General features: G+C 36.5%; 1 protein-coding gene, 1 long non-coding RNA gene and 1 pseudogene across 3 annotated transcripts; 1 reads left to right on the forward strand and 2 right to left on the reverse strand.

The window, feature by feature from the left end:
- Positions 1-10504: 10504 nt before the first annotated feature.
- Positions 10505-18919, reverse strand: LOC134475676 (uncharacterized). Its single transcript, XR_010046860.1, has 3 exons — positions 18830-18919; positions 17457-17571; positions 10505-12135 (listed from the first exon to the last, which is right to left on the reverse strand). It is a non-coding gene; the product is annotated as an uncharacterized LOC134475676 (long non-coding RNA).
- Positions 18891-101265, forward strand: Ndfip2 (Nedd4 family interacting protein 2). Of its 2 annotated transcripts, none has more exons than XM_063246918.1 (8): positions 18891-19220; positions 76355-76520; positions 82209-82342; positions 86758-86851; positions 90448-90572; positions 94935-95001; positions 98019-98124; positions 99764-101265. In XM_063246918.1, the coding sequence occupies exons 1-7, from the start codon at positions 18906-18908 to the stop codon at positions 98120-98122; spliced, it is 1005 nt and encodes a 334-aa protein (XP_063102988.1). In that variant the 5' UTR covers positions 18891-18905; the 3' UTR covers positions 98123-98124; positions 99764-101265. The 2 variants fall into 2 exon arrangements, with proteins under 2 accessions (XP_063102988.1, XP_063102987.1); XM_063246917.1 differs by having other exon boundaries at positions 99781-101265.
- A 42195-nt stretch (positions 101266-143460) lies between these two features.
- LOC100724330 (platelet-activating factor acetylhydrolase IB subunit alpha2-like) overlaps positions 143461-144179 on the reverse strand; it is a 1480-nt pseudogene continuing 761 nt past the window's right edge.

Raw genomic sequence — 144179 nt, forward strand, 5'->3', positions numbered from 1 at the left:
GTCTTTCATAAAAGAAAGTCACACAGTTGTGTCCATTGGTACCAGCATGAATACACAATTTCCTACCTAAAGGACTCTCCAAGAGGCAGCAGTGCTATTCTCTTTCTCCAAGGGCTCCCTCTTCTTCTTCATGATCATAGCCATTCTCAAGTACCTTATAATTTTTGTCTGAACAGGTGCTAGCTACTTTTCACTTCATTCACCATAAAAAGGGAAAGAGGGGAAAAGGGTAGGTAGAATTCCCTGAGTCTGTGCCTTCTTCCCCATTTGTCTGCCTGTGTTTCTGTCCTTGCTCTTATTTTTGCCTTAGAAACTGAGATCACCGTTGAGTAGTTTTTCCCTACAGGAATTCCAGGATATACGCCTTGACAGTTTAGTCCCATCTTTTCTTCTTGCTGTCTCCACTTCTCACTCAACGCTGGTTCTCTTTATTGCTTCACAACAATCAAAGCTCTTTGATGGGTTTCATCAAAACCCTTCACCCAGTGGCTCTCTGTCATCTATCCCCTCCTTTCTGCTTTGACACTGAAGCTCTTTTAAAACCAGTCTGCACTAGTAGTTCCCAAAGTAGCTACTCATTAGCTTTACTTGAGAAATTGTATTTGAACTATTACTGGTGTCAGGATCCTTTTCCAGGCCATTAAATCCTGCGGTAGGATCTTCCCTATGCTTGAGCCAGTTCTATTTCCTCAAGATCTCTAGACTGTCTTGGCTTTTGTCTCTATCTCTGAGTGTTTATTGTCCTTGTTTTGATTTAAGCAAACATGACTCCTGCCAGGAATACTTGGTGCTCTCTTCAGCTGCTCTCTGTACCTCTAATCTTCTGTACTATACTTTTACCTGACCTCAGATTGGTTGCAGTAAATTCATATTTTACTGTATCGCTTTCCTAATTTGAGTTACTGACTTCTTGCCTTCAAGCTAAAATCCAAATTCTTTAGCATGCCAAACAGAGCTCTTAATTATGTGGCCACTCCTCACCGTGCAGCCAAATCACTCATCATCCTTTCCTCCAAGACACTTAAACACCTGCAGTTTCTCTAGGCACTATTCATTCTTGTTTCCCAGGTTTTACTTAGGCAACTCTGAAGCATCTTCTACTTGGAACACCTTAACCCATCACTTAACCTCAAATTTCCTTATCCTTTAAGACATGGGAATTACCTGAATGCTTGTCTACCCTTGCTATTGATAATGAGTTCCTGCAGGACTGATGGGATATCCGATACATGTTTGAAGCTCACAGTATGTACCCTGGAGTTATAATAGATCGCTGTAGGTGCTCATAAAAAGAAAAAATGTCTGGATAAACTATTGAATGATAAAAATTAAAAAATATTTAAAAGCCAATGAATTGTTTCCTAAGGAAGAAGGTTAGAATACAAATTAAAAATTTTAAAGGCATTTGCCAAAAACTTAGAATATTCGACTAAAAAGTGTACAGAATTTCAGATTTCAAAAGTTTATTTTACAAAAACATGAAGATAAAAAATCAAACTGTAAAATGTAACTCAGATACATTTTAAGCAAACCAACTGGGTCTGAATTCAGCTCTTTTGCTTTTCGTACTCTGGGGTCTCTGGCCTTTTCTTTACCTTTCTCTTCCCCATACTATCCTACATGACTAATGAATTTCCTAGGCATCTAATCCAGCTAATGAACCCAATTTGAATGACAGCATGTTTTGCTATTCATCCTTATTTCTGAATCTCTGTGCTAAATAGGTCAAATGTTTTGTAATACATCATCCGTCCCTTACTTCTGGCCTGTGAGTAGGATAGCTTCACTGAGTGAAATATCTTATTTCCTCTCACCAGTGCAGATATTTATCATCAGTCTTCTGTGTTTTCATTTTCACTTTTACTACTAATAGTTTTTCTCCACTTACTAAGTAGAAATGATAAAATCTCCAGGCAAAAATTATGTGAAAAAGGTGGGCGTGGTGGCACATGCCTGTAATCACAGCACTTGGGAGGCAGATGTAGGAAAATTGCTATGAGTTCAACCTGGGCTACATGGTGAGTTCAAGGCCAGTCTGAACTACATAGTGAGACCCTGTATCAAAGATATGAAAAAAATTGATATTGTTACAGGTGGATAGTGGGACACTTTTGCATGTATATTTGATTTGTACATACATGTGCAAAATGTCTACTAATCTGTCTTGTCTCATTCTTTATGTATGAGGTTTGTTTTCTGTTGCCAATAGGATAGTATTAAAACTTTTCCCACCAATTCTTCTATATTGGTAAAATATACATAAGATTTACCATTTTAATCACTTTAAGTGTATAGTTCAGTGGCATTAAATACATTCACACTGTTGTAAAGCATCATCACCATCTTTCTCCAGATTCTTCATCTTACAAAACTGAAATACTATAATCATTAAATAATTCATTTATCCTTCCCTGAAGTCTATGCCACCATCATAATGCTTCTGCTTTGGTCTTGACACTCTAATTATCTTACATAAGTAGAATCATAGAGTATTTGTCTGTTTTATGACTATTTCACTTAGCATCAGTATCCATTTACTTAGCATCAAGTGAAAATTTCCTTCAGTTTTAAGACTGAGTATATAATACCATGTTGTACATAAATATTGTATTTTTCTTATTCATTCACTCATGATAAACATTAGGTTTGCTTTCACATTTTAGCTATTTGAACAATGGTACTATGAACATAGATATAAAAATGTCTCTTAGATATTGCTTGTAGTTTTGGGAGTATATATACAAAATTGAAGTTGCTGGGTCACATAGTAATCCTATTTTTAAATTTTTGAGTAACTGCCAAACTATTTCCTATATTTTATGTTCCTAGCAACAGTTCACAAGGGTTTCAATTTTTAATTTCTGTTTCTTTGTTCTGCTTTTATAGTAGCCATACAAGGGGGCTGAGATGGTATTGGGTATGGTTAGGATTCCAACATATGTGAGATGTTTTTTTTTTTTAATAGTATTATTTGGTCTACTGGTTTAAAAAAAACTTAAATTAGGTTTGCTTCTATTGATGAGTTTTACTTATAAAGGATTGTTTTATTTTTGTTAGCAAATAAAAAATAAAATATAGTATTCTTTATGTCCTGAATATTGATCTATAGTATTTCTAAACTAAATTATTAGCAAGCTTGTATTTTCACATGTACTTCTCAACCTTGAAATTTAGTGTTAAAGTTAGAAAATCTAAGTGGCTTTTTTTATTTTGAAAAGCCATGTTTAATAGTTATATATTGGTTAAAATTAGGAATTTCTATTTGGACTTGATTTTCAAGTTGTGATGTTGGATTACATGATTATATTTAAAAAGGAAGTTCTAACCTTTCAGCAGTACATAATATCTTATTTCAATTTGCTGTAACAAAATACTCTTAACTGGATGCTTTAAACAACAGAATTACTTTTTCTACCTCACAGTTTTAGAGGCTGGAAATACAAAATAAAAGCACTGACATGGTTGGCTTCTGGTGAGGGCATTTGTCTTGATTACACACTGATGAATTCTCGTATCTTCACGAGTGACACAGAACAAGAGGGTTCTCTGCGGCCCCTTTTATCATATATTGGTTGTATGTTACCATGCAATGGAATCATGAGATTCCATTCTCAAGGCCTAGTTACCTCCCAAAGTTCCCATCTCCTGATACCCTGACAAGATGCTTTACATTTCAACTTAAAAAATTTGGGAGAACAAAAATTATCAGTGTATAACTCATGTTAAAATATTTATAGCATAAAATAACATTATGTTTGAGATTTGCTTCAAAATAATCCAGGGGAGGAGGAGACAAAAAGAGACAGGTTGTAGATGAAACAGGCTTGTCATCTGTAAGTGTTTAAAGTGAGTGACAGAAAAAAATAAAGTGGGTGATAGATTCATGAAGGTTTTTGACGCTAGTTTCTCTATTTCTGAGGAAATTATAATTTTTCTTTTTTAAAAGCTTGTTTTAAAGTTGTGTTTAATCTTTTAAGTATTTGATAAAATTATATTGGTGAGTACATTGAATAATTTTTCATTTACTGAAGAAAGAATAAAATGTGAAATAAGACTTATGTCACAGGTCTGTATTGCTTTTCTGGCAATTGTTGTTGTTACCAATGATTTAATTCTTAAGTGACGTTAAATTTGGACCACACTAAAAACAATTTTTAATTACCAAATATTGTATAGTGAATTTTATAAAATGGGGCAAAAACTCACTACTCTTGAAGTGGTGCATATTCCAAGCATGACACTCTGTCCAGATAGATGGTGTAATTTTGTCCAGCAGAACTTTACACAATAATGAAAAAGCTTTATACATGCTTTCTCCAGCATGGTGGCCACAGCCACGTATGTCTACCAGGCTGAATAGTATGACCAAGTGGCTAGTGCATGTTGAATGGCTATTGCAACTAAGGAATGAAATTTAAAATTTTCTGATTATCATGCATGTATTTATGTACCTTTCTTTAGAAGACCTGGCAAATTGTATTTTTTTCAGTAAAGATACACAGTAAAGCCTTGGGTTGTGAGTAACTTGTTCTGTGAGTGTTCCATAAAATGAGCAAACATTCTAATAACAAGCATCATCTTGCAATGAGTAGTATGTGACTCATAGTCATATGTTTCATATGATCATGACTGAGCCAATGTTTCTTCTGCCTCTACCTCTGCCTTCCGTCTATCTCTTTCAACAGCAAGAGTTTATGGAGGAGACCTCGTCTGCAAAGAGGAGAAAAAGGGAGAGGAATACCTCATTTCAAATGAGTTGTGTCAAACGGGGGAAAGTACAAACTTTTGTAGAAAAGCACCACCCAAATAAGGCTGTAGCAATGTGAGCTATGAACTGTTTAGTGACAACGCAATGTCACATTTCTGCAAAATCCTCAAAAAGAGACAAAAGCAAGTGTCACTGGATAGGTTCCTTGTTAAGATGTGTGAAAAGAAAAAGATTCCATTGAGTCAATAGATAGCGATTCTGTTAGTAATAATGAAAGTTGTCCTGCATGATAACCCTCTTCTCTCTTGTCTCCCTCATACCAGTCATGAAGGTAATTGCAGGTAAATTTTTTTTAAATGCTTTGTATTTTATTGCTTTGTATTATATTACAGTATTATAATTTTATATGAATATTTTTGGATACAGATGGAATAGTCATCTGTATTTCCACTGTTTATTATAGGGACATTTGCTTTGATATACAAGTGCTATGAATGATAAGCATGTTTCCAGAATAAACTATGCTCACAAACCAAGGTTTTACTGTTAATCTTTTAGACAAGTATAATAAGTAAATAAAAAATTTAGGTTGTAAATGAAAAAATTGAGGATTAGTAGTGAAACTACTACAAGGGAAACTACTTGACTTTAGATACTGATGTTAAGACTTAAACTGAAAGCTAGGCATTGTGGCGCACACCTGTAATCCTAGCACTGGGTAGGCTGATGCAGGAACACTGTCATGAGTTTGCAGCCAGCCTAGTCCACATAGTGAATTCAAGGCCAGTCTGAACTACACAGCGAGTCCCTGTCTCAAAACACCAATAATTCATGATACTAAGAAAGTATCATGAATAAGTTACCTGTAAATAATTATATTAGTCCTCTAAGGCTTCCTTAACAAAGTATCATAGACTGGCAGTTTAAACAACATGAATCTATTTTCTCACAGTTCTGAAGGCAACAGGTTCAAGATAAGGGGTCATAATGTAACAGGAAGTTAAAAATGTAACAGAAAATTCAAAATGTAAAAGCTAGCTAGTAGCTTTATACCATATTAAGACAGGATGTGTTCATCTGCACCCCCCAATCCTGCATAGCTGGATCACCAAACTCAGTCAGTCTTGACTGATTTCATCCAGCTGGTTTTTGTAGATAGTTTGGTCCAGGTCAACTTGACCCAGTCCAGCTGCCATGCTTCTGTTTTCCTACCTAAAAATATATTCTGTTTTATTAACCTGTTCCAAGGACTGTCTAGCCTAGTCAAGGACAAGGACACATGATGTCTACCCACCTCCTTGCTCCAGCTCCCTCCCAAGACTCTCCCGCCTAGTGATAAACAATCCTTCCAACTGCATCTGCCTAATGACATAGTCTATAACTGATTCACTATTGGCTTTTGTACTTCCTGCTTGCAAACCCTATATAACCAAAACCCAAAGCTGACCAGAGGTTGGTGATTTGGGACTGGTCTCACCAACCTGCCAGCAAAATAAACAGTTTGCTTTCCTCCTTGGTGCAAGGCATCTTCCTTTTGGTTTTGTTCCAGTTTTCCACAACAATAAGATTGGTGTAGATGAAGTCTTTCTTCCTGGTTTGTAGAAAGCCACTTCTCACTGTGACTTTTCTTCTGTGCCCTGTGTAGAGATCTCTGGTGTCATTTCCTCTTCTTTTTAAAAAGACACCAATATCAGATTAGGACCCAACCTTTATGATATCATTTAACTTTACCACCCTTAATGATCCTATCTTCAATTATAGTCATATGGGGTTAGGGGATCATATGAATTTGAGGATACAATTTGGCCCATAACATTTATACAGATTTTAAATGTAGTTAGTTAATTATTGTATCTATCCTATTTTAAGATTTTATTACTCAGAGTGTCATACCAAGGATTTTAAAACGCTAATAATAACAGGCAAAGTTTATAGAGTAAGTCATGTACATGAGGCATTATTGTAAGTATTGTATATGTATTAGCACATTTAACTCTTATGCCAGTCTTTGTGTGTGTGTGTGTGTGTGTGTGTGTGTGTGTGTGTGTGTTTATTGGTACTGGGGATCAAACTCACGACTGCCTGCTTGCAAGGCAGGCACTTATGCCGCTGAGCTAAATCCCCAGCTCCTCCTTATGCCAATCCTATTAAGTGGATACATTATTTATTGTCATTTTAATGAACAAACTGATGTAGAGTAATATATCAGAAATCATTTATTTTTTGAATGTTCAAAAATTTTTTTAATCAGAAAAATGTTTATTAAAATTATGAAGTGTGGGTATGGTGACTGTAATCCTAGCACTCTGGGTGAGGGAGGAGGATTTTAGTTTCAAGTGTAGCCAGGGCAACCTAATGACATATAGAGACCCTGTGTCAAAAAATGGAGAAGGGGTTTAGGGATCGAGTGCAACATGCAGGTTCAATCCCCAATGCCAAAAATAAAATAAAATAAAATAAAATAAAATAAAATAAAACAAATTGTGGTAGTGTATACAAAAGCTTTTTGTTGTTTATACTGATATTTCATATTTAAGACCATCTAAATGTAATGTTTCTATGTGTGAGTGATATTACGAATGGAGCAGAGAACAAAATGAAGAAGACAAACTGACAGCTACTGACAGAAAAAGAGCTCAACAGAAATGAGGCAGAGAAGATTGGATGATAGGAACAGCTATTTTGGAGAAAATGACATCTTAATAGGTAATACTGATTTAGTATCATCTTGTTTTGAAGTCTCATCTAGCTTTTGTCCTTCTGTCTCCAATGGTCTAAATAGTCTGTATCTTATTGGATTTTATTATGTACGATAGTATAAGCAAAAACCTTTTAAAGACAAGGAGATTATACAGAAACCATTGTTCATTTTCTGTTAGTCGATTCTAAATATTCTGTAATGCTGTCATTCTCTTGAATGGTTTTACATTGTTTTGATATAATTAATGCTACAGTATACGAAGTTGTACTCAAGGATTTCAAAGAAAGAGACAATATGGTAACTACTTTTAGGTTAGGATTATCTGGTGGTGAAACACTATTCTGCTTAAATGGTTATGTTTTGATCTGCGCTGTTTCGTTGTTATGCCCTCTTTTATCTCAATCTCCACTCCATTATTTACTTTTTTATCTTTATCCTTTTAATTAAAGGAAAAAAAATAGCAGGATATATTATAGTACCCACTTTGACTTTTCATTACCTTGATTTAAAGCCCTGTATTACTCTCACCATCTGGTTTTTAAATGATGTTCCCCTATTCTGTTTTGCTGGATAGTATCAGGTTCGAAAGTTTAGGCATCAGCTGTGAAGATAATGAGATTCATTATGACGCCCATTCTTGTTGACTTTTATCTACTTTTGAAGACCTACAATGTCTCCAATGTTTTGGTTTTGTCGGTTTTATTCTTTACTGTTTTGTTCAATTGTATTATAACTAACGATATAGGCAATTCTATTAGAGATAGCGGGAGGCATTATGGTAACCATTGTTGATCACCTTGTATTATGTTTTTACATTATCTATTATGTCCACCCTTTTGACTTGACCGATTCTGTTCTGTTATGTCACATTTGGTTTTACTCTCTTTCAAAAAAGTAATAAGAACCGTGGGAGCAATGAAACCCAAAATGTGTAATAGTCACTGTACAAAAGAGAGGAAAAGAAAGTGCTCTAAACTATATAACTGCATGTATATTTAAGTGTATAAGATAGAAAATGATATCACAGAGTTTTATTGGATCATTGACAGAACTGTTTGCAGTATCATTGATGGAATGTCCACTCTACAAGCTTTAATTTTGTGACTTGAACAATTATTTCTAAGATGACAATATGTAATCCATTAACTAGTGATTTCCTACTGTTCATTTTTTTTCTGTAAATCTGTATAACTTGTATCCTTTCCCTGCTTTTTTTTTTCCTTTTCTCCTTAAATAAAATTAAAAAAAAAAAGGAAATTGAACCTAGGGGCTCATGCATGCTAGACAAGAACTCTACCACTAAGTTACAGCACCAGCCCTTCTTCTAAACTTTTATTTAAGACAGTATCTCATTTAAATTGTCCAGGATACCCTCAAATTTGCAGTCCTACTGTTTCAGCTTCTCTAAGTAGATGATTATAGGTGTATGGCACTGTGTCTGGCCAAATTTAGTTTTTTTGGAGACAAGGTCTCACTTTGCAGTGCAAATTGGTCTTGAACTTATTATGTAGTCCAGACTGGTCTCAAGCTCAGGCAATCCTCTTGCCTCAGCTTCCTGAGGATTTAGTTTACTATAAACGTTCATTTAAAAGCTTTTTGAAAAGTTGGGCCATTTATTCCCCAGATTTTTATCATGATAATTAGATTAATTTTAGTTGAGTCTGATGATGCTTTTATTTAAAATATGCTATTAAGCCTATATTCCTTAAATATTATTTGTCAGATGAATAGACATGTCTCCCCAAAAAGACAAACCACTGATATCCTTTGCTAGTTATATCTGGCTTTTTGAAGTTGATATTTTAACCTCTCTGATGTTGGCAAATAGACTGTGGCTGGAAGAAAAAGAAAACGTTTCACGAATGATTACTATCTACCTTAACTGGTATTGGTAATTCACAGCCAAAAATATCTTTGGAGTATGCCACATATATTTGACCTAAGATGACTTTTCATAAATCAAAGCATATTGTGTAAAGCATAAAGCATGTCTGGATGTCTCTTGAGATGCATGGAAAAGACTTCTGAATTGTGTGCTGTCAACATAAATCACTTCTAACAGCCATTTACTACATACTGACTAAATGGCCAGCTTTATAATAGATACCTTGTTATCCTATTGAAGCCTCACTCTAGTTCAGTGAAGAGGGTATTGTCATTTCCAGTTTTAATGAGGAAATTAAAGTACAACGAGAATGTCCAATTTGGCCAAGGTAAGCTGCCATTTAAGTGAAAGAGATTTGAAATTCATTTTTTCCAGAGGCAATAGTTGTGAAGATTAAATAAAATTACCCAGGGGGAAACAACCTAATATCTAGCCATGATGACAGCATAAAAGAAATTTGACAGATAATAAAAAATTGCTTAGCCAAGTAAATAATCCTGATATACTATGACATGGACTGAAATTCCCACATACACTAGCAGCAAAAAGGAGTATAATTTTGACACATGGATACACCTTGAGAATTTCATGCTAAGTGAAAAAAACTTTCATGATCCTATTTATATGAAGTACTTAGAGGTCAAAATCATACAGATAAAAAGTAGAAAGGTGGTTTCCAGGAGCAAGGAGGAGAGGGGAACGTGGAATTAGCATTCAAGTTTGCAGAATGTAAATTAGGGGAATGATAAAAAAGTTCTAGAGACAGATGATGGTGATGGTCGCAAAACAATATGAATGTACTTAATGCCATTGAAACACACACTTAAAACGGTAAAATGGTCAATTTTATATGTATTAGCATAATAAAAAGTCACTCATGAAAACTTTAATAGTGCCCTAGCCCATTAGAGAATCAATACTTGGTTGAGGATCTCAAGAGACTTTATTTGCAAATGGGAAATAGGAAAACTAGTAACGAGATGACATCTAAATGTTCAGAACTACATTAATACAAAATCAGTGAAAAATTTAGAAAACTGTTTATATTTAGAAAAAAGTCAGGCTAAAATTCATGGAGAACTTTAAAGGTTTTCTAATCTTTGAAAATAATCAAAGCATTCATTATATTTTTATTAACTCCTAGAATGTTTCCTTGTTGAAATTAAGAGAAATGACATTGTTATTTTTATATAGTGGTGGAATGGGAACTTAAACCAATTCTAGTGAGCAAATTAATAATAAAGGCCTGTTATGTGCGGGACCCATATTAGGTACTGAATGTGGACACATAAAACTCTGTAGCCAGAACTGGAAAGAAAAAGAGCAAGTCCAGATTAACAACTGTAAAGAAGAAAGGTGCACAGGCAAAATAGCCAAAGATCACTATTACTGATGACTATGGAATGGAAAAATTTGGAAACAGACAGGCACCCACAAAAAAAAAAAGCCATCTGATGATAAAGGCAGAGGTTAGGAGATATTTTGCAAGCCAACAGACCAAAGATTGCAAGCAAGCCACCAGAAGTAGGGGAGGGCCATAAAATAGATTCCTCCTTATAGCAATTTGAAGGAACTAACCCTGCAGACACTCTGATTTTGGATTTATAGCTTCCAGAACTGAAATTTGTTTGTTTGTGCTGGAGATTTAATCTATGGCCTCATGTATAGTAGGCAAGCATTCTACCACTGAGCTATATCTTCAGAAAATTTCTTTTTAAGTCATGCAGTTTGTGATACTTTTAGACAGGGCCTCATTATGTAGGTTCAAGGTTGGCCTTGAACTTGCTTTGTAGCCCAGGTGGTCTGAAATATGATCATGATTCTCCTGCCTCAATCTTCCAAGTGTTAGAATTACAGAAGTGCGCTATCTACTTGGCTAGTTTGTGGTATAGTACTTTGTTATGGCAATCCCAAGAAACAAAAACCAAGATCAACCTAAAAGAAAAAAAAAATTCAAACACTTATCAGTCATATTTATTCAGTAAAACTAGTAAATCGTGTATTCACAAACTGGAGTGCTACACAGAAACAAAAATCAACAAACTACCACTATACTCAATAATAAGAATAAATCTTACAAATGTAAAATTAAGAGAATCAGATTTAAAAGGGTACATATAGTACTTCCTACCTACACAAAGTTAAAGAGCAATCAGGATTAATTTATGGTATTACAAATCAGAATAATAGCTATTCTTTATATGTAGGTAGAGATAGAAAGTAAGCACATGGGTCTTTAGGGGATCTGGAAACAGTCTGTTTCTTAATGCTGTTTGTATGGGTTTATTCAGTTCATGAGAAACCATGAAAGTGTATATCTATTAACTATATACTTCTATGTAAATATATTGAAATAAAAAGTTAAAAGTGAAAAAATCTGGTAATCTATGTGCTTTGCAGTAACAATAGCACTTACTCCATGTTTATTGTGAAAATATAATGAGATAATATATACAAAGCAGTTAGGAAAAGCACTAACAGCATTTGATAAATGTCAGATATGATTTATATAATTATAATGATTAATGAACACACCATGTCATTGTTTTACTCCTTGATAGACAACTACTGACATATTTTCTGAGGTTACATACACTGGAGCCTATCACTTACTTTATGATGAGTATGTGTCCCCTAGAAAAATTACGTTGGTTAGTTGGGAGACCTAGTTTACTTCAGTTCTATGAGGGTAGTTTTTATACTCCTTATATTATTTATTATATTTTAAACGCAGAATGTCCCCTTCAGCCAACAGAAAAATTAAAGAAAGGAGAAGTCCCTCCAGAAATAAGTCTTCTTCACATTCGTATGTTTACATTTTTATTGAAGTTTCACAACCACCTGTGAGAGAGACAGGGAAGAAATTATGATTCTTACATTCAAGATAAACAAACTGGCCCAGGAAATTAAGTTATTTAATCAGGGAACACACTGCTAGAAGATGGCAGAGTTGAGACAAAGGCTATTACAAAATTATTCAGATATCTCAAGAAGTAAAGAAAGGAGAGAAACTGCAGGTGAATGCTAAAGGAATGTTTGGTTGAATAATGTCTAACAGAACTTTCTGTGATGATGCTGATGTTCTAATCTACAGTATCCAATACTGTAACTACTAGACATTTGGGGTGACCAAGCACTAGAAATGTGACTGAGCTGACTAAGGGAATATATTTTTAAATTATTTTTAATTTTTTAAAGTTTATTTGCACCATTTAGATATATGTAATGATCACACTCATCATGGGGAATTTGTACCTGTACATGATATATCTTGATTCTTTCTTTTTTCCTGTTTCCCTGCCCTCTGTTTCCCATTCTTCTCTGCATGATTAAAACCCATGGTTAAAACATGGAGGCTGGTCCAGGTGTAGTGGCACACACCTGTAATCCCAGCATTTGAGAGGCTAAGGCAGGAGGATTGCTGAGAGTCTGAGGCCAGCCTGGGCTACACAGTAAGTTCATAGGCATCCTGAGCTACATAGCAAGATGCTGTTTCAAAAACAAAACATGAACAAAGAAAACCAAAAAGGTAAGACAAGAAATGGAGGCTGGGCTAACTTAGTTGGAATCTTATTCATGTTATTTGTTTGATGCTCGTACATACTAAACTTACATGAATGAAAATGTACATATGGGCTGGCATTGTTCAGCTTTTAGGCTTTAATGCACACATAATATCAGATATCTGCTATATTTCCAAAGATTACATTTGTGGGAAACAAATGTTATGTACTTTAAAATGTAGATGTTTTACTTTCTCCAAAGTAGAATTCCTGAAAGGCTTTGTAACTGTCTTGGAATTTATCCTTTTTGATGGCAATATATTTGCCTGTTATCATAATTCAAAAACAGTTTTTGTTTCTTTTGTAGTACTGACAACTAAACCCAGGGGTACTGCACCACTAGGCTACATCTCCAGCCCTATTTATATTTTATTTATATTTTATAAGCTCTCATTATGTTGCCCAGACTGGCCACAAACGTGCTTTCTTCCTGCCTCATCTTCCTATGTATCTGAGATTACAGGTGTGTGCCACCATTCCTGGATTTCCAAAAGAATTTTTGACAAGTAGAGTTTATGATGTATTCATATCTGTAAGATTGAATTCACCTCTTTGAGCCTCACTTTCTATGTTTTCAAAATGAAGCTGTTGGTATGCAGAGTCGCAGAGTTTTATGGAAAGTACACAAGTGATAAAATTTTATGGCTCTTAAAAAACACATTTCTCTATATTTTAGACAAAAGGAACTTTCCAGGGACTATAGTTAGCCAAATCCCTGATCACATCAAATGAAAAAACAAAGTTTGATTTTCCACTGTGTGAGCTATATTTGTATATGCATATGTTTTGTAACATTTATACTTTTAAGAATTGGTCTCTTGAGAAAGAAGATTTTAGCTTGGTATTTATCTTTATTGGGAAAATTATACTAGCTCTTTCAGTGATAAAGAATTTACAGATATCTCATGAAAATTATGGATTATTGACAAGTGAAGGGCAGTGTAAATATTTTATTTATTTTGGGATATAATTGTCAGATATAAAAGGAATTTCCTTTTTCTCATTACCTTCCCTCAGTTTGGTTGGGTGGCCCCTAGGCCTCTCCCTTTTTGAATGTTAAGTTCAGGAAACAGGAATAAATTTCTTCTTTAGTTCTGGACAGGCAGCATTTCATAAGGAATTCCGTCTGATTAACACGTTCTGTTTTTCTGATATTAAATGCCCCTTATCCTCAGTAAGGAAGTGAGGTGGCCTTATCACATGGTGACTTATTGTTGAAGTTGTATAATGTTGGTAATGGTACAGCAGTCAACTGACATCACACCCTATTTAACAGATGAGGCCTAGTTTCTACTGTGACGGAAAGAGAATCAATGCTCACTGACACGTTAAGAAAATCTTGTCACACAAGAGACATTTTTCTACCCAGTATTTTACACACACACACACACACACACACACACACACACACACACAGAATTTTGTCTTCTTACACAAAGATCACACATTAGTCAAGGGAAACCTACTCAGGATCAAGCCAGATTTTCTATGATCACAGTGATTGGGTTGTATAGAAAAAGAGACAATTTCACATAAAACCCTGCTCTAATATGGTCAAAAAATAGCCTTCTATACTCAGCATAAAGCATTTTAATAACCTAAGAGCCACACAATTTCAAATATGAAATCACTAATAAAAAGCCACTATTGACTTGCTTACACTCATTGCCCAGGACTAAAAAAATAAAAAAACTGAAATATGCCAAATATAAATATTGTTAGGACTAACATAAAGTAGCTCAGTATCAGAATTCAAACCTTTTCTAATTATTGCCTGATTTCTCCTTCATATATCTGATGAAACTAACAGGAAATACTTAAGTATAGAAAAATTACTTGTATGTTAATGTCTAACTTCCTGGGATTTCCTCCCTTTCTCCTATTTCTTTCTCCTTTTCCTTTTATCCCTTATCTTTATTATTCAGAGATAATTTTAGCTTTTAGTGTTTAAATAAACATGTGGTATCAGTTGTCTCTGTCAGTGGGGCTAGGCTATTGACCAACTATCCAACCGAAAACAATTTTAGGTTTTGCTATGATGGTATTTTATAGACACGATTGAAGTCCAAAATGAGTTGCCTTTAAAGATTACCCACTATGGTCTGAGTAGGCTTGACTCAATCAATCAAATGTATGTAAGTAAAGAGCTGGGGTTTTCCAAAAGAAGACATTCTCTCTATGCCAGAGGCTTTAGTTTCTGCCCTAAAGTTACAGTGGCTTGAGCTATGGGTTTCAGACTTTCCTACCCAGCATTCCCTCACAACTGTATAAGCCAATTTATCACAAAAGATTTCTTAATATATATATCTCCTACACTTCTGTTTAGTTCCATTCTGACTGCAGAAAAACAGGAGTTGCATTTTAGATTGTTTTGGTATACTGGAAGAGAATAAAGAGAGGGCAGGGAAGGAGATAGTTAATTGTCTAATTACTCATTTTAGGTTTCCTCTCCACAATTAGAGAGCTGCACAGATGACAAGAATCTCAGAGCCAGTTAAATTCCAGGAACATCATGTAAAGCTAAATTGAGGTTCAAGCCTGCAAACTATTTAAAAAACGCATATGCATAGTGATAAAGATGAAACGTCAGTGTAAGAAGTGTGCTAATTTTCATTCACTAAAATGAAAAGCAATAGGTTGCTATAATTTCACAAATATATATTTTAGAAATTAATGTTCAGAAAATGGTGGTTAGTGAATTTTAACTAGGTCTGAAGATGTTCAGGTATATTCTTTTCAGTCTTTCTCTAGGTAAATATACATAAATCACATATTCTTGCATCTTAAGATCTGTGATCTGTTCTATACTGTAGAAGAAATGAAAAAAACTAAAGCTCAGCGAAGAAGACACTAGGGCAAATTTATAGCACTTGCCCGCCTGTGTTTCAGACCTGTGTGGATGGCTGTCTGAGGGAATCTTGACTGAGCTCCTTGGGGAGTAAGGGTGTGTTTGTGTATGTGTGTGTGTTTGCGCGTGCATGTGCACGGCTCAGTGTACTTGGGTAGGAGACAAAGTTATGGATGATCTTAAGCTGCTTTACCTCTCGAGGGAAGAGCTGCTTCAGGGAAGATGGAAGAGGTTCCCAATGGGAAGTATGTCCCAGATAAAGAGGTCCCCATGATCTTAACCATCACTCTACTAAACTTCACAAGTTTTTCTTCAGTGTGAAAGCTGTAGATACTTTACATCTACATGGAAAAGGCTAACAATGTAGATTACAGAGGATTATTTTGGATTAGAGACATTAACCACATCAAGTGAGTCATATTTAACAAAACACACGTTAAATAACTATCAAAAGGTCAAGGATTAAAAATATCACTGGCTATTATTTAAGGTCTCTAACGTGACAAAGAACATCGTTCCTACTGTTTTTTTGCCAAAGGAGTTGCTCCTAACGGGACATTTCAGTGCTTGCGATGGTCCATCACAAGTTACAAGGCTGGGGTGAGGTCAGCAAAAGCAGTTCACAATGGGCTCTTTTGGGGTCGATATGAAATTGTTATTTCATATAGGTGAAGGTGGCAATTAAGGCCATAAAGGGGAAAGAGACAGTTTCTTTTTTCAACTTTTTTTTTGGAGAATTTACCACAGCATAGTGTCAATATAGTGGAGGCCTAGCGCTTGGTCACCACTTACTGGTAAACTGGCACTGGAAAATTCCAGAGCGCCTCTGTGCAATAGCTTCCTCCTCTGTTAAGCAGGGATTATACTCAGGAGTATATCACGGAGTTGTGGTGAGAATGAAATGTCAATGCACAGCGCCTGGGTTAAGAAATACTTGTCAATTACTGTTCTACTTCCGCCTCCTCTTTGACTCCCACTCACTGAAAATATGCTTTTTTTTTTGAGTTTTATCACCTGCTCAGCTAGAACAGCAGAATGTTCAGAGAACATGAATTTGTCACATTAACAAGACTCAGAATGTCTACTTTTGGTCAGGTCTGTTTTTCAATATTATGTTCTCAGTGTGGTGCTGGGTGTAAAAAATGGCCTCCTTTCTGAGAAGCAGTCTATCTGAGAAAGAATGAACATATAAGTGGTTGATAAAATCACAAGCACATGTAAAATTTAACTCTAAATCAACTTTACAGACTGTAACTGACTTAGGAATCTACCTTTAGTTTGCTAACACTGGTTGTTATTTTGCTCACTGAGGTAATTCATTTGGAGGAGATACTGTGAGGATGAGTACTTATACCAATAATACCAACAAGATGTTATATACTTATTGTCTTAGAATCTAAAATATATTTTGAGCCAGGAGTGGTGGTGCAGGCCTATAATCCCATCAGTCGGGAGACTGAGGCAGGAGGATCACCATGAGTTCTCAGCCAGCCTGAACTATATAGTGAGTTCAAGGCTAGCCTGAACTATAAAGCAAAGACTGTGTCTCAAACTAAACCAAACCAAACCAAGCCACAAAAAATTATTAGATCACAAGAGAACAGACTGAGGGTAATTTAAGTATGAGGTTACCTTACTGGTTAGCCCAGCAGTGCTCTCTACTGCTAGATGTGTCAAGATGGCAACAGGAAGAGCTGAACAATGCTTTGAGAAACAAAAACAAAAGAAATCACACTATCAGGAAGGCTTACATTTTTAGTCAATGATCTCTCAAGGAGATGTTTTTTTCCTTGTATCTTGATGTTAAAAACAGCTGGTTAGGCCCATCCAAGTGGCATTCTTCACTCCAGGAATCTCCCGTGCACACTAATGAGAGAAGTACAAAGTGAGTGGAGCTCATTCTTCTTCTTCAGCCCCTGGAGGGAGGGATGAGGCTGTTGTGTGTGTTCCACTGTACAATTAGCAAAAAGGGGTCTGGCTTTCCTAAAAATGATAGCTGGGGGGGGGGCGCTGGGGATTTAGCTCAGCGGCATAAGCGCCTGTCTTGCAAGCAGGTAGTCGTGAGTTCGATCCCTGGTACCGATAAAAAAGAACCCCCCCCCCCCCAATGATAGCTGGGTCAGATCTTGTGGGATTATAGTTATCAGGGTATAAAGAGCACATCTTTGGGTTAAAAAAATACTTTTTCCTGCCCCACCATACTACAGAAACATGCTGTTTGCCTTGTGTAATGCATGCGCAGTGGTAGCTATGGGGGTTAGTCTGATGTGAGACAGAATCACGTTTCATCTAAGTGATTCCTATCAAGCGCTTAGACATTTTTGCTTTGAGTATTATATTTGTGTTACCCTCAGCCTCATCGTTATTTTCTATCCCTTCTGTATCCTGGAACTCTAAAGGCCTCTCTCCTTGCAGAACATAGGAGAAAGCCTGAAAACTCCGTTGGAGTCTTATTAAGAAAGGGAAAATTTTTAAAAAAATAAAATTATTCCACAGAGATTTTTTTTTTCTTGGCAGTGATAATACTCTATACAACACCCTAACGGTGGATAGTTGTAATAAATTTGCCTGAACCCCTAGAAGGTATGACGCCAAGAATGAACTGTGGTGCACACCTTGGCCTCAGCATGCGCGGTAGGAGAGTCAGGTGCGTGTGGGTGTGGGTGTGCTGGTGACTCACCAGCAGAGTGGGGAGAACGGGGAGGGGGGGAGAGGGCGAAGCCAGTGTGGGGGCACAGGGTACCTGTGCTGTCTCTGTACCGCCTCGATTTTTCTGGATACCTGAAGCGCCTCTAAAAGTAATCCGAAAACCACAAAAACCCCGTATCTGAGTAACGATTCTAAAGAAGCATTTTTGGAGTGTCCCGGAGATGGACCTCCTCGCGCTGCCCACGGCTGCCTGAGTAATAGGAGAAACGCTGGGTAAAATCACGACCAGCTCTGGGAGTCTAAAAATGCTTCCTCGCTCTCTCCGGTGTCGTCTCGGCAAAGATTGCGCACTCGTTCGTCCCTGCGTGAAATCGGCGCACACAGGAAAAAAACCTATCATGGATGGCTATTTTTTTTTTTTTTTCTTTGCCTGCTTCTTTTGCCACCGCCCACTCCCGACCAGCTGCCAACCTACCGAACTCTCCCGCACCTGCCTCACTCTCCCATCACCTCCCTCCCAGCTACATACACCCTGCGAGTCCGCAGAGCGGATGGAAGCCCGGCCGAGCCAGCGAGCATGCGCGGCCGGCGCGCGCATGCCCAGTGACGCGCGCGGCGGCCCGGAGCTTCCCCCGCGAACTGCGAGCGACGCGGAGGTCTCCGCGGAGCCTGCCGGAGCGACAGGAAGTGAAGCGGCACCGCCGGGCGACCGCGGCGGCAGAAACCGAGGCGGAAGGGGCGCTGCGGCTCCGACGTCGCCAGCCGGGGAGGCCGAGGTTGTTGAGGGCCGCGGCGTCCTGCCCGCGCTGGACCGGGATCCCAGCACGATGGACCATCACCAGCCCGGGACTGGCCGCTACCAGGTGGTGAGTTTCCGGCCTTCTGCTCTTCCCAGGAGCCCGGTCGCGTTCCTCAGTTTATTCCCGAAGGGACGTGCTAGAGATTATTTTGCTCTTCCGGCCGCACACCTTTTCTGTTGGACCTTGGCTCCAGACTCCAACGTCCTGCCCTCTTGGCCCCAGGTCTTTTCGTAGACCCACTCGCCCCGTGTACCCTCCATTGACAACACCCTCTCTTCTCCTGAAAACTTGTTTGTATTTTCTTTCTTACCTTATCATTTCTTTATTTCCTGACGCAGTCACACTGAGACGTGTCAGTCGATTTTGTGTTGTAAATGAGGCTAAGTTCATGTACCTGTCAGGAAAGCGATTGCCGTTGTTAGTGCGGTGAGTGGAAGAAAGATGGGGCGGGTGTAAGCACTACAGAAGGTAGAAGAAAATTTGGAAAAAATGTGGGTTAGGAATTGTGGAACTGTGGAGAACAACTAGTGCTGAGCTTGCCTTTTCTCTAGATAACCTTGTCATTTTGTCCTTTTTCATTACGTTAGTATTAAAAGTGATTGCATTCTTCTTTCCCCAGTCCATATACATGTATATCCACACACACACACACACACACACACAGACAAGACACACACACACACACACACACACGTACCTATGGCAGGAGGTGGGGGAGGAGTTTTGTTAGGCAAAAACTTTGCTCTTGTTTGAAAAATTAGTTTTCATTTAATTGGATTTAAAGCATAATCATAAAACTCTTAAGTGTTTAAATGAGTGAAATGCGATGTTCTGTATTTTCTTTGTCAGTTTTTCTTCTGAATTTTTCCTTCGTGTATTCTGATGGTGTCATTGGAGATTTCTGTTGTAGCTAGCGTAGGCCTTATTTTAAAATGGACTCAATGTAATTGACTGTTCTCTTATAGCTGGATAGCGTGTTAATCTGTACACTTCCAGATGATAATTTAGATAGACCCGAGGGAGAGGAGAAAAACACGTACTGCTGATGGTGCAGTACAGAGTTGAAAAATTGTACAAAAGTAAATATGTTGGTCTCATATTTCACCTTTCATGTATTTTTGCACATATGTGAACTAAAAGTTTCTATTAATTGTTTGACAGATATGAAGAATACTGAAAAATGAGATCCCGGTTTTATGTGATTTTTTTCATTTTTCCAGTATTTCATGATGCATCGTCATCTGGTTTACATCTTTTAAAACCTCTAAGTTAGTTGTGGTGAATCTATGACATACATGTTATTACATTTTTCTTTTAAGTCAAAGACGTTAATGTGTGGGTTGCTTTTTCTAAACTGAAGCTCCGTATTCAGGTTAAATTGCAGTGTTGGCATTTTGTGATAAACAAGTGGGTCTTGGGTTGCAAGTTTGGGCACTGAGTGTTTTATTAGTATATTCAGAACAGTTTAAAAAATATTGCTACCAATGTGGAAGGTAATTTTTCAAGATGGTAGTGTATATACTTTTGGTTTATTTTTCAAAAAACCATCCTTAGGGCCAGAGATTTAGCTCAGCGGCATAAGTGCCTACCTGGCAAGTGTGAAGTTGTGAGTTCCATCCCTGATATATTAAAAAAAAAAAATCCTTGGTTTTGTAAATGTTAGCAAAAATAGAATAAAATAGATAAATGCTGGATAATATTCGCAGTGATGCTTTTTTGGTTTTTCTATTATTTCCTGTTCTTACTTGTTTTTCCTAATGAGTTGGTATGAATCCTTTCTGTTTCAGTACTTAATGATTCTTTCTCTTTAGTTGCTTTGACTTACTGGAATCAGCTATGGTTTCATACACAAATCATTACTGAAAATATTTTTAATTAATGTAGTTGTACCTTAAGTATTTTATCATATTGTTATATTTGCTTTAAATATAACTAGTCATGACTGTATTTTTAAAAACTTGCTACTGCAGTGCTGAAATTTGTTATTTCACTGTTGGAATATTTTTTCTCTACAACTACATTCAAATAAGTGAACAGTGTCTGCTGTATTTTATTACCCCTCCTAATCCTAACCCCAGCTAAAGCCATGCCCTGTGCATGGACTCTGAATGGGTGGAGGCATTTCTTGAGAGCAAGGTTAAAAATCAGTCATTCTAAAATCTTTCTTTTTAGGGAGACTATAAACTGGTGTTTTTTTTTGGTGTTTCTTGTAAGACAGCATTAGGGAATGCTAACGATGAAAATTTGCATTTTAATTTATTTAGTGTTTAATTACCTAGTAATTTAATTTCATCTATCCAGAGTAACTTTGCTTTGTTGAGAATAGCTTTATTAATAACTATATCTAGATATGACACAGGAGCAGCTGCATGTACGTTTTGAATAGACTTTGTAGCTAGATAACAATCAGCAACTCTGGCTTACATGATGAAGTCAACTGTTTTATGACTACTTTTTACAGTTTTATTTTTTTAAAGTGGAATTAATAAAGTGGAACAATATAGGGCTTTGCTTGTTGAATGTTAAATTAAGGCTAAATTAGGAGATAGGCAGTTATACTTGAAGATGAAATAATATGCTAAGTTTATTACTTTTTTTTTTTTTTTTTTTTGGTCTTTTTGAGATAGGATTTCGATATGCAATTTAGGCTGGCCTTGAACTCACTTTGTAACCCAGGCTGGCCTCAAACTTGAAGTGATCTTTCTGCCTTAACTTCCTGAGGGCTGAAATTACAGGCATGTACCACCACACCTGGCATTTATTACTTTTAAAAAGGATTGAAATTCATTTTTACATACTGGAAAGTTAGCAGTGATGCCCAGAACTATCAGAATGATTTACTACTATTAATCAATCAACAGAGTTTATCTGGAAAGTGCTTTATCTGAGGGCTTTTCTTTGAGATAGATCCAAATTTTGCAAAGTACAGCAGTAAATAACAATGTAGAGCTACAAAATCTCATGGTTGTTATTCTTCTAAATTTGGAAAATATTGGGTGTAATAGGTAGTTTCATTGTGTTATGGGAAATTTAGTTTTGCCTGGTAGAAAAAAGAGCAATATTGCCAAAGTATTAAGTAGTTAACTTGGCTTGCAAGCTTTTGACCACATTCTAACTTGGATGTTCTAAAGTGTCATGTGCCTGTACCAAGTTGACAACAAAGACTAAAAAGGGATTCTGTGTATGGTTAAAATTAGAAGTATTCATTTTAAGAGTAGTTTCCCAAACTGTATTCTAAAACAGTGATAAACTGTGTTTCTGAAAGATTTTATGACACATACTAACAAATAGAAATCATAAGAAATTCTGTAGTAACAACAGTGGTTTGGATTTTTTTGTACTAGTTTTTCTTAATTTTTGACCATAGGTGTGTGTGTGTGTGTGTGTGTGTTTGTGTTTAAGATTATATCAACATTTCCAAAATATTAATGTTTTGTGGAACATAATTTTTAGTAGTGAAGATATGAGTACTTTGCTCTTGTATCTGGAGAATTAAAATTGTCCTTGGTAAATCATCTAAGAAGGAAGCTTGACAATTAATGATTAGGACAGATTTTGCAAGGGTAAGATCATGAGTTCGATTCCCGGTACCAAAAACCAAAAAACCAAAAATAAGTTTTGAGGTTGGGAGCACACTCCTCAGTGGTTCAGTGCTTCAAGTATGTCCACATGTGCGAGGCCCTGGATTTGATGCCTGACACCATAAAAACAAAACAGGATTTTGGTTTTGGTGTTTTTGAGACAAGGTCTTGCTATGTAGTCCAAATTGGCCTTTAACTTGCTGTGTAGTAGCTTATTTTTGCCTGGAATTTGCAGTCCTCCTGCTTTAGTCTTCCAAATGCTGAGGTTATAGATGTGTGCCACCACTCCCAGCATAAAACAGGTTTTAAAAATCATCTGAGTTTAGATTTAGGTTTGCATTTCTCGTAGGTGTCTTTAATTACTTTGCATCTTGAAATCTTTCTTCTCCTTCATATTAGTGCCACCTTATTAAGATTATTATGAGAATTAAATACTGAAATATATATAAAACATAAAAAGATAGCAAATAACTACTCCATTTACAAATTAATAAGCTGATCTGTTAATGTTTCAGTGTTGCTGGCAGAAAACAGGAGACTCCGAAGTCAGAGACAAGTAATATTATTCATGACACAACAAGCAATGTGAACATCAGCATATTTGACAAGGTTTTCCTTGATACACCTCCCAGAGGGACAGGAGGAGTAAGTTTATGTCAGAGCTGAGGAACTCGGGGAACTCAGAGCCAAGGGTGTAACACTATTTTGTTTTGTTTTGTGTTTTAGCAAGCAGCAAACATTGTATGCAAGCAACAAACATGCTGGCTGAATTCTCTTAGTGAGGGCAGATACTTGATCTTCTTTGTCCTCTATGTAATGTATACACAAAATAGTTCAGTATCAGGAAGTGGAAAGCTTTAGAGATGACACACTCAGCAAGAATGGGGACATTTAGGCCACCTGCAGATTGCCTGCTCAGTAGTATACATTGTGGATAAGATAATTCAATATGGTGGCATTTTAGCCCTAGTCATTTGCTTTCATTTTCCATTTTTAAAAAGTACTGTAGCCTTTTATGTTTTTCTCCAGTTGTTACCCTCTCAACTAGATCATCCTGATTGCCATGATCTTCATTTGTTTCCTTTGAATTTATCTGTTTACTTGTCCTGGCTTTCATTATCACCCCACCTGTTTTACATACTTATGGTTTCTAGTTGTACTTGTCTCCCTTGAACTGTTGCTTAGACACTAACTTTCTCCTTGAAACTGCTTTATTATTCCTGATATCAAGAAGCAGTCTAGGGGCTGGGGATTTAGCTCAGTGGCATAAGCACCTGCCTTGCAAGCAGGCAGTCGTGAGTTCGATCCCCGGTACAGAGAAAAACGAAAAAGACCAAAAAAAAAAAGAAGCAGTCTACTTTTCTTGACATCTTTGGCTTTTCTTTGCAACTCTTTTTTTTCTTTTGTATTTATTCTATTAACTATAAATATTAATGCTTTCCTTACATGTCATGAAATAGCTACTTACTACCTTTTTCATTATCTGCCCACCCTTTAGGATATTGTTTGCATTGCCTGAACCGTATTTGTGTAGTGTAAATTTGATTTTTATTTTTTTGCTCAAACACTGTCAGTGGCCTCTTATTGAATCCCCCTAGCATCTAACAATATTTGCTATCAAAACTTTCAAACATATTGAAAAGTTGAAAGAATGTACAGTTAATACCATATACAAATCACAGGGTCTGTAGTTGTTAGGTTTGTTGTATTTGCGTTTTTGTATATCTGTCATTCCATCTTACTTTTTTGATACTTTTAAAAGTAAATTGTAGATCTCAGTGTACAGTATTTCCACACTCTTAAGATTACCCCAGAGTTTAATATTTATTTGTTGTTCTTTTTCTTTGGTTTAAAATTGATTTGAAGTGAAATGCACTGATCTTACATGACCTTTTGGGTGAACTTGGAATCTATTCCTGTAACTTTAAACCACTTTCAAGATACAAAGTAGCGATCCGCAAGTTACAGTCCAACTCTTGTGTTTGTAAATAAGGTTTTATTGGAATACAGCCTTGTTTATGTATTTACAGTGACAGAGCTCAGTATTTGATGCAGAATTGACAGAGCTTTAAATATTTATTATTCTGTTTATAGTTAGTCTGCTTGGCTGCCATGAGAAAAAGTTCAATAGATGTGTGATTTATTTCCTACAATTTTGGAAGTTCAGAAATTCAGTATAAATATTCTAGCTAATTTACCTCCCCGGTTAGGGTTCTTTTCTGGCTTGCAGGTATACTCTCTTAGTATGTCTTTACTTGGTGGAGATAGAGGACATTCTGGTCTCTTCTTCATACGAAGATAGTTGCTTCTTGTGGACCCCGTCATCATGAGCTCATCTAAACTTGATTAGCTCTTGAAGGCCCCACTGTCATATAGTTATTGAGGGATTGGGACTTCAGGTAGAATTTTTGGGCAAACACATTTGCTGTTCTTTACAGATAAAGTTTATTGACCAGATGTGGATTATTCCTATTTTTTAGCATCTGAGTTCCATGAATGGGCTTTCTGAATCTGCACAGTGACGTATCTCAGCACTGTGACTTCTTAAGTTTTACATACTGACTGTTAGAACCGGGAAGGGCCTACTTATTGTTAGTTCTACACCTGCAGTGTATTCTCTCCTACTTCCCTGACTTTATGTGTGTTTTTCACTGGTGTCCTAGTCTGGTTTGCTTACCTCATAAAATCCTATTCATGGCTGGGGATTTAGCTTAGTGGCATAAGCGCCTGCCTCACAAGCAGGCAGTCGTGAGTTCGATCCCTGGTACCAATAAAAAAGAAAAAGACAAAAAAAAAAGTCCTATTCATAAATGTAAAAACCCTTTTGCATCTGTCATCAGAAGAAGTATGTAGGGAGAGTTTCTTGCATCCATCATCTGCATCACAGCAAAGGCAAAGTTTAGAGTTACAATATTAGAGAACTTGTGATGTTCTGAATTACGTATTTGGGTGTCTTTATTGTCTGAGCTAATGCTTTTCCTTAATGGTGCTTCACCATTTGAATATTTGATTTTTATTTCATCTTTCAAATACATTTTCAAACTTTTAAAAAATAAAATTGAAGAAATTCAGACTTAGATATTTTGTATACTGAATAGTTTTATCAGGTTGTACACCAACACACTCAGATATGTTTGTAGGAAATTTTTTGGGGGGGACACATTCTTACTGTGTAGTTAAGGCTAGCCTTGACTTCGTAAGATAGCCTGCAAAGGTCTCGATTGAACTCTCAGTGATCCTCCTGCCTCATCCTCCCTAGTGCTGGTATTACAGGTATGTGCCACCTTGTCCAACTATAGCAAGTTTTTGTATACAGTGTGAAGTCCATTATATGTTAATTTATGATGCCATGGTAATTTTTTTTAAGTGGAGCCTAGATGGGAGTTTCTCTTGCTATTTCTGTACATGTACTATACCTTTAAATGTGTCATTTATTTGATTGAGTATAGCTCATTTAAGGAAAATCATGAGTGATCCAGTTACTTCAACTCACCTAAAGAATACCAAATCAACTGCTAGCTTTTGTTAAGCATATTTGAGCAATATCTGCTTTAATAATAGTGTAATGTGTAATGAAATCAGTCAGTGTATTGGGGTCATATCATGAAAATACTATAAAAATAATTTATAAGATTTATATTTATGATAAGGGAGCAATTTTTTGATATCGTTATTATCGTTATTAACTGAAATAAGGATCTAAAAGCTCACTTACCATTTAATATATACTAATTTAGAAAATATTTGTACCCTCTAAGTTCTATTTTGGGTGCTGGTAAATAGAATAAAGTTATGGCTCTTACTTTAGTGGAAGGAAAGCAAGTAAATAAGTAAGCATGATTTCAGATAATAGGAGTTGGTGGGCAGAAAATAAAGCAGGTTGATGAAATAAATTTGTCAATTATAGAAATAATATAATTACTTGCATTATGTCACGAAAGTACTGAGAAACTTTCTAAGTGCTTTACATGTGTTACAGCATTTAACTCTCACAGAATACCTCTCTGTATAAATATCATTTTGTAAATGAGAAAAAAGTACACAAAGAAGTTAAGTCTAGATGTGATGGATCTGGTATTCAGACTTTGATGTTTTAATTTTATATTTCTATGTAAAAATCTACTCCAAATGCAAACATTTTTAATCTTTCAAGACTCCACGGGTTGAATGTGATCAGCAGAGCCTTCTCCTCCATGTGATGTAAGCTGGGGCTGCATCTGTTCTGGAGCTTGTCTGTTTGGAACTTCCAGATTGCTTAGTTACTTAACTGGCAGTTGATAATGATTGCTCCCTGGGAGTGCAGCTAGACCGGAGCATCTCAGTTCCCTATGTGTATCGTCTTCATGTATCTCTTGGCTTCTGACAGCCTAGAAGGAAAGGGCAGCTGCTACTATTCTTGAGTCTTGGGCCTAAAAGTTCAGAATATTATTTTCCCTGTTTCTTACTGGCTAAAACAATTATAAGATCACTCTAGATTCAAAGAGAGGAGATAAACTGCATCTCTTAGTGGGGAGAGGAATGCCCTTACATGGAGGGAAGAAATTGATTGTCTTTGGATCAGATTGACCGCTCAGTAGAAAGGTACTTCTGTAGTATAGGCTGGAACCCCCATCTACTTAGGATGAGTGACTGTCAGGCTCAGACTTTTGTAATATGAAAATCTAGTTATAGGGATATATATAGTTGATAGGAATTGTGGGTGTGATATGGTCTGTGGTAGAAATGAATTTGTTGGGTTTTTTTGTTTGTTTGTTTGTTTGTACCAGGGATCCAGCTTGCAACCTTGCACTTGCCAGGCAGGTGCTTATGCTGCTGAGCTAAGTCCTAACTTTGTTGGTTTAAGAAATAGGAGCAAAGCCATATGGCTGGTACAAGTTGAAAGGGATGGCTTAACAGTGGAATGAGCAAGCAGAAATAACTTTTATGCTGAATTTGGTAAAAATAATGCACTGCTTATTTATAAATCCAGTTGATAATTTTGTTTCATGAAACTGATCATGTCCAGGTACATAATTTATGAGATCCAATCCCAAATGAAAATGCAGGAGCCTACTAGCCTCCTGTTCCTGTAATCCGTTTTTTCAGTTCATAGCAGAAAGCAATCTCAAGGGATTGAAGTCTTGTGCTAGGTCATGATGATTACCTGAATCAGCCATAGGCAGGGTCCTTTTCTGACTTGTCAGTGAGTGTGCCAAGGTGATGCTATCCTGGAGTGGAAATGACATTGCCTTGCCTTGCCCTTATTTGTGAAGAGATGGAAAGGTGAACTGAGCCAAGGGTCTGGTAAGTACCCTTTCTAGGGAGGCAAACCACGAATGGAGGTTGCTAGTCCTTGGCACATGCTTCATCAGAATCCTCAGTAGAGGATTTGTTCATTTAACAAACCTCATATTTAAAGATAAATTAGGAATTTTAGGACAGTGACCACAGAGTGTTAAATCCCAATAATACATAGCTATTGCTGATAAATCTTTAAGAATGTATTGAGGTTGTTTTGCATCCCTTAGTTGTACCTGGTAATCAGGCAGTACCTTAGCTTGTCACTAGAATCAGGGATAGAAATAATTGTATAGTGGAGTTAGAATATAAACATCCTTGTGAGAATGGCAAAGACAGATTTTTCAAGTCTGATAGGTTTCTCCCATTTGTCTGTATAGTCACTTGGTTGAAGCCTTTGTTGACTACTGTGTGTAGAATCACCATATCCTCTTCACAGTATTTCCTATCTCTATTCTCTAATTTAGTTTTTATCCGAAGTACTTAGTACTTCTCTGATTTCAGATGCATTACTTTATTTCCTACCTTTCTCCTTTCCTCAAGTGTGATCTTCATGAGAACAGTGTGTTTTGTTCACTGTTATATTAGAATATAGTAGCCACTCATTGAAGATGCATGAATAAAAGAATAACCCTAACTCAAGACATTGCTTATGGTATTTGTATATTTGTTTTGTCATTACTACTGAGACGTGGGCACTCTGAGGGGGTGCCTCTGGTGATAGCGTTTTGCATTTTTTTTCAGATTTGTATTTCTGTCTCCCACCTTTATCTCTCTGGTGTTCTCTTTAGTAACACAATTAAATGCAGCTGTAATATAGTGTCTGATTTCTACTTTCACTGACTGGCATTAAAGGTACTACTATGATTTTCCTCATGTATTTTATATTGATTTCTTGATGACCATGATCTTTTATCATTTCCTTAACATACGATTTATTTTCTAAAACATTGTTTTTTGGTTATATGTCTTGATATATTATTTTAGAAGTTTAGTTATCTTCTGTGGTATGCATCTATCTAGTCCTGACTTGACTTTTAGTAACTGTGAGATATTCTGCAGACATTTATTAAATGTAAATTTACTGCAAGATCATTTTGATTAAGTCTGGCCATGTGATTATAAATCATCATTTTATGTCGGTTTTCAGGCCATTCTATGGCTTCTTTCTAAAGTTTGATCACTCAGCTGGAATTAAGGTGTGGGTAAAATTCTTGTTAAAGCCATGCCAAATGCAAGTTGGGAAGTAACATAGTTTAAGATTTACTATCAGATTATTTCAAAGTTTTGACTTGCTTACTTTTAAGATTTGTTGGAACATGAACAGTTTAATACTTTAAAAGTTCAGGAATGTGCTGTTTCTCCAGTATTTATTACCCTTAATTTTATATGAAGAAATTGTGCTACTTGGAAAGAGGCTTTGAGAATAAGGAGATAAGTTGTATTTTATAATGTAAAAGAATCTTAATGTGATGGTGTTAACCTCTTTACTAATTTCAGGGATTTTCAGAGATGTAGTCTGTTGGATATTTGAATGAAGAAATCTAATACATTTTGGTAGAAGATTTTCATCATCTCTGGAGAGCATTTATTTATATTAAATGTTTTTATGTGATTTTTTTTCCCCTAAAAGAGAAGAATCTTGAGAAGGTGAATAACTAGGTTAAATGGAATTTCTATTTTTAGTTTTCTGAGGAATAGCCAACATTATTTCCATATTGGTTGTAACAGTTTAGATTCCCACACATAGTGAGGAGTAGGTTTTTCCCTGCAGCCTTGTCAACATTTGTTGTTGGCTGATTTTGTGATGATAGCCATTCTTTCTTGAGTGAAATAGAATCTTGGTGTTGTTTTAATTTGCTTTTCTTTAGAACAGTGATTGTGAACATTTTTTCATATATCTATTAGCCATTAGTACTTCTATTTCTAAGAAGGTTCATTTCAGATGCCATTTTTATTGGGTCCTTAATTTTGTGGGGAGTCTAATTTTTTTGAGTTCTTTATATATTCTAGATACTAGTCCTTTGAGGCGTAGGAGGTAAAATTTTTTTCTATACTGTAGGTTGTTTCTTCACTCTAGTTTTCTTTGCTGTGCAGAACTTTTTAATTAGATGTGATCCTTTTTTGATTTTGGTATTGTTTCTTATACAGTGGGGATCTTTACCTGTACCTGTCTTCAAGTATAGTATTTTACCTACTTATCTTCTAGCAGATTGATTGTGTTCTGATATTTATGTCATTGATCTATTTTGATTTTGGGTCAGTGCATGGTGACAGATAGACAAATAAGTGTTAGTCTTTGTCATGTGGATAGCCAGTTTTCCCAGCACCATTTGTTAAAGAGGCTCTCTTTCCTCTAGTGAAAGAATTTAGCCCCTGTGTCACATAAGGTAGGTGAGTGTGCTTGGGGTTGTTTCTGCGCTTTCCTTTTTGTTCTATTGATTCACAAGACTGTCTGTTTTGTTTTGCTTTGTCAATACCATGTTTTTTTTTTTTTTTAAATTAAGGAGAAAAAAGAAAAAAAAACAGAAAAAGGGTACAAGATATACAGAATTTCAGAAAAAATAAACAGTAGGAAATCACTAGTTAATTACATATTGTCATCTTAGAAATAGTTGTTGAAGTTACAAAATTAAAGCATATAGAGGGGACTTTCAAACAGTGAGACTGCAAACAGTTTTGTTCAGTGATCCAACAAAACTCAGTAATATGTTTATCTATCGTATACACTTAAATATATATGCAGTTATATCTTTTAGAGAACTTTCTTTTCCTTTCTTTTGTACAGTGACAATTACACATTTTGGGTTTTATTACTCCCACAGTTCTTATTACTTTTTTTTTTTTTTTTGAAGAAAGTAAAACCAAATGTGACATACTAGGACAGAGTCAGTGAAAACAAAAGGATGGACATAATACATAATGTAAAAACAAAATACAAGGTTATCAACAATGGTTACTATAATGCCTCTTGTTATCTTAAAAAGAATTGCCTGTATCGTGTTAGAATAAAATTGAACAAAACAGTAAAGAATAAGACCAATAAAACCAAAACATTGGAGACATTAGAGACTATTATCTTCAAAAGAAGATAAAAGTTATCTTCAAAAGAAGATAATAGTCAACCAGAATGGGCGTCACAATGAATCTTACTGTCTTCATAGTTGTTGCCTATACTTTCAAACTTGGTACTATCAAGCATAACAGAATAGAGGAAAATCAGTCAAAACAAGATGGTGAGAGCATTACAGGGTTTCAAATCAAGGTAATAGAAAATCAAAGTGGGTTACTATAATATATCCTGCTATTTTTTATTTATTTTTCTCTTAATTAAAAGAATAAAAATGAAAAAGTAGATAATGAAAAGGAGATTGAGATCAAAAGGAGGGCATAACAACAGAACAGCACAGGTCAAAACATAGCCATTTAACCAAAATAGTGTTTTACCACAAGAATCTCAACATAATAGTAGTTACCATAGTGTCTCTTCCCTTAAAATCTTTGGGTATAACTTCATATACTATAGCATCAAACATATCAAGACAATGTAAAACCGTTCAAGAGAATGACAATATTACAGGGTATTTAGAACCAACTAACAGAAAATGAACAATGGTTCCTGTATAATCTCCTTGTCTATAAAAGTTTTTGTTTATATTATCACATATAATAAAATCCAATAAGATACAACCTGTTAAAACCGATGGAGACAGAAGAACCAAAGCTTGATGGGACTTCAAAACAAGAGGATATTAAATTATCACTACCTGTTATGATGTCTTATTTTCCCAAAATGGCTGTTCCTACCATCCAACCTTCTCTGCCTCATTTCTGTTGAGATCTTTTTCTGTCATTAGTTGTCAGTTTGTCCTCTTCATTTTGCTTTCTGCTCCATTCATTGTGGCTGCTCTGCCACTGTTTCTGGAATCTTGGTATTTTCCTTTTTTAGAATATCCTGCAGTAATCTCGTAGAGTTGATTTGGTGGTTGCAAATTCCCCTAGTTCCTCTTTATCCTGGAAGCACCTTGTTTTCCCATCAATTTCTAGGAACAGTTGTGCAGGATATATCAATCTTGGCTGGAGGTTATTATCTTTCAAAGCTTGAATTATTTCCCCCCATGCTCTTCGTGATTTGATGGTTTGTGCCAAGAAGTCTGCTGTAATTCTGATGGGTGTTCCCTTGTAAGTGATCTGTTTCTTGTCTTTGATGGCTTTTAATATTCTGTTCTTATATTGGATTTCTTGAATTTTGATTATTATATGCCTGGGTGTAGCTCTGTTTGGGTTGTAGGTGGCTGGGGTCCTGTATGCCTCAAACATCTGGGTATCTTTACCTTTTGCTAAATTAGGGAAATTCTAGATTATTTCTGTGAATAGCTTTTGTAGTTCATTTGTTTGAGTTCCCTACTTTTATGTTCTTAATTCTTAAGTTATAGATCCTCTTATCATCTTCTAGTCTTTGTATTATTGCTGTTTGTTTTCTTGTTATTTTTAAGAAGTTTTTCATTTCATGCTCCCACTTTACAAATCTGTTCTCCATTTCTGATTATCTATCCTTATCTTTCAAGCTGTTATGCCAGCTTTCAATAGAGTTTTTAGTTTTCTGGTAATCTCTTTGAACCTGCTTCACGTATTCTATGTTTTCTCTATTTTCTCCATCAAACAATTCTCCCCTTTTTTGTGTTCTTCCATTCCACCATCTGTTTTTTTTTCGCGGTGCTTAGCATTTCTCTAACTATTCTACTTATTTCTTGCTTTAATTCATTAAATACTTCATTTTTGAACTCGTCTATGATGCTCCGGAGATACTGCTTTATATCTATAGGTGCCGTGTCTGATATTGCATGTTTTCTGTCTTCATTCTCTTTTGCATTTACCTTTCCTGGATCAGTGTTCTCAGGACTGGGGACTGAGGACCCTTTCTTGTTGCTCCCTTTTCCCATACTTTTTGTTCCTTCCATGCAAGCGTATGTAGGAGGCTCAGTTTTTTTTTTTTTTTTTTCTCTTTGTCTGTTACAGTTTGTTTGAATCCGCCAGCTAGGTGTTCCCGCCCACTGCAGTGTACTAGGGTGACACAGACCTGGGCAGCCTCTGCTGGGCCCACCCCTCCAGGTCAACCTACTGAATGCTTCACTGCTAGGGTGCACCGCCAGGTTCAGGGACCTTATTTTGGCTAGCCTACTGGATCTTAGTCTGCGGTGTCACCAGGCCACGTGCTCCCCACCACTCCTGCTTGAGAGGGTAATATGCGACTATAAGTCATTGCAGGGCCCTGTTCCGGCTAGTCTGCTTGTTCCCAGAATGTCCTCTGTTGGAGCCTTCTAGTCTATGAAAGGGTCCTCATTTCTCTTATTCACTACAGGTCGATGCAGGGCTCCCTGCCAGTCCTGCTCTCAAGGCCTTTTGGTTTGCCGATTCCAGCTCTCAGAGCTTTCGCACGTCTCTCTCCCTGCCGTGTGGATTGGGACGCGGTAGCAGCAGCAGGAAATTCAAATCGCGGCTTGCAATGGTGCAGGATCCAGCTTCTGCACTGAGATTTTATCTGTTCCTGTTATAGCATCAGGATTGCATTTCCAGTTGGTTTCTCTCAGCTTAGTTCATTCCTGGATCGGCAGGGTACATCTCCCCTCACGTAGGACTCCTCACACGGCACCGCTCCTGGATTCTAAACTGGTTATCTCAGAGAGTCTCCGTGGCTGCTGTTATTTGTCCACCATGTTCTCCCCCCGATACCATGTTTTTAATCACTGTAGCTTTGTAGTACAATTTGAATTCCTGGCTTGTGATGCCTCCTTCCTTGTCCTTGTTCTCCAGAATTACTTTTGCTATTCTAGTTCTCTTTTGGTTTCATGAGTTTTAGGATTGCTTTCTCTAGTTCTTTAAGGAATGCTATTGACTAAGGGTACATTTTGTTTAATTTTTCGAAGAAGCAACTCTGATTTACTGGTTCTTTGTACATTAAATCCCCTGCATACGAATCAGTTCTGTTTTGAGAGAATGTTTCTGTGTTGGGTTTATTCAGAAGTCTGACAAAGTTAGTCTTATACAGTATTATTTATTAGTCTCAAGTTCATTGGTTTCTGCTCAAGTCTTCAGTTTCCTTCCTTGCAGTAGCTGTGAGTTTAGATTGTTGTTCTTTTAGGACCTTGAGATGTATCGTTAGGTTATTTATTTGAATTTGCTCTATTTTTTCTGATGTAGGAATTCACTGCTGTAAACTTGTCTCTTAGGACTGCTTTCATTGTGTCACATTGGTTCTGGTGTGTAACACTGGCATTATTGGTTGATTATATAAACTTTAATTTCTTTAATTTCATCTGTGACAAGTTGATTATTCAAGAGGATATTAATTTCCTTGTGGTTGCATAGTTTCTGTGGTATCTTTTAGCCTTGATTTCTTTATTGCACTAAGATCCAATAATGTGCATGTGATAATTTTGATTCTTTGTGTTTACTTAAGCGTGCCTTTTAAAAAAAAATTTTATTTAAAGAGAAAAAAAAAACAGAAAAAAGGGTACAAGTTATACAGAATTTCAGAAAGAATGAACAGTAGGAAATCACTAGTTAATAGATAACATTGTTATCTTAGAAATAGTTGTTCAAGTTACAGAATTAATGCATATAAAGTGGACTTTCAAACAGTGAGACTGCAAACAGTTTTGTTCAGTGATCCAACAAAACTCAGTAATATGATTATCTATCTTATACACTTAAATATATATGCAGTTATGTCCTTTAGAGCACTTTCTTTTCCTTTCTTTGTACAATGACAATTACACATTTTGGGTTTTATTACTCCCACAGTTCTTATTACTTTTTTTCAAGAGAGTAAAACCAAATGTGACATAACAGAACAGAGTCAGTCAAATCAAAAGGATGGACATAATAGATAATGTAAAAACAAAATACAAGGTGATCAACAGTGGTTACCATACTGCCTCTTGCTATTTTAAAAAGAATTGCCTATATCGTGTTATAATAAAATTGAGCAAAACAGTAAATAATAAAACCAAAACATTGGAGACATTATAGGACTTTTAAAGAAGATAACAGTCAACCAGAATGGGCGTCATAATGAATCTTATTGTCTTCACAGTTGTTGCCTATACTTTCGAACTTGGTACTATCAAGCAAAGCAGAATAGGGGAAAATCAGTCAAAACAAGATGGTGAGGGCAATACAGGGTTTCAAATCAAGTTAATAAGAAATTAAAGTGGGTTACTATAATGTATCCTGCTATTTTTTATTTATTTTTCCCTTAATTAAAAAGATAAAAATAAAAAAGTAAATAATTAAAAAAAGGAGATTGAGATAAAAGAGGGCATAAAAACAAAACAGCACAGGTCGAAGCATAACCATTTAAGCAAAATAGTGTTTCACCACAAGATATCCCGACATAAAAGTAGTTACCATAGTGTCTCTTTCCTTGAAATCTTTGAGTATAACTTCGTATACTGTAGCACCAAATATATCAAGACAACATAAAACCATTCAAGAGATTGACAGTATTACAGGATATTTACAACCAACTATCAGAAAATAAACACTGGTATCTGTATAATCTCCTTGTCTATAAAAGTTTTTGCTTATATTATCACATATAATAAAATCCAATAAGATACAACCTGTTAAAACCGATGGAGACAGAAGAATAAAAGCTTGATGGGACTTCAAAACAAGATGATACTAAATCAGCACTAGCTATTATAATAATGTCATTTTCTCCAAAATAGCTGTTCCTACCATCCACTCTTCTCTGCCTCATTTCTGTTGAGATCTTTTTCTGTCGTTTGTTGTCAGTTTGTCTTCTTCATTTTGCTTTCTGCTCCATTCATTGTGGCCTCTCTGCCACTGTTTCTGGAATCTTGGTATTTTCCTTTTTTACAATATCCTGCAGTATTCTCTGTAGAGTTGAATTGGTGGTTGCAAGTTCTCCTAGTTCCTCTTAATCTTGGAAGCACCCTGTCTTTCCATCAGTTTCTAGGGACAGTTGTGCAGGATATATCAATCTTGACTGGAGGTTATTATCTTTCAAAGCTTGAATTATTCCCCCCCCCATGCTCTTCATGATTTGATGGTTTGTGCCGAGAAGTCTGCTGTAATTCTGATGGGTGTTCCCTTGTAAGTGATCTGATTCTTGTCTCTGATGGCTTTTAATATTCTGTTCTTATACTGGGTTTCTGGAATTTTGATTATTATATGCCTGGGTGTAGCTCTGTTTGGGTTGTACGTGGCTGGGGTCCTGTATGCCTCATACATCTGGGTATCTTTACCTTTTGCTAAATTAGGGAAATTCTCTTGGATTATTTCTGTGAATAGCTTTTGTAGGCCATTTGTTTGTGTCCCTACATTTTTATGTTCTTAATTCTTAAGTTATAGATCCTCTTATCATCTTCTAATCTTTGTATTGTTGCTGTTTGTTTTCTTGTTATTTTTAAGAAGTTTTTCCTTTCATGTTCCCACATTTCAAATCTGCCCTCCAGTTCAGATAACCAATCCTTTTTTCTTTCAAGCTGTTATGCCAGCTTTCAATAGAGTTTTTAGTTTCCTGGTAATCTCTTTGAACCTGCTTCACGTATTCTATGTTTTCTATTTTCTCCATCTAACAATCCCCCCCCCTTTTTTTTGTTCTTCCATTCCACCATCTGTTTTTTTTTCGCGGTGCTTAGAATTTCTCTAACTATTCTATTTATATCTTTCTTTATTTCATTAAATACTTCTCTTTTGAACTCGTCTATGAGGCTCCGGAGATATCACTTTATGTCTGTTGGTGCCATGTGTGATATTGCATAAGCTATAAGGCATGCTTAAGTAGACACTTTCAGGAGAACATTCTCCTTTGCATTCACCTTTCCTGGATCAGTGTTGTCAGGATTGGGGACTGAGGACCCTTTCTTGTTGCTTCCTCTTCCCATAGTTTTTGTTCCTTCCATACAAGCGTATATAGGAGGCCAAATTTTTTTTTCTCTTTGTTTGTTACAGTTTGTTTGAATTGCGCCGGCTAGGAGTTCCCGCCCACTGCAATGTACTAGGGAGACACAGACCTGGGCAGCCTCTGCTGGGCCACCCCTTCAGGTCAACCTACAGAAGGCTTCACTGGTAGAGTGCACCTCTAGGCACTGGGACCTGGTTTGGGCTAGCCTACTGGGTCTTAGTCAGCGGCGTCACACAGGCCAGGCACTCCCCATCAATCGTGCTTGAAATGGGAATATGCTACTAAAGTTACTGCAGCGTCCTGTTCCGGCAAAGTCTGCCCGGTCCCAGTATGTCCTTTGCTGAAGCCTCCTTCTCTGTGGAAGGGTCCCTGTTCCACTCGCTCACCACAGTTCGATGCAGGGCTCCCTGTCAGTTCTGTTCTCAACTCCGTTCGCCGATTCCCACTCTCAGAGTTTTCGCGCATCTCTCTCTCCCTGCCGGGCCGATTTGGACCCAACCGCGGCAGCAGGAAATTAAAATCGTGACTTCCAGTGGCGAGGTTTCCAGCTTCAGCGCTGAGATTTTATCTGTTCCTCTTAGAGCACTGGGATTGCATTTCCAGTTGGTTTCTCTTAGCTTAGTTCGTTCCTGGGTCAGCAGGGTACATCTCCCCCTGCTTAGGACTCCTCACACCGCACTATTCCTGGATTCTAAGCGGGGCATCTCAGAGAGCCTCTGTAGTTGCTGCTATCTGTCCACCATGTTCTCCTGAAAGTGTCTACTTAAGCATGCTTTATAGCTTATTATGTCTTGTATTTTAGAGAAAGTCACATATGTTGCTGAGAACAATATATATTCTGTTATGTTGGACAGAACACTCTGTAGATGTTAAATCTATTTGTTTGAAGGTTTGGGTCAATGCTGATATATATATATATATTTTTTTTTTTTTCTTTTTTTGTCTAGTTGATCTGTCTGTCTATGGCAGTAGGGTATTGTGGTGTTCCCTATTATAGTTGTATTGACGTTTATCTGAGTTCTCATGTCCATTAGTGTTTGTTTTATAAATTTGAATGCATTTGCATTTGGTGAGTGTATGTTTGTCACTGTTACCTCTTTCTGTTGAATTGTTCCCTAAACAAATATGTGGTAACCTGCCTTGGTTTAAAATCTATTTTGTTTGAAATTAAAATAGCAACTCCTGGTTTTTTCTGGGTTCCCATTGTGTGAAATATTGTTTTCCATCTTTTGATTTATAATCTGTGAGTTTCTGTTTGAATAAATGTGCTTCTTGTATACTGTGTATTGTTGAGTTTTTATTCTTGATCCATTCTGCCATCTGTGTCTTTTGATTGGGAAATTCAGACCATTCATGCTAAGTGTTATTACTCAGTAGTGTTTACTATCATTGTCTTATTTTCTTGTTGCTGATTTCCTTCTTTCCTTTTTTCCTCAGCTTTTTATTTTCCTAGATATATTCATTCTTTTTTGACATTTGATATTTTTGACTTCAGTTTCTTTCTAGGATATTCTTAAGAATTTTTTGTAATGCTAATTTGGTAAGCATGACTTTCTTGAGATGATTCTTGTCAAGGAAGTACCTTCTTGGTCAATTTTTTTTTTTTGTCTTTTTCCTTTTTATTGGTACCGGGGATCGAACTCACGACTCCCTGCTTGCAAGGCAGGCGCTTATGCCGCTGAGCTAAATCCCCAGCCCCCTTCTTTGTCAATTTTAAAGGAAAGCTTTGTAGGATACATAAGTCGAGGTTAGAGGTTATTATCTTTTAGGGCTTAGAGTATGTATTCCAAGCCCTGCTGATATTTAAGGATTGTGTAGAGAAGACTAGTATAATTGTAATAGGTTTACCTTTATATGTGATTTGTTGCCTATTTCTACAGCTGTGAAGATTTTTGTCCCAGAGATGGACTCTTGGTGTGATGAGTATGAGTATGATGTGGTGGAGAGATTGTGTCTGGATTGTGGCCATTTGAGATTCTGTATATCTTTTCTTTTCCTGTGTTTGAGACGTTTTCTGCCATTATTTCAGAACAAGATTTTTATATGTCTTTCATGTTATCTTCTTATTTTTTACTTATTCCAGTAATTTTAGTCTTCCTTCCTTACAACTATCATCTAATAGATGTTCGATACATTTTTCATGTTTTCTTGTTTTAAAGATGTCTTTGGTGGTTGATCTTTGAAAGCATCATTCATTGTCATTTAGTTCTGAAATTGTCCTCATATTCTTTTGTTCTGCTGCCCAAGCTTTCAGTATGGTTTTTAATCTGAATTTCTAATTGAAACCCTTTCAAGAATTCTAATTCTTTAGTAAACTGCTCATTCATCTTCTGTATCATTTTGTATAGCTCATACAGCTTTAGAAAGCTCCCTAATCTTTCTGTTTATTACTTCCATTATCTATTTAGTTACGTCTTCTATAATCCTGAAGTACCTCTTTGAGCTGTTTTCTAATTTTCTCTGTTATCTTTTTAATGAATTTCAGGTTGTGGCTTATGCTCTTCTGCTCCTCATGTGTTTCTTGGATTGGCTCTGACTATTTGGAAATTTTGATAGGCATTTTTGTTACCTTTTCTTCTTATGTTGCCTTTTTTTTTTTTTTTTTTTTTTTGCTGAGATTTGTGAGTGCTTATTGTCTAAAGACTTCCTTGCTATCGTAGAGGTCTGATTGCTTTTTTGTGATGTAGTTTGGCCATGGCTAAGTGTAATCCTTGCCATGATCTAACCCCCTTGGTTAGTTTGGGAGGGGAGGATGCAGTGTATGTAGCCAACAACCATGGTCTCTGTGAATGTGATATAGAATTGTTAAGGCAACAAAGGTGATATGAGTGTTGTCTTACAGAGAAATAGTAAAATTTGTTCAATATTTTGAATCAGCTACTGTAGTATCATCCAAGACAAATTAGACATTAGTGTATCATAAGAACCAATTGTGTACTACCCTGACGTTGAGAGAAGAAATGTACTATTGTGATGTAAACATTAGGACAATACAAGTATTGACTTACAACTAATATGCACTAAATGTGACAGCTATATGTCTCTGAATGGTAAAATAGAATTCACCAGTAGTTTTACAGAGTTAACTATCAAAAAATTAGCAAAGCTTATGGTTATACTGTTAGATACAGTGTTTGGAAGTGGGACAACATGAGAGCTTTGAAACCTTAAACTCTGAGAAGGAAGAAGGAGCAACAAAGGATCTTACTGAGTAGAAAGATGTTGATAGAATTAGATAAAGAGAAAAACTGGTAAGAAAAAGAGGATAAAATAGTTGAAGGGAGAAAAAATTAAAAGGGAGAAGAGGAAAAAATAATGGAAAAAAGAAGAAAATGAGTAAGACGCAAAACAGGACAAAAGAAGACTTCACAAGCCCCAGAAAACTGGCAGAGGGAAGGAAAGAAGAAAAAAAAAAAAAAAAAACTAGCTAAAAACAATATACAAACTCAGAAAAGAAAAAAAAAAAGACCTAAACAAAAAGGAAAACAAATTAAAAGGAAATTTTCTGTAATTTCGAATTTGTAGTTTTCTTTAGTTATGTGGCAGTATCCAATTCAAGATGTGTCCTTGCTCAGGGAGGTAAATAAAAAGGACAGTCAAATCCCAGATCCATGCTGGATGCACTCGCTAGCAGGCTACAGGAGTAGAGTGAGGGTGCCATTTCTGTAACTTTCAAACCCTGAATGATTCTGTTTGGGCCAGGCCTTTGGCTATAGGGTTGGTGCCTGAGTTGTTTAGCTTTTTAACTCTTCTAGAGGTCTCTTGCCAGCCTGACCACCTTGATCACACATGTGTCCCATGGCTGCCCCTCACCTTTGGAAGTATATCATGTGGAGACCTGAAATGAAGTCAGCCCATGGTTCCCTGAGTTGTAGACTCAGTCAGCCCCTTCCTAGAATGGCATTGCTTGTAGCTGTTGAAAATGTTATTTATTTTCCACTTTTCTTTCCTCCTTTCTTTTTTTTAAATTTTTATTTATTTATTTTTTTATCGGTACCAGGGATCGAACTCATGACCACCTGCTTGCAAGGCAGGTGTAGCCCCTTCCTCCATCTTTCTTGCAGTACTGATTTATAGCCTTCATTTTTATCTATTTTTAGATTATTATTTTCTTCTGAAAACTTTCCCTCCTGCCTACCCACTGCATTTTTTATTCTTCATTTCCAAGTTCTGTGCATGCTTTCCATGCTGTGTACTTCTTTTGTAGCCCTTCATACACCTTCATGATTGTATTTCCATGAATGATTGTAAGCTCAGTGGGACATAGTATTTAGATCTTTTTTGCTATAACAGTATATTGCGTTTTTCTGGGCTGCTTCTTATGGGTGCAAAACAAGGAAATAAATGAATGCTTTTTCTGAATGGTTCTAAGTATCCAGGGATAATATTTTATATTTTTGAATTAATGGTGTATTACAGAATTCTGTGCTGGAAAAGTAGTAATGTGTTGCTCAATCTGTATAGTATTGACATTTGCATTGTTCGTAATTAGGCTATGTACTTTGTTTTTAGAATATTGCTAATGAGTAGTTTGGATAGGTTCTGGTATTTTTGCAGAATCTCCTAAGTATTTGCAAGATAGTAACTATTGTTAAGAGTACTAGATCTATGCATGAAAAGGGCAAAATTATATACACTGTGGAAGCTACAGAGTCCATTGTGGTCATTTTCTTCAGTTTTCTCATTTTATAAAAGACTAAAGGAAAGTTGGTTCAAGGGTATGCAACAAAGTTTGGAGGACAAGTTTTATTACTTGCAAACCTATCAAAAGAATTAAAGTATATCAAAGATTTGAAGAATTAAAGAGTTCTGATTATAACTATTTTATTCATGGTGATGCTAGACATAGGGAACATGAGTCTAGTAGTCACCTAGCGACTAAGTGAACCGGCTGATTGTACCAAACTCAAAACATAATCTTTTATTGGGTTAGATTCAGCTCATAGACAAGTTTTCTTTAATCACTGTCTTAACATTTCTTGTTGCTGAGACAAAATACCCAACAAGTTAAAGGAAGAAAGGTTTATTTTACTTCATTATTGACTAACTCCAAGGTAGAGTGGCATGGCAGGAGGCATCACAGAGGAGAAATGGTTCATGGAAAGCAAGCAGGAGATAGCGGGGCGGCAAGCAGCAGCAGCCACAGACAAAGCAGGGAGCAACATCAGCAGCAGCAGTGACCACTGCCATCACTGCTGCCACTACCTCAGCAGCCAAAGCAATGAGCAGTAGCAGCAAACCTGCCTCTCCTTTGCATTCCATCCAGGGTGCCAGCCTTTTGGGTGGTGCCAACCACACCCAGGCTGGACCTTCTCTTATCCATCCCTTAATTCATATTCATACATCTTAATCACGTCACCTTTGAAAATCCCCACCTATGACTGCATGAGGCTTTGGGGGGACATTTAGATACAAGCCATAACAACTGCCATGTTTTAAAAAATCAAATAGTACCTATATGCAGCTTTAAAAGCTTTAGTTCCAAAAGACAAATAATGAGAAATATCAGTCTTCTCTTTTGCCCTTTATCGTTTAAATTTTTTTTCCTTAAAAGAAGAGAGCTTTGCTGGGCATAGTGGAACATGTTTATAAACCCAGCACTCTAGGAGGCAGCTATAGAAGGATTGCAAGTTAGAGCCCAGGTTGGACAACTTAATGGTTAGTGAGAAACTGTCTCAAAGTAAAAATTAGTAATGTCCTGGGGATATAGCTTCGTATAGGTTCAGTCCCCAGTACTATAAAAACAAATACCAACATTTAAATACTTAGCTGCTTTATTCAACTCTATATTTTTAATATGTGTATATACAGTCACTTGCTGATGTATTTACTTTGCTTTCTTACATCTCTCTATCTAGATTGCGATTCCTGTGGTCCCATCTCTTGGGTTAAAATCATGACCTCTCATTTAAGCACTGTGATTTGCAACTAGTCGCTCTGTGCAAGTGGTGGTAAACCTTGTAGAGATGAGTACCAGACTGCCATCCTAAACCTTACACTTATCACAAAGTGCCAACACTGCAATTGCACTGTAATTAAAGTCTAAATCCTGAGATTATAGCTTTGAAATGTTTTTTTATTTAAAGAATAAATAAAACAGTAAATGGGTAGATATAATACATACTTTCAAAGAAAAAGTAAAAAAAAACTAATAAATCACTAGTTGATGTTTACATATTGTCCTCTTACAAATAATTGTTCAAGATACAAAAGTGGAACATACAAGTGGGAGTTCAAACAGCGAGATTGCAAATAGTTCTATTCAACTATCTAACAAAAACTTAGTAATATGGCTATCAATCCTATACACTTAACATACATGTGGTTATCCATATCTTCATTTATGTTGAGATTAAACAAACCAAAGCAGACTAAAATCACTCTGAACAAAGAATAATAGTATTGCTGGATTTCATATGACACTCCGGGATCAGCACTGGGTACTGTAGTGTCTTCCTTCAAAGTATTTGTTCATTATATCGTGTGTCATAAGATCAGTTGAGATTATAGCTTAGAAGAAACAACTCATACATGAACACATTTTGTCTTAAGAAAAACACTTGTGCTGTAGGCTTGCCATCACTACTCTATGCCATGCTTTCCTCATTTATAAATTAAGGCTAGTTGAAGTGCCAATCTTGGAGAATTGTGAGGGTGAATTGTCCAAAAACCACTGTATAACCATGAAAAGATTGATTCATCACTGAGTTAAGTACTGTGGTATACTTTGTATAATATAACTTTTTATCAACTTTTAAATAATTTAGGCAGTTGCTTAATTTCCATTTTAGTTTTTTTTTTTTTTTTGTATCTGTTGTTCTTTGCATGTCCTGTAGGGATTTTCAAAAAATTTCTTCACAGTTATGTATTTTGTATGATGTGGCATATCAGATAATTATTAGCTCATATACTTTTTCAGTAAAGATGTTATTCTTGGAACCCAGAATCCTCTTATATATACATGCTGAACTTCTTTATTTTAGCTGTTTGGTTCCTTTAGTTGTTTCATTGCTAATCTCTCTTGTTTGGGTTCATACCTATGTTTTGGTGGGATGTGTTTTCCTATAGTTTGTTAGGAAAGGATTACCTGGGGTATTTCAGAAAACAGTAGGCCATTGAGTTTGTAGGCCTAAAGTTCAAAATGTTGTTAACATTTTAATGTCTGTAGTAAGATGTGTGTTGACAACTTCTTTTTTCATTCATAGTGTTGGAAATATGCTTTCTTCTTTTCTTTGAATAGCTATGATATTTTGGTTAGTTTTGTTGGGTTTTCAAACAATCTACTTTTGGCTTTGTTAAATTTCCCAGTGTTCTAGTTCATTGTTTTCTGTTTGTACAGAACATTACTTATTTAATGCTTTCTTTGTTCTTTTATGGTTTACTTTGCTTTTTGTTTTCTAGCTTCTAATAGTAGAACCTTTGACTTCAACCTTTTTTCTGTTGTGAGCACTTAGAGGTATAAGTAATATAGTTCTTTTACTTAGTCCTATAACTTTTAATATGTTTTTGTTTAGATAAAATGTTTAAAATTTGTCTTGTTTCTTTCTTGAACATTATTTTGCAGCATGTCTGATTTACATTTTTTTTCAACATATTTCTTAATTCTTTTTGAGGATCGGGTCACACTTAATATAATTTTTTTGTTTTGAAATTTAAGACTTGTTTTAATGCTTAATGTATTCATTTTGATGATATACTGTGTCATGGTTTATGTTTGTGTCCCCCAGGCCTCATGAGTTTGCTTTGTGTATTTGTGATTGGTTCATTGTCTAGTGCTTGGATTGATGGTGTCAGTGTTCCACCCACCGAGGGGTGGAGCCAGGATGTGATGTAATAGCAGGAAGAAGGTATGTCTCTTTGCTGGTTCGAGCTTGCTGTTGGCGGCTGCCATGAACTGTAGTCCAGCCATGCCCACCTGGAGCCAACTGAGTGTGCACTGAAACCTCCAAAAACTGTAAGAAATATACCTTTCCTTTCCCAAATTGGGCATCAGGTATTTTGTCTCAGCGATGAGCATAAAGTGACTAAGACAGAAATTTGGTACCGAGAGTGGGGTTTAGACTCTTGACTAAATAATCTATGTCGTTGGTGTTGCGGATAGATTTCCTGCATTCTCCTGTGTTAACTTCCAGTGACCATTATAAAAATATTATAAACTCCATGTCCTGATCTGAATTGTTCTCTGTGTACAACCCCAGACTACAACAGAAATTGGTTCCAGAGGAGTGGGGTCATTGCTGCTATGTTTCCTGGCCATGTGACTTGAGAGCCTTAGAAATTAATTTGAAAATATTTGAGAGATTGGCCAAAGAGACAGCCCCTCTGTGCTGTATTATTTTGGAGACTCTGGTCGGAACCTGGAAGATCGGAGTACTGATGGAAATGCTGCCAATTAAGATGAAGCTTGGGAGGCTTCTGTTGAGAAAGACTGCAATGTCTGCTGGAGTCCAGGTAGTATACTGTGCTTTAGATGAAAGTTGGTCTTCTTGTTTGTATTTAGAGATATTACCTGGGTGGCAGAAGAATTTCAGTGCAGTCTACTTTTGGGATGGTAGCATGGTTACTTTAGAGAACTTTTGACCAGATGTATTTTGAAATTTAGAGCAAAGGGCCAGTAGAGTAATTTAAAACACTTGGCCAAGAAGAAGGCTCCATTGGAACTGTGGGTTGTAAAGATGAAACAGAGAACATGGTTGTTTAGAAGAATAAGATAATGGAAAAATCAAGAGTACATTTGAATTGCCGGAGATTCTTATATTTGAGTCTTGCCATGCCATGTTAAAGTTAATGGGAAGTAAGGACTGTGATTGTAATTGTTCTTTTAGTGTGATTTTAATGTTTTATATGTTTGTAACCCAGTTGATTTGTCAAAGTACTGTGTTTTAATGTTGAACCTTGGTCACCTTTTAAATGTTTTTGTTTTGATGCAGGAATTAAGTGTAAAAAGAATTGTGTATATATGTAATTGTTTTATTAATGTAGCAAATCTGCCACTAAGGACTATAGTTTAAGGAAATGCGTTGGTTATTAAGTTGACCGGTGGTAGATTTGAAAACTGGTTTGAAAACTGGTGGTCAACTCAACACCAGCTGGATTACATCAGCATGCATTGAGAGAAGATGCTCCACCTGAGGAGGGTTGCCAGGATAAATAGGTGGAGAAGAAGAGAGGTGTTGGGAGGGATTGAGGTGTGAAGGAGGCATTGTGGATTCTTACGAGTTGCTGTCTGAGCTGTTGGTTCTTCTGGAGAAGCTTTGGTCTTCATATGGAGCCTTGCTTCCTGGCTCCGGAGGGGAAGACATGTGCTGCCTGGTCTCCAGGATGAACTCGTCACACTGCTTCCTGGCACGAACCCGACTGTGCTTTGTCGTTGGAGAGCTCGGGGCCTCCCTGTGGCTGAGGACAGCTGTGGTGCCTTTCAGGACAGCCCCGCTCTTTGTTGTGAGTGTGACTTCTCGGCTCCATTGTAGAACCCTCATCCCACTAGCACAGCTCCTTCATCCTGCTGGCATAGACTTTCTGGCTTCCCCCACTAACCCTTGGGTCCTCCCGGCACGAATCCGTAAAAGAGACTGGCGTGAGTCCTTCTTGTGGGCTCTGGACTTCCAGTTGGACTTGTGGAGGCGTTGTCCTGAGCTCTGGGTTTTTATCTGGACTCATGTGGGACATTGCCGTGGGGTTTAGACCCTTGACTAAATAATCTATGTCTTTGGTGTTGCGGATAGATTTCCTGCATTCTCCTGTGTTAACTTCCGGTGACCATTATAAAAATATTATAAACTCCATGTCCTGATCTGAATTGTTCTCTGTGTACAACCCCTGACTACAACATACTGATATACTTAAAATGTATTCTTCAGTTGGATATAATGTTCTATAACTGTCAGAGCAAGTTGGTCCATAATGTTCTGATTTTCCACATGTTAACTGATTTTTGGTTTGTTTTCTATAAGTTAATGAAGGAACAGTATTAAAATCTGCTATAATTGTAGAATTAGCTTCCTTTGTCTCAAGTTTTTGCCTCCTATGTATTGAGGCTCCATTACAATGACATATCCCAGTTTATCCTCTAGTGCTCTTTCCTTTATAAATTTGTTATTCATATAGCCATTTTAGCCTTCCTCTTTTATTTGTTTGGGTGGTATAGTTTTACTTTTGTCCTGTCAAGAAGTTCACTTTTTAATGATGCAGACATTTTTGTTTTTCATTTTTACTGGGGTTTTTTTTGGGGGGGAGGGCTTACTGGGGATTGAACTCAAGACCTTATGCTTGCCAAGCAGGCACTTATACTACTGAGCTAAATCCCTGGCCCTATTTTTCATTTTTAAACTATCAGAATTAAATTCTAATAGTCTGCTGGCCACACTCCTTTCATCTGACCCCACTGACTAAGCTGCTTTACCTGTTCCCTTCCTTCCTAAAACAATTTGGTATGAGTCAAAGACATAAAAGGGCATAGGTGTTCCTCATGGTCAGAGATACATATATAAATATGGGAACATCCCACACATTCCGGAAGTGGACAGATGTGACCATAGCAGTTGGGTGACTAAGAATGTATGCTAAGCCAGCCTTCAGTCTACCTGGTAAAGTGAAGCAGATTTTTGCAATGATACACCTGAAAAACAGCTATTTAAATTCCAAAAGGAGAAATAACCTGGAATAAAATGAAATTATCTAATCTTTAACAGCTTTTTTCCCTAATTGAAATATTTTGCAAATGATGCTTTGCAAATAAGTACTCATAAATCTTTTTTCTTATAATACCTTTGCAGTATGTTTACATTCCTCATGTAGTTACCATAGTACATGCGCATAACACATCATAATCCCTTTTTCTTCCCCTTTCCGTCCCTTCCTGGCTTCCCCCACATTCCATCTCTTGATTCCCTTCCCAACTGAGGAAGATCCATTTCCCTACTTCCTCTTATCTATCTTTTATTTTATTCTTTATTTATAATTTAATTTCTTATGGAAGAGCAACTATGCAGTATGTGATCTTGTATGTCTGATTTATTTCATGTGTTAACATTGTGGTCTCAAGGTGTATCTGTTTTCGTACAAATGACTTAATTATTTTTTGTTATGGCAGAATAATACTCCATTATGTGTAAGTAGTACCACATTTTATTTATCCATTCCTTTATAACTTTTGTTGGAAGTATATAATTCTAACAACCTCTGCTTTTTCATAGTAGTGTTTGTAATTAATGTAATTATTGACATGGTTGATTTATATCTACCATTACATTGTTTTCTTTTTGTGTTGTTTCCTATTTTGTTTTCACCCCTTTGTGTTATGTTTTGGGAATAAAATGTGTCACTTTTAATATTTTGTTGCCTTTTTATCTATCTGAGTTGCTATACGATTACAACCAGTGAATTGTCAGGTAAAGATACTCAATGTTTTTATCATTTCATAAAAGGTAAAACTTGGTAGCCATGTAAATCTGGTCCCTACCCCTGCTAATCTTTTTTTTTTTTTTTTTTTTTTTTAATTTTATTTAAGGAGAAAAGAAAAAAAAAGCAGGGAAAGCGTACAAGTTATACAGATTTACAGAAAAAAAATGAACAGTAGGAAATCACTAGTTAATGGATTACATATTGTCATCTTAGAAATAATTGTTCAAGTCACAAAATTAAAGCTTGTAAAGTGGACATTCCATCAATGATACTGCAAACAGTTCTGTTCATTGATCCAATAAAACTCTGTGATATCATTTTCTATCTTATACACTTAAATATACATGCAGTTATATAGTTTGGAGCACTTTCTTTTCCTCTGTTTTGTACCATGACTATTACACATTTTGGGTTTCATTGCTCCCACGGTTCTTATTACTTTTTTACCCCTGCTAATCTTGATCTTGTAGTTTTCATGTGTCCTACTGAAACCCCCGACACTTATATTGTTTAAATTGTAAGTTTTTTTTTGGTTTTGTTTTGCTTTGATTTTTTGTTTTTTTGGTACAGGGTCTCACAGTGTGATTTAGCTGGCCTTCAACAGGGTGATACCCTGGCCTCTCAGCCTTTCGAGTGCTGAGATCATAGTGTGGCTGCCATGGCCCACAACATTTCTTAAAATTTAAAAGTGACAGTAAGGGGGATATAGCTCAGTGGCACAGCACCTGCCTGCCAAGTTCAAGGTTCTGAGTTTGCCAGTACAAAAAAAAAAAAAAAAAAAAAAAGTAAAAATAATTTTTTATATTCATGTATATATTACCTATGTCTCCATTTATTCTTGGACATACAAGTTTTTCTTTTTCATCAGGACTTTTTTAGCCTAAACTACTTCCTTTAATGTATCTTAAAGTTCAGATCAACAGTTATTCTCAGCCTTACTTTATTTGACCATGTGTTTATTTTGCTTTACTCCTTAAGTATAGTAAGTAAAAATATATTTTTTAGTGTAGAATTCTTGGTGAGTTTATTTTTTTTCTTTCAGCTCTTAAAGCTATTCTTCCATTTTCCTTTGATTGTCATTGTTTCTGATGAGAAGTCTATAATTATTTGAATCATTGTTTCTCTGTATATACTTTTTTTCCTCAGGTTGCTTTTGGTAACTTTTATCTTTGATTATTAGTTTTATAATGATGTACCTATGTATTTTTTTTAAATTTGTTCTGATTTGGCCTCATTGGAATTGAATTTATAAGTTACTTTCATTAATTTGAGGAATTAATGCCATTATTTTTTATATGTCAGTCTTTCATTTCCTTCAAGTTCCAATTTAATATTTTTAAAAGGCATTTTAGGAATCCCTTTGGCTTTATTATTTTCCAGTCTTATTTACTATTTTTTGTATAATTTCTATCATTTAATTTTAGTTTAGTTTTCCTTATCTCATTGTGCTATTGATCCTAATGAATTTTTCTTGTATCTTTTTTCATTCTAAAATTTTAACGGTTTATTCGTTATGTATTCTGTTTACTGATGAGATTCTCTGGTCATTTTACTTCACTCCCTGCGGTTATGATGGCTGCTGTTGTGGGATTGGTACTACGGGACTTTGAGACTTCCTAAAAAACGGTGATAATCAAAACGGTGTGACTCTGGAGGAAAAAAAAAAAAATAGACAAATACGTTGCAGCCTGCGTAGCTTTAGATGTATTTTGGGGAGAAAGAATGAGAAAACTAAGACATAAAAGTTGCGGTCAGGTGGAGACCCTTCTCTCCAGATGGGAGGAAAGGCCCCTCAAGGCAGGGATGTTTATTTATACTCCTTAGCAACTTAATGTCATGTGACAGTCTACTGTACTAGAAACCACTGTTTAAATTGTCTTGGGGCTGTAGTGATTTTTGGGCTGAAGCAGTTTTTTATTTTTAATGTGGTTTTTCCCGTATGCTCTTTATTCTTGGGATGCCATGTTCCAGCCTTGTATGTATGGTCAGTTTCCAGCTTCAGTGGCTTTCAACACAAATACATACTGATAGAACTGTGGGGGGGAGGACGACCGGCGGCGGCTGAACAAGATAAGAAGTATGAAATATAAATGACCTTTATTTTGGGAATGCGGGGAGAGACACCCCCGACCCCCTGTGGCATGGCATCTCCACCCCGAGGCCGGCAATCTCTCCTTGGAACACATGGAGTGAGGCACATAAGTAGCCGGGGCTTGGGGTGGAACCTAAGGGGGGCATTAGGGATGCACAGGTAGCCCATTGGTCTTAGTTTGGTGCCAGAGGTAGATTCCTAAAGGAGGGGGAGATAGGAGCTCCTTGGCTTTACCAGCTACAGTATCAGGCCTGGGCCAAAACCCTTTCATATCCCGTCTTATGATTATTATTATGAAAAGGGGCAAAGATTTTTCTTTTTAACTACTTCCTGCTGGCTGAGGGCACTGTACTGGGGTCTAGGGGAGTCGATGGGACGACAGTTGATATCCAGGTAAATGCTGGTGTCAGGTGTTTTAGCCAGGACAACTTTACTGGTGAATGCACATATGTTAGACTGGAAAAACAGAGACATGGGGTTATGAGGAGACATGGCACGGTCAAATTTAAGGACCCAGGTGAGGGAGAAGGAAAGGTGCCTTTGATTTAAACATGTCATTTTATCAGGATGACATTGAGGTAGGATCATTTCCACGGTAAGGCAGAATTCTGAAAATTACACGGATTAGTAGGAGTGAAGTTATGAGAGGTGCTTACTCCCCCATCTGAAAGCATAAAAGTTAAAAGGTAGGTCAGTAAGGCTTGTCTTTGCTATTTATGATGTTGGAGTCTGTAGGCAATACTGTTAAAGAGTCCTGCTGTAAAAATGATCATTAATAGAACGGAAGAAATTAGGAACCAAAGTGGATAACAAAACATGACAACCTGTGAGTCGTGGCCGTGAGGCCTTGGTAAGGAAGAGATGAGTAGGAAAAGGGCGGTCAGATCTAGGGCCTGAGTGATATGAAACCAGAATGGCAGTCTAGCAACTTAGTCCTTGGAATGATTTGTTGTAACAGAACTTTAACAAGTATGTCAGCAGTTTCCCTGGTTGTGGGAAAGGCTTTTATGTATCCTGAAAAAGTATAAACAAAGTGAGAAGACAAAATGTATCTGTCAGCCTGTAAAAGGCAATAAAAGCATTTTAAGATTTAGGACTGGGACCTGCACAAACTAGGCCCTGTTTGTAAATGGCATAGGTTGACCTCCAATACCCCATCTTAGAGATCGAGGACTTAATATAGTAGCCTGAAAATTTAGGAAGAACTCTGTATATATGGCCTCTATGTCCACAAATATAGAGAATGTCTTACCTTGAGAGTTTTAGTGTGACTTGAACTCTGAAATGGACACCCACAAATGGGGCTGTGTTGGCCCTGAGCCCCTCAGACTTTGGCAGCAATTTTTGTCGGCGACGAAACTGGCAGTGTCCTGTGAGGGCTAAAAGTTAGGATGGCCCACCCACTCTCTGGTGACCAGGACAGCCCAGCAGCCCTGGAGTAAGGTCTCAAAGAACGCTAGGCTGAGGCACTTTTTTTGCGTTTGAGTGTGATCTGTGTGTGTGTGTGTGGGGGGGGTAGCTCCACCTTGTGTAGGTTTGTCTGTCTCAGAACTGCAAGTGTTATAAGTGTTAACATATGAAAAATCATTTTAAGATTTCTGTGGAGCTTGAAGGTCAAGTTTTGCCTTGTTGTTTGAGATCTGGACTACAGTAAAAGATATCTATAGAATTAAGTAAGTGTGTAGGAGTATAATATCAGAGAGCAGGCTTTATCTGGATGGCATACTGCTTTTTTATAGGGTGCCACGTGGAATTAACAAAAAGGTTTTAGTCTGCCCAAAAAAGGTTTTAGTCTGTCTTTTGTGTTTTGGAGTAAAATCTTATTGGAAACATTTTGCAGTAAAGGTTTACCAATCTTATGAATAAATCTATTAACTTAGTATATACTCTCAAGTTACCAGCCTCTCAAGCTTTTTACAACTTACATCTTTTCGAGCCTTACATAACTTTTTTACATACCCTCAAGTCTTAACCAAGACAAATACACCCTCAAGTTATTATAACTTAGTATATATTCTCAAGTTACCAGTCAATTACCTTTTTTTTTGTTTGTCAGACAATATTAAAACTTTTAATAAAACCCTTGTCTTGGAACAGAGCTAGTGGTTTCCAGCAAAAAGGAATTTATAACCTTAGTTGTTAAACAGGAGATTGGCGACAACACAGTACAATAGAGGCAATAAGTTTAGAACATTACTGGTGGTCCACAACAAAAAGGAATTGATAAATATCTCTTAATTTTAGTGGTTAAAATAGATTTAGTGGAGGCTTTGATTGATAAACAAGCCTGGTAAAATTACCAGGTGGCCACTAACCTTGATCAAATAGTTTGAGAACTGTAATAATAATAAAAAAAAAATAGTATCTCTGAGCAGAGCCGAATTGTTAAAAAAAAAAAAAAATAGCATGTTTGAGCGGAGCCACTGAGGTGTTGTTTATCTGTGCCTGTGTTTAGAGAGGCACTTGTGTTTGGGAGGAGCCTGTTTGGGAAACGTGCAGTGTCTAAGTTTGGAACTCTGAGACAGAGTGCGCTTGTAGAGAGAGCATATTTGAGCTTGGGGGCGGGGGCAGGGGCTGGGCACGCAGAACGTAGGTGGAACATGAAGAGTGGGTGGGGTGAGCGCCGAGGCACAGCACGCAGGGGTGGGCTGAGATTGCACCCGGAATTGTGGAAATGCGTAAGACAGTGAGACAATGGTGCACGGTTGGGGGGGCGGGGCTGGGGGGGCACCCGGAAACACACATTTTAGCTGCGAAGGTGGGGGGGGGGCGGTGCCGGCCAGAATGGTGGGCAGGCTCACGGTGGCCGTGGCTGTGGGCTCACGGCGCAGGGGCTGGCTCGCTATTGGTGATGGAGCTGGCGGGTATGGTGTAAAGGGCGGCCAGGGTAGGGGTGGGGGTGGCAGCGGTGGTGGCAGTGGGGCTGGGAGATGCCTCGACGCAGTGTGAAGCCTGGGCCACTCCAGGAGGTGCGTGGCCAGCAGCTGGCGAATTGTCACTTGTAGGAGCTGCTTGTGGGGCGTGCGGCCCAGGGTGCAGCACCAAAAGCTGAACCTGAGGCGCGGACCAGGGCGCAGCATTAAAGCCGAATTGTGCATCTGGACCTGGCTGCATGAGACCCAAAACACTGTGCTGGAATTGGGGGCTGTGGCGCTCGAGAGCCCAAAGCTGCTTAAAAAAACAGTCCCGCACATATCTCTCAACACTGTCTGGGCTCACCCTCTACCCTGGTGGGTAATGGGCCGGCACGAATGGGCTGGCGCAGCGGGGAATGGGTTGGATGCAGAGCTGGGCTGCCACGTGGAGCTGGAATTGTTTGTGGGGTGCACGGAAACGCTGACCCCACATAAACCTGGAGCACCACATGAGAGCCAAGATATCGCACAGAGTTGGGGCGCAGCGTGAAAGCCAAAAAGCTGTTTAAAATCTAAAGCAGTTTTATGTGTATCTCTTAACATTGTTTGGTCTCATTTTTTATCTTGACGGCGGGGGATGGGTTGGCTTGCAAGGGAAACAAAGGGATGGTGACAGCGCGGTGGCGGGGAGGGAGGCTGGCGGGAAAGAGCACATTCCCAAAACAAAGATAGAGAGTTTTGTAAGCTTGTTGGCAGTGGGATAAGCCTTAGATAGGTATGGTTTCTTGGGGGGGGGGACAGGAAGTGTTCCCCAAGATAAAATCTGGTGTGGGGTCTAGCCCATGGGCTACAATCAGATGAGGCAATGGACTGTGGTCTGTCAGGATTAGAGTCATCACTTTGCACCCCAGACCGATGGGTTGGTTGGTTATATGGCTCCAAACTCCTAATAATTGGCCATCACCAATATTATGAGTGGACTTTATGTGGATAAAATAACAACTCTGCCGTGAGAACTTAAAAACCTCTGGAAAACGTGAGGGCCTCTCAGTGTGGGCAGTCCAGAGTGGACACAGGCTTGCCCAGAAAGGCCCTGGCTTGGGCTGTCTAAAGGACGTGAAAGCGTCACGAACCCACGAAAAGGGGGGAGAAATCCACTTGAGCCTGGCCCAGTGGCTGTCTCCGGGGAGTTGCTCACCTGTGGTAAATTGGTGTGTGTTGTTTGCGAACCAGAAGCCAAGCTTACAGCTCCTGAGTGTAGAAGTGAGGAATTAATGCAGGATGCAGTCCGGTCGGTCCTGAACAGCAGGGGACTCAAAACTGGGAACCAGCCCCAGGAGTCTTTCGCCTTCTGTTCCTGGTCAGGGAACCATGATAGAACTGTGGGGGGAGGACCGGTGGTGGCTGAAAAGATAAGAAGTCTGAAATATAAATGACCTTTATTTTGGGAATGTGGGGAGAGACACCCCTGACCCCCTGGGGCGTGGCATCTCCACCCTGGCTGGTGATCTCTCCGTGGAACACGTGGAGTGAGGCACATAAGTAGCCTTGGCTTGGGGTGGAACCTAAGGGGGGCATTAGAGATGCACAGGTAGCCCATTGGTCTTAGTTTGGCAACAGAGGTAGATTCCTAAGGGAGAGGGAGATAGGAGCTCCTTGGCTTTACCAGCTACAGTATCCGGCCTGGGCCAAAACCCTTTCACATACATCTGTGGATCAGAACAGATAACTTAGAAATTAGGCCCAAATAATAACAATCAGTTGGTTTTGATAATGGAACAAATGGGCTGGGGATTTAGCTCAGCGGCATAAGTGCCTGCCTTGCAAGCAGGCAGTCATGAATTCGATCCCTGGTACCCATAAAAACGAAACACACACACACACACACACACACACAAAATCCCACTGATAATGGAACAAATACAGTATTTTTAACATACAGTGTTGGAGCAACTGATATCCACATGAAAAATAGTCTAGGCAATCCTGAACTTAGTGTTGACTTTTTAGACACAATAGTGCAACTAAATGTAAAGAATTGATAAATTGGACTTAAGTAAACATGAGAAGTCTGTTCTGCAAATCCCATACTATGAATAAAAACACAAGCCATGGCTTGGGAAAATAGTTGCGAAATATATGATAAAATGAACTTATGCAGAATATACAAACACATCTTAAAATGCAGCTGTAAGTCATAAGCATAAACTAAAAAAGAAATTAATAATAATAGTGAAAATGCTGAAAGAGGATGTAAAGATGGAGAGGGAGAAATGGCTGAGAAAGGAAAATAGACTCAAAATATGTTTAAGCATACGTACCTACTCCTCAGGATACAAATATGCACTGCAGACATGTACTAATAAACTTAAAAGAAAAAAAAGCACAATCTTAAAAGGGGGGCAGCTAGGTATATTATTTGAACCTAGGAATTGGAGGCCACTCTGCAAAAGATAACAAAACTTTGTTTTGAGCAGGTAGGGGGAGAGACAGAGAGGGAGAGAAAGAAAGAGACATGAAGGGAGAGAGAGATGGAGAGGGAGGGGCAGGCTTCATTCGACACTCAACAGAGAAATACAGATGGCAATTAAGCATGCAGATTGAAACAGGGAGTTACCATTACACTTCTGTTAGAATGACCCAAGTCCAGAACACTGGCAATGAATGATGATGGTGTTGAACAATAGGAACTTTCATTCACTGCTGGTTGGAATGCAAAATGATACAGCCACTCCAGAACTTAATTTCAAGGTTTGCTATAAAACTGAATACTCATACCATACAATCCAGCAAACGCACCCCTTGGTACTTACTTACCACAAAGGAGGTGAAAACTTATGGTCCATGCAGAAGCATGCATATACAAATTTATAGTAGCTGTGTTTATAATTGCCAAAACTGTGAAGCAACCAAGGTGCCTTTCAGAAGTAGGAACATCCAGACAGTGGGATAGTAATCAGAACTAGACATAAATGAGCTATCCAAACATCAAAAGTCCTGCAGAAGTGTAAATGCATATTTCTAAGTAAAAGCAACTTGTCAGATCAATCTCTGTACTCTATGATTCATCTCTGTGACATTTTGGAAGCAAGACTATGGAGACAATAGAAAGATCAGAGCTTGCCAGGTGTTAGGGGGACTGAGGAATGAATAGGTGTAACACAGGGGACTTCTAGAGCAGTGAAATTGCTCTGTGTGGTACTGTAGCTATGGATAGATGGTATAATGTGTGTGTGTGTGTGTGTGTGTGTGTGTGTGTGTTTGTGTGTGAGAGAGAGAGAGAGCAAGAGTGTGTGTGTGTGTGTGTGTGTCAGGGTCTCGCTATGAAGTTCAGACTGGCCTTGAACTCACTTTGTAACCCAGGCTGGCCTCAAACTTGCAGCCATTCTCCTGCCTTAGCTTCCTGAGTGTTGCGCCACCACGTCTGGCTCATTATCTTTTCCTCAGCCAGAGTCCACAACAAACGCAAATGCTTCTCAACCACAGAATGGATAAAAAGGATGTGGTATTTTTATACAATGCAGTATTACTCAGCTATAAAGAAGGATAAACCTAAGAATTTATAGGTAAGTGGATGCAACTAGAAACTGTACTCATAAGTGAAATAAATTAGACTCACATGTGTAAGTATGGTATTAGCTTCTTAGTGTAAATAAGAAAAACAAAGAGTAAGATCCAAAATGTACAATAGATATGTGAAAACGAGAGGAAAAGTGCTCAATAGGAAAGAACAACTGGGATAGGGGAAAGGAGAAAAGAATGAAGGGAAAAGATAATATACTTATGTATACATGTACATGTGTGTATAAATATAGACAAGATAGATAACTACTGTTAATCTATTAGTTCTTGAAAAAGAACAGTTTGTGTTTTTATTGTCTGATCATTGTTTTCATGCCTGAATTTTGTAATCTGAGCAATTACTTTCAAGATAAAAATATGCAATATATTAACTAGTGCTGTTTAATTTTTTGAAATTCTGTATTATTTTTATCCTTTTTTTGTTTATGTTTTGAAAAAAGAATGAATGCTAAAGTAAACTTGTGAACTTGGGTGATAATAATATATCACTGTAGTTTCATCACATGTAAAAAATATACCACTTTGGCAGGGGAGCTTTATAGGAGGAAGCTTTATATGTGTGGGGCAGGGGTAACATGGGAAGTCTTTATGCCTTAGACTGATCTGTTGTGAACCTGAATCTCTTTTATAAAATCTAGATTATTAAAATTTTGATTTGGCGAATCAACACGAGAATTCATAATTGCTAAATTAAAGAAATGGGGAGTGATAGTGTATATTTGTGTGTGTTTGTCTTCTTGTATTCTAAAGTTACTCAATTTATTGGTGTACATTTGTCATCCAATTTCTTGAGAGCTTTTACTTTGGCCTGTAGCACTGGAATGGAGATCAGCCTTCAACTATTGTCTGCAGCGGTATGTTGGCATTTGCTATTCCCTGAATGAATCACCAACAACAGTGTGTCAGTAATTGCTAACTGTATTTAGTTTTGTTTGAATCTGCTTTTTGCTTTAAAAAGCAGAGAGAGGCAGAGAGAGAGAGAGAGAGAGAGAGAGAGAGAGAGAGAGAGGAAGAAGAGGAGGAGGAGGAGGAAGGAAAAGGAGGAGGAGGAGAAAGGGGAAGAGGAGAAGACAAGACAAGACTTTCTGTGAAGAGGGTATTTCAAGCTTGATCCTTGCTGGTCTTAGCTCTGTGCTTTACCTGTAATAGGCTACTCTTTTATTTCCCTTTATTCCCTTTATTCTGCAGATGTTAGATATTTTGTCTTATAGCCTTGCCTTTTAGTTGTCAGAAGCTACAAATGGTAAGGATTTTATGTGATGGTATTTGTGCCTGTTTTCTACACCAGTTTAATTACTTAAACCTGGAACGTACTAGACATTTAACAAGTATTGAATGGCTGATAGATGATTGACTGACTGACTGACTAACTGGATGAAAATGCATGAATCACAAAAAGAAAAATCAGGCTCAGAGAAGTTAACCAGTCCAGGTCATCTAGCTAGTAGGTGCTAGATCTGTGTCTTTAGATTTCCTGTCACCAGATCTTGTTCTTTAAAGTTTTTCATTTAGCAGCTACCTGATCTGAAACAAAAACAAAAGAACCACAAGAAAACATAAAATCAAGTAAGTAATTTTTAAAATGACAAAGGCTTGAAATAGTAACTTTGACACTATTACTTGTAGTTAGCTGCTTTAATGCTCTTACAAATGAAACTAAACCAAGCCAATTACACATCATCTGGCTTTTGTCAGATATAGTGCTTATTTCTCTTGCTCTCAGTTTTAGGCTTTTTGTTGTTGTTGTTGTTTGTTACCAGAAATTGAACTTAGGACCTCATGCTTGTCAGACAGGGCTTGTGCCACTGAGCTATGTCTCCAGAGTGTTAGCTAATAGTTTTTAAAGTTGGCAAAGGAAGGTTAGTGAAGACTCTTATAAAAGACACAGAATAAATGCCACAAAGTAGGAAGCAAACCAGACAGAAGTAGTTCTCTGGAAGCTAAAGAAAACCTAACTAGAGCAGTGACATATGCCTGTAATTCTAGCTATTTGAGAGACTGAGGCAGGACCATTCCAAGTGTGAGGTCAGCATGGGCAACATCATAGGGAGACCTTGTCTCAGAACCCAGCCAAACCTAATTAAAAATACAGTCAAGTGTGTTGAATGTATGGAAGACTTTAGCTAGTCTGGAGATTGAGGGCTTCTTTAACAGTGAGATCAATCAGGCTAGCAAGATGCAGTGGAACTTCGGTTCACAAACAGTTCTTTGCATGTTTCTGGTGGAATTGTGCAACAAGAATCATGAAAAGAATGAAGTTTGTGAACTGAGGCCCCAGTGTGTTTGAGTGAAAGTGAGATGGTAATAGATTGGGGAGGAAAAGACAATGTCAATTCCAGACAATGTCAGTGTAGATAGGTGTCATTTTTCTTTTTGTTTTCTAATTTCAGAGTGTTTGTCAGTGTATGTAAGAAGGCAGAGTTGGAAATACTTTGTAAAAGCTTATTTATAGCTAGGAAGAGGGTTTTAAAAAAAATTTTTGGTGTGAATAAAATATGGTTATGGATAGAGAAATGAAGTAAGTGTTGAAAAGGAAGGAGAAATATAATTGCAAGAAAAAGCAATCCTTTGAGAGGCAGGATCTTCTCTATATTTCTCTGGCATTTGGAAGTGAAGAATACAAGTTAGGATAGATGCCAATGCTAAGTTTAGATCTGCAGGGGAGAGAAGTTGAAGGAGATTTTACTTGAAAGCTTACTTTCTTCTGTGAAGTAAGAAGCAAAAATTTTGACTACAACTTCTGTAGTCAGAAGTGGGGAAGGAAGGAGAATGGTGGCGTTGGAACACTTGCTATGGTGATGGCCAATTGTGACAGCCTTGCTGGGGTGGAAACTGTCTTCCCATGGCACCTAGCTACAGTTGGCTGATTTGTTTTCCTCCCTCCAGCAGAAGGCAGCAGATAGGCTTATTCCAGACTGAGTGTTGGGTGGCAGAGGATAAGAGGACTGGGGAATTGGTGTTGGTGAGTGCCGTATAAATTCTTCATTTCATTGTCCAGACTACATAGGCTGCAAGGGAAAACTAGGTGGTTGTATATGCAAGGCCCAAAGAATAGACTCAGTAGAAGTAAGGAAGTGAAAAGGCAGAGGCCAGGAGGTTGTTACCACAAATCGAGATGAGTTTAATGTTTTTGAGAAGAAGCCCGAAGAAGCACTTATAAATGCTGATCAGGCCAAGAGCAATAGAGAACTGAGTCACAGGACATTCACTTAGATAGCAGTGCTTCCTGTTTTATGGTTACTGTGTTAAGGTGGTTTAGCTGCCTTGCAGTAAAGTAGGTAGGGGGTAAGATCAAGGGGTAGGAGCTGGCTTCTCAGACTTTTACTGGGAGGGATTTGGACTGTTGTAAAAACCACAGACAAGAGCAGAGTGCAAAGAATCTGGCAGACTGAACAGTGAGAACTTGAAAGAAGGTTTGTAATCTACAATTGATGATATCCAAGAAAATTTTCCTTGCAGTCTTGCTCCCAGGTAAGGGATAGATGTGGAAAGATTAACATTCTTTTTGATAGTGCTTGGAGGGATGTAGTGCCATCCAGATTGTGGTAGATTTCGGTTAGCTTTGGAGAGACTGTTTTGTAAAAATGACCTGAGCGTGTGCAGGAATTAATGATCATGTAAGTATTCTAGAGATACAGTGGAATGTGGTGTAAAGTGAATTGTAGAGTTTTAAGTCAGTAAATTTTCTTCTATACAATATATTTTTCTTTTCTTACCATTTTAAAACTTAAAGTAGTTTTAAATTTACAAAAATGTATGGCTAAAGCACTTCAGAGTTCCTGTGAATCATTCGTCCAGTTTCCCCAAATAGCGGTTTACCTTTTGTGATACTCTATAAATGTAAATGTATACACATACATACATTTTTTTCTAGAAACATTTGAGAGTAAATGGTGACATGATGAGTCTTGGCACCTAAATTTATTTTCTTAAAAAAAAATTCTTAGGTAAATATAATGCAGTTATCAAAATATATAATTAATGCCATAATTTATAAACATTTCATCAGTTTTCCTACTATGTAAAGAAAAAAAACTGTAGGTTTTTTGAGTTGGTATATAATCTGTGAGCAGATATTATGCTTAGTAATCAGGTCTCTGAATTATTATTTTTTAAAAATATGAAACAGTTTCTAATTTGTACCTTTCTGACTGCTTCAGCAAGGGGAAGGTCAGTCTTTTTGTAGTCTGCCTCACAGATATCCTGTATTCTTGCTGTGCTCCTCACTCACTGGTTTCAGAGTTTATTAGTTATTTTTGTCTGAAATACTTACAATGATAGTGGTTGTCAAATAGTGATTTCCCCATTTTTCTATGCTTACTAATTAGAATCCTGTAAGAAGAGTTTTCCCTTGTTCTTATAATGTGTTGTTATCATTCAGGTACCTCCTTACCATACAGCATTTAGAAAATGTGACAGTATCTGATTTCCAGAGTTGAGTGTGGATTGGAGCAGCACTGTTGACACTTGTGCATAGGGTAACAGCAGGAGAAAATCCACGAAGATGACAGCTGTTGTTACTGCACTTTACTCACAGAATTGTTCTTTGGTTAGCTGAGTTGTTGAATAAAACAGGTGGAATACTGTGTACAAAGTTAAGTGTGTGGTCCTTTTATTGGAGTTCTAAGGAATAGATGGTACAGTACTATGAAATGTTGTTCATTCGTTTATTCAAGGTACTGGGAATTGAATGCAGGCTGTTTACACTGAGCTATCCTATCCCAATGCTTTTTATTCTTTGAGACAGGATCTTGCTAAGTTACTAAGTTGCCTGAGCTGGACTCTTAATTTGTAATCCTCCTGTCTCTGACGTTCAGAATACTGGGATCACAGCCATACACCACCACTCCTAGCTCAAAATGCCTTCTTAGATTATGTATAAAATAGATAATGTGGTTCATTTAATGTGATTATGGCAAAGGGGCACCACAAGGAATAATTTTGTTGTAAGTGGAAAAGAGACAAAAAGCTCTTATGACTCCTTTTCACCTTTAAACTGAATTTCATTAGAAATAATCACCCTAAAATGGATACGTGCTTATGTTACATTATGTACTGGTATTGTTAAATGACTAATGGAAATAAAAAACATCATATCTGTGTTTGTATACCTGACTTCTTTTCTTTCAAAGATGACAGTGATTATGAAAGATTGTCAGGTGGATGTAATATGTGATGATTTTGTTTAGAATCACTAAGAAATTTTTTACAGGTGTGAGTTTTTTTTGTAACCTGTGGTTTTTGTTTATTTATTTATTTTTTATTGTTGCAAATTGAAGTCAGGACCTTACACAAGCAAGGCATGTGTTCTGCTACTTCTTTATCTTCTTAGCCTACAAATGTCAGTGTTTGAAACTACACAGACTTAATCCTTTTAACACAGATAGGAATCTTTTTAACTTGTCATGTTGAATGCGTTGTTAAAAAGAACAATATTCTTATTTTTGTCCCTATTCCAGAAAACGTATGGAAAAATATAGAATAGTTAAAAAATTATAAAACTTGCAAATAATTGTGCCACCTATTTTGTATGAAATTTTTAACATTTTATCTTATTTAAAATTGAAGTAATGTGCGATTGATTCATCCACCCCATAAGACTGTACTTCCTTTACACCTTAATCATGAACATTTCTTTACATTGTTAACTATTCTCATAAGATAATATTTAGAATGACTCAGTAGCATCCATTATGTTGAAACAGCACATTTATTCTATTATTGAATACTCTTTTTCTAGTTTTATATTATTTTAACACTATGATGAACAGCTTTATAAAAAAATCTTGTTTTAAGTTTCTGATTAATGTTGTATAGTCTTAATATGGAAATTATTAAGCTACTGTGTGTGTGTGACCAGTCTAGTAAAGACTCATTTACTTTTATGGGAGTGATGCATACTTTTGTTTTCTTTTAAATACAGAGAGAATACAAAAAAATAGCCAGTGGTGGCACCCACATCTTATCAAACTGAAAATAATCTATGTTAACATTTGAGGAACATCTGATTTGTGCTCAAATACAACCAGATAGGAATAATTCCATAAGAGTGGGATGATGCTATCTAAAACAATATGAGATTTAATCTTAAATTTAACAGCAAGAGGAAAAAAGCCTTCAAGAATTACTGAATTCTATCTAGGTTAAGGGTTTTGTAAAAAAATTATTTAACCATAGAACTTTTCGGTTGGGTAAGATTTCACTAAAATTAAGGGTTCATAAAAGTGAGTTTAAGAAATTAGAATAATTGTGAAAACTGCGTGTTAAATTTTTTGGTTTTTAAAAAGATTCTATTTGTTTTTATTAGTATATATTTGCAGTATATGCAGTTTATCTTGGGGAGCTTCTTTCTTTTTTAAATTCCCTTTCCTGTCCCTAATACTCTCCTCAAATTCCCCATTCCCTATTTCCTTCTTGATGATAGTATTAGTCTTAGCTCATATTTATGGCATATAATGTTTATATTCATTGAAGTTTTCAGGTTCTTGTACATAGCATGCTTTTATTCTAATTATTTCTCCTTCTCCCCCCACACCCTTACCATTGGTCCCTTGGACTTTTTCTCATTTACAAGTGATCCATCCCTTTGTCTCCTATCCTTTCTTTTTTTTTTTTTTTTCCTCTTAATTTGTACTTTGCCTTACTCAAATGAAAGATGCTGTATGGTATTTAAGCTTGTGTGTCTGGTTTATTTCATTCAACATTATATTTCTCAGGTGTATTCACTTTCCCACAAATATCTCAAATTTGTCCTCCTTTAAAGCTGAGTAGTATTCCATTATGTACAGATGTCACATTTTCTTTATCCAACTGTCCGTTGGTAGATAGATAGGCTGCTTTCAGGATTTAGCTATTGTGAATTGTGTTGCTGTAAACATTGGTATGCATGTACAGTATTGCTGTAGTATGATACTTTAAGCTTTTGGGGAAGAAAACTAGAAAGAGAATATGTGGATCATACAGAATTTCACATGTGAGTGCTTTGAGAAATCTTTGTGTTGATTTCTATCATGATTATACTAGATTACATTCCCATCAACAATATAGGAGGGTTCCTTTTTCACTATAGCTTCTGTAGCATTTGTTATTTTTTGATTTCTTGACGATTGCCTTTCTTTCTGGAGTAGGATGAATCTTAGCATTGTTTTAATTTGCATTTCTCTGTTGACCAGAGATGTTGAGCACTTCTATATATTTGTTGCTCATTTTTATTTCTTCCTCTGTGAAGTGTCTAGCAAAGGCTTCCATCTGTGCTTTGTTTCCAGCATGGCACTGCACACTACAGGAAGGCAGGACATAGTCTTGGTCAAGGTGTTGGTGTGAAGTCATTGTCTGCCTAGCAATCAGGGAGTGCTGCCCATTCTGCTTGCTGAAGCTGTCCTCTAGATGACCCTTCCACCTCACCTCCCGGTGGTCCCCTGCTTCGGAATGTGGCCGTGGACCCTGCTTCAGAGGTGACCATTCCCAGCCCTAGTGCTGGGGCACCCATGCTCTGCCTCTATCTAGCAAGCACTCCCAAGTTCATACTGCTATGACCCCCAAAAGTTTTGGTTTTTTGAGATAGGCTTTCGCTGTGTACTTTAGTCTAGCCTTGAACTTGTAGTGATCTTCCTGTCTTGGTCTCCAGAGTGCTAGAATTACAGGTATGTGCCACCATTCCTTGTCCAATGTAAAAAATCTTATATATTAGAGATTAAGTTTCTGCTGCAGTTTATGGAATCATACTAATACTTTATTTTATCTCCAATTTCTCCAGTTCTGTTTTTGTGTTTTACTTTGATTTTTTGAGACAGCGTCTCACTATGTGGTTCAGACTTGTCTTCCCAATATGTATGCTAGGCTGGCCACAAACTCACATTGCTCCTCCTGCCTCAGCCACCTGAGTGCTGGGATTATAGGCATGCACCACCACACCTGGCCTTCCAGTTCTGTTTTTTATACTATTTATGTTTTTACTTTTTAAAAAATTAATGGGAGTTTGTTGGTAGATTTTAGGCATACATATTGATCACATTCATCATAGGGAATTTGTACCTACACTTGATATAACTTGATTCTTTCTATTTTCTTATCCCCCTACTTTCTGTTTATCAGATCTTCCTTGTTAGCTATTTATGTATCCTTGGCTCAATATTTAAATGAATTTAGTGCTCTTTACTTCTTTTTTGTTCCTATGCTTTTTAATTTTGATTGGTTTTCTTTTTGGTTGCTGGGGCTTCATTTTGGAATACTTTTATTTCAAGGACACATGGATGCTATGTGTTCCGTGATTTTCCCATGTTTGAAGATATCTTTACCCTCCTCTTCTCTTTAGGAAAGCTAAAGCCTTACTTACTTTCCATGCCTTTCTTATCTTTCTTCTAACATCTAGAAATTATATTTGTATCAGACAATGTTTTTGTTCTTTTTTTTACCTGACTATATGATATTTATCTTTATATACAATGTTGCATTAGTTTTTTTTTTTTTTTTTTTTTTTTTGTCGTTTTTCATTTTTATCGGTACCAGGCATTGAAATCACGACTGCCTGCTTGCAAGGCAGGCGCTTATGCCGCTGAGCTAAATCCCCAGCCCCCTGCATTAGTTTTAAATTATATGAAAATATATGTTACAATAGTTTTCTGTTTTCTACAGATTGAACCAGTGTGATTCACTTAGTATGTTATTAATATTATCTATGATGATTAACCTAAATTGTTGATTCCTGTTACATAAATCGCAGGATGCTAATTTATTTACTATCTGCTGGCCAGACTGTTTTTTTCAGTTTCTCACTATTGCAAATAGTGCTACCCTGAGCTTTCTTGTGTCTCTTTGTGTCCAGATGTCAGATAAAGGATCCTGTTGGATTCTTTCCAAGTTCTTGAAAGACTTGTACATGACATACTAAATCAGTGAAAACGTACATTTATTGAAGGCAGAGATGTGCTCTGCAGAGCAAGAGTGGGCTGGTAAGCAGTGTGCCCAAGGGTAATGGAAAAGGAGTCTTCTCCCTCATGCAAATAAAATATCAGGATGGTTGTCCTATCAAAAACACAGTTGGCCTGGTGCCAGATTTAAACTGCCCTTGCTTGGCTTCCTCCCAAATGTAAATAAAAGATTGAAAATAGCTCTTTTCTGATCTGTCCCACTTACAGTATCACATTCAAATGCAGCATTGAAAATGTGACTTTCTGAATGGTTCTGTGTGCAGTGCGTGGAGCTGTGGGTCCTCATGCCCTCTGGATTTTTGTCACCTTTGATACATGTTAGCCAGTTGTTCGTCCAGTGTATCCCAGTTCTAATGTGCCTCACAAGTCTGAGACTTTTCTAGTATTGACATCTAGAATTATTGGGTATGCACATTTTAAACTTTACTCTGAATTACGAACTTGTTCTTCAAGATGATTGTATTAATTTTATTCTTATTAGCAGTAGTTCAACTCCAAGTCCATCCTTCGCAGCATGCTATTTTATTTTAATTATTAGAAACATTTTCTTGTTTTTATTAAAAATTTGTATTCTCTGTGTGCTGTTGTTTCATGTGTTGTCTGATAAAGTTTTGTTGCAAGAGTTATTTTTACTAACTTGTATTAAATTTCTTCTTTTATAACATTAGGTTCATAAGTCATATGTATGAATTCTTGAAAGATCCTATGTATACACATCTGTTATTATACTGTGCTTACAAATAGCTGATCTTCCATCAGTGTGTGAAGAGTATTATGGAGTTTACCCTTAATCCAGAGACATTAGTTTACTCTGGTGGCAAAGAGTGACATTTGTGATATTTACTTATTTAGCTGGTTAGTTGGTTTTTTGAGACAGTCTTTCTATGTAGTGCAGGCAGTCCTTGAACTCACTATGTAGTCCAGTCTGGTCTCAAACTCTAGGCCATCTTTTTGCCTCAGTCTCTTGAGTGTTGGTATTACGGTGTGTGCTTGTTTTATTTATGTGTTTATTATTATTTTTTGACCTTCTTTACTGCTGCCTGACTTGTCTGTGGTAAGCATGATCATCTCTAATGTAGTTTTTCTGAAAATTTGGATGATATGAAGTAGAGTTTATGTTTTTGTTTAGTAAAATACATGTTCAGTGTCTGTGGTTTTAGACTGCCATACTGCCATATAACTTCCTAAATTTTGGGGACATAAAGTTGGTTACAGTAAATATTTCTAGTTTCTATCCTTTATAAAGTTCTGTGATACTTGTAGATACCTATGAAGTGTGATAAGGGGCTTGATACTGAGATACTTAGTGAAAATGACATTCATTGTTTTCGAGTAAGCTTCCTTTTTGGTAAGAGGAAAACTGAGAAGTCAGAGGACAGTGCATTTGCTGAGTAGCATGTTCCGTGTCCTAAACTCCTACTGTCTGTTGTGGAGGACACAGAGATGAAGAAAGCACACTTCTGAAATTTCAGAGGCATAGGATCTGTGTGGGGAGACCAGAACACCCTGAAGCCAGGCTCCATAATCGTATCCTACACCCACTCCGGTGAGTGAAGCTGCCCTAATTGGCAGCAGGGTGTTTCTGGAAGGAAGTTTCAGTTAGAATTTACTACCTCTTATTTTCAGTTTTGTGTCTGGATAGAGTTGCTTTTAAAACCTCTTGAATGTTCAACTTTTGATGCCAAAAGAAGAGGGCTTATTCCAAATCCAGTGAATACTTTTTTTTTTTTTAACTATGCTTTAATGTTTGAAATCTCAGTCCTTCTTTGTATACTCTTCAGGCAATTTTAGTTTTTAAACTTGTCAGCTGCTACATTTGATGACTTGTTTTTAGTACTACATACAAATCAAGAAACTTTCTGAAAAATCTATCTTACTTAATTTGATTGAAGGAATAGGAAAGGAATACAATCTTTTATTATAAATTGTTACCATTGTATTATCAGTGCCTGTATTAGATGGATTACCAGTATGTTGACTTGTAAAAATCAGCATTAAAGTGTTTGGAAAACTCAGAATTGAAATAATTTCATGAATTCAAAACATTATCATTTAAAATTTCTCCTGCTTTAAAAAAATGTATCACAGTAGCTTTTGCAAAACCAGTTGATTATTTGGGCCTATTTTTTGAATTCTCTGTTCTGTTCCACTGATCTATTTGTCTGTTTTTTCCCACCAGTATTACACTGCTTTAATTACCGTAAGGTTTTAGAAAATCATGAAGTCAGATAGTATTAGCCTCCCACCTTTTTTATTTTCTATCTGTATGTTTCATCTTACAATTTAAATCTAAAGGCATTAATTGCTTATTAAAAATATTACTATTCCTCAGAGGACAAAAAAGAATATTCAAGTCTAGAACAAAATCCAAAATTACTAGAAATACTGGAAATATAAATCATTTTTCAGGGAAAGTACAATCAGGAGATACCAACCCCAAGATGACTCCTATTATAATTACCAAACATGGATGTTAAAGCAGCCATTATAACTATGTCCAGGAAGCAAAGCAAAATTACCTTGTGGCCAGTGATAAGAGAGAATGTCATCACTAAGTAGAAAACATAAAGAATAAACCAAATAAAAATTTTAGAATGGAAAAAGATGTGAAATAAAAAATTCACCAGATACGATGTGGCACAGTGAAGACAAGTGGAAAAAGTAAGCTAAAATCAAATGATAGAATTTACTGATTATATAAAAGACAGAAAATAGTAATAAACCACAGGGACTTTTAAAATGCCTTTTAAAAAAACCATGAATTGGGTTTTAAATTATCTTGATTCCCAAGCCTTTTGACAAAAGAAATTTTAAAAGCTGGAATTGGCTTGTGTTATTATTTCTAATAAGACATTTGGTAGAAGGCAAGTTTGGCATGGGAGATTAGCTCTGTTAGTTCCTTGAGTGTTTTCTTTAGCCTTGTAGAACTCATCACTCTTAAGCTTTCCTTCTTTTCCTGTCCTCAGTCACAGAGTTTTGTGACAGACTGAGTGGATTATTTTAGTTTACTTTAGTTCTTCTCATTGGATTAGGGCCCCTAGTGATAGGCAGGAAAACATGCAGGTGGTGCCAGAGGACCATTCTGACTGATGTCCATCAGCAGCTCATCCTGGAGTATGGTAGATGAATTCCCATCCAGATTCTGTAAATTTATAGTGAGAGATGGAAAGGAGTTCAGAGAGAATTCCTACCCTAATTGCCTAAAACTATAGTATAGTCACTAATAAACATATCTCAGAAAGCTGCTTGCATTCTTGAAGTAGGATATTGTGGAGAGACTTAAACCCAAATTAATGACCATATTTCAAAAAGTGCCATCTTTTAAAAGTAAATTTAAAGTATGTTAATATTTATATGGGTATAAAACCAAAGAGAGTGATGGCAAAAACCTTCCCCTGGTGAAATATACTCATTTATGGAATATATACTCTGGTCTTTTCATGCTAACTTTGTGTCAGCTGGATTGTGGGATTATTAAGAGGTTAAGTGGAGGCCAACAAAAAGTACTACCTCAATGGAGAGCACCTTACATGAGAAAAAGTTTGAGGGGATTCCAGTAGGGTACACACTCAGGGAAGAGGAACCAGGGGAAGGAGAGGGAAACAAAAGAAAGGAAAAGAAAAAGAAGGATGAGAAAGGAAGGAGAATGAAATTAGATCAGCAAGCTATTAATAATGCATATTAATAGCTGGAAGTGGTGCAAACGTGTAGTCCCACAAGACAGGAGGATTAGCAGAGCTGAGCAATTTATTGACTTAATGAAACCCTGTTTTAAAATCTTAAAAAATAAATGGCTGGGGATATAGCTCAATTGGAAGAACCTGGGTTCAGTCCTCAGTAAAACACACAGACACACCCATACCCACACCCACACCTACACCCACGCATTAAGATCTTTTTTTTTTTTTTTTTTTGGTACCAGGGATCCAACTCATGACCATAGACAATCCCCGGCCCTATATAAAGATCATACTGATCATTTGATACAATCATTGTATTTTTATAAGCTAAAAGTAGTTCTGTAGAGTATTTTTTTGTTGATACTGTCTTAACATTTTATTTATTTGGTACAGGGAATCGAGCTCAGGACCTTGGGCTTGCCAGGCAGGCATTTTGCAGCTAAACTATATCCCCAGTCCATCTTAATGTTTTAAAGAGCATATGTCCTTTAACTAAAGGTCAGAAGCCAGTAATTAGTGTGCCACATAGAGTACATTACATCTAAGGAGGGAATCTTTGCATCCTGGATATTTATGTTGCAATTGTAGCATGTAAAAGGAATTTAATCAGAGGTGTAGTTCTTCTGAAAGCAGAAATTTATATAAAGGCCTTTACCCCTCCTGCTTGGCTTCTTTGTTCCTTGGAGGTCTTTGAGATGCAAATATTCTCCAACACCTTCCTTTAACTTACATGAGAAAGGTAATAACCAGCTGTGAGAAACTTCAAAGTACATGCGTTAGCATGGTTACTCTCTCTCAAGGCTTTCCATCTTAGGCTATTCGTGACTGGTGATTTATACTGAATAAATAATAATAATAATAACCAAAGCTGAAATCAGTGTACTTTTAGGAGTCGCTTTTATTTTCACAGTGTTTACCATGAGAGATAAAACCTTCAGGTTTGTATAGCTCTTTCTTTAGCTGAGAAAACATTTAAATCAGTAATTACATAAAATGCTATTATGGTAGGTGCTCTGATAAACAAGGTTATGCTTTCACTATATATCAAAGAAACTTACTGTGTTTGGGGAAGATTACAAGGGCTTTCTTAACTACTTGATTTTAAGCTGAGATCTAAACAATATGTAGAATTAAGAATTGAACATCAGATGAGTTCTTTTTTGTTATTGTTTGATGTCTTTTTCAAAATTGGACTGAGGAATGGATACACAAGTCTTGATGTCAGAAAAAGTGGTTTGGCAAAACAAATTTAATTCTGTTCTTTAATCACTTCATTGCTTCATTAACAGTCACTTTCCTTATATATCCTTAAAAAGAAAAATAGTATATCTGATTTGCTTTTGCCTTATCTGCAATACTAGAGTCTGGAGGCAGGGCTAAGTTACATTTACGGTGAAAAGTTTAAATAGTAAGTCTCTCCCCCTACTGTACAACTGAAACAACTGTTTCTTACAGAAATTTTGATTGCTCTTAATATTGTACCAGTAATGCTTCTTCATTATTAGTTTTAAAAGCAAGTTACACTGGATATAACCTCCTACGAGTTTTTTCATTTGATGTATTATGAGTAGACAACAGTAATTTTAAGATGAAATTGAAACCTCTATGTTTTTAAAAAGACTACTTAGTTTTGTCTCAGAAAAAATGTTTAATGACCCTTGATTTTGCAAACTTGTTTGGTGATTGAGAGCCTGGAGCTCATGCTGTTTTTTTGTGGAATACTATAAAATAATAACAGTTCTGTTATACCAATAAGAAATGATTTTACTAGCAGAAAATATGACTGTTATATTTGTTAGAATATTCTGGCGCAATAGAAAAGCAAAAAGTACAAAACGTACAGGTTTATTGAGTTGAGGATGTGGAAAGGAGCATACAACCCATGGTGGTTGGGCTGTCTTCTTTGACCAGGTACAGAGAGCAGAGGGTTATATGACCTCTGATTGGAAGTGGCACATGGGGCAGATATTGATGACATGTGAGGAACTGATCGGAATTCTGTGTGCCTTCAAACAGGAAGGGGAGTTGCAATTAGGGCTAAAGAAGCAGCAGGAAATGGTAAGCATTCCCGCTTTGGCCTTCTGCCATGTTAGACCGCTGCCATAATTGTAGAGTAATTTATAGTAAGGCAAGAACCTTTCAATATGATAACACATAACACCATGCCAGACTTTAGTGTATGTCCTGAACAAGAAACTGAGAATGACATGATATAGCTCTTAAAGTTAATATTGATTTGCTGCTTATACATTTGTTTCCTATTGTTCTTATATTTGCTTTGGCATATGCCAGCTCCCATTAACAGAAAAATATCTAGAGGCAGCAGTGAGGGACAGAAATTTGGAAAAGAAACCTAAATTTGAGAAAATTTTGTTTGTTTAACAGGGTATGGTGGGGAGAGAGAGAACGGTAGAGGCAGAGAAAATTCTGTTAATTCAGTTTTATTGGTAGAAAATCTAGCTCCATTTGCTAATAAACAGCCTAATCCACTGGGAACATTTTTCTTTCTGAGCAATTGGTTTAGAGCAGTACCTACTCCAGTTGGGAATCTCTGTGCACCTTGTTATTAAATACAATTATTTAGCACAGATAAGAGAGTTCATTCTTCTTGGGTAACTTAGATCAGTAGTTTGACTCTGCCATCTGATTTCATTGCAACCCAAATTTGTTTTCTTCTCTAAAATATATGTTAAATAAAGCAACATAAAGTGTCAGAAAATACTATTTTTTTGGTACCAAGGATCAAACTCATGACCGTGCACCTGCAAAGTGGGTGCTTATGCCACTGAGCTAAATCCCTGGCCCCAGAAAATACCATATATTTTTGTTAACATCAACTCCTGTTGATTTTATTAACATTGACATTTAGAAGGAATCTTTGTGATGATGTAATTTCCTGCTGAAGCTGGAAATGCCCTTCCTTGTAGACTGACCATTTTTTTTAAAAAAAAAATTGTTTTTGTGTTTGCTTTTTCTTTTTGAAACACGGTCTCACTATGCAGTTCAGGCTGAGCTTGAACTCAGCTTTGTAGTTCAGGCTGGCCTTGAACTCTTGGTGATTCTCCTGCCTCAGCCTTCTAAATTCTGGCATTCCAGTTGTGCACCACTGCACCTGGCTAGATTGATCATTTAATTTATGAAAGTTGATCATTTTTGAGAATGAAAGTGATGGAAAAAATGAATTGAGTGGGTCCTTGGAACAAAAGGAAGTTGTTCTGAGAAAAATGGGTGTGTGGTTACCTGAGTTATGCCACAGCCTTGCCAAATCATCATCTGAACTGTACACAAAAGCATTTTTGACTCATAAAAAAGGCTTGTGCCTTGGATAGTTGTAATGATAACATGTTTTTAAAAATTGAGCTAAAATTTGTCTCATTGCAACTGTTTTTACTTCCAGTTTTGCCCTTTTGGTACAGAATGTAAATATAGTCATAATATAGTAGCATACAAAATATACCAGCCTTTTAGGTACTATTATTATAATTGTTATTATTATTAGTACTATTATTTGAAGGTTATCAGGAATTGAACTCAGGACATTGCCCTTGCCAGGCAGGCGATCTGCTGTACCCCCTTCCTAGGTAGCTTTTTAAGAAACAACTTTAAAATGATTTTTACCCACTGTTTTCTTGCTGTAGGACACAAATTAAAACTGAAAAGAAATGAGTTGACACATTTAAAGAAATAAGCCATATTGTCAGTGAGCCTACAATAGCCACACCCTCGAAGCTGTGATGCAGGGCACTGCTTGCTGAGCAGAGCACAGTGCACATTCTCACCTTGTACTTTTAGGCAACATTCAGTGAAGTATCTGGCTTCAAAAAATGAAGCTTCTAGTTACTACATTAATATTTTATTACCTTAAGATGGAACTCATGGCTAAACTGTAGGAGATATGCCAATTAGAAGAAGCAGTAGTGTAGACACCAGAAGGTTAGACTTCCAGTTAGAAACTGTCGTAATGCTCATGGTGTTCTTGTCACTGAAAATACTCAATGTAACCTGTAAGACTAGCTACTGGTACTTTTAAGGCAACCCTCTTAATCATCGATTTTCCTTTAGATAAAAATTTATAGCTTATTCAGTATGCAACTTTTCTGACCTCCCTGGTTACTATATTAAAGACAGATTTTTGTTTTGATGTGTGACATTGTACTGCCCGCAGTTTTTTCAGGAAGTTCGTACTAGAAAGAAGGAAAATGATTGTTTCTGAGATGATGTGAAGATAGGGCACAAAGCCTGGTTCATCACTTTGTGTGTGTTGGTCCCTCTTCACCTTCATTCCTGCTTTTTTGTTTAAATAATTGTTAAAGATATAAAATAGAACCTTCAGACAGCACAATTAGGGGAATTATTCCCAGATAGCATCGTCTGATTTGATAATTTGATTTGAGCCATTGTATGAATGTATTTAAAAGGCAGTTATAGTAAAGCAGTTACATTTTGTTGCTTGCAAAGATGTCAGCATTAGAATGTTGCATTTAAATAAATTGAGCTATATCTAATGTGGGTAGAGCCTCTTGACTAAGTTAATGAGTTTTATTGTTGATGCATAACTAAGGTACACTGTGTATCATAATCTTGTATAAACAAAACTGTGTTAGGTAGGGCAATAAATTAGGATATGTTTCACAGGCTCCAGATTTTATTTTGGAGATCATATGTAACAGTGCCTAAACTTAGGCTTTTTCATTATGATTGAGTAAGCTTTGTCAGGTTTTAAAATGAATTAGTCATTGTAGACACTACATTTATGTATTGTATTTCATATGATAAGGAGTACTATCTTGGAAGAAACTGGAGGAGAGTTGTCATAGAAGGTTTTTTATTTAGTAAAGTTCATTATATCTACATTTGCAACTTTAATAGAAGTGGATAAGTGGCTTTCTTTTTTTGACACCTTCACTGTTACTTAGTTGTTTATATTGCCAAGTAAATGTCTGTCTTTTATTTATCTTACCTTGCTCATCTGACATTTTTGCTCTTAAAATTATAATGAATTAAAGATGACTAGATAAGAAGTCTCCTGGGGAGCTTTTACTGGAACAGGATGGAAAGTGCTTTGTAATACAGATGTAAAGTATCACCAGTCAAGAGGTGCTTATTTAATACCTATTTGAAAAGTGCAACAGGTAAATGGAAAGCTCATGCAAAACCCTTAATGGTTATTTGAACTTAGAATTCAGTTTCTATTACTTGATTTTATTTCTCAAACCTTGATGCTCTGATGTCTGTGGAAAAAGTTGCTTTAGTATTTTGAGAAATAATTTAGGTATGTTTATCATGGCTCTGTTAAAAGTTATAATTCATTAACTGACAGAAATGTTTTTCTAGTGTGATCACTTACCAAGACATAGGCAAATAGCTTAGCAATAGTAAATTTACTGCCCTTTTTGTTTAGAGAGTGTGTGTGTTGCGTGTATGTCTGTGTGTGTGTTGTTCTTAAGAGGCAAGTTATTGACTGCTTATTTTGGCACCTCATAATTTCTGTCTTGAGTTCAAGGAATAAAATACACTAAATCAAGAGAAGAAGGGAAGACAAATATTTATTAAGTGTCTCCTCTATTAGTTGTTATTACTAAATACTGTCCAAATATTACTTGGCAATCCTATGAGGATTTTGACCACATTTAGTACTTACAGATAAATGTTGAGGCATGGAGAAGATAAGTTTACTATAGCTTCTAAAAGCTAGAACAGAATTTTCATCCTGTTCCTGAAATCCAAAATCTGTGTTGGTTTTGCTGTATCATAGCGTTCAACATTCTTACATGTACTAGCTCTGTGACAAAATTTCACCAAGAGATTGTTTTTAACATTGAATTTCTCAAAATAACAAGCATTAATTAAAATAATGAGCATTGAATAGTATTGCAAACTATAGTTTCTTTTCAAAATATGATTCTAGTTTAAAAGTAACAAACTTTAATAAGACCTCTTTCTGAAATAAGGATCAATTATACTACCTCCTTGATTAATCACTTCTTGTGGTATTAATACCTGTAGTTATCAATTTCTTAAAGGATGATCATTTCTTTTTAAAATTTTTATTAGATGTTTTCAGTACATGTGGACATCCTACATTTTAATTCTTTTTATTTTCTGTCCCTTTACTTTCTGTCTAATTTCATTTAATTCTGTTTAATTTCCTTCCCCTTCCTCTCCTCTGTTTAACGCCATTTAGTTTAATTCCCTTCTCCCTCTCTCCTACCTGTCTCTACCATTTGACCCATAACAAGTCTACAGCCATAGTGCTTGGGTTTGACTTTTGAATTTACCTTTTCTAGTTTTCGTTATGTTTGGCAAGTTTCTGTACCTCCAGGATTGGTTGTTTGTTTCTTTTTTAAATGTTTGTTTTTTTTTTTTTTTTTGTCATTTTTTTTGTCATTTTTATCGGCACCAGGGATCAAACTCACGACTGCCTGTTTGCAAGGCAGGCACTTATGCCGCTGAGCTAAATCCCCAGCCCCTTTAAAATGTTTTTTATAGTTGGGAAAATTTAGAGTATTCCATATTTTTAGAATGTTTATGCTTTGTTATTCTACTATATGATTCAGATTTTATTTCCAATTACAGATTCAGGAATAGCAGAGATGGTAGACAATAACTACTAATGGATTTCACAATATGAATGCATTTTGAATCATAAAACTAAGCAGTTTTGAACATCATCTTTGTTGTAAAGAACCTGTCACTGTTCTAAACTTCATACTGACTGTCTTTTAAAAACTTTGTTAGTCTTTTTAAATGTTATTTTTGTGTTTGGTCAAAAGGTGATCCTTTGCCTGAAATGATCTTTTAAAATTAGTTTAAGTTAAAAGTAAGTAGTATTACATTAATTTTTCTTTTTCCTTTGTTCTCTTAGCTTCACAACGAAGAGGACAATTCAGAGTCACCTGCTACAGAGCAACCGTCCACATCTAACTCAACACCACAGGTCGTGCAGGTTGCTTCTTCAACGCCAGCACTTGAAACTGACACTTCTCCTCCACCTTACAGTAGTATTAACATGGAAGTACCTACAACTTCAGGTGTGAAACAGCTAGGAATGTCTTCTCTAGTTTCCTTTTTTTTTTTTTTTTTTATTTGTTTTTGTAGTATGGTTTTGTGCAATTAGCGAGTGTGTTAATGAGTTTTAAGCATAAATGCATATATAGTACATATTCACACATTTTTATGCATGCATATACATGTGCATCTATAAATATACACCTACACATACATATATACATGTCTGCCTGTGTGTGTACATGCCTACATCTTTATGAAACAGTGTTAATGAGTAGGTAGAAATGTGAGTAGAGTTGAAGGACATACAAAGTTGTACATGCAGTAGTAATTCTGAATGTAAGGCATTGATTACTGTTATCTTCTCCATTCAGGTCACCCTAGAGAAGCAATCTTAGTTATTTCTCTTGGCTATATTTTTTGTTTGTTTGTTTTTTGGTACCGGTAATCAAACTCAAAACCTCGAGCAGGTTCTGGCCCAGTTTCCTTTTTTTTTTTGGTGGTGCTAGAAATGAAATTCAGGGCCTTGTACATGCAAGGCAAGAACTCTACCTCTGAGCCATGTCCTCAGCTCTGGCTACAATTTGTGTTTTCTGAGCAATGGCAAATTAGTTATTATGATAATTTGTATACTATTTTTAATATGATTAACTTCAAAATCTAACTTCTTTGTTTTATTTATTCATTATGAAACAGTTACTTTAAAAAAGAATTACTGAAAAACATTGTAACAGAAAAAATTCTTCATTAGAATATGTTTGTTTTAAGGGTAGTTTGGGATTATCTGTATCAGTTTTGTGAGATTTCTCATTATCTCTTTAGGGAGATTATCTCTCCTACCCACTAAGATTAAGACTTAAAACCACTAGACTAAAGACACTCAGAGCAAGATCCGTTTTAGCATAATACCACTTCCACCCTCTGAATCATCTGATAATCCCCTCCTCAATGAATCAGGTTCTGGCTGCCTGCTAGTCTTTTGTTTCTCATGAATAACTGATCATCTCAAATCCCCATTGTGCTGCCAAAAAAAAAGCAAAAAACATAAACAAAACCAAAAAAACTCAAAATTTCAGTCTTATTGTGTATTTAATGTCATTTGTCTCAAACTCATAATCAACTCTTTCTTGTTACCATTTTACATTTGCATTGTGTAAGGTCTTCATTGCTTTCATCAAGTTTATTTACATTTTTTATTCAGTTCTGAAAATTAATTGAAATTGTTTCAATTAATAAGTGCATAGTCCTTTTATTTGTATATAGTATTTGATCAGTGTGCCAAACACAATACAGAACTTCATGATTTTTTTTTTTTTTTTTTGCTGGCTGAGGCTGGAGCCAGGACATGCTAGGTACCACCTGCCATCCCTCCTGCACATATTTTGTCTTAATTTCCATCAGTCATTTCTTTGGCTTTAAGACTTAGCAGTTGGTTTCTTGCTTGTTAACATCTACTGTGTGCTAAAGTTTTTTCATTATTTCCAAATTTCCAGAATACAGCATAATGAATTTGCTTCCTTGTATTTAAAAAAAATCAAATTGAAAATGGAAATGTAGTTCAGTGGGAGGCCCTGTTTCAATTCCCCACAGCTCCAAAATAAAAATGATTTGATAATAATCTTGAAGAAAGAAAATGAGTTGTTTTCTCAATGATATTTATGACTAACAAGTGTAGGATACTAATTTTAAGATTAAATTTGTGGTATCTTTTGGGGGAAATCATTGCTATTTTTGTGTAACAAATGACTCCAAACTTCATGGAATGAAAATGATAATCATTCATTCTCACGTTTTTTAGAGTGGACTGGGCTCAGTAATGTTATTCTTCCCCAAAGTCACATGGGTTTTTCATCTGATGGTGGCCTTCATCTCAAAAGCTTCTTTTTTACATGTATGGTGCTGATTGTAGTGTCACTTGGAACTTCAGCTGGAACTGTTGGCCAGAACACGTGTATGTGGCCTCTTCAGGCCTATACTTCTTCAGTGATAGGATTCCAAGAAATGCATTCTAGGAGAAAGCCACCTGTAGGCCATCTTGCCTGTGGTGCTATTGCCTCAAAATTTATGCAGTGTCACTTCTATCCTTTTGGTTTGTTAGAAATGAGTTAATGAGTTCTGTTCTTCAAAAGAAGAGAAATTGGTCTCTGCTGTCCTTTCAAAGAAAAAAATTAGTCTCTACTTTTTTTTTCTTTTTTTGAGACAGGGTCTCACTGTGATTCCAGCTATCCTTGAATTCCTGATGATCATCCTGCCTCAGCCTCCTGAGTACTGGGATTGTAGGCACGCACCCCTGTGCCTGGTTTAGTCTCTGTTTAGTGACAGTTTCAGAGAATTCAAAGGCTGACTTTTAAAACTGCTGCCACTGCCTGTTTCCTTTTGCTGTCAGCAGACCTTTTGTGCAGTCTTCCACATTGCAGTGAAGGCTCAGCAGACCAGAAACCCTTAGAACTCACTTTTTGTACCAGATTATAAAGTCAAAGGATTGATCTCCTTTAAGTTTTGTAATGAAAATCTTTATAGTAGATTTCTTTCAGTTAATGCATCTGTATATTCTGGATTATTCTGCTCTAATCTTTTAAAGATTTAGGTTTGTTAATATCAAGAGTTTTTGCAATGAGCACTTTACTCTCTTTGTAGTTTTGGTATTAAGCAACAAAAATGTTTTAAGAATCTTCCCATTTTTTCTATGATTTGGAATACGATTATAACATCATTTTAAAAAGTTAGATAAATTTCAACTCTAAAACCAGTTGAGCTGATTGTCTAAATAATCACTAGTAAACACTTACTCATGCAGTTTATTCTGTGGAGACTGGTCTTTTTATTTATTTTTAACAAATTTGCTGAATGGTCACTTTTGATTTTAACTAAGCACAAGTTTTGTGTAGTTTTTTTTTTTTTTTTTTTTGCTTTTTGTGGTTTTGTAGTATTGAGCAAAAGAACTGAATATTTCTAGAATTTTGGGTTTCTGTTGAAAACTTGATATTTTCTTATGTGAAAATTATATTTTCCAATAGATTATTTATGGTTTGTTTTTTTAATAGATCTAAACCCCAACACTAGTCATATATGTTATTTGTATAATATTTTACAGTATATTCTTTTTGAATACTCTTTTCCCCATAATTGCAAGTAATAACCTTGCTAATTTAGAAAGTTCAGCTTCATAGGGCTTATAAGACAATTGGAGCTGGAGCTACCCAGATTCTGTTTGATTTTCTTGCTTGTTTTTTGAGACAGAGTCTTGCTATGTAGTTTAAGCTGGCTCTAAAGTCATTGTGTCACCCAGGCTGGCTTTGAACTTGTGGCAGTCTTCTTGTCTCAGCCTCCCAAGTGCTGGGGTTTTAGACATTCATCACCATGCCCAGCTTCTGGATTCTGTTTGAGAAACAGTACCTTACAGAGTGGAGGAAAAATTAGTTATAACAATTTAGCACTGGTCAGCTTTTATCTACTAGTGGAGGGGATTTTTTCCCCTATATTTAATATTAAACATTTAAAAATTTTTTACATATTAGTTCTTTGGAGAACATATCATTGTTCTAGTTTTTAATGTTACTGCATTGAGCCTCATAACTTGTTTTCACTTAGATTTGATTCCTATTGTAGCCTTAGCACTGCAGGAAGTCTATTTACTCAACCTTCTGTGATTTTACATAGGGATAGTGTTTTCCAAGTGTCTGTGACTCTAATGCCTTCTGGTGATTTGCGCTGAGTAATATGCTGCTGCTGTTAGATTAAAAATGATCTGTGAGATTCAGTTCTTATTGATAACATTAAAATTGTTTTAAAACCTGTTTATGTACAGATGCAGTTGGCAGGATGTTGTTAAGGTAAAATGTATTTTCATGTTGAAAAAACAAATTCTCATAAACTTATAAATTAATATAGAAAATATAAAAATACTGTAGTTATGATAGTAAAAATTGAAACCTTGATGTCAAACATTGTGGTATACAGAATCTACCTTTAAATTGTCAGTGATTCTGACTATGTAAATTTTACTTGTGCTACTTGTATTAGAAATAAGTCATATAATTCTGTTTTTTAAAATAAGTATTTTACTGTTAACTGTTATTCTTTACATCTGGAGTTCATATTTTAAAAATGCTTTAAAAACTGAGGAGAGATAAATACTTAATAAAAAATCTAATAAGCCAACTGGATGTGGGAAAAATGAAAGCTAAAAATGAGTGGAAAAGAGTAAAAATTTCAGTCTTTCAGCAAGAGGAAATGCTAAGTTTCTTTAGATATTAGAACAGTTGCCAAAGTCAGCGTACTTTGGAAGAGTACCTCTTTTACATTATCAGAGCAAACTGTTCAAGTCAAGAACTCAGGCATCTGCCACTTGCTGAATGGCAGTAGGCAAGAAATTCAATGTATGTAGAAGTAGTACATTAGTACATTAATGTATGTAGAAGTAGTACATGGTTAATAGGAACAGTTTAATGTGTTTTCATTTTGGAAATGCAAGAAAATTTTGATAAACGTAGAGAAAATATAAATGGAGGGAGAAATATAAAAATGTAGTTGTGATACAGAAAATTAAACAGTGATGTCAAACGTTGAGGTATATAGAATCTACCTTCTTTAATGTCAGTGGTTCCAGCATTATCTCACAAGTATGAATGTTGGTATTATTCCTGAATTTTAAAAACTTCTTTGGCTGTGAGATAATAGGTGAATAAACTGATTTCTTTGTGCAGACATCAAATAGCACACAAAGTACGCTTGTGTATTGTGGGATTCTGATCCCCCTTACCTGAAACTCCTTTTCATAATCTCATTCTTGAGATTTCTTTTTAATGTATCCACCTTTGGATATTTATCAGTTTTTTTCTCTTTATAATAATCTAAGACTAAAATAAGATTGTTATAGTAACTTACATGTTAAATTGAATGATGGAAAAATATGGAGACTTTGTTTTTTTACATTTGTTATAGTAAAAGACGCATTGCTGGGTTAGGGGTTTAGCTCAGTGGCATAAGCACCTGCCTTGCAAGCAGGCGGTCGTGAGTTCGATCCCCGGTACCGATAAAAATGAAAAAGACTAAATAAATAAATAAATAAATAAATAAATAAATAAAAAGACGCATTGCTGTTAATCCCCTCAAAATATTTATTCTTATTTCAAACACATTTATCCCATTATGGTAGGCACTTTTTGAAGCATTTCTGGAAATTCTCTTTCATGAGTAGTTTTAATTGTGCTGTTTTGACTGCCTCAGTGTTCTGAATCCTTCAAAGTGCTTACCTTTTGTGGTCATTTTGACTTTGAGGAACAGCCAGAAGCTGCCTGGTGCAAGGTCCAGTGAGTAAGGTGGATGGAGACACTTGGTAATACTTTTATGAGCCTTTCTTAGAATTGTATACATTCGGCAGCAGGCTTCACTGTCGTTTTGAAAATACGTTGTAAAGACTCATTTGTTAAAGAGGACTACCAGAACTGCTTCAGAAAGTGGCAGGGACTGTGGAGTAAGCGTGTTTGATGGGAGGGGGAGCATTTTGAGGAGGATTAATGGTAATATGTCTTTCACTGTAATAAATTGTTTTTAAAAATTTAAACATTCATTTCACATTTTTTATCACACTTTGTAGTTTATAATATAGAACTACCATAGTGATAGTAGTCCTTAGTGGCCTGTTATAAATTATTAAGTTATAATCTTAGCTATTTGAATGATTACCCTTTTTAAATCTTTCTCTCTAGATACAGAAGTTTATAGTGAGTTTTATCCTGTGCCACCTCCCTACAGTGTTGCTACCTCTCTTCCGACATACGATGAAGCTGAGAAGGCTAAAGCTGCTGCAATAGCTGCTGCAGCTGCAGAAACATCTCAAAGAGTAAGACAATTTTAGCCTTTCTTTTGATGTTAAAAAATCTATTATATATACCTTTAATAACATAAAAAATACGTTCTTTGATATAAAAGTGTAGTTTTCCTGGAGAGAGAGAGAGAGAGAGAGAGAGAGAGAGAGAGAGAGAGAGTGTGTGTGTGTGTGTGTGTGTGTGTGTGTGTGTGTCTTTTGGAGAATTTCACTGTGCAGTTCAGGCCGGACTTGAACTTTCTACATAGCCCATGCTGGCCTTGAACTTGCAGTGACCCTCCTGCCTCAGCCTTCCAAGTACTAGAATCACAGGTGTGTGTCACCACACCCGGCCTGTCATTTTTTTTTTTTTTTTTTTTTTAGTACCTCTTCGTGCATTAGTTTTGTTCAAATTGGCTTGCTCCTTGTTACATTCAACTTCTCCATTCCTTGGCCTCATTTCTATTGATTTTCACCTCCATCCCACTTCATCTTGTGGTCATCCTCAACCTTGTCTTTACCAATACATTTATTACTTGCTGAATTTTGATTTTATTTATCTTCTGTAAAAACCTCTCATTCTTCCAGGTCACCAGGTATCTCACCCTACCAGTTCTTCTCTTCACTGGGATTTTGAGTCCACTGATCTCTTCATTGACCATATGTTTGTTTTTCTCTATGTACAATTGTAATTCCTGAGCTATCACTATGGCCATGAGTCATCATTTTTCTATTCATGTTTTATATTTATTATATAGCCAGATTGTGACTCCATGAAAGATACTAAAATATGTAGAGAAAAAAGTTGTAAGGCCTTCACATAAATTTTTTCAGTAATTTTTTTTTATCATATCCTAGAAGTCGAGTAATGATGATGTCATAGCACATGTAATGAGATATATGTGTACTATTATTCTGGTAGGAGGAGTGGCTATCTCAGTAATGTAGCTGCAGCAATATACATGGCCAGGGTATAGTCAAAAAATACAATGAATGGTTAAATTAAAAGTAAATTTACTATAGTAAATGATACATTGCCATTCGCCCCCCTCAAAGCACTCACCTCATTTGGGATGCACGCATCTCTTAATTCTGAAGTGGTTCTGGTAGTCCTATTTTGTGTCATTTTGTGGCTATCAGTCTGGAGTCAACTCAAAATGTTCATGGCAATTTCTGTCAATTAAAAACGTTATAATGTGTCATGGTCCACCTTATTCCCTGGATCTGGCACATTGCAACTTGTAACTCTCTCAAAAAGTCACAGTGACCATGAAAGATAAACGTTTTGAATTAATTCAGGATATTGAGGCAGCTATCACGGGGCAGCTAAAAATACTCATGAAAAAGGATTTGCAGAGCTGGTTTACAAAGTGGTGAGAATGACAGGTACTTGTGTGTGAAGAAAGGAGAAATATTTTGAGGGGAGTTAATGGCAAGATATCTTTTACTATAATTAAATTCAATTTCTAAATCACCATATTTTTTGATCATCTTAAGCTACCTGGCGGCAGGTAGAAAGTGAAATTACTTATATTTTAGTGTGGTGGAAGCAGGGCTAGAATATTTTGCCTTTTATTTCTTGTTTCAGACTTTGAAGTATCATTTCAGATCCCAGTATTCATTCTGTTTTATTCAGGAAAAAGATATTTAAAAAATTACTTCACCCAAGAAAGCTAGAATTAGGTGAGAGCTCGAGGGAGAGAAAAATGCTTCCCTGTATGGCATTGTCCTCTTGCCACCAAGAGGACGGAGCCCAGGAATAGAGCCTCTGAGGAGGAGACCCGTTTCCAGATGAGTTCGTACCTGTCCCAGGTGCCGTTTGCCAAAGTGCACAAGAGATAAACATCAAAGAGCTGATAATTAGGAAGCTAGGTAAAGCTAATAACCCCCAGATTTATTCTGTGTGCCTTTTTCTTGAGAAAAGAAAGTAAGCCTCTTAAGAGAGTAGCATGAGCTCAGCTCAGTCGTTCAGGATTTCAGATGTTAGGAGAGCGAGTGCGGCCCTGTGAAGTAAGTCGTGTCCGTCAGGGTGGACTCCAGCCTGCTTAGACTTAGGTTTGTAGATGCACGCGCACCGTCTCTCAGTGAAGCAGATGAGCTCTTTTTTTAGAGCCTGTGTCTCCAGAGATGCTGGCAATGGTAAAGGTCCTTCAGTTGTATTATGGGCATTGGATCCTCTACTGTCCTGATTGCCATGTGATAGAAATAACTCTAAAGACAAAGTAGGAAGCTTTGAGTCTTGATACATGAATTTTGAGAAAAACATAGGGGTGACAACATTTTTGGAGAGAAAACTTGGAAGTATATTGCTCCTTTCTGTCACTGTCATTGAATCCCCTGTCTTGCTTTAGAAAGAGTGTGTCCAGCCTTAGTTAGAACATATCCATGAAGTAAAGTGGCCTGTTGCCTCTTGTTCTGATGCCGTTTTACTCCAATCTGTGAGTAGTGTAGAAAGTGTCATAGGAAGCAGAGTAGAATTATACACAAGAAAGTTTTTAAGTTTATCAGTGCTTTCTAATCCAGTGCTCTAGCACCCTCTTTCTACAAAGTGTGAGTATATGAGTGTTTGCTCATGAATCTGTACCTGGTTCAGTTTTAAACAGCTGTCTGTAAATGGGGGTAGATGAGAGTAGATTTTGTGTTTTTAACCACAAAAAATAAAGTATACAAGGTAACACATACATTAATTAGCTCAGTGCAGCCATTCTGTGATGTATGCATATAGCTTTTTTTTTTTTTTAATTGTTTTGTTTTTGAAACAGGGTTTCTGTGTAGCCTAGGCTGGCCTTGAACTCGTGGTGATCCTCCTGCCTCAGCCTCCCAAGTGCCGGGATTTAAAGGTGTGCATCACCATGCCTGGCAATGTATATTTCAAAACCTCAAGTTGTGCACCGTAATAATATGTTCTTTTTTGGTTAGTTAAATTTTTCTTTAATTAAAAAACAAACCTGGTCTGATTAACAGTTGAGTACATTCAATTGTGAGTGTCAACCAGATGAGAGAGGGATGCTGTTTCTTAAATTTACTCTCAGTGGGGCAGTGTATGTAAGGTGGTCAGTAGCTTTTGACAGCATTTCCTGTTTCTGTTCTGTGGGGTTGCACTTATCTTGTGGAATGGCTAAATAGATTTATGGAAATGTGCTACACGTTTGTAGTATTTCTTTGAAAAAATACCTGAATTCTAAATCATTCATTTAATAAAACTTTAAAAACACATGCTTTTCATCAAGTAGAATCATCTTAAAACCTTATGGGTGAGTAGAGTTTATTTTTTATGACTTGTTTGAATTTGTTATACAGATTTGTCGTTTGTCATAAGAACTAGACCTTGGTAAGCAGAGTGGCTCTTGGACAGGGACTTCATGTTTGTGTTCCTAACCCCTGGCTGCTACCTGGCACATACTTGGCATTTAATAAAAAAATTTGATTAAATTAATTCTTTCACTGCATTAACCAGTGTAGGAAACTTGGAACATGTAAATACCTCATATTCTATTACAGATTTTTGTTTTAAAGAATTTTTTTGTATTTTATAAACTTAAGGATTTATAAATCAATATTCAGTGTAGTTGAAATTATTGTACAAATGTCATCCTTTTTAAAAAAAACATTCTGTATAAATATTTTTCACTTATTTAATGGTCAAGTGAAATTGCATAGAATTAATAACAGTTGTAATTTAGTGACATATCTCTCCAGGGAAGAATTATTTTCATAGATGAATGTATGGATTTTCTTTTCTAGTGATAGTAATAAAAAAGATATCTGAGTGAATTTCTTCTGTTTTTTAAAAAACAAATGTCTTCTACAAAATTTCTGTGTTGCAGTTTTAAAATAATATGAAATCTTATACTTTTGTCATATTGAGTGCTTTTAAAATCTTTTTTTATGTTGTGTTGTTCCTTAATGTTTATTTCAAGTTAATTTGAAAATGTGTGTGTGTGTGTGTGTGTGTGTGTGTGTGTGTATTTTTTTTTGGAGATAGGGTTTAGGTTGGTCTTGAACTCGCTTTGTAGCCGAGGCTGGCCTTGAATTTGCAGTGATCCCCCTGCCTCAGCTTCCTGAGTTCTGAGAGTTCTGAGATTACCAGCAAGTGCTCCCATGCCTGACTGAAATTGTACTAATAAAATTTTACTAGTATGTGCTTAAACCATTGCCATCGTTAAAATTTGCTATATAAAGTTTGCCTAGTGTATACGATTGCACATAGTAAACAACATACATTTATCTTCTTGATACTTTGTAAGTTTGATATTCAACTTTTTGTGTGTGTGTGTTTACTGTTAAAGTTACACTTTTCTGGGGGTATCTATGGAAAAGTAGTTACTTGCTGTTTTTTGAATACATAGTGTCTGTTCAAGCTGAGAACATGGTATTTTATTGGAATTGTTACTGTTACATTCAAGGCACCATAATTATTTCAGGAGCTCTTGTGCTATTATGTTTTACAGAATCAGGAGGAAGAGTGTCCACCGAGAGATGACTTCAGTGATGCAGACCAGCTTAGAGTGGGCAATGATGGGATTTTCATGCTGGCATTTTTTAGTAAGTCGTCTTTCTACACTGTTGTGCATTTAAAGTAGTATCGTATAAAGGAGGATAAACTTGAGCCATTTGTAGGAAAATAGACACACCTTGAGACCATAAAGTAAAATAGACACTCATGCTTAAATATCACATGGTTACTCTTTTGTGAGAACCCTCAATAATAATAAAGGCATGATGAAAGGTACAGAATGGGAGACAGGGAGATCTGTTGTTCTCAAAAGAAAAGGGTTCAAGAGATGGGGAAGGGAAAGGAAAACAATAAAGGATAATAAAAAGAATTAGGGTGTGTTCTATCCATGCACAGCTCCACACAGGGAGTGTAAACGTAAAAGGGAGGAGATTAAGAGATGGTAGAGAGCAGTGAGGGAAGGGGTAGGGGGTGAAAAAAGGGATGTACCAACTCTGTAAGGAGTGTAAGTATTGTTTACTACAGCCATGTACTAATAAGCTAAAAATAAATAAAAAATAATAAAAAGCCAAAAAGTAACATCATAAACAAAATATTATTAGCATGTGTTGACTTCATTTGAATTAGTCAAGATACTGAATACAGATTGTAGCATTTATTTAGTTCTTACTGGATAATTACATACTGCAGCTATGTTAGATATGTACAACTAAAAGGTATATAAAGATTTTGTAAGAGAAATGCTGCTATACCGATGTCTGCCCCATGCAGTGGAAATACAAAACTGTAAATTCTGCTTTGGGAGGCAGAAGGCTTCCATTTGAATGTCCTTAGGCAGGAAAAAAAGAGGGTATTTGGGTAGCACAACAGTGTCACTAGGAGTGGGGCACAATTAGAAGGTGAGAAGCCCTATTAGTGTTCTTTTAACATCTTACAGAATTCTGGTTTTTTTTTTTTTTTGGAGATAGGATCTTGCTGTGTATTCTAGGCTGGGCTTGAATTCACACACGGTGTAGCCCAAACTGGCTTCAACCTCAAGACAGTCCTCCTGGCTCAGCCTAAGTGCTGGGATTATAGGCGTGTGCTACCAAGCCCCACCAGCATCTTTAATAGAAAAGTCATATTCTATGTGTGGAGTTACTGTTGAGTTGAAGTTCACTTTTTCTTCCATTTTGAAATGCTGAAGAACTGAGGTGGGACAGGGAGGTGGGCAGGCAGCTGTCTTTCTTTCCTCAAGTTTATTAAATTATATTTAAGTTGCCAATCAAATAACATATGCACATAGTATTTAAATCTTAAATTGTTTTTAGTTGCAATTTTTAATGAAAAGAAGAAGTGAGCTTTTTGGTTACAAAAATGACTACCATTTTGTGTTATTAGGCTGGCGAACTTTTGTATCTTAGTTTTAGTTCATTTGCTAATGTTTTATATTAATAGCACATTCCCCACATATATTGTATTCATGGTTGTATCTTTTAAGGAATACTAATTGGAAAGTAAGTCATTATACTGTTTGTAGTAGTATCAATAACTGTTTCTTGAGAATAAAAGCTTGTTATTTGGTACCATCTAATTATTGATCTCCAAACTTAGTTTTTATTATTTGTTTCATCTAATTCCAGTCTTCTTTTTAATGCTTATTTTCAAGAGTTGAAAACATTTCACTGATGTAAATGTTATAAATGATTGATAAGTTAAACATATCTGACTTTACTTTTGGTCATTGGCAGTATATTAATATACATACAAGTATATTTAAAGATTTAATATAAAGTATTTTACTCATTTTTACTAAATTATGTTTTTTTCAACTTACTTGTATGCATTCTAGTCTACAAATATTGCAACATATTCTGAGTAAAATATATTTTACCTTAATTTTCTGATACATTTCTTTGAAGCAATGTTTGCTTTGATAAATGTGGATTTATTTGTAGTTACTGCCATCTAGTGACTATTCTTCAAATTACAACGTGCTATATTCAGTACTTAAGTAAATACTGTTGTAAAAAATATAGAAATAGTTTTCTTGAACATTTGAAATTGTATTTGCTCAAAGAAAATCACATTGAATGCTATAATATAAAACTTAGTGTTGGATTTATTTTTGCCTTTATTATCAGTGTCTGTTTCATTCTCCTACCTTATGTAACTTAAAAGAATTTACATTTAAAGTTGGTAATCCAAGTACCTGTTCTTGTTCAGAAATTGTAAAGGAAGAAATTATGTATCTTTTAATGTTTATGCTTTTTGTAAGATTTAAAGTGTTATAACAAAGTATATCATGTACACACCTAACCTGAGTGTCTCTAATCTTAAGAAAATGTTTTAAGACAGTAGAATAGAATCTAGTTGTTCATCAGTTATTTAAGCTCTAGATTAAGATTTAATTCAAAGTATAAGTGAGAGTCTGTGGAAACAATTTTGAATTCTAGTGTTTTAAAATGTAATGAACTGAAAAAAAAATTAGGGAGCTGGGGATTTAGCTCAGCAGCATAAGCACCTGCCTGGCAAGTGCAAGGTCATGAGTTCGATCCCTAGTAGCCTCCCCCCAAATATATATATATATAATGAACTGTGTTTTAGTCTGTTTAGGAAACTTTTCTTCCAAAGATCATTTATACCATTTGCATGAGATTCTTCATGTCAGTATGTTGACATGTATTAATACTTTTATTAAATACTTTTATCATTCTCATTTTAGACTTAAGGAAATCAGAAAGAGAAATGACATTATTGTAACTTTAAAAAATTTGGAAGTCATTTTAAGATGTAAACCTGACTTGTAAGAAATTGTCAAAATGTCTCCATAGTAGTTATACCATTTTGCATTCTCACAATATGTGAGATCACCAATTGGTATTGACAGATTTTTTTATGTTAGATTAATAGATAATGTAGTGATATCTAATGATAGTTTTAATTTACATTTTTCTGATTATGATATTGAGCATCTTTATTACACAAATTGTTTTGAGAGTCTACCATATGCAAGTCAAAAGTTAGGAGTTCCTAAAAGGTTTACATAGACGGCACACATATTAAAAGCAGTACTTTGGTGACTTATATGTCCATGTGAGGCTGTATCTTAATATAGAACTTAGATGGCATTGCAGATTATAACTGAACACAGAAAAGTAACATCGGAGAATTATGAATATATGTTAAGATGCCCATAAAATATTTATTGTGAAATCTTACGTTTCCATTTTTTTAATAACTAACTAAAAAAATTTTCCATTTTTTTAATAACTAACTTTTTGGCTGGTTACTTAGGCTTACTGAACCCTAGGGTGGGAGTACATGGAAGCTGCAGTGTGTTCCCATTTTTAGCTGGTTTAAAACTGTTCTTTCATTTACTGGCGATAAATAATAACAGATTTATTCCTGTTGACCAAACTGACAATAAACCACACTTACCCATGTATTGATGTATAGTAAACAACTAATACCTTTACACAGGCAAACTACAGTCTATAAAGAAGGTTTAACTGGTAGAGATAAAAGGAACTGCCGTTTAAGCAGTGGAGCACTGTTAGTATCGGTGGTCAATATATGACATACACACTGAACTGGCTGTTTGTTATCATTGAAAACTAAAGGATTCACCTTCACTGGTTAATAGTATGTCTATGTTACTTTCCATATTTGACCTTTAAAAGAACTGTTTTTTTCTTGTTTTTAGTGGCATTTATATTCAACTGGCTTGGATTTTGTTTATCCTTCTGTATCACCAATACTATAGCTGGAAGGTATGGCGCCATCTGTGGATTTGGCCTTTCATTGATCAAATGGATCCTTATTGTGAGGGTGAGTGTCTTAATAGAATATACCTCTGTTATCTCTAAATGTTCACCTTATGACCATGAATGACATTCAAGGCTTATACTGTATTTTATTATAATAACCTCAGTGGTGGGAACATGTAAAACTGTATAAGAGACTATTAGTATAGTGGGAAAAACTTTGAAATCAGAAAAAATTAATTTGAACTACATCTTTTTAATGTCTGTATTCTCACTTTAATTTATTTAGTGGTTCTGAGCATTGGTTTCTTCCAGTAGGCTGCCTCACAGTTTGAGCAAGGTATGCAAAGTAAAGAGCCTTGTGCAATTACTGCACAGATGTATTTGCTATCCAGTATAGGTATGACTAAAAGCAGATAAAAACTGAAACTTCTGTTGTTTTATAAGTTATGAGCTTAAATTTGGGGGGGGGGTGTGATGCTCAGAGCTCAGAAATAAAAGCAAAAGCCTATGAAGTAGCTATCAGAACTCATCTTATTTTCCATTATCTTATTTCTAAGCTTTCTCATTTGGTTGTTCCTGAAATTGCCATCTGCTTTCTTCTTATCACTTAGAAGATGATGTTTAGTTAAACAGTCAAACTGCCTTTTCTTTTCCCATCTCAGCAACTTTCCTAGGCTCAGATAGTTTCCTATAAAAATGATACAGGCATTAGTGCCATTATCACAATCACTCTCTAACCTTGACATTTCCTTACGTTTTAGGGTTCTTTTCACAAATACTTGTTCCAGGTTTTTAGAATGATGCCTAAGCAAGGGGAGTGAGTAAGAGAGACTTTGTTTGTTGATTGTTTGAATAAGTCTTCTGAAAAGTTACCTGCATATTTTCAGTGCTATTATATGGTTAACAAATGAAAATATATATCATAAATTCTACAAACCATATTTACTTAAACATTGACTATTACTTAAATGAGCTCAGTCCTTCAGAAGTGTTCAGTGCAGTCACAGGTCTAATATATTGGCATCTCTGAAATTCTTCAGACACTTTGATAATGAGTCTGTACTATTACTTTGAATAAAAGGTATCCATTCCATTAATATTAATAATGCATTTATTCATTATTGTAAAATTTATTTCATAGCTTCTCAGTATTTCAATAATCCTTTCAGACCCTGCAGCAGTTCAGACCAGATTACAAGCTTTGTTTACTTATCTGTTGATTATTGGTGGGACATGTGGGCTGATTTCTTCTAAGGTGATTAAAATCTGAGCCATTGTAAGAACTGTCCCCTGGAAGTTTCTTTTTCAAATTTTATTTCAAAAGATGAATAGTGAGTTTCCTCCATTAGCATATGTGTCTTGTTAGGTATTGCAGAATATGTACAGACAAAGATGCAGTCCCTGCCCTTGCAGAAATTATTACTAGAAAAACCTCAAAAAAGTTGAAACTAGGTATGTCGAACCTTGGTTACGATATTAATTGAATTAATTCCTATTAAAAATGGCATTGCCCATCTAATCACAGAACAAAGAATATTATTTGAGAACTACTTTCTTAATCCTCCTAAATGTTGGCAAATTGCTAGTGTTACACTAGGTGCAAAAAAGGAGGTTAATCTATTATATATAAGCTATGCCTTTAGGGTTTTACAGCCTGATTCCTTCCTAGAGTGCTAGGTTAAAAAAGAACTAGATGATCTTGTTATGAAATCTATTAATGTGATAAGATGAAGAACTTAAAAATCAAAGCCTGGAGTTTCTTAGTTTTATAAGGTATATACTAACATTTTTTTGATTATGGGGACTATTTAGTTTTCCTTTCAATGTATTTGCTGAATTAAGGGTAACATCAACCTCTTAATACAGAATTGGTGTAAAAAAGATTTTTAAAAATCTCTTGCATAGAGTAATAACCATCATTCTTTGACTGTGTTCAGATTTAATTTATTACAAACATCAAATTCTTTAAACCAATCTGTATCTTTGATGATGGCAGTGATTCCCCTATTTATTGATGATGGAATTGGGGATAAAAAGAACCTAATAACTTGCTTAAGGCCCCACAGCATGCACATGGATTAGAATTTACCTTGGTCTCAGTTAAATGTCTGTCCTATGTGTTCTACCTGAGCTACACTGTACCTTAACTTCTACTGTAATGTTCTAATCCATAAATTCCTCTTGGAGTTCAGTGCTAAGAGACGTGTTTACTCCTAAAAGTCTGCTGTTTCCATTTATTAGTTGATGAGTATTTTATAAGTCTTACTACCGCTCCCGCTCCTCCCGGCCCCGTTTGTGAGCTGCCATGAATCTCAGATTTTGTTTATTTTTCACCTACTATTCTGGTATTAATTCTGCCTAAGGCTTTTGGTGTTTTTATTGCTTCTTTAAAAATATATTAGTATATCTTACTTCTTGAACCTCCATTGTAATTATTTTATTTTCTAAAAATAATTAAAACCTTAAAATGATTTAGAACATTGCTAATAATACGATTCTTTACCAATTTCACTACAATAAAAAAGAATAACATGTTTTTCTTAGGTAGTTTTTTATTCTAATTTGTCTTTTAGCTGTATTTTAGACTGTTTATAAAGGTTTATTAAAAGTTAACATGTCCTTTTTGAATAACAGGATAGGAACAAGAAAATACTGGTGCATTATTAGTAAAATAGCAGATAAATTCTTAACATTGGGTAATTTTCTAAAAGTTGGACAGTGATTGGCTGATCAGTATGATCTACTTCTAAACAAGGTGACAACTTGACTCAGCCCTGTGATCTTAGTATTTTAAAACATTTTTGATAAATCAGGTAATGAGCCCAAAGCTTACTTAGCTATCCTTTTAAAATAGTGAGTCTCTTGGACATCAAGGTAAAGATAATTATATCTTCTTCATTTGAGACTAAAAAATAGCTTTCTGTAAATATTTTTGGTGAAGAATACTTCTTGATTTTCTCATTGATTCTTATTAGGTACCATATACAGAAAGGTAAAAATGTATTGTTTTTTTAATTCTTCGTTCTTTCAGCTTGTTAAGACTTTTATGAAAACCTATTTCTAATTGTTACTCATTTTGTTAAAAAGTAGCATAGTACAGTTTTGTTTTTTAAGCTGTAATTTTCCAATTTTGAAGTTCTCTCTCATTGTGCATTTTTGAAAGGTGTAAGATTTACATCTTTAATTGTACACTGAACTTTTAAATCTTGGGATTTCATAAAACTCATAAAACTTAAGCTAAAAGGGTAGATTATGGCTTATGTATTAACTAAAAATAAATTCAGAGAGGATAGTTTATAAACTTTAACCTTTAGTTGTTGTGTTTTCAAATGGCTATGTTTTTTGTAATTTGTACTTTTGTTATTCCCCAAACTATATGCTTTTAAAGATTTTATGGAAATTGCTAACACATAGTTGGAAATACGTGCATCCAAACTTTGAAATACTTTTAATTTCTGATCAAGCACAAATGTGCATTCAACAGGGTTATATTTAGTTAAATAAGATTTAGTTTGGAGAACCATGGAAAGCACGTTAAAAGAAAAAGCAGGTTCATTTTTAGTAGATCTGAAAAAATCTGTGGGCATTATTTAGGTGCTAAGAAGAGAGAGAAGAACTAGTAAAGAAATATGTGAAATAACATTGATGAAAACTAGATTGATTCTTAAAAAAAACAAAACAAAATTTAAATGTGATGTGTACATCCTAGTCAAGGGAAAGATGCCTGCACCCTGTGCTTCCCATCTGTTCCTTCGTGTTCCCACATCACAGGATGTAAAACTATCTGCCACTGCCTCTAATAGGAACTGTCGAAATGCTGCTTCAAGGTTCATTTAGCTGTTCTCAGCTCACTGTTGGGGACTGAATCAGAGTGCATCTAGTTGGAAAATAAAAGAACTCCAATGAGTTGGGGGTCTTTATGTGCCTAGTATTTTTGGCAGTGATTAACAGTAGGGGGTGTACAGAAGGTCAAAATCTGTTCTTTATAGGGGTCACCAAAACATCCCCATCTGATAAGATTAAACTAATGTGGCTTTTGGTGTTAATATCTAAAGCAGCAGGTTGCTGTAGTATATTTGGGATGGTCTTGTGCCTTTGAGAGTCTGTGAAAAAAGGACTGGTGTAAACTTGGTAATGGGAAAATGTTTGCTTCAGATAGGCAGCATTTACTTTTCTTTCTTGCAATAAGTTTGGCTTGTTTATAAACTGTTTTATATAAGTTTTTTTTCTATTAAATAAGATGTTTTTGAGTTATGTATGTATATTATCCATACAAAGCATTAAAAATATTTTGTTTGATTTCATCTTCCCACTGTTTTATATGTTAAAGATTTTTAGGTAAATTATTATAGCTGAGGATAATTCACAATTTTTTAAATTTAAGAATATAAACATGGTTAATATATTTATGTTCACTCCATAGTTTTCGGATTATTTTACTGGATATTTCAATGGACAGTATTGGCTATGGTGGATCTTTCTTGTACTTGGTAAGTTTATTCTTACTGCATTTCTGCTGCCTTTGTTTTTTTTTTTTTTTTTTTTTTTGTCTGTCTGAGACAGTGTCACTAAGTAGTTCAGGCTGGCCTGGCGCTCCCACTTTGTAGCTCAGGCTAGCCTTGAACTCACAGCGATCCTCCCATCTCATTTCAGTTTCATTAATTGTGGTTTAATGTTGGTACTTCCTAATATCACAAGGTATAAATCCTTGTGGATATATTTCCTTGTGAAAAGAATTGTTCTGCTATAAAATTCTCTTGTATAAACATTTATCTTAGCTTTTCAATTAATTCTTTTTAGCATTCCAGATTTCTGAGATTTAAAATGCAGAGGCTGGCAATATTAAAAAATCAGTGGTTGAATGATAATGGACTGCTATACCATTTTATTTAAATATTTTTACACAATTAAAAATAATTGCTTTCATTGTTTATCTTGAAAATATACATGCATACTTTCTTTTCATAGTCTCAGTATATGAAGGTTTAGTTTGCACAGAGGATAGTTTCAGCATGCTGTCCATTCTGTAATTTTTAGATCATGGAGACATCGTTTCTGCTTTTGAAAAGTGCATTGTACTAATCATTAATCAGCCACTAATAAAGAAACTAATAAGGAAAGCCTAAATCACTGCACTTGTTGTGTTGTTTTATAAAGCATATTTTTGTTAATGTTGATTCTCAGCTTACATATATAATTAAGTTACTCTTAAAAAATCACATTAATACTTTTAGTGCATCTTTCAAATATGTTTGTTTACTGACATGAAAAATGTGATTTGTTTCTACTGAAAATAATTGCATCAGAAAATAATAGCATTTCAGTAGGTGGCAGTCTTCTCTTTGAGTTTTTAAGTCATGCTTTTGGATATTAAGGAGTTTCGGGGAAACAATTCTTGGTGGTCACCAAATTTTTTTTCTAATAATGATAGTGTAATTACTTTAGTATTGTGTTAGGAAGTCAGACTTCAGGGTTAAGCCTGTTTCATGTTGTCAATTATATTCTGATCACCTAAATTATATGTGCTAAAGATGAAAAAAAATCTGTAATATTAGGTATTTAAACATTGAGTTGAGTATATTTACTTGCTGTGCACATTATTGAGAACTTGGGGGAATCTTTGGAAGATAACTGTGGGGTATAGCTCATATCAGATTTCTCCATCAGCACCATGACTAGCATTTTACTTAGTAATGTGAAAATTTAAAAAGTAATAAAAATGTTCTCATGTTCTCCAAAGAGTGTTGACTACATTATAGAATGCTGAGAGATCAGCTTTTAGATATGAAAATAGGAATAACTTTTAAAATGCATAAGCAGAAAAAAACTGCCTTAGAAATAACAGCTTTATAGACAAGGGATCTCACAAGTAATTTCGGTTTACATTTTTCAGTAATACTTCTGCATTTTGGAAACAATGTCATTACCTTTGCACAGCATCTGGAATGGCATGAGGGTAGAATTTAGAAACAGGAAGTCATGAATGGAGGAACTAGGATATAGGAAGCAGATGTGATTGGATTTAGCTGAAATTAATGCCCCTGTTTAAATCATTATATTACATTTCTTCTATCTCTCTGGTTTATTACAAACATACTCCCTGTTTTTAGTGTTTTGATTACTGCAGTGTGTTGGCGGCACAAATTTAGTTTTGGATTTTGTATTATAAATTCACAGATACTTTTCTGCCTAGTGAAAAAAGTTGCATATATACATAGCTTCTGTTTTTGTCTTTGTTCTGTACTATTTTCTGTTTATATGTATGCTTAATATTTTAAAGGCATATACTAATAATGACAGTATCATGTGTGTGTGTGTGTGTGTGTGTGTGTGTGTGTGTGTGTGTGTGTATTTTCTTCTTCTTTTTTTTTTTTTTTTTTTTTGGTGCCAGGGATTGGATTCATGAACTTATGCTTGCCAAGCATAGCTTACCTTGTGCTGCTGAGCTAAATCCCTGACCTTGCATGTATTATTTTTCATTTGAAACTTCGAACATTTTCATAACCAATGCTTCTAAATTACTAAAAATGCCTGTGATTTAAATGGTTATTATTTTACCCGGCATGGTAGTGTATGGTGGGGTGTAATCCCAGCACTTGGGAGGCTGAGGCAGGAGGATTGTTGGGAGTTTAAGATCAGCCTGGGCTACTGAGTTCAAGGCCAGCCTGAACTGCATGAGACCCTGTCTCAAAAAGCCAAAAAAAAAAAAAAAAGGTTATTATTTAAAACTTTAACAGAGGAGAAGACCAGGATAGGTGCCTCAGATATCTGATCGTCCAGGAAATCACTGCAGTTACTGCCTCCCAAGTCTTCTTTCCTGACTTTGTCTTTTTATCCTACACTAGTTTCTTCCTATTCTTGAAAATAAGGATTCATAAATTCAAAAATGTACAAAAGGCATATCTTCAGGTACAGATTTTATAGATCATAAGCATTGGATATTGCTAGACAGGCTTGCTGTTTTTTCCCAATGGTTGCTGACAATTGTATGCATATATTCTTTTGAATATTCTATATGAATAAACATTTTTTGTTTGATCATGAATTATATTAATTGAAAAGTTCAGTAAAAGTTGAATAAGTAAAATGCATTAGGTAACTTCACTTTATAGGAATCACTTAACAAATACATACATATTTTTTCTATTAAGATGTTTTGAGGGCGAGTGTATGGCTCAGTGATACAGCACCTGCCTGGCAAGTGCAGGGTCCTGAGTTCAATCCTAGTACCCCAAAAAATAAATAAAATAAAATGTTTTGGTTTAATAGGTGTATATTTTTATGTAATTCTGAATTTTCAGAGTTGGATTTAGGAACATTGAGACTTAAATTGAAAGACTGGGTGGCAGTAAATTGATGAAGTCATCGTTTTGTAAAATGAATGGAATACTGCAAATTAACTTCCTTGAGCTTAAAGGGTCTTACTATACTCATTTTACATTTATCTAGCATCTACGCTTTTCTGTGTAAGAACATAATATGTCTGTATTACTTTCAATTTTTTCAGGCCTTCTCCTTTTCTTCAGAGGCTTTGTTAATTATCTGAAAGTCAGAAACATGTCTGAAAGTATGGCAGCTGCTCACAGAACAAGATATTTCTTCTTATTGTAGAGGTAAATAGTATTATAGTGACTGTTTATTTCTTTTATGCACATTTAATTCATAATATTAAATGCTTAATGTTTACTCATAATCTATTCAAAGGTAGCATATTTGATATATTTTCATACTGTTAACAGCTTATTGAAATTTAATAAGTTGCTAGCTTTTTTAGATAACTTCAAGACATTTTAAATTGAATTTCATAAATGTAACTTTAAAATACATGAGTAAACTAAAACTGTTCTTTTTAAACTGCTTTTAAAAATTGACGACAGGGTGTGTTTGAAGTAACCACCAGCACAAAGTATGAAGGCTTGAAAAGCAAAATATGACCAAGTACTTACAGAAAAAAGATATGCATTTTGCATAAAACAGTGTGAAATCCACATAGACATCTGGTGAAAAAAAAATCTGTATTGAAAACCAATTTGTCATGCAGTCATTTTAACAATCTGGATCAAGGAATACAAGTTGTATGAAGAGAATAGTTCTGTTACTGTTTTCATGATGCATGTTACTTGGTATCAATAGGGAAGGCTACATTTTGAATGAGTAAGGAAATAAAGAAATGAGCACAGGCAGTCTGATTAGTTATCCAGCAAGTGTCTGGAGACTGTGTATTCAGTCATAGTATTTACATACCAGCCAGGTATCTTCACATAATGAAACCTCGTACCCTTATTCTCTATCTTGTTTTTAAGGCAAGTATTACATACTTGGTATTTATATGATTTAAATTTTAAAGTATTTGAACTTATAATTGTCTACTGAAACACTTCATTTCTGATTGTGAGACATTTCAAGGTTAGTATAATTTAAATACTCAGATTCTACATCTGTGTTTTTAACTAGCCATGGATTGAAAATACATGAAAAAGACAAATTAATCTGTGCTAAACATGTATAGACTTTTCCCTTCTTTTATTGTTCCCTAAATACAACATAACAACTATCTACATACCATTTAATTGTATTAGGTATTACATGTAATCTAGAGGTGATTTAGAAGAATGGAGGATGATATATGTAGGTTATATGCAAATACTACCCTTGCATGAAGTACTTGAGCATCTGAGGATCTTTGTACTTAAAGGAGGTCCTGGAACAATTTCTATGAATTGAAGGATAATTGTAATATTTTTTAATGAATAGACTTGGGTGGTTTGTGATTTGATTGTTTAAATTTTATTTATAACTTACATGGGTCATTAATAAGCATGTATAATTTACTTATGTCTGCTGAGAAGTACAGTGGATACAATTTTGTTTCTGGTTCATATTAAAGTATCATTTCAAGCATTCCATTAAGATCCCCTCACCCCTAGAGTCATTTTCCTTTTAAGCAGTAAAATATTTTTGCAAGTAGTGTTACTAAGGTTTGTCAGTATTAGCAGGAAGAGGAAAGACAAAGTAATTTCACTAACCTGAATGATGTTCCTTGAGTAGTGATTATCGCTTTGAAGAATCTGAAATATAAATATTTTCTAGGTGATAGTATCGTATGGAAATCTTATGTTTTAAAATATGATCTGATGTATACTGCATTATATTTATCAAAAGAACTTACATATTTTATATAACGCTGCTATAAGGTAGATTTTATTATACTATGATTTGGGTAAGTGCAACTTACTACATTTAAATATTAAGTCTTTCTTTGTCTCTAGATTGCATCAACCCAACATTCCTTTCTTTTACCAATGTGAAATTTGTCATCTGTAAATCTACAACTTTAATGGGATATAAGACTACTAACAGAAGAAAAATTACTGAAGAAAAGATGGAGCTTCAAAATTAAGTGACAGGGTGGTACTTAAAAGCCATTTCTGTTCTTTCTTTAATTACTTATGTTATTTGGTTTGCACATTTGCATATTGCCCATTTAAAAAATTTGCATATACTTGAAGAAACTGTAAAGTTGTGGGATTAAAGCCCAGTAACATTTGGCTAATCAGTGTTTGATATAATTGAAAGAATTCAGTGATAGAGTCTTCCAGCATGTATATGCGATTGATTTCTAACTTGACTGTAAGTATAATAAAAATGAAGTAACTAACCATGTCAAATGCTTTAGTTTCTGACTTAGATCCATCTAGTAATTCTATATATGAAATATTCTTTGTTATATATAAATTTTATTAAAAATGCAGTGCTGATTGTTTGAAAGGATTTCTCAAAGTTTTGAATAGATACTACTTAGGGAAACATTGTAAATAACCATGCACAAATTACTTTTTACATTGTTTTCTTAGAAATTGTGTCAGGTTATCTTCATTAATTTTAAATTAAGTGAACTAAATACATGTAGAAAATTTGAGTGGTACAGTTTGTTTTAGGACAAATTTTAAGAAGATGTGGGTATACCAAATATCCTTTTTAAGAAAAAAAATTTTTTAAGGCTCATGCCAGTTTTAGGGATTTTCAAATGAGAAGCTGGATGTTTAGGGTTACCCATTTTAGAGATTCTTACAGGAAGAGATTGTATTAGATGTTATATTTATTTCATTTAAGACAATTTAAAAAATTAATTTTCCAAATAAGATATTCTCATTTGTCTGTTAAAAATTCAATAAAATATCTTTCAGTATCACTGTAATAATTTTTCTTTAGATGTTTATTAAGCTTAGCAAATAAAGTCTTATTCTATTAATAGCTCCTTGTTTTATGATTATACGATTAATTTGTAAAAAATTGTAATCTGAACTGAGATATTTGAAGTACTATTTTCAAGTTCTGAAAAATGTGTGTGGAATACAGTGGCCTGGGATGTGTATATGTGTGTGGTAAGAGTGTAATCATTATTACAACTGGAATCTGCTTTACATTTTAAGTACTACATTTTGCATCTTGCAAATCATTTTTTGTCTCTTTTTTTCCCCCAGTGATATCTTTGCTTTTGAATGCTAGTATTAAAAAATGGTGGGGATAACATTATCTCTTAAACTTAAAAACCATTAATACAGCTATATGGAACACTTAAAATTGATAGTTTATTAGACACTGACTACTACTAAAAGTTACACCTAAATATTCAGGGGCACTTTCATTTCTTAAATAAAATTTATTATGCTTTATAACCTCTTTTGTATTTCTTTGTATTTTCTAATTTTTTCGTTACCTTTGACAAATAAAACATAAATTTTGTTTGCTAATTGAGCCTCCTATATTTTATTTTCCTTCATTCATTTTACTGCCCTGTGTAGAATTTTTTTGTTGATTAGACTTGTGTTATACCCCTTGAAGTAAAATAACATCATGGGGTAAAGAAAACAAAATATTTAATTCAGTTGCCTAATTGGGAAATGAATTCAAATTAGAGTGTACTAGTAACATATCCATTCTCATGCTGGATAGCTTCTCTATCTTGTACTCATTTTCTATAGACCTGTACTTGTTCTTTTAATAAATTTTAAATGAAATTGAGTTTTGATACATACTAATTTTTAATTCTTAGGAAGCTCAGCTATCAAACATCAGTTTATTAAAATTTAATTTTTTATTTTTATTTTTTTAGTACCAGGGATTGAACTCACGACCTCATGTTTACCAGGCAAGTGCTTGAGTTAAATCCTTGGCCTAAAATTTTAATTTTTATAGTATTTAGACTTGGTTTCTGAAGATGAGCATGCACTTTTGATCCCACGTCAGAACTGCTGGTTTTTTTTTTTTCCCCTAAATCTGCAAAGTTCACATATACAAGTTACCTAAATTGCTGTGATCAATGTAATTCAGTGATAAACCTTTAATCTCAGCATTTAATCAGGGGCATTAAAGTTTTTTTACAAATACTTAGCCTTCTCTTCCAGTTTATCCAGTGCTTCACACTTCCTTTCGTTTTCTGTGAGCTTGAAAAACTGTTTGGGGATACTTGACCCTGTTTGCGCTCCACCCTAAAGATTAAAAATCAGTACTCTTATTTGACTGTCTAAACATTTTTGAATGAAGGCAAAATGGGACTTGGAATTTTAATGCAGAGATACCTTAAATTACTTTCTGTTATATTTGAACTAAGGTAGTTATGGCTAGGATAATCCATTTTTATGTAGTTTTACAATAAATTGTTAGAGAGCTGGGTATATAGCTCAGCAGCATAAGTGTCTGCCTGCCAAGTGTAAGGTCCTGAGTCCAATTTTTGGTACCAATAAATAAATAAATAAATAAAATTTATAAAACTATTTGAGGCTAGATTTTAGATATTTAAAATTAATATATAAATCCTGTTGCCCTAAATTAAAATGAAAATCTCTACTTAATGGAAGAATACTAACACCCAGCCTTGCAATGTTATATTTCATTTTAGATATTCCTTTAAAGTTGTTTATAAATTTTAGCCTTTAAACAATAATCAAGTCAGGCATAGTAGTATATACCTGTAATTCCAGCACTTGAGAGGCTTATTCAGTAGGACTGTTGTGATTTTAAAGCTGGGGTACATACTGAGTTCAGGACAGCCTAGAATACCTAGCAAGACTATTTCAAAAAACAAAAAATATTTTTCAGTTAATCCTCGTAACCAGAAAAGTGGAGTTCAGAATATTTCATTGTAGAAAAATTCAGAATTCTTAATATAATTGTTTTCCAACTGGTATTGACTGGCTCAAAAAGCACAAAAATAATGAGTGAACCTGATATTATACTTAATATAAAATATGAAACCTTGTGTGTGCTCAAAACAGTCTTGATTATTCCTGTCTTCTGAGCTTTGAAAAGAACCTCACTCTCAAAACTGTCTTCATTTGCAAGATAAGTTATATGACCATCCTGTATATAATTTTTGTCATACTGAAAAGTGACTTATTGCCCTTTGAGAGAAGTAACCTGGGCAGGATGAGAGCTGGTACTGTTGTCAGAGTCTTTTCCTGGCCACTTAGCCTGTAAGGAGAAATTTAGTAATTTTTTAAAATAGGAGTTGTTTTTGAATGATTCCAGCTTAATGAATGATTTCAGCTATAAACAATTTTACATTTTAAACTGCTATTAAATGTTATTTTATTAGTTATTTAATTCAAACATTTATATGAAGTACTAGTATATTATTACTGGTTTTTTAAAACCTTACTCTTTTATAAAGTTCAACTGTTAGATGATAATGTGCCATTAACTATTATATGAATGCCCTTACCTATATATAAGACGTGTTGGCAGTGTATTTTATTTGTTAATAAAGTTGTATAGATGTGGAAGTAATAAAATTGTATAGATATGGTGCATCCTTTTGAAAAGCAATGTAAGATTCAAAACAGATTGTAACCATCTTGGCTTGATTGACATGTTTATGTGGCAGGCTCTTTAAGCTTTGAGGTGAAACAACTCTGGTGTGGAATTAGGTTAAGAATGCGCAACATCTTTGAACTTAATACAGTTGTTAAGAGATAGAATGCACCCGGCCAGGGATTTAGCTCAGTGTGTAAGTGCCTGCCTGGTAAGCTCGAGGTTGTAAGTTCCATCCCCGGTACCAAAAAAAAAAAAAAGAGAGAGAGATAGAATGCAATTTGTTTTAATAAGTACAAAAACAATCAACTTCTTGAAAATAATTTGTGTTCATTTCTTCTTTACAAAAAGTGATCACCATGTCAGTCGTAATTTGTATGTCTAATATGACCTCAAGTACAATAATGTCATGTTACTAAAAAATCAAAAAGTAATATCATCCTTTTTAAAAGTTAAAAGGAAAATGTTTATTTTTGAATTCAACATACTTGCTTGTTTTACTTTTTTAGTTTTCAGCGTAGATTTCATTTTTTCTAAAGTTTTTGTGTTGGGAGGTTGAGCTGTTTGCTTTAAAAAATTCTTTCTTTCTTTCTTTATTTTTCAGTACTGGGGATTGAACTCATGACCTTGTGCTTGCCAGGCAGGCACTTATGCCACTGAGCTAAATTCCTGGCTCTAAAAAGTCTAATTTTATTGAGGGCCACTTTTTAAAAATCCTAAGCTCACTACCTAAATAGAGAAAAGATATGGGTCGCTACCCCTTATCATCTGAGATGATAGCAAGACCAAAAAAATCACACTTTGAGTTTCCAGAATCTTAACCACTTTATTGTTCTACTACTTCTTTTGTATGTGTTCATATAACTAAGTTTAATTTACCATCAGCGATACAAGAGTTTATTTTCTCTCAGCTTTTCCAAAGTATAACAACGTCAGGAAGTAAAACAGAAGTTTTCCCAATGTTCAAATGAAATCTAAACATAGAAAACCTGACTAGACACCAATAATGAGTTATGATATTGAACCAGTAATAGAAAGTTCTCTCAAAAAAAAAAAAAAAAAAAAAAAAAAAAAAAAAACACGAAATCTAGAGATCAGCAGCTGCCTTTAGACTTTGGAAGGTAGCAAACAATCTTATTAGAAAGTACTAACTCTTCAGAGGTGTTAGGAACAGTACAGGTTCATAATTCCTTGTATTTTTATATATTTCTTTTTCCAGCAAATTTGGGTTTTCAGCCATCCAAATCTCAGAGTAGTGATTTGGTTTGGCTTTGTAATGGGACTCATCAGTTTTCCTATCATCGAGGCATAGTACTGAACTCCCATAACTTAACACAGGAGAGGATTAATTTAGCTCACAGTTTTAGGGGGTTCATTCTATGGTTGGTTGCTCCAAAGTGGGAACATCATGGTGGAAATTCAGAGTGGAACAAAGATGCTTAATTTGTATCAGCCAGGAAGCCAAGCAGAACAGTAGCAAAGAGAAAGGGACTAAGAACCATATACAATTCCAAAGGTCACGACATACCCAGAGTTGTGCTTTACTAATCCCCTGGCTGCTCTCAAGCCAGTTAAACTGACAGTTAAGCTGAATTCTCAAGTAATCTTTGTGCTTTGAGGCTGTACAATTTTAATTCCAATTTATTCTTTCAGGGAGAGAACCTAAAGATTCTTCATTGCTACCAAGCACTGGTAACTATCCACCCTAATAAGTAGTGATGGAATGTGAAGTGTGACTTCCAAAATCCAAATTTTTAAAAACGATGTACACACTAAGGGAGAATGTCAAATCAGTTCACTGAGAGCTATGAAAATTTAAAAGAAATATTTAGAAGTATTTAATCAAAATCTAAGTGTGGTGGCACATACCTATAAACTCAGCAGTTTCATACAATGAGGTAGGAAGATTGAAATTTCAAGCCAGGCTTGGGCAACTTGGTGACTTTGCAGAACCTTTTCTCAAAAAAATCTAAAAGGGACTGAGAATATAAGTCAGTGTGAAGACCATGGGTTTAAGGTTTATTTATTAGAACCATAAAGAGAGAAAATTAAATACATAATTTTAAAGTTATATTTTGTGTCTATTTTAAAACATGACTTTTCACCCATTTAAAAAAGTTTCTTGACTGACACATGAGTGTTACGAACTTTTAAAAGGCATCTGAACCATATATTTCTCGAATCCTGTGAGAACTAAATGGATTGATTCTTGTTTGATCAAGGACAGTGACTGCTACTCAGTAAGAAGTTTTGGGGAAGTTAACATGTTCCAGTGCAATAAATCTCTAATGATAGTACATGCGTTTCCAGAGTGTGAGCTTCGAGAATTTTGGTCTGGCAGTACTGTCATTCACTTTTTCATCATTGTATCCTCTTATCTAGCCCCTCACATTCACGTGATAGAAAATTCGAAGTACTAAGACGTGTATGTAAGAGTTGTTGCAGGGGAAGGAAAAGACATTTAAAATCAAATCTTACAGGGTTAACCAACATTTCCTGCTTCCTGCTTTGTGACCTCTGAATGAGGACCCTCTGGCTTTAATGCCTTTTTGGCGCAGTACAGCTTTGCAAGGCCACATCACTGGTGCATTGTGACAGTGGAACTGTTTTGCAGAGATGGTTGTTGTTTTCTCTGTAATTCTGTAAGGCAAGTGGAATTGGAGCACTGTTCCATATGGTTTCTTCTTCCTTTAACAAACGTACTTTCATCTGTCAACTTCCTTAGGAGCCTCATGGATTATTGAGAGAGGCACCTTTCCATAAGGGAAAAGGTGGGCTAGCGAGCTAGTTACCCCTAGACCCAACTGAATCCTCGGGTGTTCTTACCTGTTTATCAGGAAGCATTGTATGTACTTGAGATCTATGCAAAGAAAAGGAATAGCCATTGTAACACATTCTTGCTCTTTGTGTTCCTGCCTGGGCTACCTGACCAGGCGTAGCAGCTATCTCCAGAACCTGAAACAAATTCTCAATGCAGGGCATTGAATCTGCAAGCTTCTTGAAAAGGAAAGTTAGAACAGGTAACACGGCAACATGTTTGCTTCTCATATCTTCTCTGCTGCAAGTGGAATTAAAAATGGCCTAAATGACGTCTAATTTTAAGGGACACAAATATAGAATGCTTTATCACTAGGCAGTAAAAATTCTAATTTCTACCTGGTAGGAACAGAGGAAGCTTACACAACCTTTAGACAGAAGCTCGGTGGGCTCCAAGACCAGGCCTTGAACTGCACTGTGGATTATGGTATTACTTTGTAACTAATGACTCATTTCTTGTGCTTATGCAGAACGGTGCACTGAAATTCTCCTTGGCGAGCAGTGATCAGGAAATCAGTTGGTAGGCAGGTCCTTTTATGACTAGGATAATTTACTTCACTAGCTTTCTTCTGTAGTCATGGGTTAACCTTCGATTTATTTTCAAAGATGTCTGTTACTCAAAAGGGAAATAGATGAAAGTTAGGTCTCCTGGACACCACCTTGATAATAATTTGGGTCATTTAAATATTTTCAAGTTCCTTTGTTGACAGTTTTTGATGGGATGATGAGATGATACTACTGCATAGTATCCCTCTTGTGCTGTGTCCCTTTTTCTGCCTTCAAGAGGAGCTTAAATACCATTTTTTTTTTCTTTCATCCTGTGACTGCTTTTGATCCTCTTGATTCCCATAGTCTTATGCATCATTTCAGTTTCTGTCAAGGCACCGTTGAAACTGTGCTGGGTGCTGGGATACGTTTTTGTCCTGATGTCCTCAGTGATAGAGACTGTATCTCACTCAGTTTTGTATGTCTTCCCAATACCTCCTATAGAGTTCCTACATTCATCAGATGGGTGGGCAGGGTAGATGATAGAGCCAAGCTTTGTGGATACAAAAAATTGCTTCCTTGCTTAAACTCTTGAGTCAAATACAGGAAAATTGATAAGTGGGAAAACATGTTTATGTGGAAGTAGGACTAAAAATCATGGGTAAGAGCCATTAAACTCTGGGAGAAATGGCATCCTTTGTAACAAAGTTGCCCTGGAATTAGATTGTAAAGAATAAATAAGCTGGATACCGAGGTACGTGTTTGTAATTTCAGCTTCTCGAGGGCTGATACAGGAGAGTTGCAAATTTGAGGCCAGCCTGAGCCTCCCAGGTGAGATTTGCAGGATGGGGTAGGGGTGGCCTGTGCTGTAGTTCAGCAATAAAGAATAGAGTATTCCTAAATTCACAATACAGAGGGGGAGAAGCATAAACAGAAGTGTGTTGTATGCTTAAGCATTTCATAATTGCTCTCATTTCATACATGATCTGCCTCCCTTGATCTTCCTCAGAAGACGTTACTTTTCCAAGTCTCATGCTTCACCTGAACCTCTTTCTACTGTGTATCACAGTAATTTGTATTCATACCTCATCATTCTGCTTGAAAGCAGGGTCTATAGATAGTACCATAACCCCCAAAAGAGTAATTCCAAGATTTTCAGTGTCATTGTGAAGGGCTCATTTTGTCACTGTAGGTATACTAACCACTGGCACAAGAAGCGTCACTCTTCCATATGCCTTGGTACAAGAAGCATAGAGGAAAAACACCATTGTCTTTGCCTGTCACCCAGTTCCATCTCCCTCCCCTGGACTGACTCTGTTTATTTACTACACTTTCTAACAGGCTTTTCCACGTAAATCTACTGTTTGTGCTCTAAGAAGTCTTCAAACTTCTGGTTTCGTATAAAAGTGAGAAGCCCAACTATCCTGTCTTCAAAAGTGTCCCTTTTATTTTGTAGGACAGGAGACAGTTCTTGGGTTTACTATTTACTCGTGCAAACACAGTTTATTTCTACTGAAAATATCCTTGGTCCTTCTTGAAGATGGACTTGTGCTTTAAAAGCCTTCGATAGATCAGCTGTTCCAAAATCTGATATTTGCAGCATTTGGATGACTAATTTATGGTCATATAACTCCATTTTGGTATGAAGTTCTCTGGGCCCAGAAGGAAGAACAAAATGATTGTTGCCATCAAAGTGAAGAGAAATACTCCCCCCTCCCCTGCTTTTAGGAACAAATTTACATCCTAGGATGTGGCAATCACTGTTCTCTGCTAAACCTGCAGCCATTTGATCCCCTCTGAAATAAGATTCTCTGGAGAGACAGAAGTAATAGATCTATGTAGGTACAAATGTCTTTACTAGCTGTGATAAAAAATATGGTGAGTGCTGCTGAGTACCCTCCAACAGAAGGGCAGGCTTTTAAAAGCATCACTGTGTGTTTTTATCTACCTTATTCACTAGATCTGGCACTGTGTGACATCCTGCTCCTTCCCAAAGTCAAAATAACCATAAAAGGTAAATGTTTTACATGAGTTTATCACAAGGAGCTAGCCACCACAGTACAATGAAAGACACATGCAGGAGGATTGCCAGAAGTGCTTCACAGGTGGCAAGAATGATGGGATAAGTACATTTGGAGCAAGATGGAGTATTTTGAGGCAGATTCACGGCAATGTTTACTTGTAATAATTTTTTTTTATTTAAACATTCACTGTAGTTTTCAATTATGTCTGATTTTTGTCCAGTGATTTATTATGGGGTTAGCTATCACATGATTCTGGCAGCCTGGAAGTCCCCCATCTACAGTTCGTACATTAGAGAGCCTGGACGGCCTGGGCTGTAATTCATTATGAGTCCCATGGTCTGAAAACCAGCAGAGCTGATGATATACAGTAAGTCCCAGATAAGAAAAGAATACCATTCAGGAGAATGTTGGTAAGTGGGATTCCTTTGAAAGTCTGACTTAGTCTTACACACTTTTGACACAAATACACAATGTGTATTGCTTTGTGCATCCTAGCAGTTTCTCCACATCACCGATACTTTTCTTCTTGTTTCCCGACATCCTAGGCTGTGACTGAGCACTGTGCTGCTGTGAACTCTTGCATTGTACAGTGAGCACTCAGCAGCATGACTGTGACAGTGTCTGGCAGATGCATGAGCTACTTCCTCTATTTGTTTGCATCTACAAATGTTCATAATTTGGGGTCTGTTCATGTCCATGAAAGTCTGCAACTCAGATGTCCACAAGTCAGAGACTCATTGTAATTCCCAGACTGAAATCAAAATTGGGGTGTGGGGTGGCACAAGTGTTAAGTCCTTGAAGTTCAAAGGTCCAAGAACCAGGATCTCTGAGTACAGAAGACAGGTGTCTCTGCAAAGAGATAGAATTTGCCCTTCCAGTTTTTGTTAGGGCCCTGGTAGATTGGATGATGCCTACCCACATGAATGCAGGTGCTCAACCTTCTGATTCAAATGCAGATCTCTTCAAGAAGCACCTTCACAGACTGGCTTTGTTGTAGTCAGGGTTTGCAAGGAAACATTTAATATAGGACACACAATTTACAGAACTATTTTATAGTATTTGTCCAAAAAGTCAAATCAGAAGAAAACAAAAAAATCTGTTCACACATTAGAGACCCAAATAATCCAGCTAAAAGCCTAGAGCCCATGATAATGAGTCCAGCTGGAGGCATAGAGCCCAAGACAATGTCTTATGCAAGTCTGTAGTAAGATCTACACTGCAAAGGCCCAGAGGTCAGCAGTGGAAGCTAGAAAATCTGTGCCACGAGGCTGAGAGATTGGCACGGGAGCCAGGGTAGCTCAAGATAAGGCCCAGTGCTCCCTGAGAGTACCATCACCATCCTCAGTGACAGCAAGAAACTGAGCTCCTCCACTGATAACAGCTGAGGTCATGTCGGGAAAACTAGTGCAATAAACAACTCCAGGATAATGAGCAGCACACCATCTCCAGTTCTTTTATGCTGTTGGCAACAATCCTCAGATGGGCCTTGGATACCCAGAACCAAGCTGACTCGGTTCAGTCTAAATGTTACACGTTGACCATTAGTTACTCCCCTCCCCACTGGAATGTTTTGCAGCTCTCTGGACTTCCCTTTGCTAGGTCAAGATTATCAAATTCAGAACTGTGTCCTGCTTCGATTCCCAAGTTCTTTGTACTTAGCTCAGGTGGACATCTGGAGCTGAAGCAGAGTAGCTTTACTGTGTGCTGTGCTGATGATACACAATTTACGATGCTCTATGAGTGGTGTGGAAAGTGTTGGGCTTGAGTGGTTTACAGTGTTCCTTTTCTCCTAGGATTGACAGGAGAGCTGCTCAGGCCATTGGAAATCACAAATGTGGGGGAAAGCTGCAAGTCTTACTCCCCACAGGAGTTAATAACCAGTCAGACACCCTGCACCTGGCTTATTGACTGGTAGTGAACGTACTGGTAGTGAACATGTGTGTTTATATCTGTTTGACTCTTAACCTTTCCTTCATTCTCTTTGTTCTCCAACTGTGGGTCTTACAGGGTAACTAACTTCCCAATTGCCCCTAAAAATGGACTCAATATATCAGCATTTCAACAATCACTCAGTGCTGCCTACCCTGACCACCAATAAAACCTTGCCAGGGGAAACTTGCCATTTTCCAACTTTGGTGAACCAGCAAGCCGAAAAAGTCAGGTGAAATGTAGTCCAGCTCCCAGATCCACGTTCGTGGTTTTCATTTTCAGCAATGAAATTAATCCTTATTATTCTGAATGAGAACATTTCTGGGCAAAGATCCCACTGTTTATGAGTTTTTCCCCAGCCCATAGCTTCAGTCTCTGCTACCTTCAGCCCTCATGTCCTGCCCTCTGGTCTAGTGCAGGTTAAATGACCCTAGTGTTCACTGATGTGCTTGAAATGATTGCCACAGCTTTGGGTGCTACTCATTCCTCCCTTAACATTAGTTAGAAATACACATTTCTGTTTTGGAAATATGTTGATTTTGACAATATTAGTTCTACCTATCAGGAACAGGGATTATCTTTTCACTTTCTGATGTCCTTTTTGGTCTCCTTTTTCAGGGAGTATTATAATTTTTGTTGTAGAAGTCTTTCACTTCCTTGGTTAGGTTAATTTTTAAGTGTTTAATTTTTATTGATACTATTGTGAATAGTTTTGTTTTCCTAATTTCTTTTTGGGGGAGTTCATTATTGGAGTACAAGAACACTTGATTTTTGTGTGTTGGTTTTGTATCTTGTTACACTACTGAATTTGATGATTCTATGAAAAGTTGCCCAGCATCTCTTAGTGTAGCAGAAGATTCCTCTCACCCACCACTCCCACCCCCACCAAGCTAGTACACTTCAGTTGGTTAGTTGTCAGGTAATAGTTTCAGCTAGAGTTCCTGTTACTTTTGTTTCTTAGAAACAGCTGGTTACTGTGATGCATAGCTGGTCACTGTGATGCTTATTGTAAGAACCAATCCCTAATTGACAAGCCATTCTGCCTCTGCTTTGTGCTTGCTCTTCCCATATAAGCCCTAGACTGCCAGACATCAGGGTCTGATATTTTGGCAATGATCCCAAATAGTGCCTGTTGATGAAAATAAATCTGCCTCCAAATCATGAGTGTTGTTTTGTTGTTTCTGTTTGCTGTAGCATTACAGAAATGCAAATTGTAACTCCACCTCCAGAAAGAATGGCAGTCATCTTGAAATCTAGGTAACAACAAATCTAGCAAGTGGAAGAGGGGTTGTATATCTGGTGGAAATGTTATGGAAATTATGGAAATTCTTCAAAAAACTTAAAACTAGAAATCCTACTCAAGCCAAGTATTCCTCCTCTAGGTATTTTCCCAAAAGAATTAAAGGCATCATATTAGTGACACATATCCATGTTTATGACACACCTCATAATAGTTAAATCTTGGAAGCAACCTATATGCTCATCAGCAGATGATCAGATAAAGAAAATGTACTCAATAGAGTACTTCTCTGCCGTAAAGAATTCATTTGTAGGAAAATGGATGTACTTAGAGACTTTAGCGTTAAGTGAAATAAATCACACACAAATATTTCATGCTGTCTCTTACATGAGAAACCCAAAGTATAATGAGCAAAATAAAAAGGTAACAGAAAATAAGAAAGATCTTTTACAAATGAGAAAGGGGCCAGTAAATGTAAGGAGAGTAATGGGAGTGGGGGAAAGGTATAAAAAAGTTGGGATGCATTAGATACACATATCAGTTACCCATGAGGAATGTAGTCATTATGTATAGTATATATATGCTAAAAAATCACACATTTCACTAAGGTAGACTTGTTCCTACAAAGTCCCCCTCCCCCCTTTTTGAGACAGGATCTCACTATGTAGTTCAAACTGACCTCGAGCTCACTTTGTAGCCCAGGCTGGCCTCAAACTCACCGTGATCCTCCTGCCTCGGCCTCCCTAGTGCTGGGATTACAGGCATGTGACACCATGCCTAGCTTGACAGTAACTTTTACACAGAGAATAATTAGGGAAAGACAGTGTAATTCAGTCTGGCAAAAATACTCTTTTTTGTTAAGTTTCCAGATTTTGAAATTGTTTTCTCCACTCAGTGCGGAACTCAAAGGAGATACAGAAAAAAACTTGGAGACTATTTAACTATCCTTGTTAAGGGGGATTACCCTTTCTTCCCCTCCCTCCATTTCCTTTACTCTTTCTTCCTTTTCCCCTCCTTCCTCTCTCACAATGTCCTTGTTAACACAAACTTGTTTTATCATTGTTTGGATCAGAAGTACAGCCCAAATATAAAACATTCTGGAAAGGCCCTGAAGAGAAGTCACTGGTACTACAAGTGTTTTCAGTCATTCTTACACACTGGCAAATCTTTGAGTCCTCAAATTCTAGGGAAGTGTTTCTCATAATGTCGATGGCTAAGCATCTGTGAACTAGAGTAGTTGTGTTTGCGAAGGCTGAATATATCCCTGGAGAATGGGTCCTCCCCCACCCTGCCCCCACTTCTGATGTTCCCTCCAGTGGAAGGAATGTAATTAGTGAAACTCCTGACCTCCCTCCACCTCTTTATTAGCTCTTCCCCATGGGAGTCATTTATTTGATGGGTAAATTTGAAATGTAAATACCTGGGTATGCTTTGCTCAGCTTCTCTTCTTCCCCTGGGGAGCTAACAGCTCACAGGAGTTCCAGTTGTGCTCTGTTCTCCAGCACAGACTTTGCTCTGCCACCCCCCCCCCACAATCCCCAGCAATTCCCAATTCTGGGTTGCAGACCAGGGTGCACAGAACTAGGGTTGATTCAGCTAAGCTATTTCCTCTAATCTAGTTTTATCAGTAATGAAGTTACTGATATTTTGGTTGTGTGCATTGCTTTGATTCCTTGTTTGTACATCTTTCTGGTGAGAAAGAGGGGCTGTTAATATTGGGATCCTTAGAGACTTGCAACATTCATCTCATTAGATCTACTGTTGACTTTCTCTCCCCTTAACCACCTTCCACATAGAGAACTCACATTTAAAGTCTTTTAGAAGAGGGTTTTTCCTTTTGCAAGGTCATGAAACAAAAACTAGCTAGTTTGTAACTGGAAGTGCAGAAAAAATTAAGAAGTTATCCTTTCAAAAGTGATCCAGTGATCCCCCTCAAAGCTTTACCCAATGGAACCAATAATTTCTTGGGTGTATAATTTTAACTCTAAGATGGTGAATAGTCTGTCTATGGAGCATTTTTGTTTTTTGGATGCATTGCTTTTTAGCATGTGTTTTGGTTATTTCTGTTTCATCTGCTTTACAGATTTTGGTCAACTCTTGCCCAGTTATAACTTTTGTAAACGTTCAATAGCTATGCTGCAGAACAATAGCGAAAATAAACAAAAGGAGCATTAGATTGGGGGAGTAGAAAAAAGCAATCAAGTACATAAAAAAAAGAAAGGATATCATGCCAGTATTGAGGGTATAAAGTGACTACAGCCATTGTGAGAAGCACACGCCATGTGGAAAGCTGCAGCAGCAGCACCAGAGGCCCTCATCCAAGTCCTGTGTAGAGATCCACTATGCAAATCATAAACTTTGCCAGTAGTGGAAATGTACTTGAGTGATGAAGATAGAGGGGGTCTGACTGATGAAACCAGAGGATAGGGCGTGTTGCTTGAATGTAAATGATGTGCAACTAGCAACAAAAAAAATCAGGTGCCAAATGAGAAACATTCACACATGCTCTCTGGAATGCCGTTTCTTGTCTCTTCCCCTTGGGTGTCTTTTTTATTCTTTTTCCTTCACTGGATTATTTTCTTCCATTCCTTCCACCTGGGATCACCAGAGTCATTGCCGAGCACCCAGCTCAGCTGTTTATTTGGCCTGATGCGATGAGCTTGATGGAATAAGGTCATTTACGAAATCTTGGAGTCCCACTCTGAAACTCCGAGGGCCCGGAAAGAGCCAATGTCTCTCTAGACAGCCTTCACTCCGTGGTTCACTTGCACTCACTCAGAATTGGTGATCACATTTTTTATCAAAACTGACTTGAAAGCCAAATATTTGGGCTTAAAATTAAATGGAGTTTGAGAGTAACGCTCTTCATAATGGTTGTTTCCTCAGATTATGTTCTAGGTAAAATAAGATTGGCTGAACGATTTCAACTAAGAACTTCTGCACCTAGGAAGATGGAATAGGTGTACTTGGTATTTACTACCAAGCACAACATGTAAAACAAACCCAGTGAGGTACCAAGAAGGAGAGAAGACAGCAGATTGGCTAGGGAACTGGATATTTGAAAAACATGCGCTTGCAAGGCAGGCGCTTATGCCACTGAGCTAAATCCTCAGCCCCCAGCCCTGTTGACAGTGAAAGAAGAGAACAAGATCATCCAGTGAACTAGAAAACCATGAAGAAGTCCTGAATTATGAGATTGAAGCATCTAGATGCAAATGGGTCTTGGAAACTATAGGAAATTAATTTTGGAAATGATACTTGAAAAGTATTCCAAAACTGCTAGGAAAACAAAGTGAGATTCTCAGATGGAGTATTTTTAGTTTTTATTAGTGTGTTTGTATGTTTTCTTAAGTACATGTACATCTATTAGTTACCTACCTTAATTAAAAATTAAAACTGCTTTTAAAAATCTTAAGCACATGTCCATTTCTAGTATATATTGTTGCTGACAGATTAATAAAGGGATTTGAAAAGTTTTTGAAATAAAAAAGGGTGACATTCTTAAGAAAGGAAAACAAAATGTCCTGCTTTGTTCCTTAAGTAATTTCTTTTATATCACCATCGTCTCCAGGTCTGGCACTCTTCAGCATACACATAACTATAAAAGGGTTGTGAGGAATAAAGGATTTTAACTGCATAGCCATGTTTCTTCTTTTGATTCCTGAGAAAAAAGAAAAAAATTTTGATGTGTTTGCTTAAGAATAAGTAATAACTGAATACTTAAGGGCTAGATGAGCGTGTGAAAGTGAAATGGTGTATGCATGCTATGGTTCTGCTTGTTGCTCTGCCCACCCAGAATAGTCCATAAAACCTTTACTGTTTTCTCCTCAGGATCGGCCTTCCTGAATTCACCACATAAACTTTTAATGAGTGACCTATTTGTAAGACTCCCAGATTAGCAAACGCAAGCTGATAGAGAATGTCACCTCCCTTTCCTTGTATTTTCCCCTGTTGGATTTTACCAAGGTGGGACTCTGCTGTCTCCCTGTCTCTCTGTCTCTGTCTGTCTCTCACACACAATAAATTTAAAAGTCAGGTTTTTTTAAAGTAAAGAGAAGAATTTTTAAAATACAACATTCTCCTTAACAATCTATGGGATATGTGTACTGTGATTTCAGAGTGAAATGAATTAGACATTTATTTTTTTGAGAAAGCATCTGCTTTAGCCTGTGCAGTTTTTTGATGTAAGACAAAAGCTTCTTTTTAAGAAGCTGCCTAATTGTTGAAAAAAAGATAATGTGACATAATGACACTTGGAAACAAAAGAACAGTCAGGGTCTGTTATATTTTGATTTAAAGTAAACAACTACATTAATGGCTCTTAGCAATGTTAAGATAATTTTACAAATAAAGGAAATACTTGTCCACCCAGAGCAAAGACATTTAACCTTTAATATTGTTTCCATCTTATTGTTTATCTTTCTTCTGGAATTTGCATACAAGGTGAGAATTAAAATCTGAATGAAGAAAAACTAAAAATGAGAATATTCTTCTTCTGCTGCTTAATTAATATATCAACCAATATATAACTCTCCAAATCTGCATATTTATGACAAAGAGCAGTGTAGTAAAAATGGGTACTATTTGTTTTTGTCCTTTAAATACTTTCAAATCTTGAAACTGCTAGCAAAAAATACAAGTATGATATATCATTTAATAGCTATGAGATTGAAGAAAAATCATTCTTTTTCCATTTACTCTTTAAAGAATAAGAATAATAATTTTTAATGAGAAACTAACTTGCTGTTATAATTAGAAAACGTCAATGGTCTTTTAAAAATATCAGATTTTAACATCATTTTATAAATTTTGAAACAAAAAAGAAACCATTTATAATTCCATTGTGTTCATGAAATTTTTATTTTAACATATCCCAAGTCTTGACCACATGCACATTATTATCCTTTTTTTTTTTTTATCGCTACCAGGGATCGAACTCACGACCACGCGACCACTTGCAAGGAAGGCACTTATGCCACTGAGCTAAATCCCCAGGCCCCACATGCACATTATTGTTATTTTTCTGGAAAATTTGTATTCTGTCTTTTTTTGTAACTGTTTTATCCTAAATTTCATTTTTATTCAATTGTCATAATTTTTAATAGTTTTAATAATTTTGTTCATGGGGAATTTATCACATGGAAAAATCCAATATAAAGATGTTCATGGCAGCTCATACACAAAAATAAAATAGCACAGTCATTGTCCAACAGTGGTAAATCATGGGCTGTGAACTGGATTGCATGTGATTGTTAGTGCTTTCAACAGTAGCCAAAAGAATGAAGGTTCTATTCATGGCTCTTGAGTTAGCTCGAGGGGTCCTGATGTTCCAGATGAGTTTCACAGTAGGATGAGTCATCATCCAGCACCACCTCCTGCGTTATGTCTCTTACAAAAATTCTCATTTCACAGACAGTGTGAGAAGAAGACTAAGGAGTGCGGGAAGCCCAAGATGGCCAGGCCTTCCTTGATAGGACAAAACAAAAATGAATCCCCCACCCTTTTCAATTTGGCCACACTGCAAGGAGACATGAGTTGGCAAGTGGCAGCTGTCATTTTTTCCCATCAAGTTTTTCTGTAAGGAAAGACTACTGGGCTGAGGTGACTCAGGTCATCTGGTCTGGAAACCAGAATAAGAGAGAGAAACATGGGACTGGGGATTTAGCTCAGCGGCATAAGTGCCTGCCTCACAAGCAGGCAGTCGTGAGTTTGATCCCTGGTACCGAAAAAGACAAAAAAAAAAAAAAAAAGAGAGAGAGAGAAACATGACAGATAAAGAAATGGCAGGAAGGTTCTGGAATAAACCACTTCAAAATGCTGGATTCTTGCAGCCTGGATGGAATATATGTGGATTGTAGTTTTCAAATCCCTGTGATGAGCACAAACTGCAAGCATCTCTTTAACAGAAAGAGCTGAGGTTATGACTCCCGTCCTGGGAACCTTGCAGTTCTGTTCCATGTCCATACAGCCAGGCAAGAAGGCCAAGTCAAATTGGGACTTTGGGTTTTTGTTGGATGTAATTGTCCCACTGTAAATATGTTTAAGAACTATTTTTACTAATATAATTATCCCTAATATTATTACTATATCATCACTCTTAATAAGGATCCTCAACACATGTCAACATCAACTCCCAAAATAAAGATGGCTTAGTGTGTCATGAAGTATGCTGTTCAGTGATACATCATTCATAAATGCTGACTATTTACAATAAGTTATAATATCTTACACTTTTAATGCTATACTTATTTTGAAATCAAATATCAAAACTAATTTTAAAACATTCTTTAGTGCAATGATATAATTGCCTAGAATAGTAATCCATTCTTTCGTCCTTGGTCTTTCCTGGGACTCTCTACTTTTTGCTTCCCAATTAGGCAACAGAAAAGTGGTACCAGCAGTTCTCAGTAAATGATTATTTTCACAACAGTGGAAAGGTGCACAAGGAAGTGAAAAGTCAGAGTTGAGTTTCAAGTTCTTAAATACATATGTGACATCCAGAGCAGAAACAGTTGAAGAAAAAGGTTTTTAATTTTTTTGAGTTATAAGAAAATTAGTGTGAAATACTAGAACTCTGAAGGACTGACAGGTATAAAACTATATCACAAACTAGAGGCATAGAACAATGCTGAACAGATGGTGGCCCACCTATCTGGATTAGATTAAGTTATCACAGTTTGGAAGAAGAAAGAATAGAGAGATGGAAGCATAGTTAGACGGTGGGATGATGAAGTGATGGAGGACCTCATGTGCATGCTTGAGATTGCCGGAGTGTTTGCAACTCAAATGCTTTGTTTCCTTGGCAGAATCTCTAGGAGAGGGGCAAGACTCTAGATTTGTTCCATGTTATGTCACAATCATGGTATTTAGGAAAACAACGGGAGAACATCTAAAACCTTGCCCTGTCCCTAAGATGCTCTTATAAGCAGGCAGAAAAGGTTGTTGGGCCTGCACAGCCTCAAGGTTGGAACAAGGGCAACCCAGAGGAATTGTCTGAGAGTTTAGATGGAAGATCAGATAGGACTGTGGCCATCAGTAGGTGTCAGCAGGGATAGCTCTCCCACACAAGGGACCAGTGAGCATGAGGACCACCAAGGAATGGTGGCCCAGATGGTGATACTGGGGTGCAGATGGCCTTCAATCCCTACTCCCAACATCTGGATACTACAGGTCATATTTGATGTCACGTTGGAGAAACAGAGAATGAGGGAACCGTTCTGAATTGACTGAGGAAAGTATAGGATTGTCATTAATGTTATGTCATCAGTGGAATAAAATCTAAAGAACTAAGTTCATTTTGGTAGAGAGAAATATTTCTTGTAAGACGAACTTGTGGCTTGGAAGTTTCAGTGTCTATATATAGTTATTAGTCTAGGAAGCTGTTTTGAAAAATATATAAGAAGCTTGCACGTTCAAATAATTAATACTTTAAAATATTCACATATAAAAGTTTAAATAACCTTTAGGGGGATTCAATTTTTAGATTAGTCTCATCAGGATTTAATATACTTGGAAGGAGTCCTTTGTCTTTTTTTTTTTTTTTTTTTTTTTTTTTGTCTTTTTAAGACAGGGTCTCACTATGCAAATTAGGTTGGTCTTACTTTGTAGCCCACACTGGCCTGGAACTTGGGATCATCCTATGTCAGCCTCCTGAGTGCTGGGATTAGAGGCATGTGCTACTAGGCCTGACAAGTTCTTATTGTTATTTTCTTTTTCTTTCTATTTTTTTTTTTTTTTTTTCTTTTATTAGGCAAGGTCATCCTCATGTAGCTTAGGCTGGCCTTGAAGTCCCTGTGATTCTTCTGTCTCAGCCTCCCAAATGCTGGGATTGCAGATGTGCACCACTATGCCTAGGCTAGCTTCCTATTCTTATTTTAGTTTGCTCTGTGAAACAAATGTCAGTGCTGTTATTGTAGTTCTGTTCACAGAGAAAAAAAAATATTATAATACAAAACTAAGTTTAGGTAAAGAATTTGATTCAGAAAAGCCAATAGATTCAAACCGTCCCCCCCCACCCCCCGCACACACACACACTTTTTGAAAAAGTTTATATCTCAAATACTAGGTCTCTGTTGTGCTATTTCTTTTATGTCATTTAAGAAGGAATATCTACAGAAGTAAAAAGTCAGAGCATTGCAGGAAATCTTAGCTTCTGACATCTACAGGTACTGCAAACAGTAAGCACATCTTAATTCCTAGCAAGACAAACACAAGATCTTATGCTTAGGGCCTATTTGTCTCATTATGTCCAGAAAGCACTGAACTTCCCCTACCCCTTTTGAAATTTTATTTTGAGATGAGAATCTCATTGCATTGTCCAGACTTGAACTTGTGTTCTTCTGCCTCAAATTCTCCAGGGGCTGAGCTTACAGGTATGCACCATGTCTAGTTTCTTTGTTATTTTTTATTAAATATTGAATACTATGCAATGTGCAAAAACAAACACCAAAAAGAAAAGAAAAAATCCATCATGACCAAGGAAAAATGAGCACCTATCCCCTGTCGCTGAGCTTGAGAATAGCCAGAAAACCTATGGATCCACCTCAATCTACCTTTCCATCTGCATCACAAGGGAACATCTCTTGTATATTGTATTTATCATCATCTTGTTTTTCTTTATAGAATTCAGTCTGTCTTGGTTGCTGCTGGTACACAGAGGTAATTTATAAAGAACAGACATTTATTTTTCATACCAGTTCTGGAGGCTAGGAAGTTCAGGATTAAGATACTTTTTGTTTAGTCTAATGAGTGACATTTGCAATATTCTCACATGACAGAAGGCAGAAGGGCAAATAATAATCACCTTCGTTATAAAGGCACCTAATCCTGCTCACAAGGAAGAACAATGGAGGCTTAATTCACTCTTGAAGGTCCTACCATTTCATTCAGTCACATTAAAAATACTTGAAATTTGGAGGGGACATGCATATTAAAACCATAATATTCCATCCATGATCCCCCCAAATTCACATCAAAATATAAAGTTATTATAAACATCCTAAATATTTAGATTGCCTGACAACTATTGGTGACATTAAAAACGCTTTTTTTTTTTAGTAACTGGATATGTCACATATGACTATAGAAGTCATATCTACTGAGAGCAGCAAAAGAAAAATTTTTTGATTTAAGAGAAATTTTTGATACATCCCTTTACTTTAAATTCAGAACAGAGCTTATAGACTGAATGATGTTATTGTCCCTAGTATAAAACCACAGGCATTTTTTGTGGAAGACTAAAGAGTTGAACAAATACTAAAAGAATAGTGATTAAGGAAGGGTGTGTGTTATAACATGGAGCAAATGTATTCAACTTGATCACATGATATACCCATTTAAAACAAAAAATTATAATATAGTAAACATATCCTCTGATAGTGCATAGATTCTTACTATTTTTTTTAACGGGGTGAGGGGCAGAGAAAAGGCATTAGCGGTAGAAAAAAACAATCTGAACAATGATATGAAGGTGGGATATAGAAATGCATGTTAAAATTTGAGCTTTGCCTTTTACAGGAGAAAAGAGTCATAGGTAGTGCAGTGAGAAAACAAGTTGGAGACTTAAATCAGGACTGAGGATGAAGACTTTGTGTGAGAGATGAGAGCCAGGGTGCTGTCACACAATAATTTAACAGTCCCACGGCTCCTCCTGTGTGGAGACAGGAGACTCATAGTGAATCAGATTTCCTATTAGAACCATGGGTGACAATGTCAAGAGTCCAGTGGTGAGATGCAACTGGAGCTTAAAGAGGAACACAGTCATTCCCCAGAGTGTACAGAGTGAAGGAAGGATGGATGGGTGTGGATGTAGGAGAGCTTGTAGAAGTGAGTTGGCACTTGCTCCATGTCTGTAGTCTCATTTGCAAGAGACACTTTTGTAAACTGTAATGTACTTACTGACTGTTACGGTTTGGGTACGGTCATTCCTGAAATTCCCAGGGCTAGAGGCTTAGTCTATAAAATGACGGTATGGAGAGCTGGAGAACCATCAAGAGATGGGATCTACTGGGCAGTAATTATGTCATCGAGGACTCGCCCTCACAGGGGCATAATGCCCATCTTCCGGAAGTGGGCTGGATCCCCAGGGATTGGAGTATTTATTCAGAGCGCAGGTTGTTGAGAAAAGAGGGCTCAGAAGGGTTTGGGAATTGAGGAGTGGGGTGACAATTTAGAGCAAACACTGAAGATGTGGGTGGTGGAATTCCAAAACTATGGAAGAGTTGGTGGGCAGTGTTAGGAACCCAGCTAAGGCTGGAGACATAACTTTTGTACTACTGCCAATCTGCAGCTCAGCTGCCTATGGCAAAGACTAAGAAGGCAGTGTGGATCCCAGAATGAGGTTTTTCTTGGAAGACTTAAGCGTTGGAGATGAAAAGAGATCAGTCATTCAAGGTGATCCCACTAGGTGTATCCCTTAAAGAATCACAACCAGTGACACAAAAATACTTGTACATCTACATGCACCAGTCACTTTTCACACTTCTGCCTTTTGCTGTGTGAGGCTGTGGCAACAAGGAACTATGTTAGAAGCAGATAGCAGCCTTCAACAGACACTATAGCTGCTGGCATCTTAATCTTGGACTTACAAAGCTCCATAACTGTAAGAAATAAATTTCTTTTCTTACAAAGTTACCAATCTTTGATATTTCATTATTGCTGCAGGGAAAGAGTAAGAAAAGTGTGCATTAGGGACTAGAAGGAGGGAAGATGGAGAATTGTTGCTTTATGGGCATAGAATTTCAATTAGGGATGATGAAAATGTTCTGGAGATGGATGGTGGTGATGGTTTTACAACAGCATGAATGTATTTAGTGCCATTGAGCTATACACTTAAAAATGGTTAAAATGATAAATTATATTATGTGTTTTACCATGACAAATCCACATCCCCCGGCTTTGTATTAATTCAGTGAAAAGTAATCATCATTATCCTTGAAGTCTTGTTGATACCTCCTGGTCCCTGAAAGAGCTACAACTGAGCTGAGAGCCTCACCAGATCTTTCAAGAACTGGACTCTATGTTTTTAAACCTCTTTCCAAAAGACTCAGGCTTATGCGCCCAACAAATATTGGCACTCATTTTGTGTCTCTCCTCATCTCAGGAGGCTTGGCCTATCAAAGATAAAATCTCTGCCTCTTAGCCAGATACCTCAAGCCAGAAGCCTACAGAAGTTGTCCGTCTCATACTAGCTCAGGGTCCAAATCTAAGGCAGAAGCCATACTGCCTTGAATGACCTGGCACACAGCTTCATTTTTGCAACATTCTATCAAATAGGACAGTCATAGTCCAGATAGGTTGAAGGGAAAAAAACAATGGACCTTGATGCAGTGTGCTAATGTTGCTTTATAAGAAAAACATGTAGGATGGCATAGGTATTAAATTTGGTCAGCTTTAGAAAATGCTACTTGCCAATTATTGTTGGGCTCTGTTAATATTTTTTTCTATGCTTTTCTTTAGAGTATTTGAGTTCCTTTATATGATTGATTACAAATCAATGATAATGTTCTTTTAAGTCTAAGGAAAAAGATCAGTAGGTAACTGTAGTCATGGGTTGTGAGAAGTATAATTAGAATCAGAACCCAGAATTTATAGTATTTATGATGTCACACAGAGTTAACACATAAAAGTACAGGAAATCCATCCACAACACTAAAGATATAGAATATTCAGCCAAGAGCCTGAATCCCACAGCAATGATCTACATGAGTCCAGATGATGATCTAGAGCCCACAGCAATGCCTTCCACAAGTCCAACTGGAGGTCTACAACCCACAAGAGGGACTCACAGCAGTCTATTTTACGGATCCATGCTGGGAAGGCCCAAAGGTCATCGGTGGAAGCCAAAAAGTCTATGCCAGCTGGGTGAAGGAGCAGTGCTGATAGGTTGAGGATTCTATGCTGGAGCCTAGAAATCACACTCACAATAAGAATCAGGGCTGTCCTAAAAAAGCACCACAGCCATCCTCAGTGACACAGAGGCCCTGAGATCCTCCGATAATAAGAACAGTTGAGCACACGCCAGAAAGCCAGCGTGATGAGTTTGTCCTGGAGATTAAATGGCGCATGTCTTCCCCTCCAGAGCCAGGAAATGCTTGATGTAAGGGCCAGAGCTCCCCTAAAGTGAACAACAACCACTCTCACCAGCAACAACCCAAGTTCCTCCAATGACAATGGTCAAACTTACACTGGGGAAGCTAATTATGATGAGCTCCTCCAGCAAAAACAACTGCTCAAACAGCGACACGTAGGAGAACCCACAAAGCCTCACTTCTCCTTCTCCACATAACTATTTATGCTGGCAACTTTCCTCAGGTGGAACATCTACACTCAGCATTGTGCTGATTTAATTCAGATGGTTGACTACCAGTTTTTAATCCATAACACTGGGCATTCCCCTCCTCCCATGGCTTACGATGGCTAACATACTTGGTCATCTTGTCTGCGTAGGCTTCTCTTAGCTGTTACGGTTTCCCATGCTTCAATGAGAAACTAGTCTCTGATGAGCTTGACAATTTTCTTGAATACTGGGCAGGTGTTGTGAAGGGGGGTCTCTCAATTGGACTGCGTCTCAATTGAAATGTGTTTATCTCATAATTAGATTGAGGCTACAGTTTCTCGGGAAGAAGAAATAAGGTCGGGGTGCATACTGTCAATGTGAAAGATCACTATTGATGTTGACCTTGATTACCTTCCTGAGGTAGGGCTGGTCAGGTTTCTCCACTGCGCTATCACTTCCCATTCTTCACCACAATCTTCGGAATGAAGTGCCACTTTAAAATTTTTTTATGATGCTGGAATCTGAACCTGCAGGCTCACGGATGCCAGGCAAGCACACTGCCATTGAGTTAGCTCCCAGCCCCCAGAAGGAAATTCTAATGCATAGCTCCCATTTGAAGTTGGGGGTTATGTCTCAGCTCCTTGAAGGGACAGTACCTCCATAGCTTCTTTGGCGTTTCTTTGTATGGGAGATTTGCCTTTCCTTCCCTGGAAACCTGATTTTATATTTATTTATTCAGTTACTTTAATTTGTAAAGATAGACTTTTAATGAAATGGATGTGTTTAAAAAATACAAAATTGATGGAAACCAGATTTTAATAACTGGCTTTTGTCATTTACCAACTGTGTGACCTCCAGTAAGTTCCTTTACCTTGATGAGTTTGTTGCCTTATCTTTAAACTTGGTCTTCACATAGTTTTTGAGATACGAATGACTTAAATGTTCTGTGCTTTATGAACTGTGCTGTACCAAGATCTTAATAATTGTTTCTCTTAGTTCAGATTTCTTGTCTCCAAAGGAAGTCTCTCAGAGAGGTCAGGTACATGCTACTTTCTTCCTGGTTTGGAGGGATGGTGAAGCAGCAGCTGGTGGGGGGCCTGAGAGGAAGATTGATGATGGACCCTCAGGCCGAGGTAGGGAATTCTGAATTGCTTTAATTCCCTTCCCTTCCTGCCAGGAAAGCTGCTCCTCTGGCTGATTACTGTGGTTACGATTACCCAATATAGCCGTTTGAAGGCTGCTGAGCAGTGCAGAGGTATGAGGAAAAGAAAGACTTTTGCTATTCAGGCAGTGTGAACAGTCTGGTCTAGAGCATCTGGGTGCAAGGGTTTCAGTAGTGGCCTTCTTTTTCTGACCCTTTGGGTTTGCTTCTAAACTCGCACTTCCTCCCGAGTATTTTTGGTTTCAGTTTTGTGCAAGTTCCTAATGCCTTGCTGGTTGTGATTAGGGTGACTGTCTTTATGAAAGATACTTGAAAGTCAGGTTTGAACAAGGCACATGCACGTTCTTTGCAGAGGATGTGAAGCTTGTTGACTGGAACCCTGCCTGCCAGAACAAGATCCTTCTGCGCACACCAGAAACAATCTGCTATTGTCTCCAGGGATAAAACGGTGCCAATAAAAAACGAAAACTCCTAGCCAAGAGGAGGAATACAACATTAACTACTTCACTGCTAAAAGTAATTATGGGAAGTGATAAACAGGGTAAAATCTCTCTCCTTTGTTTTCAGCCTGGAAATAAGTGCATCATGCAAATGCACCAGGGAGAAGCCTGCCCTGGACCCAGTTACTGGGGAGCGAATGGTTCCCTTCCCATGGAAGCACTTGTCAGGCTCAGAGATTTTCCTTCATTCTCAGGGTTTCATGCTGCCAGGGGAGGTAAATTAGGACCTCTACAGTCTTCTTCATGCTGTCTTGGTTCCAAAAGCTATTACCTCATCATTCTAAGATTTAGTGGAAGATAGGAAAGTGTATATAGCTTGTTAAGACATTTTAGAGGAATAGTATGAATGTAGTGACCACAGAAGGATGCAAGGAAAGAAGCAAGAGGGAAGGGGCCAGAGGAAGGACCTGAATTAGGTAATGGGGAGGCATGTTTTAATTTTATTTATTCTTTAATGTATGACTGTCCCATGTTCACCATAACCTTTGAGGAAAAAAATAAAGAAATATTAACTAAATGTTTATGGAAACTCCATTTCTTTTTTCTTCATAGTCTGTAGCATCTGATCCCCAACACAGTTCACAGGAAACTTGCTGGTGATGCTCTTAGTCTCTTATTCTTTATCTTACTACAGTCCTACTCTGACTTATCCTCACACACAATTCAGCTTTATTTAAAAAATAAAGGAGTTTTGAGACGACCTGGTTCACATGAACAGTGACTGGAGGGAAAAGAAATGAACCCCTCAGCAAGCCTCACAGCTCCTTCCTATTGGAAAAAACCCTCACAGAACAACAGAGGAAAAGCCCATTCCTGAGTCACCAGGATTCCTCTCTAGGTCCCCATCTAGTTTCATGTATTGCACATTTGTCTCCAACCCTTCAGGAACTATGTTGTGGTGGAGGTGAATGTGCCTTTATGTTAAAGCTTGGTTCTGTTTATTTCAATATCTATAACACTAGTGAGTGTGCTTCTAGCATGTTCTTTTTTCCTTTCTTCCTAGTATTCTCTCTACATGTATCTGATAATCTTCCATGGAAGGCTGAACACTGTGTGAAAAGCTGTACGAAGTCTAGCTGGTGTTCTTGCTTCAGAGAGAATGGTTTGTGCTTTCCAGCAGGCAGTGTAACAGTGATGGGGAACCTCCTAGAGCTTTCAGTGATAGCAAATGGCCTGCAGCAGCAAGCATGCTGTAGGTTTGCTGCCACTGGTATAGAACATCACCTTAACCAGCCAGGGAGCAAACTGCTGGGAAGCTGTGTTTAAGTCTTCAAGACTTTACTCTGTTGGGTTGGCCTTACTTGCAGTGCATAGGAAGTCCCAGATGGAGCTCTGAAGTGTTTATTTGGGCGCTTGCATTTGGAAGTTAGTTCCTGAACTCCATTTTTACTTTCAGTCTCCCCAGCACAGTGAAAATGCCAATCATCTGGCTTAGTGTTTCAGCTTCTTAGCAAATATTTTTGGATCAGCTATGTTATTTCTTGGACTAAACCGGAAACAAATGGTGACCATCTAAGAAAGAAAATCAGCTTGAACCATCAAGCCTATTTTCCTATTTTGTGTGTGTATGTGTGTTATTGTAGGATCTTGGCTTCACTCATTACAGCTCCCGTGAGAATTTCTGTTTGAACTCCAAGTTTTATTTCTCCACTCCCATGAGCACTGCATAGCCACTTTCTGCCCAGCCTAGTATCCTCTTTACCTGGGTTTGATTAATTTTTGTTCTTTAAAGATCTTGACTTATCCAAACTTTTGACCACTTGCATGCTTCTTCAAGGTCATTAAGTAGGATCTTGTGTGTTTGCTTCTATTTTTCCAGGACTAGTTGGACAATTAGTCTGCTATAAGTCAGAAAGGTAAGTCCTGCTCTTGTTTTAAGCACTACAGTTGGAAGTGTCCTCCAGTTTTGCAATGAACTGAATGTTTACATCCCCTAAAAATTCATGGTTTGAAGTTTTAACCTCCAAAGGGACAGTATGAGGAGGTGCAGTCTTTAGGGAGTGATTAAGTCATAGGGCAGAACACTCGTAATTAATATGAGATCATAGCTAATCCCTTAACAGGATTAGTGCCCTTATAAAAAAGATCGTTTGCTCCTTCCACCATGTGAGCAAAGGGAAACAGGCCCTCAACAGATGCCAAATCTGCCAGCTTGATCTGGGGCTTCACAACCTCCAGAACGGTGCAAACCCTATTTAATATTGGCCTTGAAGATCCATGAAAGTAGTAAAAATTTGACTAAGTCAAAAATCTTTGAAATGAATCTCTGTTGTTTATAAGCCACCCAAACTGAGGCACTCTGTTATTGCAGCCAGAAAAGACTAAGGCAGGTTTCATTTCTCTTCTTGTTTTGAACCTTTAGTTTTAACCCAAGGAATGAAAATATACTTGTTTGATATTACCTATGGTTTAATGAAACAGGTCTTATATCTGGTATTTGCATGTATTTATAAAGGACTTGTGTTTATATTGTTCACTTCTTCCACGGTAAGAGGATAGGTGCTTAATAACTTTTGGAGAAATGCGTTTTTAGGTTTCTATCTTACTGGTAAGAAATTCTTCTCCCCGAAAGTCCAGATGAAAGCTGAATCATTCAGAGAGTTGACCAGATGGAGATTTCCTGTCTGAGATAGGACAGACCATCTGAATCTGTTGAGGCAAATAAGAAACGGAGCCAAAAGACAGATCACTTCAGTTTCTCCAGCTGTAAAATGAGTAAGACACTCTAGCTGCTCTCAGAGTTCTTGCTGGCCCTGATATTCTGTACATCTGTTAATGAGCTGATACTCATTCTTTGGTCCCTTTGTGGAGGATTTGTAAAACAGTGCCACATCTGCATCTATGTTTCCTTGGACAGCTCACATGCTCACAGTGGCACCCTGTGATGAGAGAGTCTTCAGTCTGGGTGTATACTTTTGTAGAAACTTACTTCACCACTGTGTTAGTTGTCTCAGGCTGCTGTAACAGATTACCACAATCTTAGTGGATTGAAATGATAGAAATTTACCAGGTACCAGTTTAGAGGCCAGAAAGTCTGACGTTTTCAATGTTGATCCTTCTGGAGGCACTCAGGAAAAACCACTGGATTTTCTCTTCACCTCTGAGGGCCACCAGCAATCCTTGGTGTTCCTTGGTGTAGATGTATCTCTCCAATCTCGGCTCCCATCTTCCCATCACTTCCTTCTCTGTGTCTCTTGTGCCTTCTCCTCTTATTAGGATATTCATCATTGGATTAAATCCAGGACCATTTAAAGGTTCTTACCTAGTTACATTTACAAAGAAAAATATTCCCAAATAAGATCACATTATTAAGTTGTGACATTAATTTTTAAAGAACACCATTCATCCAACTGTAGCCATACATATCAATCTTAATAAGCTTTATGTGAACAGGAATTATGGCTTCCTTGTTTACTATGGAAACTTCAATATCTTGCACATTTGAGGCATTTAATATTTGTTGAATAAGTGAATGAAGGAGGTTGAAATGGGGCAGAAATCTTAGGAATTCTGTGTCTGTTTCCACCTTCATTCAAATTAAGTTGTCATTCATGGTGTAAACTTCAGGGGTGCTTGCTCTTTAAAATATTCAGTAATGCTCTTTGGCCCATTGCATTGGTGGAAATGCAATCCATTAGTGAAAAGAATGTTACTGGTCTACTATTAAAATATGAATCTTGTATCATTTCCATATTTCATTTTCTTATTTGTCCCCTTTCCCCTCTTTTGGATTAGTCTAGTGTTACCAGTCACCAATCTTCTTTTTTTTTCCTCAATTCTTCTTTTGTTTCATGTCCTTTTCTTTTTTTTCAGTTCCTCATAATTGTAAAAGGTATGAGTTAGAGTTTTTAAAATACATATTTGTACTATAAGACAGACCGCAGGAGTTTCAAACATTTAGGCAGATATGAATTTGAGAAAATAGAATTATTATACTTATTTAGTGATTTTATAGCTTCCCAAAGAAAGCAGACACAGCTCATTTTGTATTTTAAATGAATCAGAAGAAGCAGAAGAAGAAAAGCTCCATGTTTTCTAGTCTTTTAAGGTAACACTGTGTTTTTTCTGATTATAAACGAGGGCATAATGAGTGAGGCAACGTTTAACATAATAAGCAGCTAACAATCCAACTAAGAAATCCGTTCTCACGCTATTTCCTGCAGAGTGAGATTGTATGGATGCCTGCAAGTATCTAAATTTACCACACTGTTTGAACATCCCTATTACCTTTCTGGGCCTCAGATCTAGTTCTTTGATTTGTTCTCTCAAGCTCCTTAAAGCTTCTTCTATGCCAGTTTGGATGGTATTTAGGAATTTTGATGAATATGCTCATTATCTAATGCAAAGTAACATAAAACACTCCTGCCACGAACTCTGCCACATCACCATAACCTGCTGAACTCCCGTGATTCATTCGGTACTAGATTAATAGCATTTATGTTATTCACATATCTCAGTTGACCTTGATCTGCTAGAAACTCCTTCCTTTTTATCTCTGTTCCATACTGGGGAGGTTTTGTCCCACATTAACAATGATTCTTTTGTACATCAAAGCACACCCTTCCAACATCCCAAGTTTTAATTTTCTTTGCATGCATAATATGTATCTCTCTTCTGTTCACTGTCTGTTACTTCTTACCTATGTCTAATTGATGGATAATAGAATTGTCTACTTATTTTGCAAAAGAGAAAGACTTAAAAATTAACCTGTTAGTATCTGAATTTTTAAAAAGGCTGCAGCTCTGTAAAAATAAAAAATACACAAATGATTTTTTCTTTTCTCTTTCAAATTTAAGAAATTCATTATACACAATAAGTGGAAGTATAGTCCAATACACTTCCATTTGTTCAGCTTCTTTCAAGCAACAGTATTTATAAATAGATAAATCTTGGAAAAAAAAGTTTTAATTACTCCTCAATATCACTATTTAGTTATTTTAAAAATCATATGAAATATAAAATGTAAAAAATGTTTATGCATGTGATATTATAAAGTTTTACTATAATATCAATATATAAAAACTATAATTTTTCTATGAGTAATGATGCAAATATTAAAACAATGACTAAAGGCTTATGGCCAAAAATTGAGAGTTTAACTCAGTAAATCAATTCTGTTGTACTTTTCAAGAAAAGACACTGAAAAGCATTTAGTGAGAGGCAAATGGGAAAAATCATCCACAAAATCGAGAAGTAAAAGCCTTGTACTCCAGGAATTACTTTGTAAGTGTATCTTTGCTCTTCACATCTCAGTTGTAAAGTGCCATCTTTAGTTAGGTTTGCCTTCAACGAGCGTGTTTGTATTTGTAGTCATTGAATGTTTATTTAATATTTAACAGGTGCATGCAAAATATCTGTAACTTGATTGTCCAACAATTACTTTAGAAGCAGCAGTAAAATCTTTCAAAATCAGTAAAATCTTTCAAAACCCCTTTTATGGTAATTTCTTGTTTTTTTTTTTTTTTTTTTTTTTGCCTTTTTCCTTTTTATAAGTACAGGGGATCGAACTCACGACTGCCTGCTTGCAAGGCAGGCACTTATGCTGCTGAGCTAAATCTCCAGCCCCTGTAATTTCTTGTTTTTACGTGAAGATTTAATCTTTATTTAATGTGTTCATTGCTATAATATATTACTTTTCTACGATAAAGTGTTTCATACTATTTCTGATGAGAAAATACATGAGAATTATCTATCTATTAAACAAATTATTTGAATTTTCAAACTTTAGTGTGCATGAAGATAAGCTGGGCAACTGTTTTAAAATGCAGGTTCCTGGGTCCCACCATATAAGATGCTTGGGTGACCTGGCAGATTGGATGTAGTACATGTTTTAAGAAAATAATTCTACTGATTCCCCTGTGCTTGCTGCAGACCTTACTTTAAGAGACACTGTTCTAACCTATTTCAGAACCAAGATCTTAGTTCTGTTGCTGAGGAGCTTAGCATCTGAAGGTTTGAAGGATGTGGTGGAAATGTGTCTTTAAATGCAGAACATTGCACCTAGACATACAGCAAAAAAGCACAGTATATGAAAACTATGAGGAAAAAATACTTGAAAAATTTGTCTTTTTCATACCTTGCTAAAAACAGGAAAAGGGAGCCCTTAGAAAAGTTGGTTTAGAAAGTTATACGGAGTGATAAGTGTTTTTAGAGATAGGAGTGGTGGATATTTTCCCCTTTATCCCTATTGGGCTTATTTAAAGTGATCTGGCTCCATTATTATCATACAAAATAGCAGGACAAGCTAAAACTGCTCCATGAAAATAAAGTTATTCACCAACTCATTTACACTTGTTTTGTTCTTTAAGTCTTCCCATAATTGTGCTACAGCGTACTTTGGAAATGAAGTGACTCAAATCATCAGGCACTTTTTAACTCCTCAGGATAAACTGCTCATTTCCCTAGTTGAATAAGCGTGTGGCTATTCATAATATCTATATTAACATAATTTATGTAGAGCCTACTTTAAAATTAGGTCATATACTTAATTGTTTCTATTTACACTTGGCTTTAGTTAATTGCATGAGAATATATGGGAAACTGCCTAGCCCAGAATCTGGCAGGTGTTAAGTACTTGTATCCAATTGCCTATTTAGATCTTAGATCATTTGCTACCACCTCAAACTCAGACATAAGCCCCATTGTACCATCTTGTCTGCCTCTTCTCTAGTTGTTCCCCAGACCAACCAGTTATTCAAGCACAAACTTCTGTTTCATTCTTGAAGTCTCTCTGTCCTCCCCTCCAAATCCTATTGATACAACTTCCTAAATATCTCTTAAACCACATACTTCATTAATTTGCTTCTATTGGCACACAGCAATGAACCAACCAGTTAAGTCCTATATAAAATTTCGAGGTGGGTTACATGTGTCTAAAAAGGGGGACATAGAGTGCAAAGGGCCCTTTAAGCCAGATTATGAATTCTGAAATTTTGTTTCAAGAACAATGGGAAATTTTGAAGAGTTTCAATTATGGAAGTGACACTATCAGATTTATGTTTTATAAAATCATTCTCTTCTATATCTCAGTTTCACTTATCACAAGGTCTGGTCACAAACACTTGTTTTTAGGAGTTTGGCATTTGGTATCCTTGATCCTTCATGCTCACCACAAACAATGCTCCCCACTGTAACCAAACAAGGGGAACAGAGCAAACAACAACCCTAGAAATCTGATTGTGTGGCTCTCCTATTTCAAGTCTTGTAACAATTTCCCATTGCCTTTAGGATAAAATGAAATCCCTGGAAATGGGTCCCAAGGCTTAAGCTAATGTTTGTCTTTCTAGCCTCTTTTTTACTACTTCCCTCTCTCCAACTGCACTGAACATCCTTCTGTTCCTCTAACCAACTGCAGTCTCTCTCTGTCTCACCCAGATCTTCCCATTTCTCATGCCTTGTCTTCAACCCTGTCCGGCTCTGTTTGGGGTGGATAATTCCATAAAGCTGCACTTTTCTCCAGGTTGCTTTTTCTAACCCTGGACTATGTGAGGTCCCTGCTAACACTGCTATCTTTACCAGCTGTAATAACTATTGCATTTCTCTGCTAGACTTAAGCTGGACCGGTGCTTGTCCTGGTTATTTCATTAACCACATACATCCTTACCAGTGCCTGACACCTGGTGAAGTCTGAGCACATCCCTCCTCAAAAAAGGACACTGGAGAAAGGGAGTATGTCAACAGTGACATACCTGTTTTGAGTATAAATGACAAATGTTAGTCCTACAAGTAGTGTTGAGAAGAGAGGTAATTGAGGTACATTTTAGATAGGGATGTAGGATCTGATAAATTAGGCAAACAATAAGGATAAACATAGGGAAATTGTGTATTCTAAATGAGCAATGCTATGTAATTTTTATTTATTTATTGGTACCAGGAATTGAACTCACAACCTTGCACTTGCCAGGCAGGCATTTACGCCACTGAGGTAAACCCCAGCTCTGTGATTTTTATGTAGACTCAATTTAATAGTTGCATAAGGTTTTCTTTATTCTTTTCATAATCATACTGATAAGTGTTTGAAAAAATGATTTACAGTTTATAGTATTTAATACATATGATCTTATTTGCTCAACAACCCTGTATTATTATCCTTCTACGAATTAGGAAATTGAAGCCCAGCAAACATGCAGGGCAAGTCTCTAACGGTAAGTGGCAGACAGACTTGAATCCATACCCTGACCTCAACCCCACCCTCTTTTGCAATATCACATTCCTCCCCTAAATATCTGAAGGCAAAATCAAAATTTTGTGGTTGAATACTACTTGGTACAGTTTCATGCATACCATTAATTAATTACACTCAAAGTTGAAAATAAGTTGGAGCAAAAAGAAAATAATAGGGAAGATGACTGCTGTGGCCAGGAATTGAACCAGTTTTTGAAATATTTGCCTGCAAAAGGGGCAGTGGTTGTGTGAGCAATGTGCCATGTCTGGTTGAGATTCTCAGTAAGCAGGCTGACTACCCAAAGAAAACCCTACTGGAGAAAGGCTTCCAGCTGCTGTGAGAGCTTGCAAATATGATAGCCAATCAATTAACAGTGATGATAATATTCTTCAAGGCACTTAGGGAGGCTCAAAGGAAGATGAAAAAGAAAAAAAAAAGAAAAGAAAACAAACAAAAGAAAATAAAGTCCTGATGAAAATTCTAATTTATAAGGGGATGAATAGACCCTCAAAATCCCTACCAAAATGATAGCAGTTAAGATTTATTTATAAACAGATGACTTTAATAAGGGGTTTAGCATTCTCAGCCTTGACTGCTTATTGGACTTACCTGTATTAAGTTACCTGAGGAATTTAATACATTTAGATGTCGGTTCTGCAGCCTGACTCATTAAATCAGATTTCTGCAGGTTCAGTCCAGGCATCCACTGTTAAGACTATGGCTGTCAAAACTTCCTAGGTAATTTCAGTTTTCAGGTAAAAATCACGGTGTGAGTAAAACAGCCTGGAATATTTTTGCTAATGCAACAGGAGTTGGCCTAGTCTTAGTTTTACAATTGATAGTGCAATGTTTCTCTTTCAAGGAATGCTGGAAAATTCCTCAAATATAAACCCCCAAATTCGCTTAAATCTGCATTAACTAAATGAGCACATTCCAACTAACAACAGTCACTAGGACACCCACTGAAGTGTAGCACATGGCTAAGTGCTTTATTTCAATTATTTCATTTAAACTACCAGCAGTCTTACAACCCTGAGGTTTTGTTTAAATCTGTTTGATGGTGATAAATTGAGGTTCAGATAATTATATTACCTGTCTAAAGTCACATGACTGGCAAAGCATGACTGAGACTGCCGTGGTTTGAATGTGGTGTCTCCTTTGAAATTCACGTTGAAACCTAATCAGTAAGACGATGGTACTGGAAAGCGAGGCCTATGGGAGGTGATAGGTCATTAGGGATTCTCCCCATGAATGGATTAGTGCCTTTATGAAAAGGCCTCGTTACAGTGGGTCTGCTCTTTTGCTCTTGAACACTGTGAAAACACAGTGTTTTCTTAAATAAAAATACAACATCCTGGCACCATCTTGGAAGCTGAGATTATTTCTCACTGGACCACTGACCCTGCTGATAATTTGAGATTAGATGTCAGTTCCAGAACTCAGAAAAGTACATTTTTGTTCTTTAAAAATTACACAGTCTCACATATTCTTCTTCTTTTTCTTTTTCTTTTCTTTTTTTTTAAAGACACAGACTCTTGTTGGTCTTGCTATGTATTCCAGGATTCCTGCCCTTGAGCTCACTATGTAGCCCCGACAGGCCTTAAACTCATGGTAATCCTCCAACCTCATCTTCTGAATGCTGGGTTTACAGGTGTGCATCACCACACGTGGCAGTTTTGCTTATTTTACTAGAAAAATACAAATGAACTAAGACATGGGCAGAATTGGAACTTTGTGCCTGATTACAGTGTCCAGTCTTTAAAACTCTAAACTGCCTTCTATATTCACTGAGCAAGAAATGATGTTAAATAACAGTAAACCATGTATCTGAATAGATTGGAGTTTACTGAGACTCATACTGTCGGTTTAAGTTTTGTTCTATTTCTGCCTTAAAAACCCACAAAAATGTAATTATTATGCTTGGTTTTTAATTAAAAATGGATAATGGTATTGTTTAAAACTATATATTTTTCATGCATACGTGCTACATTCCAGCTCTTTTATGTCTTTTATTTTGAGATAGACTCTCCCTAAATTGCTAAATTGCCCAAGTGGGCTCCAACTTGCCGTCCTCCTGCCTCAGCTTTCCAGAATGCTGAGATTACAGGTGTGATCAACTTAAGCTTTTGTTTTTTAACTATGAAATGTTTGCTTCTGTTTCTCAGGAGAAAGTTATTAGGGAATACTAAAAGATGTAATTTTTTTTTTTTTTGCTTTTTTTCCCCTGTATTTAGATTTGAGCCCCCAAGTTTTGTGGCTGAAATTATAATGGAACAAACAATTTTGGTCTCAGGAAGTCTTGTGTATAGTTGGTCCTGAAAGTTTGAATGAGTAGATGAAGCATCTGCTTTTTATCCTAAGGGACTTGGCTGGGAAGGAAAACTGTAAACACCAATGGAAACAGGCCTCTCTGTTTCCCAGAGATGTTTGCATTTCTCTGAGTACATCCTGTGACAGTCTGTTTCCTAACGATTAATACAACTCATTGTGGGCTCAGTTCCCCAGTAGCGATGCTGAGGTCACACAGTTCAGGTATCACCACGACGAGTAGCACATTCCTATTTGTGAGCAGCCTCATTCTCACGTCAACATTCAAAAAAGGGCAACCTGGGCGAATATGTATTTACTTGTTCAAACCAAATCTGACATTCTGCAGATGAAACTTGAATCTTTTTGAAATCAAATCCCCGGGGAATAAAAACATCCTTATCAATGTTGGGCATGTGCTAGAATCACAGTGTATTTGTTTGGAGAAATACACGAATCATGGCCAAATACCCCTTTCAGTTTGGAAGGAACCAATGTGCAAATCTTATGAAACAGGTCTAAGTTCTTTGCATGCTCTGACTTGCTTTGAAATTAAGAACTTCCTCTTAACAGCTATCCAGATTTTCTTGATTCCTCATGTCTTGGAGTTTGAAGAGTGCCTGCTTCTCAGAGATGTAATTTAAAATGTTATACATTGTATCTAAGAGACTTAATTGAAATTCTTCCTATTTGCAGCACATAGGACAACACTTGTGTTTTTATATGAGCATATATAAACACATTGTATTGGGGATGAGAGGAAAATTAAAGGTTAGTGATAAATTAACCTTATTTTTGTGCAGATATTTAACTCAGTAAAAAAAATCTGGAATGTGTATGATAAATCCTTATTTCTTGCTGTATGTCTGCATAGGGCCAAATCAAGTCCCCTGTCTTCATTAGAAGTCCAGGTGAGTGTCATAAGGGGACACATTGACTCCTCTTAACATATTTGATGCTTTACAACTTTGGGGGACACACTTGATGACCTGCCCATTAAATTGGCCAATCTGAGGTATTTTTTAGGTTATTTTTTGGAGGGGGGTACTTCTGGAAGAATCAGGAAGGGCCGATTGGTCTCAAGTCTTAAATAAAACAGAGTAAGGGAGAGAATGGGTGGAGAGTGGGGTCACAACTTTAGCTAATGTGTTCAGGGGAAGGCAGTGATGCCAGAACAGACAGGGACTGTCTTGGTTACTTTTCTCTCATTGCTGGGACAAATACCCAACACCCAAAATGAAGGAAGGAAAGGTTTATTTAGCTCACAGTTTGTGGAGGTCTCTGTTGATAATCCAAAGCAGGGTAGCATGGCATAGGGACAACTTCAACTCGCCAAAGTCAGCAAAGTAACAAGAACAAAAGAGGGGAGAAGAGCAAGTCTCTTTTCCTCATTACACTGTAAGCAGGCTACCCACCATAAGGTGGGTACAGCACAGTCTCCAAGCTCTCCTCTTGCACAGGCTCAGGATGTTTACAAAGTGAAGACCCTGACCCCTTGCTGAATCATTTAATTAAACTTTTAAACGTCTCAAGTTTACACAATGTAAAGAGACTTTCCAGGGGAAGTTAGTCCCATGAAGATCTGGGAGCCAGGTTTCCAAGCTGGAATGGCTATGGCAAAGATCCTAAGGTAAAATCAGGCCTAGTGTATTTTCAGGATGCGGTGTGGAGAGTCTGGAGATCAAAAATGAGAGCCATCAAAGAAGTTCAAGAGGAGCTGTGATGTGCAGCTTGTGATATGGCTCCTAGAGATTTTCACTTCCTGCTATACATGCTCTTATCTTGTTTCCTCCCCTTGTAATTGGGCCAGATTTACATTTTTTTCCCCTAACAGATAGATTATGAGAAAAGTGAAAAAAATATCACTTCTGTAATTAGGTTGTGAAAAACTGATTTTGTTTGAGTTCTCTGTTTCTTTCTCTCTGGCTCTTTTTGGCTCACTCCCTCTGGTGAAGTAACTTGCTATGTTTTGAGCTGCCCTTTGGAATGATCTATGTAGTAAGTAACTACTGTGGCCTTTGACCAGTAACTGGTGAATATCTGACATCCTCAGACTGCCTTATGTGGAGTAAAGTCCACTAACTACCCTATGAGTGAGCTTGGAATGACCGTCTTCTTCATCCAGCTCTGAGATGACTTGCGTCTCTGGCTAATACCTTGGATGTTTCTTGAGGGAAACCCTGAAACAGAGGACCCAGTTATGTCACTCATGAATCCTTACTGACAAAAACCATGGGATTAAAAATACTATTTCCAAGTCACCAAGTATTGGGGTTATTTATTGAACATCTGCAAATTAATAACACAGGCAGAAAGGCTGGATCATAGTGAGACTTACAGGCGGGGAGAAGGAGTTAGATTCTCAAACTGTGAGATTCCTTGCTACAGTGTCACTCTGATTACCGCACGGGAAACAGACAGCACAGAACAGAAGTGGAAGTGGGAAAGCAACTAGGAGGCTCCCAGAGAAATATGAATGTTTGTACATAATGCTGTTACAAGCTGCTGGAGAACTAGATGTAGGGGATAAGGGCAACAGATTTACAGTTGACTTCTACATTTTTGGCTTGATCAACTGAATAGATATAGGTGTTTTTTGCTAAGATAACAAGGTTGGGAAAGAGGTTTGGGTGGAGATGGGAATATGTATGTTGGAGATGATGTTCTTGGGGGATGTAAATGGGAACAGGTCAAAGGTTCGGAGATGTAAGTCTGAGGATAAAGGGGGCAGTTCTTTGGGAGAATATCTTCAAATATATGCTTAGAAGGCTCTTGAGAAATGACCATTTGAAGAGAAAACAAGATGCTGTCATTTGGTTGAAAGACAGAAGTTAAAGAGACAGAGGGCTGGGAATCCTGTCAATAGCATCTTATCTTCTAGTTTAATCCACATGTTTTAGGGTAAGCAGGACTTTAATAGCCTTAAGAAACACTCTCAGACAAAATGTGCATTCACTGAATGGCTATTCATTTATCTCTTGTGCCAACTGTTCTGCAGATATGGGAAATGGAGGTCTTAGCAAAGACATACACCTTTATGATATGAGGCAGCCCTGACTGGCTATTGATGGGTCTTAGCAATAATGAGGGTGATGTTATCAATCATTGGTAATAACTACTTCTGTGGTTACAGAGTTATAGAGATATCTCCACTTTTTCTTTTTAACCGTAATGATCATAGTAGCCATCTTAGGGAAAGAGGAGGGAAATGAAAACAGCAGTACTACTAGAGAAACTGTCCAGCTTACAAGGCTAGGTTAGAACTGAGTAGACGAGAGAGAGGAAAATAAGTTTTATATAAGAAATATTGTCACATGGATTAAAAACATGAGTTCTAATACATTTAGTGCAATAACTTAATGTGATGTTAATATTTGTTTTTCAAATTATTCTTTTGTTTCAAGAGTTTCTTGGCATAGCATGTGTCATTGTTCTTCCTCCTTGAATATACTACTTACTATTTCTAGAATGGTTCATGAATTAATAATCAGTAATTTTGTTACAGAAAAAAATTGAAATTTTAGATGTGATAAAATGAAATTACTAAATAAGCAATAGGAGAGATACATTATGCCACTAATTCAGAAATATCTTCTAAACCTCACTTTTTTATATTGAAACAATATAATGTACTTTGATGAAAACTGAACAGTCTATAAAGAACTTCTCATAAAAATGAATTGATATTTTGGAATTGCTTTTGTTTGGTACTCTCAGCCTTAAGCTTTAAGGCTTATATTAGGGTGAATTTCTTACTATCTAGTGGTGCTCAGATGAATTATCTACTGCCTAAAAATCAAGAGTTGACCATATATTAACATCTTTTGTGATGTTATGTTTTGGGAGAGGAACACTTGATTTGCAATCTAGCACTATCACTTGACGCTAATTTACCATAGAGAAAACTTGTCCATCAATTTACATGGCAGAATTAGAGTTTTTGAAAGCAGTGTGATTACTATATTATCATTTTTTCTTTGTCAAGACAAATATATACCTCAATTTTTATTAGATAAGATATATAGCATACTTACTAAGTCTGCTTTTTCTTACTGTATCAAAGCACCTCATAAGGCTACATACTTTAAACAACAAGAAGGTTTATTTTGTTTTGCTTTTCTAGGAATCCAGAGTTGAAGTTCTATTGCTTGCTGGCAGAATCCTAAGGTGGTGTAGGGCGTAACTGCCAAGAGATAGGGAGTATGCTTATGTAGGTGTGAATGTCCACTGGTCCCTCTCTCTCTCCCTAAAATGCCATGACTCAGTCGTGGGAGCCCTTCTTTGATGACTCTATCTAATCCTAATTAATTCCCCAAGGCATCACCTGTAAACACCAAATCTGAGCAAGATTCCATCCTGTTACTACTTCTTAGTGGGATTAGATATCAACATAAGGCTTTGGAGGGGACAAAGCATATTTAAACCGCAACATACATTGCTATTTCTGATCTTTTTTGATAGTCTATTTACTACCTACCTGAATATTACATCACTGATCCAATATCTATGCCATCTTTTTGCGGTTTTATCTATTATTATGCTAAACAATTTGAATAGAAATTACCCCAGTAACCAAGAATGTGAGTAAAGTAAAAGAGGATTATTGTATTACTGTTTTAAAATATCAACATTTAATAAAATTAAAATGGTTTACTTTTCGAGGTAAATGTGATTTCAAATAGCATTATAAAATGGCCTCGTTATATAAAGAGTAAAATGTATATTTATTTATTTATTTATTTTTGAGTGAAATGTTGACATTTATATTGAAATATGCACTAAAACAGATGATCTCTACTAGTCAAGGAAACTTTGCCAAAGCAGAGTCACAAGCTCCCTTTGGGGAGGTTCAGTCCACCAGCAGCAGTGATTTTCCAAGAAGAGTACCATGGGGACCATGTGGACCTCCCCAAAAGGCCTCCTTTTAGGAGGTGCCCACTCACTGCTCCCACATGCACCCACAGCTTCAGGAGTCTGGACACACTCATCCTTTTTGTATATTTTAGTTTCTTCTTTACTGCAATAAATATAAGATTGATAATGTTCATACACCACAGCACAGACAGTAATTCAGGGTTAGCATACAACTGTAAACAGTGACTAGGTTAAAAAATTAAAAAGTCAGAATTTTTGTTTTTAAACAACTAACATTACAATTCTTAACAGGGCATTAGCTACTTAAGATTTGTTTTGCTGGGTTAGAGTTTTGAATGAAGATTCAGGTCTAAGCAGATGTCCTCAACAATTCAGAGAGCCGTGGTAGCCAGAGAACTGTCTACCACAGTCTGTCATATGTGGGCAGCAAAACAACCCATATGAGACTGCTCTTGGCAGTGTATCTCCCTTCAACCCACCACCTTCCAGACATGACCACAGAGATAACAAGAGTGCGGTCACTGGCTGCCCTGTAGCAGGAAAGGATGGACAAAGGGATTAAAATCTGCTAGGAAAGAAACAGGGCGGCACCTCTGCTAGCTTCCTGGGAAGCTGGCCCTTCCACAGTGACAACAAGGACAGTTCTTGTGGACAGTGCATTAAATGTATACATTTTTAAAAAGCACAAAGACTTAGCGATAAATTCTGTCGTTAAAGCAAACTGGGATGTCACTCAAAGAAAAACAGATTAACCTTTTTTGCCTAAAACACTGCAAAGATATCTGGCAAAAAATGAGAAAGTGGACTTAGTATCTGCACATTGGCAATAAGGCAGAATTTTATTTAAAAGACTAGTGGTTCAAACACTTTGTTTGAAGAGCTCTGGCAGATATAAAATGTAGCAACATATGAGGTTTATATACATAAACAAAGGAGCTGTAGGTCCGCTCACAAAGGGTTTTTGATATGCAGTCAAGAGAGAAGCTAAAGCGCGTGTGGGTTTTTCTGGACCATACTCCTACTTTCTGATAAGACACAGAAAGGCATGGATGGGTGACTGTCCTTTTACACACAAAATTCTGGCTTAACTCTCCTTCTTGAAACTATACCTCAGTTATGGGGGAAAAAATCTGTTTTGAAAAACTCAAGAACGTGGGATACTAAAAATAAAAAGGAAATTTCAATATAGTAAAAAAGTTTAGTAAACACCATGTGTATTCTCTGTTAATGACATGATATATTCAGAAAACTAGAAGACAAAAGCAAACTCCTAGAAAGAGGCTACACACACACACACACACACACACACACACACACACACACACAGTCCAGTCAGAAATGGGTCTTAGAACAAATCCATAAACCTTACTCCGATACACAAAGCCTCTCTTCCCATTTGCTTTGTGAGCAGAACGTAAAGCATACAGTTTAGTTACTGAATTTGAACATTAAACAGAACCACTGCAGCGCACACTTGATGGGTCACTTCAGTCCCTAAGCTGGTCCAGTTCAAACATGTTGTAGATCCAGTTTGTAGAATTCATAGGTTTATTCAATAATAAGCCATTTATTGTTATATTGTTATTATAAATGGAAGTTCTTTTGGCTCAAGAAAGCCATTAAGATTATAAGGACTTCTCTTGAAAGAAATTCTCAGGGGAAGCTACACTAAGAAGAAACCTTATAAGTTAGATGGATCTAGCTTCAAAAAAACTAAAATGATGGAATAAACACAGAATGTCTTTTTTTTTTTTTTGGTCTTTTTTCCTTTTTATCAATACCGGGGATCAAACTCACGACTGCCTGCTTACAAGGCAGGCACTTATGCCGCTGAGCTAAATCCCCAGCCCCCAGAATGTCTTTTCTGAGAGCAGGTTCACTGTTTCCCCATGGAAAAAGCCAAATCTTTTTTGACCAGTGCGATTTAAGCCAATAAAAAAATAAAATATAGGGCTGGGGGGTGAGGCTCAGTGGCAGAGCACTTCCCTAGTATGTGTGTCCCCAAAACTGGAAAAAAAAGAAAAGAAACAAAGAAAAGAATCACATACCTTAAGATACTATAAAGCCTGAAATAATGTCAGATATTATGAAATAAGAAATAGAGTTCTGACTTTTTTTCCAAAAAGATATGCTAAAAACTGTTAACGGACTTTAATGGAAAACACACCAGAACTCTTAATATGTGTAACACCACACAGACTCCACAGCACAGATCCCACTAGAAGGAGTCATATATCAATAACATCATGAGAGCAACTGGCTGGGGACTTATACTTTCATCAACTGAGGTCCTAAGCCAAAAATACGGTAAAACACAGTAGTATCAGTAAGGAACAAAACCAACCAACCAACCAACCAAACACCCAACCCCAAAACAACAACAACAGAGGAGGAGAAAAGGGAAGAAAAGGCTGCAAGCATGGGTCTATTATAGCCATGATATTCAGCAGCATAAAAATAACATCCTCCAAAGAGTTCCCAGAGAGGGTAAACCTGTTTCTCACTGCTAAACACAGGAAAGGTTAAGAGTGTCACTACAGCATCTCCCATATTTGAATGACAAGCACGTTTAATCTGATGCTGTACGTTAACAAAATACTGAGCACATATGAGTAAAACAAAATAAAAAAGGCCGAATTATAAACCTTAAAAACCAGAAAAAAGAATTTGTTATATAGCTAAGTAGGTGTGATTCTGATAATGATTATATATAACACAATCCAGGGGGAAAAAGGCCAAGAAAAAAATCTTTGTATTTTTCAGTACTTGGGCCTGATGCAATTTTAGGAAAAAGTGATAATTCAATGAAGGTGTCACACATACAACTAAAAAGTCCCCTTCTGGTTTCAAATGAATTTAAACAACAATCTTCCTTGGCTAATTGTTTTCCTGTGTCAAAAAAAACCTTCTATATACACGACCAGTTTAAATCCCTCCTCCCCTTCAAACACTGGATACGAGCATCCAGGAACATCCTATAATGCAAAGTGCCTTAAGAAAGAGGATTCTGTAGTGCCAGTGACATAACTGATCTGAGGAAGCTGGGACACTATCAACACTGACGGGGCCAGTCA

The sequence above is a fragment of the Cavia porcellus genome, unplaced genomic scaffold (genome assembly GCF_034190915.1).
Source record: "Cavia porcellus strain 051 isolate PalLab524CR breed Dunkin Hartley unplaced genomic scaffold, mCavPor4.1 scaffold_4, whole genome shotgun sequence".
In the NCBI taxonomy this organism is placed as follows: Eukaryota; Metazoa; Chordata; class Mammalia; order Rodentia; family Caviidae; genus Cavia; species Cavia porcellus.

Coding starts and splice junctions, on each gene's coding strand:
- Ndfip2 (XM_063246918.1), top strand. CDS start 18,906: ATGGAAGCCCGGCCGAGCCAGCGAGCATGCGCGGCCGGCGCGCGCATG. Junction 82,343..86,757: donor CTGCAGAAACATCTCAAAGA/GTAAGACAATTT, acceptor TATGTTTTACAG/AATCAGGAGGAAGAGTGTCC. Junction 90,573..94,934: donor AATGGATCCTTATTGTGAGG/GTGAGTGTCTTA, acceptor TTCACTCCATAG/TTTTCGGATTATTTTACTGG.